This window comes from Aedes aegypti, chromosome 2, assembly GCF_002204515.2.
Source record: "Aedes aegypti strain LVP_AGWG chromosome 2, AaegL5.0 Primary Assembly, whole genome shotgun sequence".
Lineage (NCBI taxonomy): Eukaryota > Metazoa > Arthropoda > Insecta > Diptera > Culicidae > Aedes > Aedes aegypti.
This window is the reverse complement of record NC_035108.1, coordinates 221,824,444-221,968,622: the sequence shown is the minus strand read 5'-3', so window position 1 is coordinate 221,968,622 and position 144,179 is coordinate 221,824,444. Positions and strand designations below refer to the sequence as shown.

Here is a 144,179-nt window from a genome sequence, read left to right as displayed (position 1 = left end):
TCCTTCGTGCGAAGTAGGTACTGCTGATTGCCATCCCTCTAGCAGCAGCGAAGGTTACTAGCCGCAGGCCATTATCAATGGTAACGGAATGAAGGCTTTCCGTTCCAATGACTGGTCGGAAGAAGTCTTGTTTCCCAATCTGCGCATTTGCGTCGCCGATGACTATCTTGACGTCTTGTTTTGGGCACTCTCCGTAGGCCTTATCCAGGCTCTCATAGAACTCATCCTTCATGTCATCGGGCTTATCGTTAGTTGGCGCATATATGCTGATCAGGCTGTAGTTGAAGAACTTGCCCTTCATTCTCAACACACAGATTCGGTCGCTTACCGGTTTCCACCGAATAATTCGCTTCATCTGCTTCCCAATCACTATGAAGCCAACTCCACGTTCTGCTCTGTCGCCACCGCTGTAGTAGATGTGGTACTTGAATGAAGTGTTGGCAATGGGGTCCACTGCTCGGAATTCGCGTTCTCTGGTTCTCAGCCAGCGTATTTCCTGGATAGCTGCCACGTTCACGCCGACATTCCGCAGTTCACGAGCCAGGAGCCCAACACGCGCGGGTTCATTCAAAGTTCTCACGTTCCAAGATCCAACTTTCCAATCGTTGTCCTTCATTCGTTGCCGGATCTGTTGCCGTAAAATCAATTCGTTTGCTCTACTTTTGCCTTTCTTGGTTGGTGAAGAGTCTCTGATAGGCCACCTAACCAGGGTTGCGCTACCTACATCGTGCTAGAGGGACTGCCTCCTCGGTGCTGACACGATACAGCATTGTCCGCTTGTTCTTTACATGATGACCACGGTCATAGCCATCACAACCATCCACCTTTATCAGGGCAGCTCTAGTTCTCAATTGTTTCAAGTTCTTTCGGACATGCTACTATGATGAGCCGTCATGCGCTAGCGGTGTTGAAAAACCAATATATAATATTAAATATTATGTTATGTTTACAATATAGAATTTTAGATCAAGGGGCTCTCTATAAATCACTCGGCATTTTTAAATTTGTATATTGATAAAAATCCACAACTAGGGGAGGGCTCTTGATTAAAAAAAAAGTCCATGTGGTTTATGAATGTTCCCTATAAGATCAACGGACTTTGAACTAATTTTTCATCAATCCTATGCTTGTGTGATAACTGTATCTTCTTATGAATATCCTATCGATTTGGTGCCCGTTCTGGGTATTAAACATTGAAGGATAAACAATGCTGAAATTGAAGTTATTGGAAATCGGTACATTTCACATTGATTAATTGTAAAACAAACAATACTTGTGCGATCCTGGGATGACGTTAATGCGAAGATGAAGAAGCAGTACAGTAACAAGTCGCGATTAACATGAATCACAACGCGTTCACGGCATATTTTTTCGCCCAAACCATTTTCGATGGACTTTCGGGTCTAAAAAGGTATAGGGTGATGGGCTAGTATACGTCGTATTAAGCATTGATCAGTGAGAACTGCAATTTTCTTATTATTGCAGTGAGTGATGCTGATACAAACCGATGTTAAACAATTCTTTCTTAAAACGGCTTAAGCATTGTATAATAAGATTTGACAAATCTTGATCTCTTGTTGAAAATAATGCAAAGAAAATGCATCTTGCCGTATTCTCAATCCGTCGTATCGTTTTCATTTCTGTCGCAATCAGTTTCCAGATTCGTCTCCCAATTAACGGCTCACTGTGATATAGTGAGTGGTCAAAACACAACATATCAACGCTATAATGAAATGTTTTACTAGAATATATAGATCTACGGGCATCTACCTCCATTCCTTCAGCATGATGGAATATACTTATTTCCTTCAAAATACATTGTTCGTCATCAAAGATCAGCTCAATCAAATGAACACAATTCCTTTTGACCGTACAATTATGACATTTGCTCACAGTGCAGCAAAGATGGTAATTAAACTAAAGTTATTTATCGAAAAACATTAGTTTTATTGTATTTGTGGTGTACAAGTGTACGAACCATAACAGCTTTCCCAAAATTACACTTGGAAAATGAATATTTGTTGCAGGTAAGTTTGAATATCCGCCGTAGTGGAACATTTTAAGTTTGATACGACGAATAATAGCGCTTACGACGAAGTAGAACGAAACCCTATCTGAAGGCAGACCACGGAATAAGAACTTAAAAATCCTCCAAAAGCGATGACTTTGATTTGCGAACAATTAATCGTTAGCGCACATGCTGAGCGATTCATTTTTCACGTAGCGGAGTTTGTTGTTAGGTTTTGACGACTTATGATTTATCGTTGTTGCTATGCTCGCATGATAAAGAACAACCGCGATGCATCATTGATTTTGTCATGATCACTAGATTTCCATCCTTGTTCGTGTCTAATGCTCTTATTAGTGAGTAAAAAACGGTGCCAAAGGAATGAAATTCAATATCTAAAAAGGTCACCTGCGAAGTTGTAGACAACGGCATGAAGTACCCGATACTGCTGCCCAAGCGCCACACGGTAACGGATCGGATAATTGCCAGCGTTCATCAACGATACTGACACATGAATCACCAGACTGCTCTCAATGGCATCAGACGAAGATTCTACGTGCCTCAACTCCACTCCAAGTACAATTGTACGAAATGGATGTCAACTCTGTAATAACCGCTAGGTGAAGCCATCTGCCCTTACACCTGCATGGTTGAAAGCCTTCTGCTGAACGTTCTCCTACATTGGTATCGACTACTTAGGGCCGATGAACGTTGGTTATTGACCGGAAAATCGTTGAAACGTTGGGAAGTTTTGACCACCTACCTCACTATCCAAGCTGTGCACATCGAGGTCGCTAATAACCTCACAACGGACTCGTGTATCTTCGCCCTTCGTAACTTCATCACCAGAAGAGGAACCCCACTGAAAATAGTTAGCTATCGAGGTACTAACTTTGCCAGAGGCAGACGGGAGCATAAGGAGCGTTGCAGTAACTGAATCAAAATAAGCTTATGGAACATTTAGTAACCGCAGACACTATGTGGTTGTTCAACCCACTTGCATCCCCGTACTCAGGCGGTTCGTGGGAACGCTTATCCTAGAAGGCAAAGAAAGCCCCAAAGCACACCCTACTTCCACGCACGCCCACAGACGAAACATGTTGACCGAGATAGAGATTGAGCTAATCGTCAACTGCCGTCAATTGACAGAACTGTGGGCGGCAAATTTATTGAATTGAATACTTATTGTTTAAAATTTCTGCTTAATACTAAAATCAGTTAGTGCATCTTAGCCCAAAATTTCAGTGACGTGCTTGAATTAGTGGATTAAGTGGAAAGAATACATAAAAAGAGCTAAAACAGTACAGTTAGTACGGCCTTAATAGTAAGTTAGTTACATGCACATGCAGTTGTTAAAATCATGCCTTGATCCAATGGAATTCTTAATCTAAAACCATGGAACTACAGTTGCTATCCTAAAACCTACGGGAATATGCAAAACTGAACTAACTCTAAAACAAACACATTATGAACAAGTGAAATGTACATTCATGCAATATTGTAAACTTATACCTAAATCTAAACCTTTTAGCATTCTCAGCATCAATCCATCGCAATAAGTTTAAATGGACTAATTGATGTAAAATTTGCGAAAAGTTACAAGTTTTCTCGGTGAGAATCGAACTCACGACTCTTTGTTCACTAGATAGGGTGCGTTACTCCAAAACCACGAAGGATCCATGGACGCAGAAAGTAACCTGAATTTGATTTCAATCCTGCGTCTATGGGTCCTCTCGTGGTGTGGGGGTAACGAAGGTAGTCTTTCAAACTTCCACTCGGCTGTTTAGACAAAAACGATAAATCATAATCAAATATCTAAACTTAATATCTTGTTTAAATGCAGTGTATTTCTGAACATTATTAAAGAGAGAGCTCAATGCTAAAAAATACAGCAACTAGATGAATGACGCAAGTAACGAATTGCGAGCTTAATTATCTGAATACAGCTGATAATAATAATTTATTAGACTTTCTCCTATTTCTGGATCCCATGGTTTCACTACGGGTCGAGTTTCTTCCATCGTTGAGCCTACACACAGTTGAAGGGCACACTATCTTAGAAAGTAAAGCAGAGCACATAGACTGCTTAAAGCAAGATGTGGTTTTCCTTCAGGTTTGCCTTATGTCACGGTTCACACTTGGATGATTTGCTTGATAATGCTTTTAATGACATCTTGAGTGAGATGTTTCGCACGAGTGCCTATCTACCCGCAAGCATTTCTCATGGTAATCCAAAGTTAACTAGTGTGGAGAAGAACTTTGGCTTGGGCGTGCCTGTTGATTGACAAGGAAGTTTGTTTTTGTTGAGTTCATACAGTAAGTTTTTCGTCGGGGAGTTTTGGAAACAAAATTTGGCTTACTATAAATAAGAACATGACGGTAGTTAGTAATTGTTTAACATGAGCTGAAATATATAACAGTATTTTTTATTTGTACTTAAAAATTAAACAATTACTGAAATAAAAATATGATACATATCTGTAAGCAGTGCTTATATTTTTAGTTCAGCTGAATTTTTATATAGATCGAATGTATTTGCATATAAATTGCTTTGTCTTGCCGACAGGAAGAAATGCAGCTTCACACTCACAACGTTGAAATAAATTCTTTATTTATTTCGCTTATCCCGGATGTAGTTTGCCAACAGTAAGACGATGTAAATATTTAATCAAGCCATTAATCGGATGCTATGCCAAGCCAGGCACAAGTTTGGGGGTAGCTCTGAAAAATCAAATTTTCGGCGAGAGCATCCGGCAGGCTGTAGAAGTAATCATCTTGGAATGAGATGTGGATTGAATGGGAGCTTTAAATATTAAATGTAATTGTTTTGTTATTCGCATCGCGAACCAATTGGTGAAGATCCATCGTTGTATTTCTTAAATGGCTTTGATTTTTATTTGAACTTTTGTCTTTAATAAGAGTTGGCAAGACTAAACTGATAGCGATTAGTTCGAATTCTGGTTAAAGAGACTTCGGGTTGGACGATATTCCAATGTATTATGATCAATCGACAAACAAATACAATAACGTTGGAAATGCTCATTAAAAAATAGAAAGAGGCCTTGTGTTAGTTAGGAATATTTTTTATCTAAAACATACACAATCAGGTGTTTCTTATCGCATTGCCACGCACCGTCTTTTTAACCCCTCTACCGTCAGCTTCATTTTTACCGCAAAATTCAAATTCAAATCGATATAACTTTTTTGTTTTTCAATATTTTTGCATAATTTTTTCACAAGCTCTCAAAAAACTCTTATAGTTTTAGGATCTGTGTCAATATTGATCATTGGTCATCTGGTTTTGAAGATATTTCAAAATTCCTTGGGAGACCGACTCGTAACTAGAATCCCCCGGTAATTTCTCAGGCTACAGAATTTGAATTGTATTCGGATATTCACTCTTCGGAACAATACATTAATAAGAGTATGTTGTGAAAAAATGATGCAATTTGGTGCAGCCGTTTTTAAGTAATGACCATTTAGGCTACACAGCATTCATTCAGCATATGTATGCTTTGTGAATTCGGAATATTGAAGGCTCTTTGTTCTGCTGACCGATACGGCTGGAAAAACCTTTGTACAAATGTTTCCAGTTTGAGTGAAGTCAGTCGGCTGAACAAAATCCTTGCAAAATATAAGCATTTCTAAGTGAACAAAATTCACTTACCTAATGGTGACTTCACTTCTTCTGATGAAGAAGTTTTAGAATGTTTATTCAATACACACTTCCCCGGATGTGTGGACATAGCATCTACGGATGAACCAAATGTCTTTTCATGTAGTTACGAGTCTCTGGCCTCGACTCGCAGTATCGTAACAACTGAATCGATTCAATGGGCATTTAATAGTTTTGCTCCTTTCAAATCTCCATTATCAAACATGTTTTGAAAAATCTACTTGTAAGCAGTTTTGCTGCTGGATATATTCCCAGATCCTGGCGTGATATTACTGTAAAGTTTATCCCGAAAGGAGGACGTACTGGATCTACTGGAGAAAAATCCAGTGAATCGTAGATCTACACACACTTCGTTGTTCCCACTTTTGGTGAATTGGGACAAAATTGTCCTTGCTCCAAGTGATTTCACAATTGCTTGTCACTTTCCTTACAGGACATTTACCACACAATTCCCTTCACGGGAAGAGTGAACGTCTGGCTATTTGGGAAGGAAATATATCAAACAATATAGTATGTTACACTGCTGGCTCCCTTCTTGAAGTTAGAACTGGTGCAGGTGTATATTCTCGTGAGCTAAGGCTGAATCAGTTTTACTCACTTGGTAGAAACTGCACCGCGGAGATATTTGCTCTTATTTGTGGAGTGCAATCCGCACTTCAACAGCGCGTAATGGGTAAAGTCATATACTTCTTTTCAGATAGTCAGACTGCTTCTAAAGCTCTTGCTTCGGCTAACTCAGGGTCTAAGCTTGTTATCGCACGACGAACTCAATTTGAAGAAATGAAATCAGTGAACTCCGAAGCCTTGTATGGGTCCTGGCTATTCTTCCATTGCTGGAAATGAATTGGCTAATGAATTAGCTCGCAACGGAGCATTGCATGACTTCATTGGCCCTCAGGCAGCTATTCTAATTTCGAAGTGCTGGGTGAAGCTTCAGAAATTCTCGAGCGGCCACTCAGCACAAAGAATATTGGAATAATTTTGAGTCATGTCGTAAAACAAAATTGTACATTACTGAGCCATCCCCAAAGGTGGCTAAGTATTTAACAAATCTGTCAAAGCAGAATTGCAGTCTCTTGGTTACAATCTTGAACAAATCTATCACACGTCATATATTCAGTGTGCTGATACATTTTGTAACGCTCCGTTCCGTTTCCAAGTAATCGGCTTAAGCGCCACCTTCGAAGAAGGACCGTTACTCCGTTAATTAGTCCGGAATGAGACTGCCCTTTCAGGGCAGGTCAATCAAAGTCATAAGAACTGATGTCGCAAATTAGTCCCAAACGTCGTACGGCAAATCAAACAAATATAGCTACTGTAATTTAAAATATAAGAAAGGAAAATTTACAAAAAAAAACTCAATAATACACCAAAGGAGAATTGCTTAGCTCTAATTAGACAAACACAATTAACAATTATATTCAAATTGATTGCGTGAGGCGGAAAAAAGTAGAGTACTTAAACTAAACTTGAAGTAGCTTTTATTAAATTCAAATTCAATCTAAATCTACTAAATCAACTAAATCTATCGAGATAAGCGAGTTTGTATTTAGTTACTAAAACTTTTAATTCAAAGGCCAAATTCAAATAAACCTTATGACCTATCGTGACGTCACGCTTTCCTAGCTTTTGATTGCAATCTAATTTTCGTTCCGTGTGCAATTCAAATTATTGTCTTGATCAATCCAACGACGGACGTCCCTCGACGTGATTCGTCCCAATTAAACGGGATGCAATTTCAAATTGAACACAAATTTAACAACACGTTGTCGGCTTCGGGCTCTAATTTTGCTTCGTCTTACTTACGTGCACCGCGCGCCGGCTTATCATTCGGGGTATAGGCGTCCCCTTGTAGCGTGGAGTGATCGGCCGTGGGTTGTAGCGTGGCCAGCCGTGCGATTTATTATTGACTTCGCAGCACCAATCTGGAGTTCGCCGGTTGGACTTCCGAAGCGAAGTTTTGAACGAACTAACTGTCATTGCTCTGCCGGCTCGGCTTTTATCTCGACTGTTTTTGAAAACAGTCCAACATCACGTCGACGGAAGAAGTTTCACCACAACGGAGGATTTGTCAGTTCGAGCGCGCCAAAATCCTTCCGATTGAAAATGTGTTGGCGGTGCTTAAGGTGCAACTGTTTGCTATCCATAAATGATGATCAATTTTGTAGTTTTGGGGATGTGATATCGGTTCTACCGGACAGAGATAAACTGAAAGTGTATCAACATGCCTGTTGTTAGCAAGCATATGATCCGATAGATCACCAAATGACCGATATGATATAAAACAGAAAAAATTTCTTTTCAACGATAGTTTGAACATAGATTGTTCATGGATGCCAAGATGAGTCTATCGTGTGTTACCTTAAGTTCGTTGATAAAGAAGAGGAAATTGAGCGAAGTCCTCTTTCTGAATTTTATCGGGATGTACAATAGCTTGCGGTGACACGGAACGATGTTGCACGATCGACGAAAGACGAGCGGGACGATTGCTTGAGCCGCCGTCAGCAAGACGTTAGATCGCCGAACGGTGGATGTCCCCACTGCCCGTGCTCGAAATAATCCTCTTCAACGCCGTGCCCAGTGTCGAGTTCGGGATAGCAGATCGTAGCTGGACTAGGTTTCACCTCCAGACTAACCGCCCACGTTGCTTGGGCACGCTAATCCTAATCAACGTGAAATGATCTCACTATTAAGCTCACTATTAGTTATAATAAGGCTTACCTGAATTTAGTTTGTAATAAATTCACTACTAAATTAAGTTTCAAGCTGCACTTCACTCGACAATTTAGCTGCTAATTCAAAAAAGAAACACCACAAATTAAATAAACTAAATAGTACTATACGCGCGATGACGTACTTCGAGTTTAATTATTCACCTGTACAAATTAACTTCTGTTCAACTTAGATTGAATTGCAAATATTACTCGGAAAGTATGTCTTGTTCCAACAAAGCACTCCACTGAATTGAAAGGACCGACGCGCTGCTAATTGTATCGAGCCTAAAAATTGCAGCGCAATATCCCACTATTGGAGGATTAAAGAGAGTTTAGTTACAATAGTCTTTTGTGCTAGTTGGATTTTTCCTAGCTACACCTGTCTGACTCTCTCTACGACGCAATTTATGAGATTCGACGCTATGGATTTGAATTTTGAAATATATCCTTTTACTACCTAGACCCACTCCTAGGCGGCGTTTAGAGTGATTGTTGTGTAGACTCTCGCATAAAACTGACAGCATTTTTGTATTCGAGCTAGCTGACAGCAAGACGTATGAATGAGTAAACACGAATTCATAATGTGTTTATTTTAAAGTGAATTTAAATTATCGTTACAATATGTGTGTGTGATAGTTGTGATTTCGATTATGGAACTTCTTAAAACCTGATATGGCGGCATCCATTTATTACATAACGCTAAAATTGAAATGTTTTGACCCCCTCCCCCCCTCTGTAACGCTTTTTGTATGACAATTTTTGTATGAGTCGTAACGCTTGAGCCTACTCCCCCCCTCCCCCTAGAGCGTTACGTAATTTGTGGACGGCACCTATGTAACTGTCGAGTTTTCGCGTAATTGAGATTCCAATTACTTGGTTATTATTCACTTATTAAGTGAAACTGATTTCAGAAACCTGATTCTTCAGGACCTTCTGTTATTCTTAACCCGCTGTGGTAATAAGCTATAGGCTCTCTTTACGCTCATGCGTTTTGCAGTGCCCTTTTCAGGGCGCTGTTCGAACCCATTGTGGTATGGAGCTACATGCTCTCATTTCTCTTATGCGATTTTCCCTCTTCAAGGGACCCCACTCCTATTTTCTCCCATCTTTCCCTTCCCTTTCCTCTACCCACCGGGTAGATGATGAAATAAGCTCAAATATGGCGCAAATCTCCCAAATGGCGGGGAACGTGCCTCTGGAGCCGGCCTTCTGATACCTGACACCTGATACGAATCCTAGTAAGGAAAACGCTTTCGCCGTAGTAGTATCAATATGCTCATTAAAGTTCATCCTGCTATCGACAATCACTCCAAGATCCTTCATAGAACTGACACGTTCAAGTGTTTGAGAGCCATATCGTAATTTTGTTGCATCGGGGAACGTGAGCGTGAGAATGAAATACATTTACATTTGTCTGCATATACGTCCATTCCGTTGGCGTGACACCACTTCACGATTGTATCCAAATCTCGTTGTATAATACAACAGTCGATACGGGATAGTATCGCTCGGAAGATTTTCAGGTTATCGGCGAAAAACAGTTTTTCTGATTGAATTAGACCACACAGATCGGCAGTGAACAAAATGAAGAGCAGCGGTCCCAGATGGCTTCCCTGAGGAACACCCGAAGGTATCCTGAAACGGGATGACTTAATACCATCAATTTTGGTGAAAGCCCAGCGTGCAGTCAAATATGAGCGTAACCAAGATGTTGCCCACTCGGGGAGGCCCATCTTTTGTAGCTTTGCAATAAGTAATCCGTGAGGTACTCTATCGAAAGCCTTTGCAAAATCGATATATACGGCATCGACTTGACTATTTTTTTTCCATTTTGGTTCTAACCCTAGTTACAAACGTCATTAGATTCGTCGTTGTAGATCTGTTTTTTGACAAAACCATGCTGTCCGGAATGACTGGCAAAACGGCTCGATACAAGGCCTCATGGAAGAAGCATTCGAGAATTTTAGAAAAACCGCTCAGTATTGAAACACCACGGTAATTTTCAGCATTCGTTAGGTTACCCGATTTGTGAATTGGAGTAATAGACGCTTCTTTCCATAAAGCAGGAAAAACGCGATTCCTCAGCGATCGATTGAAGAGAATTGATAAGGGTAAGTCAAGCGATTCGGCGCACTGCCTAATAAACAGCGGTGGAATTTCATCGGGACCTGGACCTTTAGTGGTATCCAAGTTAGATAAACGCTGGTAAACTTCGTCTACAGTTACCTCCATGGGTGGCATACGCAAATCATACGACAAAACACCATGAAATCTTGAGAAACTTGGGTCGAATTTTCGTTAAACAATCTTTTGAAAAATTCGTCTAAAAGATTGGCTGAGTCTGTTGCGGAGCTAGCATGCTCATTCTGGAAAGATATCTAACGAAGCACACTATTTGGTTTGCGTTTATTTTTCACAAACTTCCAAAATGACGAAGGATCGCTTTCCGCTTTGTGTTCCAAGCCTGATATATACTCACGGAAAGCTGTACGACGCATGGATGAATATTCCCGTTCCATTGGCTGAAGTGTAATCCAGTTCTCTTCGGATCTATGTTTGAAATACCTTTTACAGATTTTGCGTAGCCTGTTTCGAAAGTGTCGAAGATCGTCGTTCCACCACGGTTGATTGATGCTGCGAGCTGCTTGGCTGTTTTGCGAGGCACATGTTCACGGATGATGTCGTGGATTAGATCGTAAAGCTCGATGAATGCGTCGTCCACAGAGTTACATTCCAGTTGACGGCGGTTATACTCCTACAGACAGCACTGACGGCATAATGACGAAAATAGAGTCGGATGTTGTAATAATCCGTATCGTCATTTTTCAACGGTAGATAAAAATTAAGGATGATCGGCTTGTGGTGCTGGTCAACTTTTAACAGAGGCATAAGTGGCTCCAATACTTCCACACTATGAGCATCATTTACAAACGCCAAATCGAGTAAACGACCATTTTGATTAAGGACGTTCAGCACTTGAAAGAGTCCGACTGAAAGCGCTGATTCCGTCAACGTGATCTCTGATTCAGAAGATGCATTTGTCGGTAGGTACGCGATGATTTCGTCATCATTACTCCAAATGAGATGCAGTAGATTGTAGTCGCCCAAAAAAACTATGGTGTCGTTGATCGATGCTTTCTCGCAAATATCCGAATGCAGGAAGCATGTTGGTCATAGATTGACGAATCGGAGTTGGGACTAATGTAGATACAGCAAACATAGACCGATTTTGATGGAAGCCTAATACGTACTGCAACTTGCTCAAGGCCGAACCCCTGACCGAATGAAACTATCTCGCATCGATGGTGTTTCTTAACAGCTATCACGACACCCCCTCGTTGAAGATTGCTTGTCGAGGCGTTCCGATCACACCGATACAAATTGTATGCAGAGGACAGCTCTGGATTGGCAATACCTGGATGCAATCATGTTTCCGTAAAAGCCAGAACCTCATAATCGCAGTCACTTAATTGTACAAACAGATCGCTCGTCTTCGTTCTTAGACCACGAACATTTTGGTAATACACAAGAAAGAAGGACATGACAGACCGTCGTCTGTGGTGGTTCGGTATCGGAATTCAGCATTAACCCATGCTCGGTTGCTGGGGGTCTGGTATGATGATCGTCTGGTATGATTGTGGAACCGTAATCGCGGGAACAGATGTTGGTCTCCAAAAACTCTGACGTGTTAGGCTATGATCTTCAAACTCACGAAAACGAATTCCACTGGGCCAGGTACAGCAGACATTGCCTTTCTCTCAAATCAGCAGAGACTCCAACTTTGAAAGAGACAAACGATAACGTTCGAAGATCTCTATTCCTTGGAATCAGCTTCACTACTTTCATGTCGTTCGTCGCTAGGCTCTCCTGCACCATGTGACGTACCTGATCCTCTTCGATGTCGGGTTGAATACCAGACAAATAAAACCAAAACTCCGGTGTTGCACTCGTAGGATTAATTGCCAGGGAACCAACCTCTGAGTAGCACTCTCAGAGTAGCACGTGCCAGTTGCACAAGGCTGCTTTGATGGGCGCCCATTAGTACTATCGTCATCCACATCGGTGTCACGCCTCTTGCTTCTTGAAGATGGACGAAACGGTGGCGGTTGGATTGCGAGAGGTTTAGAGGGTACCGCTTCAACCAAGGTTTTGAAGTTATCGCGGATTTCAGTACGAATATCTTGCAGAATGCTGTCTTTTATTCCCGTTTTCAGCGCATCGATGATTTTTTCATTGGCCGCGTTTACGGATGCAACGGATTTATGGAAACGTGATTTCGACAAAATGTTGCAGCAAGAAAAAAACAACCAGACGAGATGATTATTTGTGTCGATCAAGCGCTGGGTTTCATCCGTCATTCCAGAGCATTTCTTACACAAAAAACATGAACAGAAACCCATGCATTTCACTGGCATGCCGGTAAATTCATTGGCACACTGCTCACAAACTGAAAACATTTTTGCGGCAAAGAATTTGAGTCAACCTAATGTCGGAATGAGTTACGATGCTCAAAAACTAGATGGCGCAGCGAATAGTTGGAAGACAGCAAAGGCGATTTGTCAGCGGTGGCAGTGACAGCAGAATGGTAGCGAGACAGCAACAATGGAGCAGCAACGATACAAAAACAATTCCACTCGACTTACTCTGATGGCGCACGGATTGGTGGCGAAAGATGGTCCAATCATGAAATGGAATGGTTCCTGAGGTTGAATCTATGCTGGTGGTTTTCGGATTGTTGAAATGATGACACAGGACAGTACACGGCAGTATATTACATGCTCTGAGGGATTTTACAGATTGGCAATAGCGGTTTGTTTTGGTTTGGTTATGCGGAACGGATGCAGCAGTGCGAGCGAGTAGGACAATGTGATTGATTCAGCGAGCGTTATGTTAACAGCAACGGGTACAGGTGGAGAGCGGCGAAATGGGAATGTTTTTGTGGGGGCAATGGCGGAGGAGGCAAACTACTTTCACTCTCAAGCCTGCTTGGATTTTAACTTGACATCACGATCCTACCTGACCAGATATAGTGGGAATAGCAGATGCCGGTGATGAATCATCGTACTTGGAATTCGATTTTCGGTGAAATATGAATTGCAACAAAAACAACAGCGCAAGCGACTAGAACAGTGGTTCTCAATTGTCCCAGATCGTCTTCCGTAGTCTATCACCAATAGCAAATGAGTTCGTGAGATGTTATCAAGCCAGTTTCGTGGACGGCCGCTCGACGACGGACCCGATTTTTACAGTACGGCGAATCCCCCAAAAATGCCGGGAATATCAAGTCCAAATGCATTACCTGTTCATTAGTTTTAAAGCGGCATAGACAGTATTGACCGCACAGAGCTATTTATTTATTTATTTATTTATTTATTTATTTATTTCAATCCATCTGACATCAATGTCTTAATGAATACATAATAAAACATAAACGCACATTACAATAACGAATGGAAGCTATGGAAGACCATGGACAAGAAAAGCTTTCCTGGGAAGCGACGATTCACGGTGTGCAGAACTACATAAACATTTCGGGCGAGCACTCCATTTCGTTCGAATCTCGTCGGAGGCTAAGACAAAGTGACTTTCGTGCCTGTTGTTCAACATTGCGCTAGAGGGTGTCATGTGGAGAGCCGGGTTTAACAACCGAGGCACGATTTTTACAAGGTCCAGTCAATTTGTTTGCTTCGCTGATGACATGGATATAATCAGAAGAACATTTGAAATGGTGGCATAAATGTCTTCTTTCTTTTTTCTGGCGTTACGTCCTCACTGGGACAGAGCCTGCTTCTCAGCTTAGTGTTCTAATGAGCACTTCCACAGTTATTAACTGAGAGCTTACTATGCCAATGACCATGTTTGCATGTGTATATCGTGTGGCAGGTACGAAGATACTCTATGCCCTGGGAAGTCGAGAAAATTTCCAACCCGAAAAGATCCTCGACCGGTGGGATTCGAACCCACGACCCTCAGCTTGGTCTTGCTGAATAGCTGCGCGTTTACCGCTACGGCTATCTGGGCCCCATGTACACCACCTGAAATGCGAAGCAACAAGAGTCGGACTGGTGGTGAATGCGTCGAAAACAAAGTAGTGGGTGGAGCCGAACCGACAGGGCTCGCCTAGGAAGAAACGTTACGATTGACGGGGATACGTTCGAAGTGGTATACGAATTGATTTACCTCGGATCCTTGCTGATGGCGGATAACAATGTTGGCCGTGAAATACGGAGATGCAACATCTTTGGAAGTGGTGCCTACCATGGGCTCCGGTAGAACCTGCGGTCAAAAAAGATTCGTCCCCGCACCAAACGTACCATGAACAAAATGCTGATTAGACCGGTGCACAATGGTCCGAGGGCGGCCAAAACCTCAAAAATCAAAGTTATTTTATCCGAACAGTAATATTTTTCCTGACTTCCTCAACACTTCTGTTGTTCAAATCCAAAGTTTGAAGCAGATTCATTAGAGTTTGAATTTTATACAGGTCCTTGAGTGGACCGTGGACATGATTTTTCAAGAAAATTAATATAACCGATCCACTTTTCACAAGCTATTTATGAATTTAAAGAGAGCTCAAGCCACAATGGTGTCTTCAGAGAAGTTGTTTTTATATACATATAGCATACCTAAGTTGAATAAAAATTTTCATTATATTCATACAAAGTGAACTAAAGTTAAAATTGTTCAAAAAACATTTATATTTTTATAAAAGTACCCTAAGACATTAGTAGCCAGCGAATGCCCGCGATGAGAATAAGTTCATTCGAAAGCTAAAAACAAGAGCTTTCAAGTAGGGTACAAATTATTTTGCGAAAACTTGCGATAGACCGCATTCAACGCGTTTGAAGGTGTACGGAGTGCAATTCTAATTAAATAATAATAATCCTGTAAACGCTAGTACGTGCATTGCAATCGCAGTAGCCATGAATTGCATCCTGTCCCGAGAAGAAACGAAAAACTCGCTCCAATCTTCTTCTTCTTCTTTTTATCTCTGGCGTTACGTCCCAGCTGGGACAAAGCCTGCTTTTAAGCAGGCAGGTGTTATTATGACCACTTCCGCAGTTATTAACTAAGGATTTTCTTTGCCGATTGACCATTTTTGCATGTGTATATTGTCTGGCAGGTACGATGATACTTTATGCTCTGGCAAATCGAGAAAATTTACTTTACCAAAAGACCCTCGACTGGTGGGATTCAAACCCACGATTCTCAGGTTAGTCTAGCTGAATAGCTGCGCGTTTACCGCTAGGACTCTTTGGGCCCCTATGTATGTAATATTTTGGTGTTATACCGTAATTAAATATTGTCTATAACCTTTATTTGATATTATTAGGATATTGAACTACATTGACTTTAAATTTAAGCTGTCACTAAATAAAATAACACAAATTATCTCGGCTTATTAAGATGGTTGAACGAAACTATTTCCTTCGACATGCAGCCTCCAGATAAAATGAAACAAATTGGAAAAATCATTCCCTACGTGGACTTGCTTTAGCTGTTAAAACAAGTATGATAACTGACTGAAGCTAAAGACATGACAATCATGCTGAAACTGATTAAATGGATGATACTTGCATAAAAGCAGGGTTAGATCTGAGATATCTATGGAAATGATGTGCATGAAATTTTCACATTTTTTTTTCAGACGTCACATGAATTTCAACATATATTTTTGAATGGTTTTTCCAATCACGAGTTCATCGGAGCTTTTTTTACAAATTTGTAAAATAGGCGCATTTAATAAATAAGGTGGTCATTAAGACGAGATGAACATTTTTACTTATGATGGTTTTTGTGTAGAACTTCCATATCTTTGGATGAATAATTAATATTTTTGTCAAAAATTGCGCTTTAGTCTAGTTGTTTTTACTATTGGAGTTGTGCATGGAAAAATTACTCAAAAATATATGTTGAAATTCAAGTAAAGCCTGGCATGCTGTGAAAATTTCATTTCAATCCGTCAATAACTCAATTTGCATCATCATTTATTTTTCAATTTTATGGTCTTAAATTCTGAGAGATGAGTGTTTTGGAATGAACTTAAGCTTCAAATAATTTTACAAAATTATGTATGACGAAAAGTCAACATTGTTTAATATTTAACGCTCTATAAAAATGTCATAGGAAAGACGTGTGATAACATATCTTGTTATCAACCTGTTATTAAAAAATGTCTGTCACCGATACAATGATAACAAATGTTGTTATCATTCAGTTATCATTGATAACATAATATCAACATGATAACAGCGATAATAAAAGTTGTTATCATATTGATATCATCCAGTTATCCGTCTTTGCTCGGGGTACCAACCGAGTTGTATGGCGTGGATTTGTTGACGCGGTTATATTGTGATAGGTAACAATGTTATACCAATAAATAAATGAATGATCCTCAGTCGTAATCGGTTACCTATCGGATGTTAATGAATAAGGTTTAAACTTAAACGGGGTTAATAGACTATAAACTCAACAATTGCTTACAATAATCCTAAAACTTCTTTAAATACAGGCCTTCTAATCTACATGCGATCCCAATGATCTTTCGGAAATTCTGGAATAAACTTTTAAAGACATGTTATCTAAGGAATTATTGGATTACTGTTAACAGTCGTGAAACTCAAATCTTCAGCTTTGTTTATAACCCTGCAGAATAATACTGGTTACGCTGGTAGGTCTGTACTCCCTTATATATAACTAATACTGTATATATAACTGTTACTGTTGTTTTTGGCTGCTTCATAAGCTTAAATAGTCACACGATTCGCATTTTCTATTTATTGTCAATCTATAAAATTTCAAACTGAACTCCGAGAGCGGAACTCCATTTACAAAATACAAATTCCATTTACGTAAGTATTATATTCACATAAAACAATATGTACCCCCAAACCATTACATAAGCTTCGTATACGCTGACTACACCCCATAAATAATTAATGAATGCAATCGGATGCAGAACAGCCGAGAAATTATTGTAGGTGGCATCATTTATTAAGAGACCAGCCTGTTCTCAGCCTGCAAGAATACCTAAGAAATGGAGAGCACAAAGCCAATCGGAACTGGCGGTTGTGGTTTATGGTTATACAGCTCCAGAGTGTAAAGTCGGACTCCTATTTTACTCGCAATATTTATAGATATGTGGCTTTGGTTCAGCTTCAGTAATGGAGAGACGCTTATATTCACTAAGTTATGCCTAAAGGTAGGCAGGAGGAAATTACCACTGAAAATCGTTGAATCGTTTGACAAGTTTTCGGTCATATGATAGCAATCTGAGATGAATGAGAAGAATGCTTAATGTCTTTAAATGCAAGCAAAACAAGAGAATCCTCCATTTGTTTGACAATATAAAAAAGTCGACTGGGGTTTCTCAGTTTACCCTTCTATGAACACTTTTTTAGTTAGTTTGTAGTAGTGTATTTTGATAAAGCTGTCATTCTTAGGTTGTTAAGCATCAGCACACCTTCTTGAAGACAAAGCTCTTTGCTTGTCTTTGACAAATTAGTTTCATTTTTTAAGATCTAATCAAATGTCTGATTCACATATTTGAAACATTCCATTAATGTCCGCTATGGGAAACATTTAATGACGTGATTTGAAACATATTGCTCCTGTGGCAGTCATGAACGGAAAATAGAAAAGCATCATATGCCGTGTAAGGTGACTACATGCCGTAAACTTCTCCCTCAAAACGATGAATTCAGAAGATTGGGCGAAAACAAAATTGACCCTTGAGACCGAATGAATAAAGCAAATGTAAGCGAGCATAAAACATGGATATTGCTTAGAGCTTTAAAGTTGCTTCAGCATCATAGCACCGCATAACCAAACCACGTTCAAATTGTCACCAGAGACCGGAAAATAATTTGTTGAGATGAATGGCAAACAATCTGTTTCGTTCAGGGCACTGAAAGCCCTCGAATATAATTGGGATTATATTATGAATTGGATAAAAAACTAATCACAAATTAATTTCTTCAGTCGAACTTTTACAATAAAATCTTATATGCTGATACAAAAAAGATATCTAACGAAGAAAAATGCACCAGCTTGAAGCATAATGTAAGAAGGGAAACGGGTTTTCGAGTGTTTATATTGCTACTTTTTCGTGCAAAAGTTTGGGTCCATATATAAGTAATTTATCTATATCTCTGTGATTACTCGTCTGATTGAAACTCTCTATACCACGGTCGATGAACAATGAGATAACCTTACTTCGTAGGCATTTTGACATAAAAATGTCTCGAATTTTTTGTACTATATTTTTATTCAATGCTGACATTTTTCAAAACATAATCTGAAAAGAATATGGCTATTTTTATTTTCAACTAAACCCGAGCATAACTTTTAAAAATTAAATTAATAGGTCATTAAAACTGTCATATTGTATTCTTTGAAAACGTATTCGCAATATTTTGGAGGAAAAATATGACAACTATTATTTATCGATAAAATAACACTTCGAGTCATCGTGCAAAAGTTTGGGTTCACACATACAAATAATTTTTGTTAATATTTTTGCGATTTTTCGAATACTTTAAAAAGTCTTTGACATATATAAATGTGGATAATGAGGCGTACATAATTGAATAGTTCTAGTGAACAAAATCTTTTGCACTATGGCTGTTTTATTAATATTGTTCACATTTCTTTCAAATATTTTTCAATTTGTCAAAACGTTTTTCAATTTGTTCAAAAGTTCGACATTTTCATTTTTGTCCCAATCTGGTTAGACCTGATTTTGACAGTAAGTCAACAATAACTTCCAATTGGAGAAAGATAGCGAGCTTTTTTAATTCCCAAATTACGCATTTGCAAAGATCTTTAGATATTTATATTGAACACGCAGGAAACCCAGTTTTCTACGAACTACCCTGTATCAAAATAGAAAAATAAACTCTAAATCATTCAATGTTGGGGCCTAGCTAAGATGAATAAAAAATAAAACATTGATGTACTCTTTGATATAACTCATACATGTTGTTATAGGACATACATGTTAATGTTTAAATAAAATAAAGAGAAAACTGCATCTCAACCCTTTATTTGAGACTAATCTTGGGAAAAACTATATGAATGTGTTTGTATGATATGACGACAAACAATGGTCCATATGCAGCAAACGATCTTTATTTCTGAAAATTATTTAAAAACTATTTCTGTGACGTATTTAATTTATATGTTATTTGTAATATACTATCAAACAAATCAATTTAATATACTTGCCAACAATAGGTTAGCAAGGTGTGTTTTTAGATTTAATGCATGTTATAGAAACAATATTTATTCAAGCATTTATAAGACATTTTCGAACAAATCTATGTCTACGAACTGGAATTATATTTTCCGTTTGCTTAACTTCCTCCATGTAACGCTATTTTGCATTTATAGACAGTGCCGATCCAATATCCAACATATACAGTTCATTGCTATCAGAAGTGCTTGACATCGATAGTGATCCTTTCCTTTTTTTCAATTTCCGACGGATTATATAATCGTGAGTCTTGCTCAACCCAAAGATTTTGTCCAGCTTAGCTGGAAAGACGTGACAGACATCATAAAGTACTTCAGTAATGCCAACACAAAGCGCATGCCATGTAATCGGATTTCTTTGGGGACACCACTTTCGGATGGTCAACGTGAAACGCTGCTGAGCTTCGATGTTGTTACCCTGCCGAAAGCAACATTCAAGTATGTACGAAAGAATGCTGCAATCTGGAAAGTAATCGAATCGAACTAGTATCAAGTTAGATGCTAATCTAAGCATTATCGTTTTGCATGGCGTACATATTTGCTAAACTAGGACATTAAACTCAATTTTGTGACCTTTTTGTTCGGACATACATAATCGGGAGCCAAATTAACAAACGATTAAAGAGTGTTTTTTGTTTTAACAAAAAGTAGCCAATAAAACAATTAAATATCATTTTTAGCATTAAAAACATAGAATTTATAAAAATAAGTAATGATATATTGGAAATTAACAATAAAAATTCGATTTCCTTAAAATATGCGAATAAACAATAAAAAACAATAAACAAATTTAAATGTCTCAAGAAAAAAATAATAATTAGCACTACTTATTCAAACAATTTCCAATAAAACATTAAAACTATGCACTGAAAAATACAACAAATGCCAATGAAAAAAAGAAAAATAAAATAATATAAAAAAAGTTCCCAATAAAAAGTGCAGAAATCGATTGCTATTGAAAAGAATATAAGTGCGATTTACTATTATATGTGAAAAATTTAGAATATTTCAAAGCCTGCGTTCAATTTTTCCTTGGAAAATAGGGTTTCGTTCTACTTCGTCGTAAGCACTATTATTCGTCGTATCAAACTTAAAATGTTCCACTACGGCGAATATTCCAACTTATCTGCAACATAGAATAATTTCCCAAGTGTAATTTTGTACTGTTATGGTTTGTACACTTGTACACCAAAAATGCAATAAAACTACTGTATTTCGTCAAATAACTTCAGTTCAATCATCCACTTAGCACTTTTTCACCGAAATCGTATGGACGAACACGATTTGAGAGAAATGTTTAACAATCGACACCAGTCACTCCACTTTATGATACAAGTTTATTCCCACCCCCCTGTGTGACTTTCTTCGCCGGGCACTTATTTTCACCATGGAAAAACTTCCTATTTCTTCACTGAAGGATTTCATTCCAATCACACACCGTAAAAGTTCTATAATTCACGAAATTGTATGAAATTTCCTCAACGAACGTGTAAAGTTTAGTGCACTCTTTTTTCAATACTTATGCATAAATGTTTTGATCAAACAATGAACAATTCAGCTACGATTCACTCAATCAAAATAAAATATTTCTGGAATGGAGAAACACGAAATATGTTTGAAAAGGGCCTATTTTACTTTTTTTATTTGAAAATTTTATATAAATATGAGTATATCTCGAAATTGATGCAACCTAGAAAAAATTTACTTAAGTACTTTTCGATTGCAATTTTTCTGTACTTTCAAATAATCAAATAAAAAATTATTGTTTTCCTCTATTTCGATTTTTTTTCAAAATCTGTAATTTTTTAAAAAATCATAACTTTTTTGTCCATAATTCTTCCATTTTGAAACATTGTGCAATAAATCACATAAGTTGTCCCCTAAAACATAATCAAAAATAAAAAAAAATCAAAACCGCGTTTCTGGAGAAAATCGATTTTAAAATTTTGTTTTTGAAATAAAAAATAATCTGTAACTTTTTTTTACCGTGCATATTTTTCTCCATATAGTCCTAAGCAATGCCTACAACTTTGTAGAAGATCTCAAATCGATCGGACAAACCGTTTTCGAGTTACAGTTTTTTAAAGATTTGCTATGCATTTTCCGATACGCCCTTCTAAAAAAATAAGGCGAGGTTCACAATGGCGGTCTGAAGGTGCAAAATGGCATTTTTGGTCATGAAGAATCTGTATGCAAATTTTCGGGCGATTCAAAAAATACAAAAATTAAATTTAAAAAAAAAATCGTCATGTTCGGTGGAATTGCTCCAGGACTCATATTCATCATATTCAAATTATTCAAGTCAGAATCTCTTCATATACAAGTGGTTCAAGTTTGATTAACTTCATATCCAAGTGATTGATGTCTGATTCTCTTTATATTCATGTCTTTCGGGTTTGATTCACTATATATTCAAGTAATTCAGGTTTGACTTGAATATGGAGTTATAAAGAAATCATGTTAAATTCACTTCATGTTCAAGTGTTTCACGTCAGATTCACTTTATTGTTAAGTGATTCAGAATTGATTAATTTCATATTCAAGTGATTCAGTTTGCCCCATATCCAAGTGATTCTTATCTGATTGACGGGGTTGGTGGTCTGATGGCTAACGCTTCTGCTTCATAAGCAGAAGGTCATGGGTTCAATCCCAGGCCCGTCCCTTTCCTCGTACTTTGTAGTTGTATATCTCTCACTTGCTTCTATCTTTCATTCTAAATCTATCACACTCAAACTATTCGTTCATAGCAAACGCTAGAACCAGAAACGGACAAGAAACCGTTTCCCTAACGCTTCCATTCTTCCACGCGCATGCCTTTCCTTACGCCTGATTCATAGGCAGTCTGCTAACCACAAAAGCAAACCTCTCTGCCATGCCTTTCCCCCAATCCAAACACTTCCGCATGAACTGGCGTAGGTGCAGTGGTATATACGGGCTACGTGGGAGCCAGTATAATGCATCATCGATTCCTCCCCCTTCCCCACATTGGTCTGCATTCTGACGTGGCAGGCACCATTGTTGTCTAAAAAAAGAAGATCACCAGCCCTTATACACTGAGGATGCCTGTTAGTCCCAAGCAGTCATTCGGTTGGTTCCTTGTGTTAGTGCAGCTGATCTGGCGATACTGGAGTAGCATCCACGGGCGGCCACTCAAGCTCAAGCTCAAGCTCAAGTGATTCTTATCTGATTCACTCATATTCAACTGTTTCAGGTTTGATTCACTAAATGTTCAAATGATTTCAAGTGATTTTTGCTTGATTCACTTAATTATCAAATGTTTCAAGTTTGATTCACTTTATGCACAAGTGATTCAGGTCTGATTGATTTCAAATTCAAGAGTTTTAGGATTTATTTCCAGTGATTTATGTTTGATTCGCTTCATATCCAAGAGATTCATGTCGGATCCATATTGAAATGATTCAGGTTTGATGCGCTTTATATTAAAGTGCTGCATGTCTGAACTAGGGTCTGAATCACTTCATATTCACCTATTTCAAGTACAAATTACTTGATATTTAAGTGGTTCAGGTTTGATTCATCTAAACCACTGTTTCCCAAACTTTTTTGGCTTTCGCCCCCTTGAGGCCAACATATTTTTGAAATCGCCCCCCTGATATGGTTTTGAAATTTTTAATTTGGTTTCAACCGTGGTTTTCTGTTGAATAACAGTCAACTATATCTCAATATTAAAGGGACCATCGAGTTAGCGACATAATATCAGAGTAACTGCAAACCAGTAGACCATCGAGTAAGCCAGTAGAACCAACTTTTACTATAGTACTTCAACTCGATATCGAGATAACGAATATCGAGTAATTAATTTTTGACGACTTCAAAATGTCCAAACCTTTGAATAAACATTGGAAAATCCTGAAAGTTGTTTGAACCTTTCTCAATCCAACGTAATTTGAAAAGAATTTTTTTTGTGGTGACAAAATACAAATTGCTTTCTGTAGCTAACGAGGTTTCAATCCGATATTTCTTCTAACCTTTTTTAGTTACATGATTTACCTCTTGGTAATTGATGGCTTTAATGTTGGCACTTAATTTTCGCTAGTCAAGTTTTCTGAAATTAGTTCATAAAATAGTGTGTACTATAGTAATGATTAAAATGATCGTAACAAAAAATCAAAACAAGTTGTATTGAAAACTTGGCCTTTGTGGACCCGGATATCAAATATCGTAAAATAAGCTGTCTAAATATTTAATAAATAGAACATCAAATTATTTCTTTTACATTTTCGAATCAATTTAAAAAAGTTTCTAATAATCACTTCAAAAACAATTTCATTATTATCTGTGACTACCAATGGATAAGGTAAATCTTAATACATTATCTTTTGAGAACATTTAAGTGTTGCCTATTCATAATTCAAAGTGAACAATAAAAACCGAATTCTCATCAAACATATTTCGTTTTTGACAATGTTTGTTGAAGTTTTGTTTATCATGATTATGAAATGAGCATGAAAAGTGGTACAAACAAATATGTATAAGGAAAAAGTTAAATGGGTAATCATCTAATCTTTACAATATAAGAGTATAATCCTCTATTGACCGTCTTCTACTCTGTTAAGTATCATTACTCTCAGTTTCTCACACTTTCGCCCCCTTTATAGTTTTTACGCCCCCCAAATTCCATTTTACAAATTTTCGCCCCCTTGGACCTGAAAATCGCCCCCAGGGGGGCGAATTCGCCCACTTTGGGAATCACTATTCTAAACTGTAGGTGCATTTTCCATTTTTTCAGGTATCAAGTAGGTTAGGACCGATTCACTTCATTTTCAAGTGATTCATGCTTGAATTCTTTTTATGTACGTGTTTCAGGTTTGATTAGTTCAATATCCAAGTGATTGATGTTTGATTTTTGAAGTAAATTTAAGGCATTCAGGTCTCATTCACTTTATATTCAAGTGTTTTGGATTTGATTAGCTCCATATCCAAGTGGCTCATGTCCAATTCACTTCATATTCAAGTGCTTCAAGTCAGATTCACTTCATGTGATTCATGTCTGATTCACTTTATAGTCAAGTGTTCAAGGTAATGTTCACTTCATATACAAGTAATTCAAGACCGATTAACTTCTTGTTCAATTTATTTAGATGATTCGCTTTATATCCAAATGATTCATGTCATGTGACACTTCATTTTTTAAGAATGCAGTACTGATTCATTTTATATTCAAGTGATTCAGATCCGATTCACTGCATTTTCAAGTGTTTCAGTTTTGATAAGCTCATATTCAAGTGATTCACATCAATCAATCCATTCATGTTCAAGAGTTTTAGATCTAATTTACTTCATATTCAAATGTTTCAGGGATGATTAGTTCCATATCGATTCATCTGATATCAAGAATTATCTTCATATTCAAGTGAATCGTGTTTTTTTTTATTAAGGTTTATTTTTATTCACGTTTCAGTACTTCAGAGCTTATTTGCTCATTTTAAAGTGGTTCATGTCTGATTCATTTCATATTCACTATCTATCTCTTGTTGATCACAAGCTAGAACTAGTTTAAAATGCTCAATTTTACATTCTCACTTGCGACACCTAGCGGCAAAATTGCGATTCAAACTGTTTGTCTTCCGGATGTCCTTGACCTTTTGAACAACTTTGCCGAAGACCCGAACTTTCTATCTCTTGTGGATCACAAGCTAGAACTAGTTTAAATTTTTCAATGTTACATGCTCACTAGCGCCATCCAGCGGCAAAATCGCGAACCAACTAACAACTTTGCTGAAGATCGCTTCTTTGCAGGTCGTAAGGATCTCGAGATATAGCAATGTGAATTTACCTGTTTTGAGGTGATGCTAAACTTTTCAGGGTGATTCAATATTCAGCTGAGTGTTGCAATACATATTTTAGTTAGTCCGTATTTATGACGGGTAGTGTATCAACGCGCGCAGGACACTGGTGGCTTTTCGTACTCATGCTGTGTGCACTAGAACAGCGAGCTCGATTTTGCGCACGGGGTCATCTACGCCTAATACCTTCAGGGCCGTTGGGGGACCAGTTTGCGTCGACGTACGGACATCAAATTTATACCAGTTTTTTTTTTCTTACCAAAACGAGCACTTTACAATTATGAACTTATAATATTTCGCATTTTCGAAAAATAAGGGACAACCTACTCCCCAGGGCCTAGAATACCATCGTACACATGCAGAAACTGTACATTTACCACTACAGATATCTAGATATTTTTATACTGTTGCTTTCAGATGTTCAAATTAACAAATTTGGTGGTTCAAACTTAAGATCTGTGCACGTGGATGGCAATCTCTTTAAATAAACCGTGTTAATTTAGCGGACCCTTAAAACTGAATCAACACTTTGAACATTAAGTTTTATGCGACATTTCTACGAAAATGGATTGTTCACAGATAATAGAAAACACATTTATTATTAATTTTTTTCATTTGGCTTTTATTTTAAAACTAATTGTGCAAATTTTACAAGATAGCTTTCAAGATGATTTCGAAACTCAGAGAATCTAAACAACTTTGTAGATTGTAATTGCACTAGATAAACCAATAAGATTGGTCTAAATAGCATCAATGATTCGTTCTTTTGTTTAAACTATTTTTTCTTGTGAATCATTTGTGCGTCCATTCGCATCATATTATTATATTTAAAATAAAGCATTTCGAATTATAACATAACATTTAGAATTAGCTTCCTTGACTATACCTTTTGAAAGACAGATCGTTAATTAGACACAATATAGAATTCAAAGGTATAAAATTTTGATTTATACATATAACATATCTACCTCAAATTTGGATGCGAAATGGTTTAACTGCAATGAATGGGGCTCGATTATTCATTGCATTGGCTTTATTTTTTTTGTCAACATGTATCAACATGAATAATTTAGTAATACATAATGTTTTTAAAATTTCAAGATTAAATCAACTAAATTGTTTGCCTTCTCATATAGCTCACAAAACACGGCAATGTATCACAAAAAGAAAGTGCTCCAATCCAATCGGAAATCACTATAGACATATAATTCACAGAAATGAGTTTCACATTGGAGAATAAGATGGTGTAATAAAATTAAACATTTTTCAAATGTATCAAATTGAGTTTTGATTGTTGAACAATGTTTATTTCTATTAGCGAAGACCATTTGTAGCACAACACATTATTAAAAAAACAATAAAATTTTGGATATGACAGCCTACATTTAGCCCACAAATATGAACCATGTGAAAATTAATATGTTAGATGTTATTTTGGAAATCATGATGACGCTACACTCACTTATCCTGACTATTAATGACACTGACTAGACTGGTATAAATAGAATTTTGCTCAGAATCCACAATCGTTTTCAAAACAGTATGAATTTCAAAGAAAGTTTTAAAATATAACTGTTCCACATATTTTGAGCAGTGAAGTATTGAAGACAAAAATATATTAATCAACCATATGATCGAAACAGCACGGTGGTAGCAAGTATTCATTGTGCATCAATGAAAACATGCGGTTTTGCGCTTTTTTCTTGGATTATAGTTATTATAATCAAAGAAAAAAATAACGAATATTCCAAAACACTTCATCTAACAAAGCTCAAAAATGAATGTCAACCAATGTTAAAGTTCTGCACAAATCTTGAGGTATTTTTGAAAAATTCCACTTATCAAACTGTCGATTACGAATTTCATCACTTGCAACAAACAGTATTTTCAAACCAGAGCTCAAGATATAGTTCCCAGGCAAATTAAATTAAACGCTTCTAGGATTTTTTTCTGGGTGACGGAAAATGTATAAATTTGCTGTGATTATTACTTCATTCATAATATCTTTCACATAATGGCAAAACAATGTGATAATAAACTCTCTGATTAATATTACACTGATCCATATCTGTGGATTATCGAAAACTATAGTGTTACTGCACATAGGAGCACTTCATTTTTATTTCTACAATTATCTGTTAAAATGGTCACTTTTTTTCATAAAATCAAATCAACAAGTTATATTTCACAGACTTATGAGCTCCTTTCGATGCATTGTTCCAGGTTCCATTTGATTTAAATCTGACAGTGTACGTATGTCGTCATCGTAGTTATCTGAAATGAAAAAGAAAAGAAAATATAACGTTTTTGTTTCAAATGATTTAGGCAGGGATACGGATCTTCGCACATTTGAGTCACTTCGGCATGTTTTTTTTTTTTTTGAAAGTCCCTCAGCCCAATTTTGCCTCCATATAAATATTCCGCACTTATGTGCATTGAGCAATTGAGTTAAAAAAAAACACATGACGCCAAAGTGAGTCATGGAGGTACCCCAAGTAGTTCTTTGATCTGCCTCTCCATTTTGATTGAAGATAAGGAAAACAAAACATTGCACAAGCCCACATATTCTGGGTTGTGTTGCCCAACACATAACACCTAGATATAAAAAATGAATGCAATGTTTGAAACAATACTAATTAAGGAATTTATTCATTTTAAATTTATATTTGACTCATAAATTTATTGTCCTTAAATATTGAAAAAAAAAAAAACTGCTAGTTTGACTCATTTCCAAATTTTTCTGAAGGGCATGCAGCTTACTGTAAATAACGCTGCATGACACTCCACGAACGATAAATACAGACCGCATTCCCAATTTATTTGTGACATTATCTAATCATTGAAACAAAGCATCTTTAATGTAACAATGCTTGTCTAGACAATCATTTTATCGAATGCGACTTCCGTTTTGCGGCAATCGTTTGTCAACCGTTTATCAGATGTTCCTGGCAATCGAAGAATGTTCCAAACAGCAGGGCACCCTACATGCTATACTCCACTTAACGGGGAAACCATAAAATTCTCGTTTAGCTGTAGCTGAACTCAGTTGCAAGAGATGTTGGGCAGGTGCGTACTATATGGTATTTACAATATAAATTAATAATTGCAAACAAGCTGTGGTCTACGAAATGCTATGATGCCAGCAAACAAATTCGATGAACAATTCGATGACAAATTTCCTATCTACAAGCTGTTTGTGACTACATGGGTAGTTGAATACAAATATCATACAAAATGGTACAGAATGATAATATATTCGTACACTCACTTAACGTCTACAAGATAATGTTGGCCGACCACGCTACTCTGGAACACTATTAGCAGAGAGTAATTAGTTATTTTTTTCTGAGGAAGAAAGCAAGTATAAGTGGCAAAGAGATTTTTAGAGTTGCAAAAGAGACATTTTGAGAACAAACAATTTGATTCAATTATGTTCGGGTCATTATTTGCATGAAAAAACTTACCCCCCAGTGTTCCTGTTTGTAACTAAAACTCTAAGAAAAATTGTCATAGTATGATGTCCAAACAATACGCCAAACTTTGAGAACACGTTCACATTCGCATGAAAATTGAAATTGAACTGAAATCAAAACTTGTTAACCCTGGTAGTCAAGTAAAATGATGAGGTTGAATGCAGAGAATTTTAAAAAATAACTTCAAATTGTTATGAAGGTTTTTTCAATACCATAAAATATCTAACAAATACAGCAGTAAATGTCTATTCGCATTATTTCAACATACTATGAGAATCAAAGGATGTTTACTAGGATGGTTCAAATTTTAAAAAAGTTTGAAAATATAATCTCCCATATCGTCTTTACATTCCCAACGATAAAAATGTGTGGAATTAATAGCTTTTCGATGTTAATTAATAATAATAATGAATATTGCCGAAAGACGATGTAGGTATATATGAAGATAACTACGGATAAATTTTGAAAGAAAATACAAGCACGTTAGTACTGTAACATAAGCACAAACTCATCATCTTTCAGTATAAACTCATTCTTTAAACCATAACAAATGAAGTTACTGAATAACAGTCCCCTATAATTGAACTAACTATTAGTATGGCCGCACACTGGGGCAGAATCGAAAAAAATGCGGAAACAACCTGTAGTTCTTCGTAATGAAGAGATAGACGTTTGATGTCTTCTGCGAAAATGATCCTTTTAATGAGGCCGATGTTTTGAGATGAAGTCATATTTTTTAGTGTTATTTGCATAAATGACTCAAATGCCATTTCGGTCAAATGGCAGTTTTGGTGTATGGTTTCTTCGGCAAAGTTGATCGTTATTTCATGCTGAAAATAATTGCTGAAGACGTCAAATTTCCAAGGCCAACTATTTTTGAAATAAAGGCATTTTTTTAAAATATGTGCTCAAAACCTAAATTTTTGAGTTTTGGTTGTAATTTTACAATTAAAATACCATATATCACCTATGATTATCTCATTATTTAACATAAAGCAGGTCTGGTGAAAATTTGATGGTAGAAATAATATTTTGTTTGATTTTTTTAGGGAAATATTGAAAAAAAAACAGGGATATTGCGTATAGGCCATTCTTGCGATCGGGCAAGTTCGGGCAGGCTAGTTTTTTCAAGGATATGATATTAAATATATTTTTTCTATGCGATCTGAAAGTATACTAAGTTTATAAAAGGGTAAAAATTGTTTTATATGACAATGTAAAAGTTTTCCAATAAAAACAAAAGTTCAACATAATAATGAGCATTCTTGCGGTTTACTGGTAGCTATATGACTAAGCTATTTGCTTTTTACATTGCTTGTATATTTGCTATTCGCAAAAAGGTCCTAAGCGCCAGACTCATTATATCATCGTAACAATAACATTTTTACCAGCTCTACCTTATGCCAATGAATGACATAATCAGAGGCGATAAATGGCATTTGAACTGAAAAAAAAATACAAAACATATGTACATAACAGTTTTTAGCAAAATTTATCAATAAAAATAGTAGGTTTTGGCAATTTGACATCTTCATCAATTGTTTCAGCTTAAAATAACGATTGACTTTGCCGAAGAAATCATATATCTAAATTTTATATCGACCGAAATGGTGTGATATAATGAGTTTGGCGCTTAGGGCCTTTTTGTGAATAGCAAATATACAAGCAATGTATAAAGCAAATAGCTAAGTCATTTAGCTACCAGTAAACCACAAGAATTCTCATGATTTTGTTGAACTCTTGTTTTTATTGGAAAACTTTTACAGTCGAAGCTCGTTATAACGACAAAAGCTCTCTATAGCGACATTTTTCGATCCCATGAAAAATATTTCAATGTTATGTCTATTCTCTATAACGACTTTTCTCTATTGCAACGGTCCCTTGCGATGTCGTTATAACGCGCTTCGACTGTACATTGTCATATAAAATAATTTTTAACCTTTTATAAGCTTAGTATACTTTCAGATCGCATAGAAAAAATATATTAAATATCATATCCTTGAAAAAATTAGACATAAATGCTCTGACCTTTCGTAAGTGGATGGCGATAAAAACACCTGCCCGAACTTGCCCGATCGCAAGAATGGCTTATACGCAATATCCCTGTTTTTTTCAATATTTCCCTAAAAAAATCAAACAAAATATTATTTTTACCATCAAATTTTCACCAGACCTGCTTTATGTTAAATAATGAGATAATCATAGGTGATATATGGTATTTTAATTGTAAAATTACAACCAAAACTCAAAAAATTTAGGTTTTGAGCACATATTTAAAAAAAAAGTGCCTTTATTTCAAAAATAGTAGGCCTTGGAAATTTGACGTCTTCAGCAATTATTTTCAGCATGAAATAACGATCAACTTTGCCGAAGAAACCATACACCTAAACTGCCATTTGACCGAAATGGAATTTGAGTCATTTATGCAAATAACACTAAAAAATATGGCTTCATCTCAAAACATCGGCCTCATTGAAAGGATCATTTTCGCAGAAGACATCAAACGTCTATCTCTTCATTCCGAAGAACTACAGGTTGTTTCCGCGTTTTTTCGATTCTGCCCCAGTGTGGGCCGGTTTGCTAAAAACCATTGCAATATATTTTTTGCCATGCAGGTCAGGAGCTATGTATCTTAGTAGTATTGATTCACAGCTTATTTTTGTCCGAAAAATGATTTAAATAAATATTTTTGATTGAAATTTAGGCTTTTTTGCTCCTATACAGCTTTTCACGCAGCCATATAACTAAGTGGGATGATTCGATTTTGACGTTTCTTGCCTACAGTTTCTATGGTTTGGTCTGAGTAGGCTGTTATTAAAGATTGTTGAATATTTATCTTATTTAGGTTCTATATAATTCAATTTGCTTTACACTATTTTAGACACTCAAGCCCCATGTAACTGTCTGGCGAAAAAGATTTGAATCGTCAAACTAATTGAGACAACAACGAGCTTCTCCTATTTCCCACTCATATGCGTCCTTTTCTAGTTATTTATGAAGGCTAACAAAATCAAAAAATGATGATGATGATGATGAGGGGTTCAAAATTAGGTTTGGACTATTTATATGTGAATCGTCAGCTATTGCTTTCTAACGTTTGGACAGCACATTTGTCTTATCTAATTGGGCCTAATAAGAACATGGGCTTAAAGACACGGACACGTTAATACTTCCCGTGGGCATTTTGCTCTTTGAAGGAAGCACTACACTAGACAATGAACTAGCATGCAACACCCAGTGGCACAGTCGGAAAGCATTCCTTACGAACAGTTTTCCGGCATGGAACTGGAATCAAACCCGCACTCCTTAGTACGATGCGGCTAAATGCCTGATGACACTAATCGCACGGTTACGAAGCCCACAATGCTGTTGGAGCATTTACATAAATATTAGGAATTTATAAATTAACGCGAAGTTGATTGTTTTTTCTTATTATTTTATTGTATCTTAATTAAAGATACACTACGTACATACGAGCATATTCTTTCGAATAAGTCTAAACCGATGAACTAAATTGGCGAACTTATCCATTTTTATTGGCCTCAGGGAAAAACAGGTACGAAATAAACAATGAAAACTTTTGACTTTCCATGCCAACAAAAACGGCACAAAAAATTAACACGGCAGGATATTTACTAATGTAAACATCAAATTTGGTTCTAAACATGTGACGTCATTCCTATCGTATCATACACCATCCGGACCACTAGATCATTTTTTTTTGCACAAATTTGTTCAATGTGGATAGGAATGACGTCGTCAAATAAATGTCAGTTTTCGGAATATATCACCTTCTTAATATAGTACACCGTGGTCAACAAATATTTTTATTCATTACAATGCTTACTCGGATCCAACCATAAAAATTATTCAAAATTTATAGCATGCTAGTGTAAAAACTTGGATAGTAGCTTTACTGTAACTATAGTAGCACTACTAAGAGAAACTATGTTTAATTACAAAAGCAAGAACTTTCTTATATCAATCAAAAGCTATTATTTGTTCATGGTTTTGACTGGTATTTGCATGCGTCGTGAAGCTAGTACAACTATCAGTAGAGTATATTGGGGCAAAAGTTCAAGTGGAGTAAGAGATTTTTTTAAGGAGACATACTGTCCATACTCGATTGCTATGTGAGTATGGGCAGTATAGCTCAATTCTAAACAAATCTTTAAGATGTCATGGTGGTTTGAATGCTATTCAAGTAAGGGACTTTCACTTTTAATATTAAGGAAATCGATTGAGATTTGGAAAACCTATGGCTATTTGTTGTCTTAGACGAAAAAATTGTAATTTTTAGTCGAACTTTCATTGCATGAAACAAAATAAAAATAAAATCTTACTCGATTTTAATATGTAAGGGTGTAGCTTAGGCCTATCATAAGGATACTTTGATGTGTATTAGTTTTTGCATAAATGCTTGGAAATCATTTTTGGACCATAATGGGACAAAATTTCTACTCATATATTATCTCGCGTAAATAATTGCAAATTTCCTAAAATCTACACACCACCTTTATCTTTAGCAAAATATGCCTTATCATGTTATTTTTGGGTATATTACAAATAGCCCTATTTTTGGCAATTATTATTACTATAGTGTTTTGTGGATCTCATTTGTCGGATTAACTCATCCTAATGAGTCTGCTGGATGAGCTTCTCAGTTGTCTGTTTCAACTCCGTTGATTGGACATTGTGGTACAGCGATGTCGATGAGTGTAACTCGTTTCATCCTTTTGTCGTGGACTACAATGTCGGGGCGGTTGGCACGGATGAGGACGTCCGTTATGATCTCGCGATCCCAGTACAGCTTTATGCAACTATTTTCCAGAACCGGGTCAGGCAGGTATTTGTAGTAGGGCACAAAGCGGTCTACCAAGTTGTGCTTAAGTGCAAGCTATTGGTACACGATCTTGGCAACTTCGTTGTGACGCTCGATATAAGCTGATCCAGCTAGTACTGGACAGCTGGCAACGACATTCTCGATAATCTCCCCTACTGAATTGCACTTCCTACAGCGTTCCTCCTCGTCTTCGTGCAATATGTAATGCCGATAGTTTTTCGTCGCAATTACCCGGTCCTGGATGGCTACCATGAAACCTTCTGTTTCTGAGAAGAGGTCACCTCGCACCAGCCACGGGTTTAACGCCACCTTTTATCGATGTGCTCGAGCTCCAGTTAATGGAGGTGCGTTCTATGCAACCCCTTCTGCTTCCACATTGCGATCATCTCATCGATGGTTTTGATGTCACAGTTCAGCTGCTAATCCTCCTGCGCCAGAAGCAGGCTCTGAAACCGTGGTCAGCTTCGCATACAGTGCGGTAAATTTCGTAGCGATTCTGGCTTTCTACGAAATAAGCCCACAGCTGCTGGATCTGGGAGACACATAGTGCCTGGATATCGGTGACGCCTCTTTCTGCAACACGTCAATCCAAACTCCATCCGAATGTCGTAACTAGCTGCAACAATTGATGTAGCCTCTGCACTAATTCCGCAAATAGTTTCAGGTCGTCCATATAGAAGGTGTGGGTAACTTTTGTACTCTTTCTCCCATCTTTTTAGTTGGTAGCTACTGTTGCATTGGTGGAGTGCCTTGCTTAGGGGGTTCATGGTCAGGCAAAACGTCAGCCGGTAGGAATACCACAGCTTTGGTATCCGGTGCCGGGACATGGGGTCTGTCCCACGAAACTGCGTAACTGCTATGCCCATATGGAGCGCTAGCTCGTCTCGTAATTGCTGTCGGTCCCGGAGCAGTGGGTGCAGTTGAATCACGACTCTCACTCGCAATTGATGCATCCAGCCCAACAGAACCCCTTCTCGACGTATCGTTCAATCTTGTCCCCTCCTCTCCTATTTCCCTCTGCACTTCCGGCTTGATGTACTCCACTTCTGCAGCGGTGAGCATATTATGAGACATAATTGACATAATCCTCTTCCAGCCACTGGCCGCTCCCTCTATCCCCCGTCCCAGAACCAGTTCCAGTGGAGGCTCCCTCCTCGGGCGATCGCATTCTTCCGAACAAGATCTTAAAATTACGAAAAACATAATTTTGTAATTTTGAGAACTCTTTGAGACAACTCAAACGATTTGTATGATTTTTTCAGAGAAGCTTCTTACTACTTGACGTTGTATAGCCCATAACATTTTTTTTCGATGAATTGACTAAAAACAAAATGGCGGCCAAATAAATTTTGTATAGGAAATGTCGGTTCCCCAAGGAATATTGGAAAATCTTCAAAACCTGCCTGATAGTCAATATCCACATAAATTTTGAAAAGAAGTGTTTTTCAGAACTTATGGAAAAAAGGGTGCAAAAATAGCGGAAAATAAAAAACCTATGACGATTTGAATATTTTAGTAGAGAAAAAATGAAGCTGCCGGTAGAGGGGTTAATGAGATCTACAGCCCGATATTTTGTGTTTCAGCCAGCGAAAATTTCGTCCACACTAAATTCGAACTCTTACCCGAAGGTAGGGCAAAAGTTCGTTATAGTCAATCAATTTCAAAACTATTGTAACTAAAGATAGATAAATATATTGACACAACTTTGTTCAGCAAATTTGTAGCGAATATATTGAAAGTTCACTGGTATTTATTTCATTTCAAGGGTTAAAGTTTTTCTGTAAATATTGATTATTTCACTAAGGTCGAACTTTTGCCCCACTTTTCTCTACAGATATAAAAAAAAAAGTGCTACTAAGCCACACGTGATCCTATAGTGGCTCAAACAAAATTGAAAACAAACATGATTTTTCGTTTTCGTTTTCATATATTTACTACAAAATCAACATAAAATGTTTTCAGATGACGTAAAATCGCTGACATTATTATTCGATTTTATACTAATATTAAAACTCAAGCTGATCGACCCATAAAAAATTTCAATTTCAACCCGCAAAGATGCCCTTGCTTGCTATTCTGCAAACTTCATGTGCGTAATTGTAATTAGTAAACCACTTGTGTTTATGCATGTGAAAGAGTATTTTCAATGACGGTTGTTACTTAATTTATTTTCCTAGAACGGGAAATGTGATCTTCGTGAAAAGTACCATTGAGGTTAGCTGTGGAATAACGTATTTTCTTGTTCGCCAAGCAACGACCCGGCGAGTGGAAAAGTGTTACAGTCACCCCACAGTTATGGATCAGCTAAGGGTCATTTTTCATAACAATTTCAGATTGTAAAACATAGTGACGCTGTACAAAACAAAACTACCTCCCTGGAACTGCATAATAAAGTTGTTTTTGAGAATACACTTCAAAATACCCGATTATTTACGAAAAAGTGCCGATTTCGATAGAAATTTCAAACGATGTCCACCCCACAGATGTGGATCATTGGGAGAGAAGAATCCCTATTATGGATCAAATCGACTCATATTATGGATCAAAACACTATAACAGCAATTTATCTGCGAGGTAAACGAATGGTGTGCTAGTGAAAGCATACGTTTTGGCGTTTGTTTCGGAATCGTCTTATCTTTGATTCATAACTGTGGTACGGTTTTCAGTGCCCACAGTTATGAATCAACGCTTCTAGAAATACGGTTGACATTTTATTTCCTAAGGACGGCAAAAATATGCTCAAGCATATTATTATCGATTGCGACGCTGTACAGATTTATGGTTCACATATAGAAAATGTGTTCTGCGTAATTGCAACTCTATTTGATGAAATATTCCCGTTTTAATCCAACTCTGATCCATATCTGTGTGCTATCCATAACTGTGGGGTGACTGTACCGCAATTAAACTGTCTGAGGCCGTGCATGGCTTCATTATTACCAACATTAACTCCGTAAATTGAAAACACACTTCAGCGTTTAGAATCACGTTAACTTTTCTTTTTAGCAAGGGAGAATGATTTTAATTAGTGCATATTAAGAAGACACTTACTTGTACTAATAAAGCCGCAATTATCGTTGGAATACCGACGTTTTCGTTGGTTGTCGGGAGACGTCACTAAAGCACCGCACATTCTGTTGAAGCTGTAGCAGTGCGCCGATTTCCGAGCATAAGCCAATTGAATACTCTTGATATCAGCACAGAACAACAATGACGGTAATTAGGGCGTCCCCTCGATTGCTAGACTTGAGTAATTTGCGTAGTGGCTCCTTCTTGATTTCGGCGACCTCCTGGAGTTTCGTCATCATTCTGGGGCACCGGAAGCCACTTGTCGAGAAATTTTGGACGGAACAGGTAATTAAAAGTATTTCGAAATTGGCGACTCATCGAGCAGTACAAAATAAAGTTAATGGCAGAATTTATCAAGGCAAGCACGTCCATCAGGTCTCCTGGGGAAAGACATTACGAAAAAAAAATGAAATTTAATTATGCGGAATTTATTTTGCTTCTACGTTCCGGTAGGTAAATGGTTCAGCTTCGTGACGCTCGGCTTCGTTGATTAAGCATAGCAGATGTGAGCGACGCGCAAAAAATAATGCCTCCATAAATGATTGGATTGAGGGTGACAATAATGGATGCACAAAGCATACGTCAGAATGTCAACAAAAATGTTTGCCGTTTAATTTATTCAAAATTGGATAAAATTGGATTAAATTGGACAGCAAACATATGAAATAGTCAAAAACAAACAAATCTGATTTAAACCCAACAAATTTCACCCTATTTATTAATTATATAATAAGCATCTTCCATGAATTACGATACGTTCTTAAAAGAGAATGGTTTAAGAAAACGTGAAAGTTATTACACAACTTTTAGAGCTTCTGTACAATAACTGTGACATGGGGGATGGGTATAAACTGGACTCAAAAAGCCGTAGCGGTAAACGGGCAGCTGTTCAGCCGATTCTATTACACTACCCCGAATGCCACTACCCCGAACGCCACTACCCCGAACGCCATTACCCCGAAAGCCATTACCCCGAATGGGTCACTACCCCGAACGCCATTACCCCGAATGCATAACATTTTGAGACTTATTCTGGTTAGAGAGTGGGGAGATATAATGGTACCAAAGATGGTTAGATGGAAAAAAAGATAACCGACTCCGGTCTTTTCTAGGCGACACGAAAAGCGCAGCTCTGGTGAGTCAAAAGCCAACTAAAACTCAACGTTCTCCTAGTGGCCACCAGATGCCGAAGTGTTCGTTCATGACATTTACGCTTAAAAAAAGATATACAGCTCACGAGGGATTGTTCGATATTCCCAAGTACCTCTGAATACCATAAAAATTAAGAAAAATAAAAAGAAACCAGCACAGGAGTGATTTTTATGCATTACACAAATTTTGTGTTGGTCCAGAAGAGCCAGATTTTGTATGGGTCGTACGCAATTCTGTGTATTTTTCTTTTAAGCGTGTTTGTTTTGATTTCTTCCTCTTGCTCATCGTTTTTCAATTGCACAATGATTTGCATTGAGCCGAAAATAAAGTTAACATAACAGATTATAACAGATGGCATTAGTGTTACTTGAATAGTGTGTCGTCGACAAAATATATGGAAAAATGAAGAGTCGGTCATCTTATTCCTTTCAACCATCTTTGATGGTACTATTGTTTATGAGTATTTAACGAGTTTGACTCAATAATGTATTTTTCAAATATTATAAGATATAAAAGCAGCTAATCTTTCAGCATAATTTTTAAATTCTAAGTTTTGTTTGGATTTGTCCTTCAATTATGGTGAGATTCAAACAGCCACATTGCAATGCTCTGGAGAACAGCCTATTTCGAAAAGAAGGGTGAATTTATTATGAAAAGGATAGCTATAATATGCACAAAATTAGGATGTAGTAAAGTCTTTTATTGGACATCGGTACCCACTTCCTTTACTCATTTTTTGTAGGTGTCGGGCTACTAGCACTAAGATCTTTTTGAAGATTTTGTTTCGTAAACAATGGTAATGGAAGATCATCCTGAGTCGCTGCAAGTGTTGTTCTATGGAACCCGCTTAAAGACCAACCTGATAGACAACCGTTCCGCTATAGCAAGGAAACGTTAATATACTTGTACAGATTAGAAAAACGGCGACCTTTGATTGCCGCAACAGTAAAAACTTTCGTTGATTCGTGGGATCATTCATTTGAATTTTGATGAGATAACCACAAAAACAATATATTTTTTTACTCAAAACAATGAAGAAATGACAATGGCAGAAAAGTGGTGAGCAAATTTATAAGAGACCTGTCTGTTTTAATACAAGAAGATAAAATAAAAGGAAAAGCTCTGATTAGAATTATAGCAGGATTCACTTTAGTGAATGTCTTCAGGAAAATCTGTTCTATATAGAAATATTAGTGACAAGCTCATCCAACGCAAACTTGAAAGAACAGCCTATTTAAGAAAGAAGGGCAAATTTCTGGTGAAATGATTGCAGCTATGACGTGAATGATCACTGTAACAACGTGATGCATAACCTATATTCACGAGAAAGGAAAATATTTGTTTAAAACCAAAATTGAATTATGAGCTCCACCAAGAAGTCCAAATATCGATGATCATGCAGCTGTTCAGCAAGACTATATTGGCTATGGGTGTCATTTCTTCTGGTGGCAGATCTTATGCATTGAACATTTCCTTGACGTATATGGGCATAGAGACACATGTACAAGAATGGTAAATTGACAAGGAAAGCTCTCAGTCAATAAAAGGCTTATTTTATTAAAAGCCCATTCAAAAATTTCGTAACGCTGAAGGGGGCAAAACATGTTGTGTGTGGTTGTCCTCAAAATGTTACAGCCCAAACACAATATGTAGAATTTCCATACAAAGAATGACACGAGGGGGTGGTAGGTGTCAAAATTTGCAATTTTTGGCGTTATGAAATTTGGGAATGAACCCTTTAACTGCGAATGTGCACACTCAGCTGATAAAAAGGCATTGTCTCAGAAAAAATGAGAAGAAGATAGTTGCCAACAAGATATTTCGAAAGAATAGCAGACATATAAGAGAAGGGAAAACATATGATGAACATTTTACCGACAAATTTTACGCGCCATCAATTACCAGTTTTCATTAGAGACGCATTTTTGCCCGCAAAACAAGATACTTCATTGTACCTCATACTATTCGGGGTAATGGCTCATTCGGGGTAGTGGCGTTCGGGGTAATGACCCATTCGGGGTAATGGCTTTCGGGGTAGTGGTGTTCGGGGTAATGGCGTTCGGGGTAATGGGATGGAGCCGTTCAGCCAGACCAAATTGAGAGTCGCAGGGTAAAATCCTGGCGGTGAAGAATCTTTTCGAGATGGTAATTTTCTCGATTTCTCAGAGCATAGGATACCATCCTCCTTGCCATACGATATACGAATGCAGAATTGGTCAATTGGCAAAGAAAGCTATCAGTTAATAACTTTAGGAGTGCTCATAAGAGCACTAAGCTGAGAAGCAAGCATATACTGGCCGTAATCTGACATAAGCGCTATTTTTATTTCCAGCACACCTTTCATTATCAAAAACATGCAATAGAGCAGGTTTGGGAATTTATCCTCTCGAATGATTGGAAAGCTTTTTTTTAAATTGCATGTTGCATAATTTCCACATATTGTTTCTGCAAATATATCGTAAAATATTTCAATATGAACGGCGCTTACATCTCTTATTTTCGGCATACTGCTTTTCTAGGCGTTTTAGTTGTTATGGATCACCCACTATTAGGGTTAATTGCATTTTGAGTATATGCAAATCAGTATTTGGAAGGTGACCCGTAAAATGTTAATGTGAAAATGTAAGAAATGTAAAGTCAGATGTAAAAATATTTTACAATATTGGCCCCAAAATGCTGCCTTGAGGAACACCAACTTTTATAGGAAGTCTGTCAGACTTAGAGTTCTGATAATTAACCTGAAATGTAGGATTTGACAGATGACTTTGAATTATTATACATTGTACATTCTCGTATAAAAGTTTGGGTTTACCCCCTTAAAAGCATACTAAAGTGTTTTGTCCATTCTTCTTCTTCTGCTTGCATTAACGTCCTCACTGGGACAGAGCCTGCTTCTCAGCTTAGTGTTCAATGAGCACTTCCACAGTTATTAACTGAGAGCTTTCTTTGCCAAAGTTGCCTTTTTCGCATTCGTATATCTTATGGCAGGTACGATGATACTCTATGCCCAGGGAAGTCAAGAAAATTTCCATTACGAAAAGATCCTTGACCGACCGGGAATCGAACCCAGATACCTTCAGCATGGCTTTGCTTTGTAGCCGTGGACTCTAACCACTCGGCTAAGGAAGGTGTTTTGTCCATATCTCTGTGATTACACGTCCAATTAAAACTCTCTATGGCGTATTCGAAAGGCAAAGAGTTATTCTTACTTTGTAGGAATTTTTCCAAAAACATTTTTTGAATTTTGTATACTATTTTTTTACTTAAAGTTGTGACATTTTTCAAAAAACACACTGAAAAAACAAGGCTAATTTCCTCTGCATTGGATCGATAAAAATTTTACATCAATGTGTCATAAATCGTTATCTTATATGCTTTGAGGATCTCTCAAGAAATTTTGGCGGAAAAATCTGTAAACTATTCAAAATCAATCAAACAGTCATTCATCATGAAAATCTTTGTGTTCACCCCTCGGTATGCATACGTATGGTGTATCGTGTAAAAGTTTGGGTTCACCTAAACTCACTTAGAACACGAAAATTATGTGTAATATCATATCAATCAAGTACGCACCATTAATTGCGTTTGAAAATGCTATGAACTATTTAAATCGGTTGAAAAATGGCAGAGATATTGACAAAATGGTTTGCTTGCGGCTCACGTGACCCAAACTTTTGCACGATGACTTTAATGATGTTTCATTTATTTTGAATAGTTTTCAGATTTTCCAGTCAAAATTTCTTGAGGGATCCTCAAAGTATATAAGGTAATGATTTTTGACACATTGATTTCATTTTTTTGTCGATCCATTCACTTATTTAGTCAACATCTAAACAGATAACACTGAATCAACAATTTCACGCCACAATACTCGGTTCGTGGCCGCATCTCTCCATCCTCGGTTATGCCCCACGCTCACCAAGTCGATACGCACTTGATCTACCCAGCTAGCTCGCTGCGCTTCACGCCTTCTTGTACCAACCGGATACGAAGCAAATACCATCTTTGCAGGGTTACTGTCTGGCATTCTTGCAACATGCCCTGCCCATCGTATCCTTTCTGGATACGACCTGCTTTGACCACCTTCTGGATACTGGGTTCGCCGTAGAGTTGGGCGAGCTCGTGGTTCATCCTTCTCCACCATCGTTTTCCTGCACACCGCCAAACATCGTCCTTCGCACCCAACGTTCGAAGACTCCAAATGCTTGCAAGTCCTCCTCGAGCATCGTCCACGATTGTCCGACATTTCCCCGAATGATTTTTCCCCGAATGCACTGTTTCTCCGAAAGGTTTTTCTAAACACATTATCTTATTTTTGAATTATCAGCGTAATGGACTGAATTCAGTAACAAAGATAATCGCTACAAATTTATGATTCTCTTAGATCTTCTTCTTCTTCTTCTTCTTGGCATTAACGTCCCAACTATAACAGAGCCGGTTACTCAACGTTGTGTTCTAAGATTACTTCCGCAGTTATTAACTAAGAGCTTTCTTTGCCTTAGTTGTCATTTTCGCATTCGTATATCGTGTGGCGAGTACGATGATACTCTATGCCCAGAGAAGACAAGGAAATTTCTATTACGAAAAGATCCTGGACCGACTGGGAATCGAACCCAGGCACCTTCAACATGGCTTTGCTTTGTTGCCGCGGACGCTAACCACTAAGCTAATAAAGGCCCCTCTAGGTGCCTCTTCTCTTAGGTGCCATCCAGAAATTACGTAACGTTATAGGGGTAGAAAGGAGTAGTCTGAAGCGTTACGGCTCATACAAAACTTATATTTCTTTCATGCAAAAAGCGTTACGGAGGGAGGGAGGTGGTTTGGAAATTGCCAATTTTAGCGTTACGTTATAAATAGACGCTGCATTATGAAAGATTTAAAAAAAAAATTAACAGACGAGATATTTCGATTGCAAATCGATGGCCGATTTTATTAGAAGGTCTGCTTTTAAAAAAATGATGATAAAAATTAAGTTCAGTATTTAAATTCTATTATAGTAAGAATCGTTATAAAAATGTATAAGGTGGGTTTTGAAAGATTATCCAGAAGGTGAACAAATATGAACCATTAGGCCGTTTGTTCGTACTCAATTAATCTAAATTACATCTGACTAAACGGGCAACGGCAAAATTATGAAATAAACTGTGATTGATTGAAAACTTTGTGCAGGATTCAAAGACGTTACCAAAAAGAGACATATTGATCTTTACTGCACAAGAAATTTAAAATAAAAATGAGTCAATAATTTCTTACGGAGGCATCTGACAGATTAGCACATCGCCGTTTCGAGGCTATTATTCGATCATTACTTCCGCGTTAGTAGTTTGTGTTCCATAAAACATAGGAACATGTTCAGATTTTTTCTGTTACAATAATTTGATATCGTAAAGGTTGCGTGTTCTCAATTATATAAATATCCCTTCTTTAGAACATAGATTGTTCTTCCTTATTTTACTACTCCAATAATAATTGTTGATAATTTTAAAGCAAGGCTCTTCTTCTTTTAATTGTAAGCAGTTCTTTAAAGCTTTGCTGTGTTAATATTGTTCTGCTTACAGCTTCTACTATTATCAACAGGTATTTTTCCTTCTTTAATAAGAAAGCTGTTATTCACAGCTACTGAAACTTTAACCAGATTTTTTTTGTGGTAATTATATGCTATCCTCTCAAATGTTTATTGTAAATTAAAATATTACAGATTCTAACGTTTTTATCCAACATTTTCAATGCTTCCGATCTACTCTTGATAAAGATTTTTGATTGAATAGGCATTTTTTTTCTATTTAAGTGGTGATGATTTGCATTTTGTGTATTCATTATTAACATGCTCACTTTATTTGATGTTTACGGTTGTTAGTTTTAAGTCATTTCCGACAAAATTGTATGTAATGTAGACATAAAAATATATTTATTTTGAAAACTGATATTGATTGTCAGAAAATGAATAAAGAAGTATGGGTTGTGTCTTTTATATTTTTAGCTAGAAATAAAACTCAAGTTTAATTATTTAGGGAAAAATATATTAGATTCCATCTTAAGCCTACCGTAAAAAGCTCAATGGGCTTATTGTGGTTACAGTCCTCTCTATTCAGTATTACGAAAGAATAATCGCTTGACTTACCTAATTGACATAAGGTATAAAAACGTTTGGCCGAAAAATGTACCTCTGTAAAAATTGCGAAACACATTGACGGAACAGCCGAACATTAAGAGAAGGGAAAATTCAAATTGAAATATTATCAGCTAAGTGCCAATAATTACTGAAAAAGTATAAATTTGAAGAAAAGCCCAAAATTCTAAGAAGGCAAAACTCAGCCAAACGTCCATTCTCCCAAATGTCCATAAGCCAAATAACCATAGGCCAAACATACCGCTTATAATGAAACTGCCTATCATGTATTTGCTTTTTCATATCAGGCTATCACATGAACAATTTCTCAGTTGTTTTGAGTTTAATGCACGCAATATTTTTTTCGGGGATATGGTACATTCGGGAAAACGTCATTCGGGGAAATTGAATTCGGGGAAATGGTTTTCGGGGAAAGGTAGGACAATCTCGTCCACGTTTCATGCCCGTAGAGGACTACCGGCTTTATGGGCGTAGTACATGGTACATTTGGTGCGGGTGTGAATCTTTTTTTTTTTTTTTGACCGCAGCTTATTGTGGAGGCCATAGTAGGCCCGATTTCCACTGATGATGCGCCTCCGTATTTCACGGCTAACGTTATTGTCAACCGTCAGCAAGGATCCAAGGTAGACGAACTCGTCGACCACCTCGAACGTATCCCCGTCTATCGTTACACTGCTACCTAGATGAGCCATGTCGCGCTCAGCTTTACCTACTAGCATGTACGCATTCACCACCAGTCCAACTTTTGCTGCCTAGCGCTTCAGGCGGGCGTACAGGTCTGTAACCTTTTCAAATGTTCGGCCGCAATGTCCATATCATCCGCGAAGCAAACAAATTGACTGGATCTCGTGGATCTGGTGAATGGCATCCTTAACCTCTTTCAAAGTGGGGGCTGGTTGGTTTCCATCCTCCGCAGTACTAGCGAAGGCATTTCCTCCGTTGTCTCGTCCTTCATTGCCTTGCTCTCAGCGCCATTCAGGTGCTCGTCGAAAGGCTGTTTCCACCTTTCGACCACCTCACGCTCGTCCGTCAAAATGCTCCCGTTTTTATCCCAACACATCTCGGCTCACGCCACAAAGCCTTTGCGGGATACGTTGAGCTTCTGATAGAACTTACGTGTTTCTTGAGACCGGCACAGCTGTTCCATCTCCTCGCACTCCGTCTCCTCCAGGCGAAGTTTTTTCTCCCGGTCTGCTGTTGCCGTTTACGTCTAGGGCAATTCGCCTAATGTTGAACGGCTAAAACCCTTGCCTATTGTTGAACAGTCCGTGTATTCCTTATGGCGTGTTCAACAATTAGCGAGCATTTTTTCGTTCAACAATTGGCGAATTACCCTATAACGCTCCACGTTCTGCTGGGTAAGGACTGTTCATTTTATAAAGTGGACACCTTGTGCATGCTGTATCTTTTAAATTTATCAATAAAATTTCAATCGGTTTTCTGTACATCGTTTGACTAGTATTGTACAATGTTGTGATAATGGAATATTCACAAAAATAATTAAATTGCACCCGAATATGGAACAACGTTTAGAACGGTCGATTTTTGGAGGTTATCAAAATCAATGATTGTTAGAAAATGGTCGGAATATTCGACAATCTATATTTTTATTTAAATAAAACGCTTGTTCTTCGAAATCAACATCAATCAGAAGCCTGATGGAAAAAAATCAAGTTATTTTTGGAGCAACTATTTTACAGATATAATAAAATCATGTCCCTAGATATTTTTAGAGAAACAATTTTAAACTTGAAGGGAACTGAAATGAGTAGAATTATTTTAGCTTAATGAACGTCCTAACGGAAGTGCTAATATGGTATTAATATTAAAAATAACTTACGCCTTCGTAGAGTTACTTATGTAGTCCCCACGTCACATATAAAGCACAATAGAAAAACAAATGCTTCATTTTTTGAAGACCTTTCAAAGCACAATGATAATCATCAAAATTGGCAACACTGCTGTAATAAAATCGATTTTGTTTTCGACATATTATTTTCATAATATGTTATTCTGAGATTACCAATTGAAATAATTGGAGAAAAACGTTTACAATTTGCTGTAGATCGTTAAATATGCGTACATGGTTTTAAAAGTATGAGACTTTTAAGTAAAACGTCCATAAAGAGTAAAATTTATACTTAAGACTGCGGTTTAAACTCACGATTTAGCTCTCGTTTATACAAATATAGTTTCTTTAGTAATCTCGTCTTTAGTCTTTAGTAAACTAGTTTCGAACATGTATTTTACTTTTCTCCTTTGCTGGGAATGAAAGGAAAGTGTATCAGCAAATTTGGGCGTGAATTGATAGATCACTAATGTTACCAAATGTCAGTGAATGGTGGAATATAATTTTTTTTAAAGCAACATCTTTAGTAGAATAGAAAAGAATACAAACATATAATTTGTTCATAAAAATGAGGATTTTGGTTTTGCGAAAAATAATGTATAAATTTGACAATCAGATATTTTTTAAGTTTTTGGAAAAACTATTTAGCTTTTCAACCAAAAGCATTTTCTCAGATCTTATATTCCCATAGCATTGTAGAATAATAGTTGAACGATGCACAGAAAACCGATTACGATTTTATCAATTAATAAAAAAGATATAGCATAAACAAAGTGTCCACTTTATGAATAGAACAGTCCTTACCATGCTGCAGCATTACCGCCCGCGCTGCATTCTATTCCTCCAGAATAGAAAAATGTTTGACTTCAAGCAAAAAATTAGTATACAAAATTCAAAAACTGTTTTTGGAAAATTAGCAATTAGTTAGTATAAATTTGTTTTCTTTTTTCATGGCCGGAATTGGCTCCTGAGGTTTTTTTATTTTTATTTTTATGATAATTTTCAAAAGGGCTTTGAGCCAGGGTTCAATCGAGAAATTTTATTTTCAAAATTGTTGTTTCGTGATTGGAAAATACGTTTTTACAACACTCATCGTAATTATCCAACTCGGCAAGCCTTGTTGGATAAATGTATGAAGAGTGCTGTAAAAATCATCATTCGCATCTTGTTGCGTAATAGTAGTTTTTGCAATTTCTCATCGTAATAGGCTGTTTTTCATCACGCCAATCTGTCATGAAACGGCCTACTTTCCTGCACTGAAGTATGCAGTGCGGGAATAGTCATTACGCAACTGAAACCAGTGCTTGCTGATCATTACGAAACGCTTTCTCATCACGCAACTGTTTTGAGTTGCGTAATGAATCATAACACAACAATTTTTCAGAAAATGTAAAATAATGGTGAATGCTTTCCGATATAATTTCTGATACCCTCATGTGGTCTTCTACGAAATTGCAAAAAATGTTGTACGTAACTCGTTGCAGAACTCGATTTTTACATCACTCGTCGTAACTATCCTACTCGGCAAGCCTCGTAGGATAAATTTACGACTCGTGCTGTAAAAATCATCATTCTGCAACTTGTTCCGTAAACTACTATTACGTAACAAGTTGCAGAGAGATGATATTTACCGCACGAGTCGTACATATATCCAACGAGGCTTGTCGTAATATAATAACGATAAGTACTGTAAAAATTGAGTTCTGCAATGAGTTGCGTACAGTCTTTTTTTGCAATTTCGTAGAAGATCACTTGTGGGTACCAGAAACCATATAGGAATGCATCCACCATTATTTTCCAATTTCTAAAAAAATGTTGTGTATTGATTTATTACGCAACTCAAAACAGTTGCATAATGAGGAAAGCGTTACGTAATGAATAATTACAGCACTAATTTCAGTTGTGTAATGTCTATTACCACATTGCATAATTCAGTGCAGGAAAGTAGGCCGTTTCATGACAAATTGACGTGATGAAAAACAGCCTATTAAGATGAGATATTGCAAACACACTTAGTTGTGGGTGTTCCTATAGTTGCAGAATAGACACTGCCAATCGGCGTTTTAGCTTGTTGATACACGGAATAGTTGAAAAGAGCGTCCAAATTGCTTTAAAACTGATGGAATATCACTAAAATTGCTAAAACTTTACTTACTTGTACCAATAGTTGCGGTAAAGTGTTCCTATAGTGGAGGGTCCCATAAGAAAACAACGGATACCGCAACTATAGGAACACAAATTAAAAATATACCGCAACTAAAGGAACAGTGTACCAATAGTGGAGGTATTATTTTTCACTGACATGCCGTGGATTACTGCGATGAAATCATTTTTCTCAATAAGTCAATGGTCTTTACTTCCCGTTACAACATTAACATGTACCTTAATTGCACTTCTTGAATTTAGGCGGTTAAATGAAGTTAAATCGTGCCTAGTACCTCCACTATTGGTACATCTACCCTAAACAAAATATGGTTGATAAAGAAACGTGTATCAATTTTATTTTAAGCACGACTGTTTTACCGATATGATTCAAAAAGCTACGTCCACTAGTTTAGGATCCCCCCTCCCTCTCGCCATACATTGTCACAAACTTGTGAAACTTCACTCCCCTTGCTACGTCATGTATGAACGACTCATTGACTCAAACAATCAAGCAGTATCAATTGCAAAATAATTTATGCACAAAATGAAAATGAAAGCCAGCCGACTGTTCGAATTGAAACTCAAATAATGAATAATTGCCTGCCTTTGAACACAAAACGTTAAATAAAGTTCAGCGTCACTGAATGCGTAACCGGAAGCACTTTACTCGCACGAAGCCAAAACCATTTACCGGAGTATGTATATGTATCACTGTGTCATTTGCCTTCCGACACTGACCTAGTTTCAAATAGCAGTTGTAAAAAAAGTCCTTTCCTAACAGTGCACTTAGCAGCCCCAGGATGCCTTGTGGGAATTCTGTTATGAGAAACAGAAGCAGCACAGCCAACAGCATCCGAGTTGTGCGATCTGTTTGCTTTTCCTTATCCATGTTTTTGGAGCTTTTCTTTTGCTGCACGTCAACGACTCGTCCGTCCACAATTTGTTTCATGCCTTTCGAGTTTCCGGTTAGTTGCTTCCGTCGACGTTTTGCTTCCAGCAAGGCAGCAATTAAACGAAGGCTCAGTATCGTCAACGCTATACACGGAATCAATTTTATCACTACGCTATAAATCCAGAAATTTACATTCAGCAATGCTGGGTTATTTTCGGCCAGTTCCGAGGGTGACGTCCGGTAGAGAGTGATATTCCGAGCTGAACCATTTGTGGTCAATTTGTAGGGATTACCGTCACTTCCGAGTTGTTCAACATGTGGTTTTATGCTGAATGACAGGTACAGTGGAATGCCCACCATGGGACATACTATGTAGGAACTTGTGATTGCTAATAATGTGTTGGCCATCCCACACCATATGCGATTTTTCTGCGGATATGCTACTGCAATGTAACGCCACACGGCCAAAGTCACCGTCAACCAGATTGAGATGGTATGACAAATCTGTGCAAATATTGAGTGAAACATGACATACCAACTCCAACTGTAGGTCAGCCTTTCCTCTCTGGAAAATTGCATATATGGACTCATGTAAATTGCGTAAGGCATATAGTCTAGCATTACAAGTAGATCGGCGATGGCCAAACCAGTGAGAATAGCATTTGTGGGTGAACGCATTTCTCGCCTTGTTAGCACTACGATGTTCAGGGTGTTTGCAATGCTTCCGAATATGCACACTAGAAGACACACGATTCCGTGGATGTTGGAGTAGCTGTGGACGAGAACAAATAAATGCATGCTGTAGCAAACAAATTACACAAGAGAATGGGTATAATAAATCATGTGTTACGGAATCACAGTCCTAGGCAAGTTTAATATTAACGTTTAGAAAGCTACCGAGTACTAGCTGCAAACATAATATAGAGTTAATTGATTTTCATTGTACACGTTTAAGCGAAAATGCAGAAGTTATGAAACGGGTTTGTTGTCGGGTGAACTCAATTAGGAATGGGTTTGAGTCAAAAATGATTAACGAGGTTTTGTACGATTTTCCAACACTAGTGTATACTTAATAAAAGCGTTTTTTCTCCACACCGCTCATTCGATTTTAGATCAAATTCTGAGTGTCCTCCCAAAATTGGAGCTCATTTGGATGAAAACTGAGACTGCACAAGCCCTTAAAAGTTTATATGGGAATTACTATGAGTAAAGCAACCAATTCATTCAATCGGTCATAGTGTTTTCGCATGTGCTCTTGGGGATTAGAGCTACGTTGATACTGTGAGATACATTCATCAGCTACAACTTTGTCGAAGACCGTTTTCAAATCGGACGCCTCAGTAATTAGTTATTGATTTATATCCAGTCACAAATTCTTTAGCAGTGCTCATTTAGCTTCTGAACAGGCAACATTGCTTCACCTGGCGCGAAAGATAGCACGCACAAATCATGGCTACTATGTTTTACTGCATATATCCAGTGATGCCTGCAGAACAGCCCAATAATTATAGCCAAAGTTTTACAACTCATTCAAAAATCAATAACTAATTACTGGGGCGTCTGATTTAAAAACGGTCTTCAGCATCTAGCAGAGCTTGAATAAAATAGGTGCTTCTGGTTTGAAGGTTGGAAGACTAATGAATATTTATTTGAAATAACAAACTTAGGTTTCTAAGGTTAATGGCGTTGCTAAGGATCTGATTGCGTAGCTAACATAAGTCGCGGGTTACTACACATCACTCCTCCCTAATCTGCGACGCCTATAAAATGGCAAAACTTCTGCTGGTTTGGTGTAGCCAGCGATTTGGTGAATCCATCTGCCGGTTGGCTCGAAGTGGGCGTGTAGCCAAGTTTGACCACGCCGTTCTCCAAACTCTCGTGCACGAAATGATAGCGGATGCTAACATGCTTCGTCCTGGGATTATAGGATCCGTTGCCTGCGATGCTGATTGCTGACTGGTTGTCGCAGAACATCGGAACCGGTCCAACGTTGGTGAATTCCGACCGAAGATTGCTCCACCACATGGCTTCTTGAATGCTCCGGGAGAGCGCCATATACTCCGCCTCGCATGACGAAAGTGCTACAGTCGGCTGTTTCTTCACATTCCAGGCTATGGCAGCACCCTGCATCGTAAAGACGTAGCCGGTTGTCGATCTGCGGCTATCTGGATCTCCTCCCCAATCGGCATCGCTATATCCGACCAGTTGTCCATTCTCGTCCCTCTTGTACTGTAATTTCTTCGTAGCCGTGCCCTTCAGGTATCGGATGATACGCTTAACAGCTTCCCAATGCTGCCTGCCAGGGTTCGATGAAAATTGGCTTACCGCATTCACAGCAAACGCAATGTCGGGTCGAGTTGTCTGGGCCACGAACGACAAACATCCTACTGCTTCTTTGTACGGCACATCTCTCATCTCCATTTTCTCTCTTTCAGTCTTCGGGGCCATCGACTTTTCCAGTCTACCGCTCGGATCCGCCGGAGCTGCTACCGGATTCGCATTCGTCATTCCAAAACGACGAACGATCTCCTCAATATACGCCTGTTGGTCCAACGAAAGCTTGCCTTCACGTCGATCCCGCTGGATCCGAATGCCAAGGCAGTGTGTGGCCTCACCCAGGTCCTTCATTTTAAATCGCTGCATCAAAAAATCCTTCAGCCTCTTCTACAATCGTCGGTCGTTTGTGAATATCAACAGGTCGTCTACGTATATCGTCACGAAAAGCATTTTCTCTCCATCCAGCATCCAGTACAGGCAGGTGTCTACCCGCGATCTTTGCAGGCCGAATTCTCGCAGCACCTCGTCCAGGTTCGCATTCCATACTCGGCTCGATTGCTTCAGACCGTATAAAGCCTTGTTCAGCTTGCAGACCTTGCCATTTGGAACCGCGAATCCTTCAGGCTAGACCATGAAAATCTGCTCGTCACCCAGCTCGCCTTGCAGGAATGCGGTAACCACGTCCATCTGGTCCACATCTAAGTCGAACTTCGTTGCCACCGCCATCAGGTAACGAATGGTCGAATACCGTACTACGGGGGCGTAGACTTCCTCGTAGTCCACTCCAGGCTTCTGGGAACACCCCTTCACGACAAGCCGCGCTTTATATCGCTCCAGGCTTCCATCAGGTCCTCGCTTGATAGCAAAAACCCACTTGTTTCGGATGGCTTTGCGTCCCTCTGGCAGATTCGATAACGTCCAGGTCTGGTTTTCGCTCAATGACGCCATCTCTTGCTTCATCGCCGCGATCCAGCAATCACGATCAGGTCGCCGCATGACCTCGTCGTAGCTCTGTGGAACGTCCTCCACAAGCATCGATGGAGCAGATGGCTGGGGGGGAATAACTTCGCCAGAAAACGTACCGTAAGTTACAAAATCATCATACTTGCCTGGACAAATGCGCTCCCGACCGCTGCGCCTCAACCCTTGTTGACTTTCTTCAACTGGTCTTAATTGTTGCGGTGGGAGCGCGTGGTCGCTGCAGGCGTCTTCAAAATCATCGCCAGACGTCTCCAGCGTGTTGTTGATTGCTGCACCTTCCTCCTCATCATCGGAATTGTTGGCGTTCACATCTAGACATTCAACGGGCACAATGGTCTCTTCAGTATACAGCTCCATGAATTGCACCGGTCGAACCGCTTGAGGACTCTCGGTTCGGGAAACCTGCCCGTCCTCGTTAACCGCTTCCACGTCACGACTGATCTCGAACTTGTGGTTCTCCGGGAGGTAAACCCGGAATCCCTTCGTGTCCTCGCAATAGCCTACGAAAACGCCCTTCACCGCCTTCGGATCGAACTTCCTACGCTTTACCTTGGGAACATGGACCATCAAACTCGTACCGAAAACCTTCAGGTGCCGCAAATCGGGCCTCTTGCCAGTCCACAGTTCTTCCGGTGTCTTGTTCCCAATGGACCTGGCCGGTGATCGGTTCACCAGGTATGCTGCCGTCGAAATTGCCTCCGCCCAGAATTCTTTCTGCATGCGCGCATCGTTCAGCAGACATCTAGCCTTCTCCACAAGGGTTCTATTCATCCTCTCTGCCGTGCCGTTCTGTTCCGGAGTGTATGGACACGACCTCTGATGACGGATGCCATCTTTCTCCAGTGTCTTCCGGAATTCCTCGTTCATGTACTCACGCCCATTGTCTGTCCTGAGGATTTTTAGCTTTTTACCTGTTTGCCGCTCCGCCTTCGCTCGAAACAACTTGAACGCCGCCAGGGCTTCACTTTTTGCCTTCAGGAAGTAAACGGCCACTCTCTTGCTTGCATCATCGAGAAACGTCACAAAATATCGACTGCCACCCATGGAAGGAATCTCCACTGGTCCGCAGAGATCGGAATGCACCAGCTCTAGCAGTTCTGATGCGCTGGTTTCGCTCTTGGGAAATGGTCTTCGTGATTGTTTCCCTTCCAGACACACCGTGCAATCCTTCACCTTCTCGCCTTGAAAATCCACGCCATCGGACACATTCTTGAGCTGCTTCAGACTTGAATCGTTCAGGTGGCCCATCCTCCGATGCCACAACTGAATTCCATTCGCCAGAAACGTTCGCTTCGTCTGATTCAAACGGTACAGGCCGCCTTCTTCCTTGCCGGAAACGACCAGCTCACCGTCCTCATTCAGCACTTCACATTTGTCCGCAGTGAATTTCATGGTATGGCCTCTCTTGCAGATCGAACTTACCGACAACAGGTTAGTTGCCAAATTGGGAATTTTCAGCACTCCGTGAACATCGATCGTACCATCCGGAATCTGCAACGCAACTGTTCCTCTAGACATGGCCTCCATGCTGCCATTGTTCGCGGTCCCCACCGCGTGCTGCAGTGCTGTTTCGTCCATGAAAACCTGGTTCGGTCTGGCCATGTGACACGTCGCTCCTGAATCAAAGTACCAGGCGTCTGCTTGAACATCGCCGATCGCAAAAATACTGCAGAGCCCGTTCGACTTCGATTTCGTCTTGCTGACCAACTTGTCCGGACATTTCGACGCAAAATGGCCTGGCTTGCCACAGTTGAAGCACGTCTTCTCGGGTTTCTTCTTGGCTTGCCCCTTGAATTTGGTCGAATTCATGCCTCGCGTGTACAGTGCACCTTCATCGTTGCTGTTCGTTGGTCCCCTCTCGAACTTCACATCTTGAAGAATTTTCGCTTTCACCGCATCCGAGGTCAGATTTGCTCCGGAGGCCTCCAGTCCCATAATCATGGGCTCGTAATGTTCTGGTAGCCCCATCAGCAGCAACGCCACCAGCCACGAGTCGTCCACCTTGAACCCAATCGAAGCAAGCTTGTGGGTGGTGCTCATCAGCTCGTTGACGTATTCCTCCACGCTTGAGCTACTCACCAACCGGATGGACGTCAACTTCCGGAGTAGGCCGATTTTCCGTGTCAACCCGGTGTCTTGAAATGCTGTACCGAGTTTCCTCCATGCTTCCGCTGCATCCGCCGCGTCCTGGACGAGGCTATAATTATAGCTCTCCAGACTGAGACAGATTGTCGCCAGCGCACGCATCTTGACATCAGCAGCTACAACTTCACCTTCCGCCGGTTCGATGGCACACCAGCTTCCCTCTCGAATCAATATCATCCGCATCGCGAATGCCCAGGTGGAGTAATTTTCGCGTCCCTTCAACTTCTCTATGGCCGGCATCGCCACGGACCCCGTCGTAACTCGAACGCTTCCTGCTTCAGGTCGACTGCCGTTTCCGCCGCCAGCTTGAGATCCGGAACTTGCTCCTGTTGGTGGTGCCATCTTGAATTTTTGAATTCTTCTTCCGGTTACCGGCTGGGCCAATAACCTCTAGCAGAGCTTGAATAAAATAGGTGCTTCTGGTTTGAAGGTTGGAAGACTAATGAATATTTATTTGAAATAACAAACTTAGGTTTCTAAGGTTAATGGCGTTGCTAAGGATCTGATTGCGTAGCTAACATAAGTCGCGGGTTACTACACATCACAGCAAAGTTGTAGCTGATGAATGTATCTCACAAATTCAACATAGTTCAAATCCCCAAGAGCACATGAGCAAATACTATGGCCGATTGAATGAATAACTTGCTTTTCCCATAGTAATTCCCATATAAACTTCAAAGGGCTTGTGCAGTCTCAGTTTTCATCCAAATGAGCTCCAATTTTGGGAGGACACTCAGAATTTGATCTAAAATCGAATTAGCGGTGTGGAGCAAAAACGATTTTTTGAACCACTCTAATGGAGAAGCTAGGCTCTGGTTGTACGGCTTATATGGGAAAAATAAATTTTTGACTTCTTGGTAATGATTTAAGGGTGGCCCAAAGACAATGCAAGTTCATATTAAACTTAGAATTATTAGATTTAGAAAAACGTTCCAAACACGTAAGTAAGAGACTGAAAGTGGAGACTTATCATCTGATTTTGCTCCGGTATATTATAAGAACAGTTGGTCCAATGAAGGCCAAAATAACGATAAATAAAACATTGTTCAGCAATAAATAAACCTCCAAAAGAGGTAACACTATAGCTAAATTTTCGGAAAATGGATAAAATATCCAAAATTCATGTTGAGTTCCGAACACATTTCTAAGTTACTAATATAAAAAAGTTATAAAATACAACCATAACTGATGATTTCTCAAAGCTTTCTGAATAACTGTTTACAAAAAAAAAACATGGTCAGTCTCCACAAATATAGGATTATTTTGAAAAACAAAAATAGACATTTAGACTAAGTATTCTGAGTAGGAGCGAAGTTCTAGCAACTAAAACGTGATGTTGATTTGATTGACATAAGAAATAAAAGGTCTGAAGACAATTTCAAAATGTTGTTCCTGGAACTTCTGAACCATAGAAAAATAGTATGTTCACAAATCTTATCAATCCATCGCAACTGTTGGTCAAATCTTACAAAATCTTAAATGACTTGCCAATGTTGTTCTAGCAGTTCATTTTAGATATCATTGTCAGAAATTAAATCTTTTTTTTTTTAATTGTATAAAGAAATTTCTATAGCGAGCTACATTTGAAATGACACTTCTTCTCAACTGAATACTGCTATCTAAAAAAAATAATTTACTTGGCAATTTCTGAAAAAAAATCCCACGCATCAAGATATGTAATCACTTTTCTTTTCAGATGCATAGGCCTCGGAACCCTTACCGTGGATTTTTGTTGCAGGACATATCTAATAAAATAACTTACTGAAAAATATATTTTATAAAATAAATGGATTTTAATTTATCCATACAAATCACTTCAATTGAAGATTAAAACAAACTAAAACTTATCGTGAAATTAAATTATTCATTTCAGAATAATTTTACTTTGTGTGAATAAACTTTATTTTTGACCATCAATGGTAATATTGTCCAAGAATGGGTCAAGAGTTTTTACCCAACCTTGTCCCTGAATGTGATCTGGATGAAATTATCAAACGAAACATTAATGTTGCTAGTATCCAATCTACGAATTATACCGTAACTACGCTAACGCTAACGCTATAAACTTTATTTTGACCATCATTGATATATTTTTTTCACTTTGCGCTAAAAATAGCCGATCAGCACTAAACAGCAGCTGAATAATACGCTTGTTCAGTTGTTGATTAGCTTATCATTAAATTAGACATTGTCGAATAGAAGCTCAAACATGATCAATATTCAGCTATGAGAGGTGTCTACGCAAGTTCAGATAGAAACAAGGAATTTGGATTAGATTAGTCAGACTGTAGTGTAACCGTAACTAAATCTCTTGCAATTGTTATGCACTCAAACACTCAGTACTTTTACCGCCAAAACTTAGCATCATGTGAAATAAACTTCCAGTAGAAGGTGATTGACCGCTCTTTAATTGCTTCAGAATAATTAGTCTATACATCAGGAGTAGACCTATTCTTATTTTCAAAAATGTCTGGAAACTCCCCAGTCAACCAATATTTTGATTTCACATGTTGAAATAAACTTCTGGTAAAAAATTCAGTCAATATGGAGTTAATTTAGGAGTGCTTTAAATCAATTATTACTTTTAAGGCTATTTTCAAGCTTTAAAAAATCATAACTGCCGAAAGGAACACCAAAACTTATCTAAAATACCTCTACACAGTAGTTTATCCAGTTCTACGGACTTTTGTCGAACACGATTTTATGATTGGAGCAATTCTCAACATAGTTAGGTCGAGGTTTGTGTCTTGAGGTTCTTGAAAATCTCTATTTTCGGGGAGTGTTTTCTCTAAAAAGCATACCTGTATGAAAATTTCGGATTTTTAATTTCCAGACATGATGACTATGCATAACTTGAAGTCAATCCTGTTTAATCGGAGAGCGCATCGTACCTTCGTGCTGTGCGTACACGAATTCTCTCTGCTCTTGGAAGTTTTTTAAAAACTACCTAAAGCAATAAAACACTACTATTCAGTGCTAAAATTAAAAACGGTACTTTTCAGTGCTACTAAAACAGTACTTTTCAGTACTATTTTTTCTACTATTGATTCCTTTACGAACCTTGTTTGGACCCGTGCTTTCTATTTTTCGTTGGACCCGTTGGCGAAAGCTAGCGGTGATAATCTTTCTTGGACACCGTCTTGGGAAAAAAAACCTCCCAAGAGGTCACGTCTTCTCTTGTTTTTTTTTAACTAAACATGGTTGCAACTACAAATAAAAGAAAGGGTAAATCTCTGAATTCACAACTTCCTTCCAAAAAGTAGGATTTAAAACTGTCACTAAACGTGGCAAGAATGGAAGAAAGGACGTTCCTCCGGAATGCGAACTTTCTTCCAAGGGTGAAATGAATAATAATGATAATTGTATCGAAATGAGCAAGCATTTCGATGCTCTAGACAAATTTTTCGAACACCAAATCGAAGCAGCCTCTAAGCCAGGCTCTTTGATTCAAGTGAGGAAGCAAATAATGCCGTCTATCGTGGTCAGTTGTTCCGAATTTTGGGGGATTTAGGGATTTTTTTACTTATGACGACAAAACTGAACGTTTGTTCAAAGTCGTCTTGAAAGGTCTCTCAAGTGACTATAAGTTACCTGAAGAGATCAAAAATGGAATAAATGATTTACTTGGATTTTCCCCAGTCCAAGTAATCATTATGAAAAAGAGAACCCATTCTGGCATTGTTCGGAAAGAGCTTTCACAAGAATATTATTTAGTTCACTTCAACAAAAAAGAACTAAATAATATTAAAGCTTTAGAAAAAGCAAAACTTATGTTCGATGTCCGTGTGATGTGGGAACATTTCCAGAAACCTGGAGGAAATTACCAGAACCCCACTCAGTGCCGTCGGTGCCATAAGTGGGGTCATGATACAAAAAATTGTCGCATGGATGCTAAATGCATGATTTGCGGAGGTTCTTCTCACGCTAAGGACGTCTGTCCAGTGAAGGAAGATATCACCAAGTTTATATGCTCAAATTGCGGGAACAATCATAAGTCCAATTTTTGGAATTGCCCTTCACGCAAGAAAGTCATTGAGGCTCGTGCCAGGCAGATGATAGATAATATCCGTTACGATAACGGTCGTTTCCGGAATTTGCCTGGTAGAGTATCGAACAATGCTCATTTTTCAGTTAACGATCGCTTGATCATGACTCATACCCATCAGGAAGATCATAATCATGCTCATTCACAAACTAATTTTAATCTGTCGAGTAGCCATTCGAATGTATCTACCCACGGTAAATCCTTTGCCGATATCGTAGCAGGTAATTTGAACTCCTCCCCTATTCGTACTATGAGTACCCATTCTACTTGTTTAAAATCAAATGGAAAAAAACCCTACCGCCACAGGTAATTCCTACTCAGCTTCTTCGTCTACCGAAAATTCTAATGGGAAATCATTAAATGTACCCACTTCAAGTGATATGTCTGCCTCTGATTTTAATTTTCTAACTGAACAATTGAATCTAATGATTGATGCAATGTTCAAAGCCACCACTATGACTGAAGCAGTCCAAGTAGGTGTTAAATTTACTCATCAAATTGTTATTGGATTACGTTTTTCTAATGGATCCAAATAATAATTTAAATATTTTGAATTGGAATGCTCGTTCTCTGAATGGTAAAGAGGACGAGCTGTTTAATTTTCTTACAGTTAATAACGTGCATATAGCAGTTATTACCGAAACGTATTTAAAACCTAGATCTAAACTCAAAAGAGATCCTAACTTTTTTGTTTATCGTAACGATCGACTTGATGGGGCATGTGGGAGAGTTGCAATCATCATTCATAGGCGTATAAAACATCAACTGTTTTCGTCATTTGAACTAAAGTGTTTGAAATTTAGGTGTTTCAGTTGAAACACAGCTTGGTAAATATACTTTCATAGCTGCCTATTTACATTTTTAAATCCTCTGGACAGCAAGTTAATTTGCTCCAAACTGACTTGCGAAAATTGACTCGCAATAAGTCAATTTTTTTTGTCATTCGTGACTTTAATGCCAAACATCGGTCATGGAATAATTCTCAAAGTAATTCCAACGGCAGAATTTTATTTGATGAGTGCTCTTCAGGATATTTCTCAATTCAATACCCTGATAGCCCTACATGTTTTCTTCTTCTAGAAATCCATCTATGATTGACTTGGTCTTAACTGACTCTAGTCATCTTTGTAGCCAAATAGTTACTCATGCTGATTTTGATTCTGATCATATCCCTGTTACATTTCAAATATCCCATGAAGCGATTCTCAATCCTATCAGCTCCACTTTCAATTATTTACGAGCCGACTGGAATATATGGTCGGCGTTAAGTCAGAGTGGACCAAGTGACATTTTTCATATTTTGAGAAAAATGGGTTTAAAGTCTAACGCTCTGTAAATTTTGAACTCGTTTTAATTTTGGTACAATATTTCTACACATCTTTGTGTTACTTTCAAACAATATAATGTGAAGTGACAATCATGAAAAATCATAATCCAAACCTCTGATAGAACGATTTTTTGATGGACTATGTGTACTTGGTCCACTCTGACTGAACTAAACATCACCGTTCAGTGAGTTGGTTCACTCTGATTGAACAATTTCTAGAAAAATAATAATCATTTAATGCTTCAATGGTCAAACTGGGTGCAAATCTCTAAGATAAGCAGATTATCAAGACCCTTCGACACCAGTATCGTAAATTTTTCAATAATCCATATCGTCAAAACCGAAATCAGTGGCATTATGATAGCTTGAAAATTAAGATTTTGCAGGGTCATTGCATTGGAGACCAGCAATATTCAAATATGTGTTCAGTCAGAGTGGACCAAGTGAAAATCTTGAATACCGACCAAAATATACTTGTCTGATAAGCTGGTTCTAGCACATTTCATACATACACCATAGAACTACCATAAACTTCTATCGGACTCTGAAATTGACTCAAAAAATGAAATAATCAATCAGTTTAGTGCTTTTCAACACTTGGTCCGCTCTGTCTGCACAGAAATTGTAGCAATTTCTGACCACCCATCCAAATATGGAAAATGGTCAAAAATCATAATCAAATGCATCGAATTAAGTTATATTTATTAATTTCTATTGATGGATAAGTAGAAGAATCATTCGATGTCGAAAAATCTGACAAATCTCTTGAAATGTTTTTCATTTCCTCGCATTTCCCAGCGCGCTGATCATTTTCGCTATTCTGGCAATAAACACTTGGTCCACTCTGACTGCACACTTTTATCGATTTTTATTGATCATCCAAAGTAAATTTGTCACATATCTCTCGCAGTTTACAGCATTCATCAAATCTGGTCAAAGTGAAACGGAGGTAAGGTAATTTCGCATCTAATGAGAGAATAATCCAATTTTCCCAAGTTTTGTACTTGGTCCCCTCTGACTTAACACCGACCATATATAAAACGTATGTTGACTCTAATCTTGATGTTAACATTTCTTTAGAAACTAAACTTGATATTGACAATGCTCTTGAAACTTTAACAAATTCCATTGTTGAAGCCAGAAACATTGCAATTCCAAAATTTGAATCCGTGATTATAGACGATGATCTTAAACTCTTGATCCGTCTTAAAAACGTGAGGAGAAGGCAATTTCAACGCACTCGCGATCCTGCTATGAAAATTATATGGCAGGATTTGCAGAAAGAAATCAAGAAACGTTTTGCAGATTTAAGAAACAAAAATTTTGAAAATAAAACTTCTAAATTGAACCCTGGCTCTAAGCCCTTTTGGAAATTTTCAAAAATCTTGAAAAAACCTCAGAAGCCAATTTCGGCATTGAAAGAGGAAAACAAATTATTACTAACTTATTGCGAAAAAGCTCAAAAACTTGCTATGCAGTTTGGAAGCGCGCACAATTTTTATTTAGGACTTACTAGTCCGATTGAAAATCAAGTTACTCAGGAGTTCGAAAATATTCTCAATCAAGAGAACGTTTTCGAAAATGCCTGGGAGACTGATTTGGAAGAAGTGAGAACTATTATTGAAAAATTCAAAAATGTGAAAGCTCCTGGCAATGATGGAATTTTCTACATCCTCATCAAGAAACTTCTCTGTCCACTTATTAATAGAAAATCAAAACTTTGTCTTAGAAACAAGCTTTTGATATTCAAACAAATTTTCAGGCCAGCCATGTTGTATGCTGTACCAATATAAACTAGCTGTTGTAATACCAGGAAGAAAGCTCTGCAGAGAATTCAAAATAAAATGTTGAAAATGATTCTGAGGCTTCCTCCCTGGTACTTTTCAATGAGTAGATAAAATATCCAATGTTGAAACATTGGAACAAATGTCAAATAAAATAATTAATAATTTCAGGCAAAAATCGTTACAATCTTCTATTGCCACGATTAATGCGTTATATGTTTAGGTTAAGTTAGGTTAAGTATATTAAAAACGTTTTTTTTTCTCTTATAAGCAGGTGAAAGCAACTCACCTGTAAAAAATCTGAACTGCTACGGCAAATGAAATGTAATATGTTGTTAACAAAATGTTAATAAAATCTTGGATTTGTGTTACCAAATTAGGATGATAGTGTTGTCTCATAACACAGAATACCTAGATATAAGAAATAATGAATGTAATGATTGGAATGATACTAATAAAGAAATTAAAAAACAAAAAAAAATGATCAATTTAGTCGTATTTTGTGGGGGGCCCTAAAATGTGGGGGCCCGAGGCCCATGGTCCCCTTGGAGCCCCCGTAAATACGGCTCTGAACATGATGCTTAATCGAACTGCCATAATGGTGTTTGTTAAATAAGTGAATGTTAATTAGGTTAGATGTTGGGTGCGCCGCTGAAAATTTTTATTTTAACTTGTATAGTATTGATTTTACGTAAAAGCATGAAACAATATATTGATACAAATGCCAAACACTGTGTTCATTCTGTCTCATATTCCGAACACCTAGGTTCAAATTCCGAACAGCACGAATAAATCGTATTCAAATGATTCATTTTGCAGAAAAAAATATCTGAGCTAATTTTACGGACCTCTAACTACTCTCGAGGAATTGGAAGACGTTAAAATAGAATTGCAATTGACTGCCATTTTCTGGTAACTTAATGACATATTTCAGCGAAACATTTCAACCAAATCGCTATACGAAAACCGAGTGTCTGGAGTATGAGTCTGTTCGGAATTTCAGACAAAACGGTAGGTTGTATGGGTCTACACGCAATTTAAAATTAGTTGTAAATAAACCAATTGGTTCGAATAAGATAACATAAAAATTTGTTATTAGTAAATTTAAAAAAATGTTTAAAATCACACTTGGATAAATTTTTTTTACAGTTTTTTTTTTCAATTTCCTCCCTCGAACTAATGGATGGGATACATGTACAAAGAGGGATCGCAGTGTTTGTGAATCAATATATGCAGCGCATTTCACTCAGAATAAGATTTTTGTTTTCATAGGATAAATAAAAGTCTAAAGTATAAAAACATAATGTTCTTATACATTCTAAATTTTCAACATCTGTTTCAATACTCGTAACTAACAATAACCAACAGACGCATTGCGCAGTTTTTATTCAGAACACGCGAAATATATTCCTACTCAGGCGGAAGAAAGCGAATCGCGAGAAAAAAAAAACTCTAGAGCGAGCGGTAAATCATTCGTTTACTTTTTGAGCATACACAATTGAATAATGCAACTAGGGGAAAAGTACGTTTTATTTGTGAATAGACGATAAAAAATGCAAATTCGCTTCTCTCACAATTGCTCCACTTTTCGTTTACAATTTACTTTTATGCATATCAACCGTACATATGGTGAATTCAAGTCCATGGATATTCGCATTCAGTTTACTTTTGCTAATGGTGCTAAGTTGCGCTCACATTTTTCTTCATCAGTTTGGATGCAAGCTGAACGTCGTTTGATGTTAGCACTGGCTTATGATGACCAAAAACAAAAAAGGGTTTTTTTTTTCTGCAGTAGGATTGATGAATTGCTTGGTTTTGGATATAAAAACTTCACACTTTGTAATATACACGGATGTTGGGTTTTTGATTCTCAAATTTATTAAATTCGAGAAAAAAATGTAAATGCTGTAACGTAATCTTTGTAGCTTTACCGGATTACATGTTACACCATTTAAACTTGAAAATGTTACCACTTGTAGCAAAAGATTACCCGACTAGCTTAAACTATCAAAATTATAACTTGATGTGTTATTTAGTTACGATTTTTTTTGTAACACCGGCTGTTATAAATTAGATGCAGGATGTTGTAATAATAACTGAAATTTTGCACTACAGCACATCGAATTTGTTACAAATACTGCTTTGGGCAAAAACCAATTACGGTAAAAACTATATATTTGTACTCATTTTCTGGTAAATGTTTTTGTGTGTAAGTCTATTTTAAGAAAATGACTGATATTTAAAAAAAAAGTCATTAACGGGAATCGATCCGAGACATGTACCAAACCACCGAAATGCACCTGACGCCGTTGAGGCTATTGGTACACTTGAAATAAAGGGGTATGGAAGCTCAACTTGTTCTACATCTTCTCAGCTCATATGAATGGCCTTGGTGTTTTTCAAATTACTCTTGCGTCTGAGCTGAAAAACTAACTAACTCGTTTTTAGTAAATTATTTTAAATTTTATCATGTCCTGATAAGTTCCACTTATAACAAGGTTGTAATAAGATTTTTTATATCTTTTTGTAACATGATGTATTTTAAAATGAATTGTAACATGTTCTGAAATAATTTTGATATGAATCATTGGAAAAAAATACATCATATCTATATTTCATCAACGAAAGATATTCGTAACTCAGTATGATGTATTTGTGTTATAATTTTGATATGATCTGCTAGTCGGTTAGTTCAATTATTATTATCATGCTTTCGTTGGAGTATCGATCTTGATGAAAATTTATACACGAAATTTGTATTATGATATTTCGCTAATAGATAGCCACCTATCGTGGTCAGTTGTTCCGAATTTGGGTGATTTAGGCAGGAGATCTTGAAATCAATTAGGGAAATCAATGTCTCCTTCCAAATTGCAAAGAAAGGAGACTGTCGCGTTTTGCCGGAAACTCTTAAAGATCGTTAACTTCTTCTCAATCATCTTGAAGAGAAAATGCACATTTTTTTTACTTACGACGACAAAACTGAACGTTTGTTCAAAGTCGTATTGAAAGGTCTCTCAAGTGACTATAAGTCATCCGAAGAGATCAAAAATGGAATAAATGATTTACTTGGACTTTCCCCAGTCCAAGTAATCATTATGAAAAAGAGAATTCAATCTGGTATTGTTCGGAAACGGCTTTCTCAAGAATATTATTTAGTTCTATTTAACAAAAGTGATCTAAATAATATTAAAGCTTTAGAAAAAGCAAGAAAGTACGATGTCCGTGTGACATGGGAACAATTCCAGAAACCTGGAGGAAATTTTCAGAACCTCACTCAGTGCCGTCGTTGCCAAAAGTGGGGCCATCGTACTAAAAATTGCCACATGGATCCCAAATGTTTTATTTGCGAAGGTTCTTCTCACCCTGATGGAAGATACCACAAAGTTTGTTGCGCAAACTGCGGGGGCATTCGTAAGTCTAACTTTTGGGAATGCCCTTCGCGTAAATGAATCATTGAGGCTTGTACCAGGTAGATAAACGTCAACGTTTTTGTCTCCGGAATTCCCCAGGTCGAATCTCCAACAATTCTCAATTTTTAGTTAACGATTATTTGCTTAACAACAGATAAATTATAATCATGCTCATTCACAAGCTAATTTTCTTCCGTCGGGCAGCCGTTCAAATTTTTCAATTTCAAATGGTTTTACCCAAGGAAACTCATATGCAAATATTGTAGCAGGCAGTTTCAGTTCCTCCCCTTCAAATTACCTTCATACGAATAACCGTTCTAATTGTTCCATATCATATGGATATACCCTGCAGCCACAGGCAATTCATATTCCGTCTCTTCATCAACGAATGATCCCAATAGCAAATCATCAGAAAATAAACACACTTCTAGTAAAATGACTTTCTCTGATTTTGATTTTTGATTTTGATTTAACTGAGCAAAAGAATCAAATGATTGATGCCATGTTCAAAACCACCAAAATGGCTGAAACAGTCCAAGTTGGTGAACAACTTATTAATAAAATTTTTATTGAATAGTTTTTTGACAAAATTTGTGATCTTCAAAGATTATGAGAGATAATGGTAATACGAATTTAAGTAAAAATATAGTAAACTACTTTCAAAAACTATTTTTATAAAAATACCTACTAAGTAAGATGGATGCATTGCCTGTCAATTCGACTTGTAATCCCAGAGATATGGACAAAACACTTTTGCATGTTTTCTAGGGGGTGGACTCAAACTTTTGCACAAGAGATTAAACAGTCCCCTCTGATAAAATAATATATTTTGCAGATACAGCTAACTGGTTCTATCATGATCCGCCGTCATTGATGGACAATATCCGATACTGGAGCTGTGAGATCTTCCTCTTTCATCAAAAGGAATAAGTTTTCATCAAAAGAAAGTACACACCTGAGGCACAAAAATGAAACATTGGAAGGGTGTGTTGTGAACGAATGACTCCACCTGTTTTGTATGTGCTAAGCAAATAGAGAACATTTGTTTACCGAAGTTACAAACACATGCAATTTTTTAAGCGTAGAAGTATCCTTTGATGTAATGCGAAGCGTTTTTTAGTTAAATTTTTCATACGCTTTTTTTCTTATCATATTCTTTCCCTTTTCTTTTATTCTGATAGAGTAAAAACATTCTCTATCAAGATTTGATTGCAGTCTAATAAATCTGAACTAAGTTGATAAATGTGTGCAAAATATTCAGAGACAATTTCGTTGATATTCCATGCAATGTTTATTCTTTATCCAGAGGAGAAATACTGCTCGAAATAAACCAAAAAGATTTTATCATACTGGTCACGTGTCAGTCTGCCTTTTTCCATTAAACTTACTCAATCGTGTACTTGCTGCTCTGTTAGAGTGCTGTGTAGTGTTCATGTTGTCTTTGGTGTCTTCTAACCGAATCAATGTGGGGAATCTGATTATGCGTAGCAGGAGTGATAAAAAATGTCTTGCAAACCAATGCATGTTGAAGAACGTCACGTATAAAAATCCCAGCATGAAACAGCAGGATACTTCTATACAGTCCCGTGCAAAACTTTGGGGCAACTCCCCCCAAAAAAATATACAAAAGTTTTTGTTCATATCTCTGTTATTACACGTCTGACTGAAATCCTCTGTGGCTCAGTCGAAAGGCAATTAGTTGATCTAAACTCATAGATATTTTGATCAAAACATTTTTGAATTTAGATTACTAAATTTTAGCTTCAAGCAGTGAAATATTCAAAAAATAATACCGTAAAACGGGGTATCTTTGATAATGCGGGTAACTTTGATAGTACGTTACCCATTACATACTAAACGAAATATCATTATTTCTGTCAATCGATTAAGCAAAACGAATATTAAACTAAAGAATATTAGTATGACATTTCATGGAAGAGCTGTTTTCATTTGAATCGAGAACATTAGAGGCTTTATATACGAATATTTAAAATTGAAACGATTTTAACATTTTCAAAACGCTTACAAACAATTTGTTCTACGATCACTATTTGGTGTAGTTTTGAATAGTTGGTCACTTATTTTTGACAACCTAGTTATCATAAATCTTGAATATTGTCTCAAATCTCTTAAAGAAAAGCATTATCACAAACTGGGACCATTTTTGAAAACTAAGTCAGAAATTTCCTTATAACGCTAAACGCCTAGAGGTATGCAATGCCCTATAAATGTTACGTAATTCATTCAATTGTGTTCGATTTATACTCCATTATCTAAGTTATGAAAAATTATATATCCATTCAAAATGATTTTTTTGGCAATCTATCAACTGCAATTGATAGTTAGTATGTCAGTACTTGTTTTAAAAATATAAATAATAATTCTTTGAAACAGCATGCATAAATATTCAAGTTTTATTCGGAAAAACTATCAAAGTTACCCCGTTTTACGGTACCTTAAATAGCATAGCATACTTTTTGGTGTCGGTAAAACCACAATTCTATGTTCTTAAAAGAACACTCACAACATTTTGGTGAAAACATCTGTTTGGTTTTAAATGAAAATGCCATTCAAGTCATCGTGCAAAAGATTGGGGTCTTCTGGGAAGCCGAACCGACAAAACGGCTTCCGGAGTTTTTTGGGGCACAAATCTGTTGAGACGTCATTTTCGTGTGGAATATGACCACAAATAGGGTAGATAACTACCTAGGATCATCCAGTACTCATTTTGATATGGAAGATTTTTCTCTGTCGAGTTGTCTGAAACTCCAGTACAATGCATCTGGTGGCTTCATCTGAACCCGATAAGTTTTAGAAAACATCTAAATCGATGTGAAACAAGTACCAAAAATAGAATAAAGTTCCCTACAATCTATTGATTGTTTAGTTTTCTTAGTGCTTTTTGTTTGTATTGTCGTGGTGAATCAGTAACGCATATACTGATTTAAAAATCTAAAATATTGAAATTATGTCAATTAACTTACCAAGTATATGAGCCCTATTATCTACTTTTGAATAAGTCAAAGGCAATTGAAGTTGGTAAAAAAACAGCAGATATATTGTTCGGCGCGCATGTGATTCTAAACATTTGCACGATACACCATGTTTAGGGGTAATATCGAACTTTTGCACGATGACTTGAATTATAATTTTAATTATATTAAAAATATTTGGATTTTTCCACCAAAAGGTAGTAGGTGTCTTTAAAAGAATGTAGAATTAGTATTCTATCGATACGCTGAATAATATTGGTCCATCCAATGCTGAAAAAATAAACTATATCTTTTTAGCAGATATTCTAGAAAAAGTGAATAATTTATATTGAATTTGATAAAAAAAAATCAAAATATCTACGAATTAAGATCAGCTCATCGATATCTAAATGAGTCAAAGAGGCCTTCAATCCGACGTGTAATCACAAAAATATGAACAAAAAAAAAAACTGGTGGGGAGATGTAAAGAAACTTTTGCACGGGAGTGTAGACAGAAAAGGGGAAATCATTCATAGTAAATAAACTGTCATGGCATAAGCAGATTCTATCAGATATGAACCAGAAAAAAATATCATTGGGTACTCTACATCGTGTGCTTGATTGATGGCAAACCTTCTTCAACAAAACTGAAACATATCCAAAAATTAATTTAGTGTTTCGCATGTTCTGTGTTGGTGACTGAGTTACTCGAATTCTGTATGCATTAAGTAACCCAGAACCAATGATACCGGGTCATTCATTTGGTTGAATGGCAATTGGCAGTGCACATGAAAGAGTACTCTTCTATTTATACCTTAGTGTTCTGTTTAGCACTTCTTTAGTTATTAACTGAGAGGTTTCTATGCCATTTTACAATTTTTGCTTATGTATATTGTGTATCAGGCAAAAAAAATCAAATAAGGTCATTTTGAAGTATGTTTGAAAACATGGAACACTTGGACAGTTCAAAATTTAAAAATATTTGAAAATCCAATCCCCCATATGTCCATTACCAAACTTACCATAAAAATAGTGTTTTGTGAAATTTTCAGCTTTCTAGGTGGTGATTTAAAGGTGGCCCAAAGACAATGTAGGTTTATATGGAAATTACCATGAAGAAATTTTGAGATATGTTTCAAACACGCTAGTACTGTCATGTAACTTACATGACAGTACTAGCGTGTTTGAAACATATCTCAAAATTTCTTCATGGTAATTTCCATATAAACCTACATTGTCTTTGGGCCACCTTTAAATCACCACCTAGAAAGCTGAAAATTTCACAAAACACTATTTTTATGGTAAGTTTGGTAATGGACATATGTAAGTACAAACTTGTTATCCCATAGTAAAAACCAATTCTTCAAACCATAATAAAGAAATGTGCTGAAGAGAGAAATTCAATCCGACAATAGCAGGAGAGATATTCATGAGTTTGTTTGCTATTATTTAGCCTTATATGGGATTATAGCCCTGCAAACATGTACAAAAATCCTAAACAAAATTATCTCAAAAGGGATTTGTTCTTCAACAACATCTTTCATTAGGGTTTAAAGAATGAGTTTTCAATCTGGGATGATAAGTTTCAACTTACATTACAGTACTAACGTATTGGGAACATTTCTCACAATTTCTACATTGTAATTTCCATATAAACCTATATTGTTTTTGGACAACCTTCAAATCACCACCTAGAAAGCTGAAAATTTCACAGAAAACTATTTTTATGGTAAGGATGGTAAGGAGCATATGGGAGATTGAATTTTCAAACATTTTTCAAATTTGAATCGCGTGATGCGAACATTCCCACCACTGCTCGATGGAAACATGCACGACACGAACTGTAAAAATAGCTTCTAGTAGTCCGAATCGGCTGAAATTTGCATGGCATACTAAAAATAACTTGAAGTTTTGTTGATATTAAATTTATTATATTGCAGTAATTTTGCAAAGAGTTTCAGCGGGTTGTTCAAAGACAAAAGTAAGTAATCAAGGCACTATTAAATTGATTTCAAAAATGGTAAGTTGTGATGTGTTGGTGTGTTCGATAAAGTTGTTCATTTTCAGTAGTTACAAAAACGACCCACAAATTAGATGAAATACCCACAAATTATATTGAATAATCTCTTTATTACTTACTTTTGATTTTGAACAACCTGCAAACATTACTGCAATGTAATGAATTCACCACCAACAAATCTTCAAGTTATTTGTAGTTTGTCATTTAAATTTCAGTCAATGCTAACCAGCAGAAGCTGAGATGCAGAGCCCTATATTTGAGCATTTTTTATGAAAAAACTGCATTTGAATACTAACTTTTGTCACTGATAATAAAAAACAACACATTTTATGTGTTGTTCTGAATTTTCATTATTCTTATTTTTAATTGCATGTTCGAACCCATGATCGACGGAATCCATGAATAATACATGTATTTTGTGACACGAATGCAAGACTTACAAAGATATCAAATAACAAATCAAGCTGTTCGAGACTGGGGAGCAGGAGTCGCTAGACCAAAATTGTAGTTTGACCATATTTAGTTCAAATATGGTACACAAAATTTTTCCAAAAGGCGTGCAAATTTCAAAGTAACGCATCCTAGGGGTGGTCCATTAAATACGTAAGAAAATTTTGGTGGTTTTTGGAGTCCCCCCCCCTTCCCCCCATGGTAAGTTTTTTTGTATGAAAATCAAAAATTATTTGTATGGCAAATAAGAAATTTCAAAACCTTCCTCCCCCCATAAACCCTTACGTAATTAATGAATTGCCCCATACACATTCTACGCCAAAATTACTCTCTATGATAGTTTCCTTTTCTTCAAATATTCCATCTTGATTTGTCCATGATTGCTCAATTTTTCGACGATGTCCGGTATTGGCTGCTGTTTTGGTACTGGGGAATCTGCCTCTACATTACGCATTTCTTCACAATTCAAATATCACTAGTGTCACATCCACTTGAAGGATGGTCGTCGTTCATTCACGTCTAAAGAACAATAGGAGTAATCCATAGCATGTAAGAAAGTATTGTAATTATTGGCTTTAGGACATTTCGTCGAATGACATTTGGTCGAATGACGTTTGGTAGAATGACATTTGGTCGAAAGTACATTTGGTCGAAAGGACATTTGGTCGAATGGACATTTGGTCGAATTGCTTATTTTGGTCGAATAACGTTTAGTTGAACGGAGATTGAAAGATCATTTGGTAAAATTGAATATTGTTTTCTAAGTGTTGCAAAGTTGGTAAGATACCGTATTCCTTTGAATGATCTGAATCATAACCTGTTTTTGGGACATTTTATGTTGTTTTATTTTTAAATTATTCAGATGAACTTTTTAGAAGTTGTTTTTTTTGTACATTTACTGAAATATTAAGCTCTAGTGAATTTATTATTCTTTGAAAATATCATCATTCTTCAAAAAACTGCTCAAAAAGTTTTTATTTCATTACTGAACGATGTGAGCACAATGATTTCATTATTTATTATTCTTTTGAAATGTCATCGTTCTTCGTAATGAACTGCTGATTTTCATCTGATGTAAGCATTCGGAAAAGGTGCTTTTTCCTTGAATTCCGGGTCTTGCAGCTTACGGACGTGGGTAAGATTTTTGAATGCGGAAATCAGAATTAAAACGGGCGGAAAAATTTGCTTTGTGGTAAACCTTAATGGCGATGTGAATGTTAGATATTTGTAATTCTGCTTATGGCAAATTAGCTTATTGAGAATTCCTGCTTAAGAACGTTCCCCAGGCAAATATATGGTTCTGCTGACAGTGTTGATGACCTCGGATGAAAACAAACTGTGCAGCAGAAGCTTTGAATTATTAAAAATGAAAGTTGTGCTAATTATATGTGTCGAGTAAGGGAAGACGAGTTGACTGAGGTGACAAAAGTTGGCTTATTTCCAGATCAGCTTATTTCAAATCGCACAACATGCCTGAACGAATAAGCAGCATGAAATGTCAAAAACGCAAGAGGTTGATCAATATTTTATGGAGGCTTTCATCAAATTGAATAACAAAATTTTGCTTAGAGATTGTTGATAAAATGGCTCACAATTTATCAATGTTTCAATCACTCTTGTATTAGCGACAAAATGCTACTCTGGACGATAGTCAGACTAAACGTAAAACTTTATTTCCAAACTATTTAGATTCGACCACCATCCTCTCCACGAAATGTCGGTTCGACCTAATATCAAATGCTTTCTGTTGCAACTAAACCTTTTCGACCAAATGTCCATTCGGCGAAATGTCCGTTCGACCAAATGTACTTTCGACCAAATGTCATTCGACTAAATGTCATTCGACCAAATGTCTTTCGATCAAATGTCATAAATTCGTAATTATTTTATGTAGTCTACCTATGCTTGACGAAATAAATATATAAATAAAAAATTACACGGCCGCACATTTTGTTTTGTATTAAATATCAAAATACCGCTATTTGTCAAATTAAGAATTGCTGAATCCATTTCCGTTTTTATTAGTAGTTTACGGAAAAAGGATAATTACGTCGAGTGCTGTAAAAATCAAGTTTTGCAACGAGTTACGTACAACATGTTTTGCAATTTCGTAGAAGACCACTTGAGGGTATCAGAAATTATATCGGAAGGCATTCACCATCATTTTACAGTTTCTGAAAAATTGTTTGTAATAATTCATTACGCAACTCAAAACAGTTACGTAATGAGAAAGCGTTACGTAATGAATCATTACAGCACTGGTTCCAGTTGCGTAATGATTATTCCCGCACTGCATACTTCAGTGTAGGAAAGTAGGCCGTTTCATGACAGATTGGCGTGATAAAAAACAGCCTATTACGATGAGAAATTGCAAAAAATATTTGTTTTATCATCACGCCAATCTGTCTGACTGAATTATGCAATGTGGTAACAGTCATTACGCAACTGAAACCAATGCTGTAATGATTCATAACGCAAATAATAAATAATTACACAACATTTTTTCAGAAACTGTAAAATAATAGTGAATGCATTTCGATATGATTTCTTGTACTCTCAAGTGGCCTTCTACGAATTTCGAAAAAAAAAAGTTGTACTCAACTCGTTGCAGAACTTGATGTTTACAGCACTCGTCGTAATTATTCAACTCGGCAAGCCTCGTTGGATTAATGTACGACTCGTGCTGTAAAAATCATCATTCTGCAACTTGTTGCGTAAACTAATAATAGCAAGTCTGGTTTCTGAGGTACAGGTATGTTCCGTTTTTATCAACATGATCGGCAATTTTCAGTTGACAAAAACAGAACCGTGACAAAAACGGAATAATTTTCTTAGACAAAATATTTTACAAATTCTGATAGAAAATTGCAGTTTTATCAGCATAACACACATTTTCATCATATAAATTCACAGTATTGATGTTTAAGAGCTGTGAGGAGCATTTAGATTGTTCATTCTTATAAGTTCGTAATGAAAGATGGTTACAGACTCCTATCAATGAATATGCTTTAGTAATAAATAATTAATAGTTTCAGTTTTCTTGGTTAGAATTTCAATAAATACTATATAGAATATTAAAACGATAATCACATAAATGTCCTTTGTATCATTAGGTGCATCTAATTTGTAAAAATATCTACAGAGAAGTGGGTCAAGCTGATCATTGTTTTTTTTTCGAGAAGGATTAAACAAAAAACAACTTCTTTTTCTACTGTTCATCTTCATCCTTCTGCCTCTTCTTATTCCTTATGGCATTACATCTCAACTGAGAAAGAGCCTTCTTCTCAGCTTAATGTTCTTATAAACACTTCCGCAGTTATCAAATGAGAGCTTTTTGCCAAGGTACATTGTTTGCATTTTTGGCCACACCCGATTGGCAAACTGAAATTAATATTTAAGGTTTCCTGTACTTCTAATTGTCAAAATCTTAGTAGTAAAATGATTGTGGTGATCTTTCTTCTAAAGTTTTTTTTTTTTTTTTCTATCTTTATTAACGAGATTTTTAGCCCTGGGCTAGTTCATCTCGGGACCAACGGCTTTACTTCCCTTCCGAAGGAAGTCATCACTATAATTTTTAGTGACTATCTCGGGGATGGGATTCGATCCCAGGTCCTCGGCGTGAGAGGCGTGTGTTCTAACCACTACACCAGGTCCGTCCCCAATTTCTTCTAAAGTTATTACTACCAACTTCGACAGGGATGCACTAACCGCAAATCTGGAACTTCAGCTTCACGTTAGACCACGAATAGACTGGCAATTAACTAACCTAAAGCTTTAGTTTTTGTTGAGTAAAAATAATATTAAATACTAGTGGTCCCTGGAAACTTCGTTTTGCCATCAAGTACATACAAAACGACAGATATGTTTTCAGTTGTTTTTCTAGTTATTCCAGAAAATTTTCCAAATCGTTATTATTATTGTCTTTATTAACGAGACTTTCAGCCCTTGGCTGGTTCGTCTCGTGAAAAAGGATTTCTAAATCATTTCTTTCACTCAAATGCGTCGGAGCACATATGCAACAGTGAAATAATCATGCAAGTCTATTAGCCCGTTCTAAAGCCATTTTGTGATATACAAAAACACAAAAGTATACAAACTTTAGAACAAGCATCAACAAATTAGAACTTTTTGGTAAGAAACTCTTTTGTAAAGTTTTATGAATAAGAGACGTGTAGACCAACAGCTCCAGACCAGACTTCTAATTAACCTTTTAGTCTCCATATGGAGAAAAAGTTCATATCTGCTCGAAGATCAAGGTCCCAGCAAATTTGGGATGGCAACGTTCATCAACAGTCTCACAATTTTTCATTTCAGTTCTTTACCCTCTTCCTCGATGTAAACTTCGTACACAGACAAACAGACGTAACATTTAGAACAAATTTCTATCAAAATTATAGTTGCAAAGACATGTACGCCCAATGCTAAACCAGCGTGTTTGGCCGATGGACCAACAAGCGGCGGTAGTGTGTAAACGTCAAAAACGAACAGAAACGATGCGAGCGCTACGGTGGTCGATTGACCAACTGCCATATATTCGAATCAATCGATGGACATCGATGAAAGTGTGACGACTGTTTGTCTGTGCTTATTATATGGAGATTCCAAAATTTTATATAGATTGCTTAGTTTCGCTGGACCGCTTCCTCTATCCCTTGGAACAGGATCTAATCAATGACTGTTTGCTATAACTTGTGCAATGCTATCGAGTTTGAGAGACAGAAGATAATGTTCAAAATATGACGGGGTCAACAGTCTTATCAAACATAAAATAAACTCGATCATGTCTTTTACCGTTGCCCAAACATTCTTGAGTTCATTCCCAAGTGCTGAACATTTAAAAAAATCATACAATAGGAGGAGGGGGTCGAAAAACTGCAAAAATGGTCTTACATTATTAATGGACAGCCCCCATGTCTATCAAATTTGCATAGAAAATTCTTCAATGCCATGTTATATAAGAAAAAGGAGAGGTCTCTGCAACTCTCTCAAGTACGTATTCTAATAATCACAAATTCCAGTTGTTGCTAGGACGTGGCCAGAGCAACTCTCGATTGGTGAAGGGTGGGTAAATCTTGCCATGCTTAGCTTCAAAACTCCAATTGATTAGTGGATAAGAAGAAGTCAAACCTTATCCAATCGTATATGACTTGACACCTACCATGTATCGTAGGTGCTCAACATTAACCAAGTGCCGAAAATTCAATTCTGAGGCTATTGAAAAGCATTTAAATTGCTTCAAAATAAGCATTTAGTTTATATTCTAAACTTATTGAAATTTAAAAAAAATCAATTTTTTTGTGTTGATAAAAACGGAATAATTTGTTGACGAAATCGGAACGTGACAAAATCGGAGCGTGACAAAAACGGAACCTGATAAAAACGGAACATACCTGTATTGACTTTTGAAATGTATTACATAACGGCTACGGAAAAAACTTAATGCAAATTCACCAGTTTGTATGGCGATGGAATCACTTAATTTATAACAGAATTTAAACTGTTCTGGATGGTACACTAGACTGATGCAATTTTTGAAGTTTTTGCTCCCCTATGCTTTAACGATGTCAATTATGATGAAAATGATCCTCCCAAAGTTTGGAGTGATTCGGAAGAAATTTGACTGTGCACACGCTATTTGAAGTTTATATGGAAATTACTATGAGAAAAGGCAAACCTTTTGTGTTCAGTCCTCTAACTGCTCTTCATAATAATCTATGTAAAAATAAACACACTCATCTCATGTGAAAACTTCCCAGATACAACTTTACCGATGACCACATTTCGATAGTACGTCCTATTACGTCGATATTATTGATAACAAAGTCTCAATCATGCTAAGATGATCATTCAATTACTCTCAGAGCAACACTGCTATTTTGCTGTAGAACATAGTAGCCTGGATTACTTTAATCTATTCTACCCGCCAAGAGCACCACTGTTACCTGCCGAACAGTTGGTGAAGCATGCTACATGTAAACCAACTTTATGATGATGAATAACAATTTATCCTGAGGTCCAATCAAAAAGTGGTCTTCGGCAAAGTTGTAGCTGGGAGGATTTCACATTAGAAGAATTTGTTCACTTTTCCATAAAATATTATGACGAAAAGATAGAGGGCTGAACACAAAAGATTGGCGTTTTCCATAGTAATCTGCATATCAACTTCAAATGGCGTGTGTACAGTCAAATTTCTTCCGAATCACTTCAAACTTTGGGAGGATGCTATTTACCATAATTTAAATCGTTTAAGCATAGGGGAGCAAACATTTAATATTTTGCATCACTCTAATGGTACACACATTATATCACGCAAATTTTCAACATTTTTACCCCCCCACCCTTCTCACGCTTTTTGTATGAGATCTCCAAAAATTTTGTAAGGCTTGTCACGCTTGGCTTGACCCCCTCTCCCCATTGGAGCGTAACATAATTGGCGCATGAGCATGAGCATGAGCATGAGCATAAATGACCGTACAATTCGTAGTTGCTACTCCATGATTGACCACAGCAATCCAAGTTGCACAGGGATTTAGTAAATGGGGCTTGGGATTAGCTTACCATTCTTCAATGTGCACAAATCGAGAGCTCAAACTTTAGAAGTCAATAACGCCGGCCACGTCCTTACGGTCATCGGGGAAGGAAAGGAATGTTAGTTAGACAACCATTGGTTTTAGAGACCGAAGAATCTTCTGCATCTCCATAGTTGTCATGGAAAGGATATTGGGTTAGTGGGATAAGGTAAGGATCTGGGAGTCATCTTTAGTTAATGATGCGATCCTTGATATATTCACGCCTGACCGGATTCGCGATATTATTCGATAAATGAATTGTATGCCGAACAAGTGTTCATCGTTCGCCCTCCCAAGAGCAAGCAACGCGACCAAAGGATCAAACACTACTAACCCTCCCCCTTGAAGCGTAACATAATTAGTGCATGAACTCTTATGTAGATCGAATACTCGAAAGTTCTTATGCTTTACAAACGTTTTCATCCTTGCCATATGAAAAATAGAAGAATTTTGTATGGAAACTGCAGACATGTTGAAAAAATCGATTGCCGCGAAGTTCAATTGTGCAATTCAAATCTAATTATATCCTTCATGAAAATTTATGTTTTATTCTGTTTACTCTGTGGATGCGATCACTTAAATGTCTTTTAAACCATAGTTTAAATTTCATGTGACATTCACACACAATAGTGTGGATTTATTAATGTTTTATGACAGTAACGTGAATGCTATGATAGCTAGAGGCGACATTGAACGTTGCTAGAAGACGATATTTTGTAAATCAGCTCTTAGTTGCTTCAATACCTTTTAGAGACAAACTATTAAGTTAAAATTTGGTGGTTATAAAACCAGCATTGTTGCAGCATATAATACCTCATTAAACTGCGTGTGGTGGCTGAATGACACTTTTTTATTACGGCTCTGATAAAAGATTGATATAATACACCTTGTCGTCATAAAAGCTGCTTTTAAACTGATTGACTTGCACTTGAATCTTGATAACTTACCTTATTTATACCTCTTAAATCAGTATTTGGGCTCTTCAGATGCATTGCGAATACTTTTTTTTGACGTAAAAATGACAAACTGATGTCCGATTTCATTGTTTTGCATATATTCTTCATAATAGCATACTCAATTTGCAAACTTTGTTGAATGCTACTTAGTTACCATAAAAAGCGAAAAAATTGTGAATCATCTTTAATCAGCATTTATTAAAGCAATTTAATATCCACAAATGCCGAATCATAACAGTGTGCTCCTATTTGTGAATTTATGATACCAATACAGCATTTGTCGATTACAATCTATGAATCGTGGTTTCGTCATATTAATTTCACTCCGGTTGCCACAAATTCACTTTTTCAAATCATATTATCTCCATGAATTTGCTCATAAGATGTTATGGTGAGATGATTAAACTGACTGGATATAATTTAAAGCACAATTACTGCCCAATCAAACCAAGAAATGTTGAATATGTTTTATTCTTCACCTGGTGGATTATTTTAGAACATGAAATATACCACTTTCAGAGGGGGCGCACTCATTTTTATTTCTTTTTCCTCACATTTCACAGTAAATATCACTCGGCACGGTAAGATTTAAGCACTTTATCCAAATAAATCACTTCAAATGAAAAGCACTACGAAATAAATTATCACTGACGTGTTTTCAATCTTATTTTCTTACGTTTACTTTGGAATAAATCCGGCAAGATCGACGTTATGATAAATCCATTTTCAAGATGAACCGACATTCATCTAGAACAGGTGGCCTCAAAATAGCTACCATAAATGCTATTTTGCTTTATTCGTGTGACATAATTATACACTTCATAGCCTCTTTCAGAGTGGGCCAACTAGTCACGTTCTAGTCTACAAGAGATTTTGGGGGATGCGATGAAGGCAAAAGTACCTTGACCGTAGATTTATGAGCGTTTGCTTATAGCACCCTGGAAGTAATTCGCAAAACTGAAATTGTTACTTGGATACTCTTGAGTGCATCTATACCATAAGAAAATGTTTTTAAGTGATAGTCGTAACGTTTCGTACATCTTCTTCTATTTTCATAATTTAAAGATGCGTCAAATTTTACGATGAAATCAAAAACCTTGGTAAAAGCTAAAAGACATCTAATGGCATTTATGAATATTACGAGAGACTTCAACAAAACACGCTTTATCAATGTTCCGTATATTCGCATAGATGGTTATTCCTATGCAAATAAGAATAAATTTCTATTTCCCCACGCAGAGATAACGCTGTCGTAGCGAAATTTGCAATCGCTCCAGATCGTTCGGATGCCGTTTTCAGTCCACAGTGGTTCCTACTACATTGGATGGCAGTCATAAAGACGGCATTTGATAAATAAATCATTTTACGCTTGTTAATATGCGCTCCCTTTCCCTTTCTTGATATTTAAAAACTTAGTCTTTAATGTTTTCAATTTAATCAGATACGTATACCCTAGTAGTAAGAAATGACAATATATACTATAGTTAGTAGTTATTTGTAGCATTTTTGAAATTGTACCCTTATAACCAAACTGTTGAAAAACAATTAATGGATCGAAATCGAATCGATCGAAAATTAAATGGAAAAATTTATGGATATGACAAACGTTCCTTTCTTTGCCAAACGACCGTAACATGAAAAACACATGTCTGTTTTTCTATTTACAAAATCTTTGAATGGTTCGTCACCATAAGTGTCGACTTATATTATGTTTAGTCTTCATCTATGTCATTAGATTATTTTTTTCAATTGAGGTTACATGAATCGCATCACGTACCAAGGTGAACCAAGATTGTTTAACTTCTGATTCTTTCCCACTAACAAAAACTACTTCCAGTGACAATCATGAAGATGCAGAGGTATACTCGGTCTTTAGTTACAATGGATGTCACACTAACATTCCTTCCCTTCCTCGATGATCTTAAGGACGTGGCCGGTGCCGTTTTTGACTTCGAACTGTTTGGAATTCTCGAAATTGTACACTGAAGACGGTAAGCTACTCCCAAGCTCCGTCTGTTGGTTCAAATTGGGACTCAAATTGGACCAAATGGGGGAACCACTGTGAGTCGTTGGTAACTGCGATATATTGTACGCTATAAAATGTTACACTTCTATGGAGGAGACCTGTGTGCATTCTCATCTCTGATATTGATTTTCAATATCAGTTATTTGCTGGAGTTTGTGAAGTCCCTCTATAGGTTGATATGATTATTGAACGGTTTCATAAGAGCAATAAATATATTTTCTTTTTGCGTGTTAAAAAGATCTGTTGCGACTTTCTAACGGTATCATTTATTTTTGCGTTGGTTCAACACAGATCGGGAAGCAATAAAATCAAACACATACGTGCATGATAAATTGCAATGAATGCGTTGGCAAATATTTTAGTGACTGGAAATTGTACAGATACATCTTTAGAGAGGCATAACCGTTGCACTTTGGTAGAGATATAAAACCACCGGTATGTTCGTTCATGGGTATAACAAACCCCTTTAACATAGAATACTATAGAAAGCTATACTGAGATCATATAATATTGTATTTACAATAGAACCAAAAGATGTCACGCATATAAATATGAAAGAAAAATGTCTCAATAATATTTTCTTATATTTGAATCCAGGTTGAAAATGACATATGCTAAAACGTTTTTTGGTTCCTTCAATAATATTACATGGAAAATTGTTCATAAAAATGATTATTTTTGTTATGTGAAAAAAAATGTTTACTCTGAAGAACAGCTTTCGTTGGGAGTTTTTCGAAAAACTCAGGCAAGTATTTCAACAGGATGTCCACATAATAAAATGAACATTTCTTATTCGTTCGTCTTGTCGACGAGTCTAATTGACGGATCATTGCTGCAAATAGTCATCCAACGCTGATTAAGTGACGATGACGATTCTTTCATCAGTTTCGTCGTCGAATTTTTCCATTTGACGGCGAAGATTTTCCCTACCTACACTTGGCCGTTCAATTTGCACAAACGTTCTTTTCCACAGTATAATGAACATACGGGGCGAAATTGACACACCCTTATATTCTAAGAATATGAAAATTTATCAGAATTGTATACACGTGTACAGATTGTATATGAGCTGTTTGACGGTATTAAAATTTATGGTTTGCTTCAATTGTCCTCTGAAATTTATTTAGTTTTATAATTTTTTTCTCAGCTTCACATTATTTCATAAGGAAGGCGGTAAAAGAATCTAATTTTCAAACAAAGTAATAAACCTAAACCTAAAATTTAAAATTGAAAGATGTTTGGAAATCCAATCTCCCATATCTTTTTTACCGTGCTTACCATAAAAAAGAGCTTTGTGGTGGTGGCTGGTCCAAGGATAATGTAGGTTTGTATGGAAATTACCATGAAGACATTTTAAAAATTGTTCATAGCACTTTAGTACTGTAATGTAAGTACAAACTTATCATCCCATAGTAAAACTCATTATTCAAACCTTAATGAAGGATGTTGCTGAAGAAATAATTCCTTTTTGAGCTAATTTTTTTTGGGATTATTGTAGATGTTTGCAGGGCTATAATCCTATATGAAGCTAAATAATAACAAACAAACTCATGAATATCTCTTCTCTTATCCGTTGGATTGAATTGCTCTCTTCAGCAAATTTCTTTGTTATAGTTTTAAAGAAAGAGTTCTTACTATGGGATGATAAATTTGTACTAACATTACAGTATTACAGTGTTTGGGACATTTTTCAAACTTTTTCCATAGTAATTTCTATGTAAACCTTCATTGTGTTTGGGTCACCTTTAAATCACCACCTAGAAAGCTGAAAATTTCACAGAACTCGCTTTTTTATGGTAAGCATGGTAAAGAAGATATGCTAGACTAGACTTTCAACCTTTTTTTTTAAATTTTGAATCGCCGTAGTGTTCATATTGCCCCGAAACATTTTTACCAGACATATTTTTTACCAAATTTTCTCTCTCATTTTACTGGATGGATTTCGATATGATTTTTCTCACAATGAATGTTTAATGAAATGAAAGACTGTTTAAGAGTGAGAACCACCTTTTTTGAGTTTTCATTTCTCTTATGTAATTCATTTAGTTCTTACAATATTTAAAGCAATAATTTAATAATAAATTACTTACTGTATTTACTACCAGGTTTATACCAACTGATTTCACCACAGATGAGCTATATTAATGCTATTTGAAACTGTAAAATTTACTAATAAAATTGTTATTGGATAAAGTTTTTTTAATCGATCCAAATTTTTTTTCTATATTTCATTTTAGAATGCTGGCGAGCTTTTTAATTTTTTAACAGCCAATAACATACAAATAGTAGTTTTCACTGAAACTTAGTTCTTAGTTAATATATTTAACAAATGTTTTCAGTTGGGATATTTCCTTGACAAATGGAAAAATGCTGAGGTTGTACCAATTTAGAAGCCATACAAAAATCCTGCAGAATCTTCTAGCTATCGTCCAATCAGTTTGCTTTCTTCCATCAGTAAACTTTTCGAAAAGGTCATTTTGAATAGAATGATGGTCCACATCAACGAAAATTCAATTTTTGCCAATGAAAAGTTCGGATTCCACCATGGACAGTCGACCACTCATTAACTTTTACGTGTAACAAATTCGATACGTTCCAACAAATCTGAAGGCTATTCTACTGGACTTGACATAGAAAAATCATGCGACACTGGTTGGCCTGATCGTAAAATAAAAAAAAAAACTTTAGTTTTCTAACATACATTGTTAGAATAATTCAAAGTTATCTGTCGAATTGTACACTTAAGTTTTATCAGAACTCCAGGTCTGAAAGACTTCCTGTAAGAGCTGGTGTTCCACAAGGCAGCATTTTGGGACCAATATTATACAATATTTTCACATCTTATGTCTGAGTTCCTCATGGATGTCATAAATCCTTGTTTGCGGATGACACATGCCTCTCCGCCAAAGGACAAAGCCTGCGTGTCATCTGTACTCTGTAGTAGATTGCAAAAAAGTTTGGATATATTTCCTCATACTTGCAAAAATGGAAGATTTCTCCTAATGCTTCCAAAACTCAACTAATAATATTCCCACATAAACCAAAAGCTCTTTATTTGAAATAATAAAATAGACATGTTGTGACGTTGAGAGAGGTTCCAATTAATTGGTCAGATGAAGTTAAGTATCTAGGGATCATGCTAGATAAGAATTTAACTTTCAAAAATCACATTGAGAGCATTCAAGCCAAATGTTACAAATATTTAAATGAGCTTGATTGACCGCCCGTGGATCCTACTTCAGTATCGCCAGATCAGCTGCACTTGCACAAGGAACCAACCGAATGACTGCTTGGGACTGACAGACACCCTCAGTGTATAAGTGCTTGTGATCTTCTATTTTTAGGCAACAATGGCGCCTGCCACGTCAAAATGCAGACTAAAAGGGGAAAGGGGGAGGAAATTATTTTCAACAGAAATTTTACTCATTTTGTTGTTTTTCATAACTGAATTATAACAATATTTGTTATAAGCTATTTCTCTCAAGTTTTCACAACAAATTGTTTAAAAAATTATGTTCAAAATTGAAAAAAATTGGAACTTCCTTTGTTATTATAACTTATTTTGTTTTAATTGTGTTATAATTTCCTCCATCAATTTAAAATGATTCTAACAAAAGTATTATTTGTAACAAATCTTGATATAATTGTGCTACAATTTTGTTGTAATCCATTAGTCGGGATGGTCCTACTGTTGGCACCTTCTTTTCTGAGTTAAGTTTACTGTGATTTTTTGATTATAAATCAATTATTATTTCATATCACAACTCTTCTTGTGCCTCACTGATTGTTGATTGTATGGATTTTGAAGACCATCTTATGACATTCAATTGGTAACAAATTATGAACAGTGCGGGACGGTGCCTGACACGCCTAATGATTTAACCATATACATCTGGAAAATGCATTCTCATTCGATTACTGAAGCTACGGAAGCATTTCAATATAAGATACAAAACAAACGTTGATAGGACAAAATTGCATCACCTAACGTGATTCCTTTCCTAATGATAACGTACTGCTTACCTGGTGTGGAAATCGTCCAGTCCTTGGCCACAGTAAAGAAGTTCACGAACTGTGGAGTTTTGGGCCGTGCCTCCACTGGATGCATCAGAATCGTTCATCACTAGCTGACCTATTTCTGTCACGTTCATTTTTTCTTCTAACATAGTGCCGTTGTTGTACCATACACAGAAAAAAATCCGTTCTCGTATCCGTGAACAGCAGGCGTGAACTCGTCAACAAGCAAAAATACACCGTGAACTAGATCATGTATACGAGACCAATCATGGTAGTTCACGGTGTATTTTTGACAGTTCACGTTTTCCAGAACGCTTTTTTGAGCGTGTAAGTATCAGCACTAGAGTTCTCTCGTTGAATTCAATTACATTATTGTCTTTTTTTTGCTTCTTATACTACAATCCTCCTTTGCTTCATTCTACAGTATTCACTTGAACCAGTGGTTTAGATTGCATCTGTCGGAAAGTGTCACGTGTATGGCCGTCCTGGAAGAAAGAGTGTAGAGAACATAATGACAACTCGTTAAGGAATTGTAAAAACTACGGTTTGTATCCCTTTCCCGTTAAATTTATTTACGGCAATATTTTTACAATACTTAGGTATTTTATTATCTGTATGTGAAACGGTCTGTCTTAAATTGAGTAATAACGCTCACAAAACAATCATTATATTTTCTGAAGTACACTAAAGTGCAAAAAATTGGGGTTACCTCTAAAATAAACAAACAGAAGTGTTTTGTCAACATCTCGGTGATTGAACGTCTAACTCAAACTCTCTATAGCAAATTTTGAATACTGTTCACAAAATTGTGACTTAAAGATGTTGTAGATTATAGCTTTCTCAGAATTAGATCGACAAAAATTTAAAATAAATAGGGCACAAGAATTTTTTTTTTTCAAGAGGACTTGTGAAGTTTTGGATGAACAATCCAAAAACGATTCAAAATAAAAAAAAACAGTCATTGAAGTCTGCATGCGAAGCTCTTGCGTGACCCCACAGTATGGTGTATCGCGCGAAAGTTAATGGTCACTAAAATTTACAAAAACAAGAAAATTCTTTAAAATAATTTGAAATCTATTAGTCCATTTTAATTACCATAGGTTCAACAATTTAGTTTTGTTTTCTTAATGTTTGTTTGAATAATGACATTATTTAAATATTACACTGGAAAAACATGCAGTATAAGAACCGTAATCTCATATTCTTCGAAAAAAAATAGCAAAACGTGTACGGAAATAATTGAACAGAATACAAAATCAACTAAATAATCATTCAAATCACAGTTCAAAAGTTTGAGGTCATCCTTCAGTTAGGCGGCATCCACAAATTACGTAACGCTCTAGGGGGAGGGGGGGAGTAGCGTTACGGCTCATACAAAAATTTTAAATTTTTCATACAAAAGGCGTTATGGAGGGGGGGAGGGGGTCAAAAATTTCCAATTTTAGCGTTACGTAATAAATGGACGCTGCCTTAGGTATAGTATTTCTGGCACTAAATCGAATAGTGCCTTCTGCTTTTTGACTAGCGCTGCCTTTCCTGTACATGAAACATGATGTCTGAAGTATTGCGCTGAATAGATCATCTGATAAGCTAAACAGCGTACTACATCCGACATTATGTTAAACGTACAGGAAATGCAGCACTAATAAAAAAGCAGAAGGCACTACTCGGTTTAGTGCTAGAGGGATTATATTGATGTGCAAAAGTTTGAAGTCACTTGTGACGCATGTAACAACTCCGTGATTGACCAGAACAATCGAAGTTACACAGGGAAATAATGAATGGGGTTGGGATTAGCGTACCATTCTCAATGTGCACAAATCGAGATCTCAAATTTTAAAAGTCAATAACGGCGCCGGCCACGTCCTTACGGTCATCTGGGAAGGGAAGGAATGTTAGTTAGGCAACCGTTGTTACTAGAAACCGAGTATACCTCTGAATCTTCACAGTTGTCATGGGTAGGATATTGGGTTAATGGGATAAGGTAAAGATCTGGGAGTCACCAATGGTTAGTGATGCGATACATGATATAATCACGCCTAATCGGATTCGCGATATAATTCGATAATCGCATTGTACGCCGAACAAGTGTTCATCACTCGACAAGCAAGAGCAAGCGACGCGATCAATAAATCAAACACTACTAACGAACCGCGGCGCTGTTTGATTTCAAGGCAAGCTTCAAGGTCGAAGGATCAAGCACAATAAACTATCGCGGCACTTTTTGCACTACTGATCGACCGACGCGCAACTTGTTTGATCCTGATCTCATCGCCCGCCCCCGCAGGAGCAAGCAACCAAGTCACTACTGACACTCTCGGCACTTTTTCATTATAACGCAACGACTCACGACATGTTCGATCCTGCCCTCATCGCAGAAGTCACTTGTGACGCATGCAAATCATGATAAACTAATCATTAAGTTCAATGAAATCCAGTCATATTTATATTCTAATTAAATTATTATTATTGATCCTCATTCACAATTCAAAATTAATTCTCAAAAACTTATTAAAATAGTCTCAAGCAAGAAAAGTGAACAAACTTATTTTATCGATCCTATGTGTTTCGCAGACGAAATTCCACACGTTCCGCTCTTAACCAACTCGATTTTTCAGTTTTAGAACGTTCAATTCCGGAATTACAAAACGGCGTAAGTAAGATTTTCAACTTTCGCAACCCAACCGCTACTTTCACCGCTCCGTTGTATGGAGAGACAAAGTGACTTAACCACGAATCGAAACAAAACACTACTTGAGCCGATTTTACACTGGCACAAAAACGTCGAAAGTTACTAAATTAAACGGCTTATCATTTTGTTATAATTTTTTTTGTGGGAAATGATAGAAACTACCTAGTTTTTAAACGAGAGCTGATTGTATGCAAAATTCAAGCGATGTACACGGCGAAAAAATGTTAAAAAGGTAATTCATTTTAAAACATTTTTAGAAGGCAGGTTGTGATTCTTATAAATTAATTTTCTCAAAACCGTATGAAAGTTACTTACGTCGATTTGAAAAAGTAATCGAGAATTCTTGTTACTATAACCCAATGACACCCCTGGGTTATAGTAACTAGAATTGTTTCACAATATAAACGAATCAAGAGAAATGTCTGCCCCTCATGATTTTTACTACTAAGTTATAACAAGTTCTGTTATGAACATGGATGGGAGATTTGAGAAGGCTGACAATTCACATGTAAATGAGAATCATTTAATACCCTGAATAATTTGATGAGACTCTATGTAAAGTAATAAAAAAATATTATCTATTTTTATTCGTTAGTTCTGAAAGGATATATTTATGTTGATATGTATACTAATTGAAGACTAGCCATTTCGGAACATTTAAGATTTTGAACTAACAACCGAAATGAATTTTCATGAATATACAACGGTACTGAAATGTGTCAATTTGAAGAAATGGATACATTTCACAGTGGAACAATGATACAAGATCTACAATCTTAACAATATTAGAGCAACTATCATGACATCCGCTTCATTTATCTCTTTGTAGGTGTCTTGATTTCAGCAAACCAAGGGATGGGACTTGAAACAGAAACACTCGAGCAAAATGAGCAACATCAGTGGCATAACAGAGCATCGCTTGCATGACTGGAGGCAATGGAAGTTTTCTCAGAGCTCACATATTTCCTCGAAGACATAACATATGTTTCCGTGTTTGATCCCAGCTGCTTCTTTTCATACGATGAGCTCATCATAAACACGAGAGGTGGAAAATCAAGCATGGTGGTGTGATAACATGAATCAAAATGTGGTAGCAGTATCTTGTTGCGTGTTTGTGTAAGATTATAATTAATATAAAATTGCTGTGATGAGTACGATACATGGAGTTGTATTTCTTACTGGTCTGTCATTCAAAGTTTTTCACCATAGATAATGTACCAGACGTTAAACACAATTAGAGAAACTTATCTTATTACCGGTACAACAATAAGATTCTAGTGAGATTATAAAAAATGGCAACTTTGGCAAACAAAACTCTCAGTTAACCATGTAAGTGCTCATAGAACACTAAGCTGAGAAGTAGGCTTTGTCCCAGTGGAGACGTAATGTCGAAAAGAATAAGAAGAAAAATAAGTACAAATTTTACTGTTTATGGTAGTTTTACTAAAAAGTCTCATACTTTTAAAATCGTGTACGCATATTTATCGATCTACAGCAAATTGTGAATGGTTTTCTCCGAATATTTCAATTGGTAATCTCATAATAACATATTATGCAAAAAACATGTGGAAAATAAAGCCGATTTTATTACAGCAGTGTTGCCAATTTTGATGATTGCCAATGTACTTTGAAAGGTCTTCTAAGAATAAAGCGATTGTGTTTCTATTGTGCTTTGAATGTGACGTGGGGACTAAATAAGTAACTCTATGAAGGCGTAAGTTATTTTTCATATTAATACTATATTAGAACTTCCGTCAGGACGTAATTTTAACCAAAAAATTCTACTCATACCGATTCCCATCAAATTTAAAGTAGTTTTCTCTAAAAAATATAGGGGAAAAATGATTTTATTATATCTGTAAAATTGTTGTTCCAAAAATAACTTGATTTTTTCCATCAGGCTTTTGACTGATGATGCTTTCGAAGAACAAGCCTTTTTTGAAAATAAAAAATATAAATTGTCCAATTTTCCAGCCAATTTCTAACAATCATTGATTTTGATAAAAATCGACCGTCCTAATGGTTGTTCCATATTCGTGAGAAATTAAATTATTTTGGAGAATTTTTATTATCACAACATTGTACAATACTAGTCGAACGATGTGCAGAAAACCGATTGAAATTTCATTGATAAATTTAAAAGATACAGCATGCACAAGGTGTCCACTTTATAAAATGAACAGTCCTTAATCCTATAATATCCATATAAAACCTACAAAAACGCTCAATAAGTTGGCCAAACTGTTCTCAATTAGTATATAACTGTTACCATTGGCATAATTAGAAATATTTACAACTGAAATAACTTACCAGAGTGGCTTAAGTATGTTTTTACATGGCTTAAACTAGTAAGCTTAGTATTATAGAATGAAATCTAAGAAATAAATTTCAATATACAATTGATGTTGAGCATGAGCATAAGCATGATTGATGTTACGTTCGATAGACGTGAAATATTCAATGCTGAATATCATTAAACAACAGCTTATTTTTCGACCTTCCCACTAAGTGACCAGCCCACCAAAGTCTGCCGTATTTATTTTGCCTAATAAAATTTCCTCTTTTGTATATCTGGTACTACTCTTGATGTTTACGTCTAGTTTTCTAGCGAGTATTGCCCTCTTTACCTAAAAATATCACGAAGATTAACAAAGTCTTTAACAACTTCGAACAAATCCCCAATAAGTTCTACTTAAGTATCAACATCTCTAGGAAATCCACTCTCTATACCCGCAATCATTTTTTTGGGATTCTTCATGAATCTGTTTATTGTTTTCTATGTCGCGTTCGACTAAGTAATGCAAATCTAGCTGTTGCAGGTAATATCAAAGACTTAAAAATAAGACTTACAGCTGATCCAACTGACAAATAAAATCAAGTGTAGGAATTGTAGACGAGGGGCTATTATTTTTGTAAAATTACATGGAATGAAAAGAGATGAGTTTCCGAATTAACTGTTCAATATTGCGTTTTGTCGAATATACTCCTTGATTTTGCAGACGATTACGGGTTTCACTATTTTAAAGATGGACAGCAAGGATAAGCATGAAATGCGATTTACTCTACACAAACTTATATGATTGCATGTAGAGAAAAAAAACAGGTTCAGATATGTTGGTGCTGGGGTAATGCTTGATGGAGCTGTAGATGAATTTGTTGAAGAGCCATATAGTAATTGTGGCGTATGATAATAATGTTTCCCGTGTAGTAAAAACACGTTTTCTGACTGCGAATATCTCCTTTCACGGATTACGTAACCAGCTTGGGGACCCGCAACTTGCAAAGGGAAACGATATGTCTACACCTAGGGGGTGCGGACTCGAAGATTTAGGTTGTTCAAATTGAACACAATCTTTTCCACGAGTGCTAACCGTTGTGTGTTTGCTTGTCTCGTAGGAAACAACATTCCAAATGCACACTTAAAATACTTCACACGAAGCTGCATCAGTTCAATGCAGGAAATGAATCCAATGAATAGACTTAATCAGAAAGTAACTGGCCGTATGTTAGTTTGAAATATATTTTGAGCAGTTAAACAATACTTATGCTTAATTTGGACCAAGCACAACAATTCTTAAACAGTTGGCGGTCTTCATGTTACATAAATTGTTCAACAATTGTTAGCGTGTCGAAATCACAATCGTAAATTTCTAAGCGTACTCTGATCATTTTTATGGAAAAAATAGTTTGACAGCAGCCTGGCTGCATGTTGATTTTCTATTCGCATCCCCCAGGTCTACACTGTTGGTTGATAAAGGCTTATCTGATCCATAGATCCATTATTTCGTTAACAACTTCGCCAAAACACCTCGTGATCCTTTATCGTACAACACTGGAAAGTGTTTCGAAAACTAAATCAGTTTTTAATAATAATGCAAAGAGAGCAACAATGAATGCAAGCATGCCTAAATGAAATATCATTGTAAATTTGCCCTGTATAAAATGCTTATTTTTGGCTCTATAAGCATATTTATTTGAGAACAGGAGCGAAAACTATTTAGAAAATAAAATAGGTAAACTTCAGTGAGCTAGTCATTTGGTGCGAATTCCGGAAGAAAAAGTTACAGGTCAGCGGTTTCGTGGAAGAGAGCCGCATATGTTCATTCTGATATTGACGTGAGCGTACCAGACCAACCAAATCATTACAGACAAATGCTTCATACTAGCCCAGAGCAAAGTTCAGTAACAAAAAGATAACAAGTTAAGTTATCCGGATAACTTAGTTTTTTTTCATTTTGGTTGAATAAGCAGGCAACATTTCGAATGTGATAACAAAAGTTTATACGAAGGATATCATATAAATATCTCAGTAGAAACAGATTAATAACAAGTTTTGTTATTCATTCAATTTCCCCCATTGATAACTCAGTATGATATCAATTAGTTATAACAAACAATTGACGTCGTTCACCCGTCGATGGCATTCTCGATCTGAAAAATTTGTTGGTAACAAAGATCTCCTTTTCGATAAAAACAAAAAAGGATTCATGATGTCATATTTTATCGCTACGTTATGCGGTTGTTATTCAACTTTGCTCGGGGTTCTAATCGGCCATAAAAGAATTCACATGGCTTATCTTCTAGCTATTATTGTGCTATATTTATTCTCAGATCATTTTTTTCAGTATTGTTAATTGTTAATTTATTTGTTTTACCTTTCAATTGGCTCAGTTTGGCCAACTTTTTGAGCGTTTTTGTAGGTTTTGTCCGTGCTTTTGCAAAATTTTAATATGGATTATTTTGAAATTTTAAGTCAAAAACTTCAAATCAAGATTTTTCGAGGATTTTTTTTTTTTTTGAATTGGTCCAGAGGTGCAGAACGACCTTAGGAATCGATCCCTGTGCTCAGATTTGATGGACAATTTTTTTACATAATAACGGTCTGTCGGAGCACCGTGGGTGCGTCTTGCCTCAATGATGTGGTGCGTTCTTCCCCGAAAAGCGGTGCATCGTGCCCCGTATCAATCATAATCCACGCGAAAGTAGTGTTTGAAGTAAGTTAAATTTTCCAACAACCTTGTGTAATTATGATGAAATCTTGCTCAACACCATTTAGTGTAAACCTAAACCTGTTTCTGATAGAAAAACGAGAAATTTCTATAGTTCTATCGCACAACATCAAACATAGGGATGTAATCTATAGCAGCGACATGGATTCAGACTAAAATAGCTAAATTTTCACATATTTTCATCGCTATCAAAAAGCGATGCAAATGTTCATTTTACCTGCACTATGTGGGTAAAATGAACAGCGGTTGGTGGTAAAACGAATATCATGCAAAAAACGTGAGCAAAACAAATATTTCTGAAAATTTTCATTGCCCCACCGAAAATACATCTATTAATGATTGTAACCCATTCAAAAAGAATTCTTTAGGTATCAGATTTGACATCATATCATAACGATATTCACCTCACTGAAAAACCTCAAGTCTTCCGAGCGAAAAGTTACGTCAGTTCTAATTTTCAATCGTGGATTTCTTAAATCTTAGTTTTAGTTGATATTTTCACTTAAATTAACCTACGTATCAACTCGAACACTCAGATTAATGCTCTAAATCGTCCGTGCGTGATAAAAAATCATCGAAATTTGTTTTTTCTCGGTAAAAGGCACGGTGTTCATTTTACCACCACTTCCCCTATACATGTTAATTGCCGAATCTTCGGTTCAACAAATTACAGCCGACTGGCTCGTACACAAATAATATAAAATATTTTGTAAATAGGGGAAACGCACCAATTTTCGAACTAGCTCTAATTTTCGTCCCGCTCATACGATTTCGGCCTACTTTGTATGAAAATCCGAAAATTGGCACAGATGTCTTGCAGGTCGAAAATTAGTGATTTTCCTCTAGCTTGTTTGAAAGGAAATACTAAGGTTCTGAATTTTGCAGCTGTGCTCATACTTGTACAACAAAATATAAATGACCAGCAGCAAAGCCACAATATTTGGCCTTGGGGTATTTCATGCAGCTGACTTCAGTGAATTGATTGGGCGTTCTCATTATTACTGATTACTGTCATCTCAAATGTGCGATCTGTTGCGGGTACGATAATTGTGTGCGAGTACGACAAGGCTCAAACAACGCTTATCAGAAACATTAACGAGATCAAATTATGGTTATGTTCTTTGTTTTTCTGATTGTAATTGGATCCGTTCAAGCAATATGGGTCATAACTATTGGTATGATGACGCTTCCCATAATTTTGTTTGGTATCGAAAACCAATGTAACAATCATGCCTTGCTGGCAATCTTCTGCAATAAATGAAGTGAAAATTTTTTTTTAGCTCAATATGACTATATCTCTTTTGAAATTGAAACCTGAATTGATATGAAGATAAGTGAGAAATTGCCTCGGGAGAAAAGTGGATGCCTGCGTTTAAATTTCAATTAGTGAAATGCATTCAATGAACATCAGAAGCTTTAAATATCTTTGAGGTACTTTTACAACCGCCTTTGAACTGCAGAGCCAATTTTGATTCAACAAAATCGACCAGACGAACTCTGTCACAACAACACAATAAGTAAACAACAATAAAAACTAACTCCATTACAGAAGCAATCATGTTGAATGGGTTCCATAAATAATAATTCTCGCGTTCGGTATCATAATGACGTATTTTCAGTAATCGATATCTCTTCGTCCATTTTCTTTTTGGGTGATAATTCGGTCAGAAGAATGGTTTTGACTGTTCAGTTGATAGTTCTTATCACTCTTCTTAGTACTGCATTGCAAAATCTAACGAAAATCGATAGAATTTCGTGTAAACATGAAAAAAAATGATACCAAGAAATCTATCACTGCAAATACGCCGTTATGATATTCAACGCGAGAACTTAGTTTTAACTACTGAAACATCTCTTTGTGCCTTACTTCTAATAGGAATAGAACAGAATCAAAATTTACTCTTGTAAAAATTGGAGGCAACTCATTTCTAGTAAATCGATTATCTGGTGTGAACTTTCTTTTATTCAGTACCGTAATCCGGGGGCAAATTTGATCAGGACGGTACCAAGAAACATTTCCTTCCAACGATGCTGAAGGTTTCATTGGCACCATAGACATTCCAAGTTTTCTAGTTTATAGATGTCTAATGATGATTTTGAACTATTTCATTTTTATTAGGGGCCGTCCACAAACAACGTAGTATTTTTTCACTGATTTTTGAAATCCATATCCCCCTTTGTAGCATTTAGTCACAAAAGGGGGTATCACTCTTGGAAAATACGTAGCATATCAAGTACACCCCCCTTCCTTTTTTTTAATTTCAAATATGAATTTCAAAACAAAGTATGAGATTAATAATCACTGAGGGGGGTCTGTAGCCTTGAGGTTACGCTTTCGCTTCATAAGCGGAAGGTCATGGGTTCGATTCCCAGCCCCTCCATAAAAAAAAAACCGTCCAGCCACCAGAAGACGCCTCACGGAGGACCGTGCTTTGGGGAGCACATCCATCCTCCGTCAGTATCAGATGGTGACTGAGACAAACTGACCCTCTTCGCAGGCAGCATGCCTCAAACGACTCGATTGGACTAACCGCAGAGCTCTCTCTCACCTGCTCGGTGTGAGAGTAAAAGAGTAGGAGAGAGTGAAAATCGATGTAAATATAGATAAGTTAAAAATAGATCTGTATCGGTAAAGAAGCTACAGATCAACTGATTCCGGCACAGTAGTGGCCACGAGCACAGAGTGCCTTAAAAAAAATATATATATATATATATATATATATATATATATATATATATATATATATAATAATCACTGATTGAAACGGCAAGATAATCTGATGAATGATAGTTTAATATACCATAGCGTTCAAAAATCTTTTGGAAAACAGTTGAAACAATCTTATTTCCTGTTTATGTCATGTTTGCTTTCCAGTTTAGGTAGATTAAATCAAATGTGTAGTATTTTGCAGTTGTTATCATGATAAGTTTACTTTTGAAAATGTCGAAAAAAATATAAATCTTTGTTTGGATTGATAAAGTTAACAGTAATGAGTAAGGGTACAAAATATTGTATAATATATTGAAGAGAAATTTCATTATATTAGAAGAGTTTTCTTAATTACTCACATTTCAGTGTACATGATCAACAAAATACCTTAATTTAGGGTTGATTTTTGTCTTTTTAATCTAAATTTGAATCCATTTAGCAAAAAGTGGCCACATAGAGAAGAACAACAATTGTAATATTTGTAATGTCAAGAAAATCGTAGCGATTTTTGTACAAATTATTCATATTTATTGATATTTCAATTAATCCTCATTCTTACACAACTTGTAATGAAGCAATGAATAAGATGTGTTTTCAGGTTATTTAGCGATTTAAAGAAAACTGAGTTATAGGCCAATTTCGGTGACACTCGAATTTAATGTCCTCACTATTATCCAGGCTATTCCATTGCATCCTCTTGCATTGGGAGCTCTCTAACAGCATTGAACGCATAATTCACTGAACAAATATTGTTTTAAAATCATAACGTTAATATTTGTCAAAATAGGCATATTGTATTCTTTTGAAGAGATAAAGCTCCAACAGGAAATATGAATAAAACTAAACCGATTGATTTTATGTCTTGTTAACACGTAAGAAAACATTGTTCTCCAAGTCAATAAAGCATAGGTTTTTAATTAACTTAGAAAAATTTTAATTTGTTCATTTGGTCGGTGTTCAGATACGTTAAGGACTCCATTAATTCTGATTTTTTCGATGCTATTTTGATACGGATGCATTATCAAATAGACAAGTTCCCTTATTACAGCGAATAATGCAAATATATTGATATTTAAAATGCCTGGGGTACGTTTTTCTGAAAACATTAAAAATCACTTGGTCCAGTCTGTCTGAACACCGACCATTTATAAATAAATTAATTTACACACGAATACAATACAATACATACATACAGCCATTCCATGAAAACCCGATCTAGTGGGTCACCGAATTCCGTGAAAATTTGCTATTTTGTTCCTTATCCGAAATAAGGTTACACGTGTTTTTGGATTTCTTGATTAGGGTGACCATTTCCGGTATTGGGTGACCAGAAAAAAAAATCATGATATTTGTACCGCTTGACCAATTTTCAATTTTCTTGAACGAAATGAAGGCTGAAGATTTTGAATTTTCAAGAAAAATATAAAATTTCACAAAAAATATTTTTTACATGAAAAACAAATTAAGAAAAAACGTTTTTTCGTGTTTTGAAGGCCTCAGGACAAAAGGGGCTGTTCGTAATCATGCTGAAATTTAATTGAATTCGTTATTATCAAATTATCATTTAACTACCACATTTGAGACACGTGAAATAGTACTCTAGTACTGCATTTGTAACTCACCGCAAATTTAGGAGAGAATGTAGGGAGAATCCGATCGGTGTTGTGCCGATCGAGCTTGCGCGATAGTGTTAGGGAGGCCATTTTGGGTTCTCTTAGAGAATATTACTAGGGCACAGTTTGTCTTGCTTCGATACTGATCGAATAAACATTCAAAGTACAAATCGCCTCCAGTGCATTTTCTCGTTTTCGCGCGAAAGAAAGAACCATAGAAGTCCTTCGAACTATAAACGGTTTGCCGCAGTACATATTACTCGGCTTGTTCTCGGCCGTACCGTTCGATTCGTCGTGTTGCTCCGGCTGTTCTGCTGCTGCTGTTGGCCATCATAATCTGGGCCGTGATCTCCGTCGTCGTTATTCAGGTTTGCCAACATTTTTGGTGCCGAAACCCGGGACTGTCAGGTTCCTACCATCGTTATCGACCGGCCGTAGAATTCAGCGTGGATCAACTTTGAACAATAGCGGGTCCTGTTTGGGGGATTTTCGTCGCTGTTGCAAGTCCCGTGTGATCATCGGCCGGATTCATTCGTCTGCAACAACCTATCTTGACCTAGACGGCGGCTTGGAAACGGAGAAGTCGTTAGTGTGGACAATTACAGCGAGCAAAGGACGTAGGGCAAGCCAAGTGAGCCCAGGTAAACGCATAGGAAGCAAAAGGTGAGTGGACCACCATTTCGATTCTTTAAGATTATACATTGTTCTCCTGCGGTTGATTGTTCATCCCACTGAACGTGCGGCATATAGTTACGCAATATGGTGAATAAGCACACCAATAAAACTAAAAAGCTTCTTTTGAAGAGGAACAATATCATCGGTTCCTTTCAATTAATAAAAGAATACTATGAGAACTACCGTTTTGACTCGATATCCGGACACTTAAGCACTGGGTTAACTTCAAGCACCATTTTTATAATTCATAATTGATATTTCCTTTATTTTTTGTGGTTTATCATGAAGCTAAATGTTTATTCTATTGCATGGTGTAATAAAAATAGTGATTTGTTACGCAAAAAACGTTTAAATATGCGAATACATGAGATGTGTCTTGATTCGAAATCCGGACACTAATAATAGATTGCTCCGAAACCCGGACACTTTTGCTTCGAATCCCGGACATTTCTTTTTGACAAAATATTCGCATATTTTGTATAAAATTCAACACACCAACTCTAAATTCCATAATTTTTAGCAGTTTACTATATGTAATCACAAAAGTCTCGAGTCGAAAAAACGCTGAAGCTGCCAGAAAGGTACACAAAGTTTTGGCAAAAATTACTTCACTCACATTATGCTAGCGCCTGGATTCACAATGCATTACCACACCTATAATTTGATTAATGGTAACATTCTTGATTTAATGCACTAGACACAAAAGTAACACAATTTCTTCTTTGTAATATTCAAAAATTAATGTTCGTTGGTTAACTAGACACAACAGCTCCCAATGAACTGGATTAAACTTAGTTTTCTTCAAATATTCGTGTGCGTCCGGCTTTCGAAGCAGTCAAATAGTATGCTTCTTAATCCGGACACTGATAATTTTTCACATAAAAACATTAATCCGAGCGTTTTTGGTCATTTCCACTTCACAGCAATAGGACACAATAGTTAGCTCTTCATTTAAAACGCGATTTCGCACAATACCACTGTTTTCAATTCAATTTATATCGAATCTTCCTTCAACGGCAACTGTAAGATGCAATCTAGCAAGGACAGAAATGTGTGGAGTATCGATACGCATTTTGTTTTTATTTTTATTTTTAATATATTGCAGCCTACTGCGATATATTAACAACTATAACATACAATTAAAGTTGAAGAACAGTTTTATACATATTTAACATAGAAACATTAGAATTTATATTATTAAAAATGTAAAAACAGTCATAGTGTCCGGCTTTCGAAGCGTCCGGCAAATCGAAGCAAAACGGTATGTGTTTAATCGCGATTTCCCTCAACTAAAGTTTTGAATCGAAAAGCTAGACAGCATGTGGGACAAATTCAATGAAGTGCAAGCCGAAATTGAGTTTGAAGATGAGGAAACAGAAGAGTTTTCCGCCGAACGCATTGAATTCGAAACTCAATATTTCGAGTTGAAGGGCTCTTTAGCCATCAAACTTGCCGTTAGTGCTGAAAGAGGAGATGGGTCTCTTGGTTCCCCTGGTGCTCCACCTGCACATGTTCCTTCTGTTCGCCTCCCTGAACTGAAAATTCCTGATTTCAGTGGAGATTATGATGAGTGGATGAATTTCCACGACCTTTTTTCTACTCTAATTCACACCAATGTCCAACTTTCGGCAGTCCAGAAATTTCAATACTTGAAAACTGTACTGAAAGTAAGGGTATGCGATATAGATTTTTTTCTTGTCGATACGAAACGAAACGATACGCGGAATATCTTGCGCTGATAATGACGAAACGAAACGAAATTTAAAAATGTTTCGTGTAACTCGATACGAAATCAAATATCTCACGAAATTTTTCGAAACGAAACGAAATTTTTGAGTTTGTTTCGCGGAATACACGTTTATGTTTTTTTTCTTGTCAAAAGCTGAAAATTTGTCAAAAGGCTTAAAAAACATCTTTTTATATCCTCTACCATGTGGAAACCTTAGTGTTGCTCAGCGGAATCCTTACATGTTTTGTAAGACTCTTGTTTGTTTGAAATCTTCTTAATAACTTTATAAGGTTTCATTTCCACATATCTGACATTCACACTGTCGAATGCTTTTTCTATGTCTAGAAGAGCAAGACCAGTAGAATAGCCTTCAGATTTGTTGGAACGGATCAAATTTGTTACACGTAAGAGTTGATGAGTGGTCGAATGTCCATGGCGGAATCCGAACTGTTCATTGACAAAAATTGAATTTTCGTTGATGTGGGCCATCATTCTGTTCAAAATAACCTTTATCAAAAAGTTTACTGATGGAGGAAAGCAAACTGATTGGACGATAGCTAGAAGCTTCTGCTGGATTTTTGTCTGGTTTTAAAATTGGAACAACTTTAGCATTTTTCCATTTGTCAGGATAATATGCTAATTGAAAACATTTGTTGAATATATCAACTAAGAATGATAAGCTACTTTCTGGAAGTTTCTTGATGAGGATGTAGAAAATTCCATCATCGCCAGGAGCTTTCATATTTTTGAATTTTTTAATAATAGTTCTCACTTCTTCCAAATCAGTCTCCCAGGCACTTTCGAAAACGTTCTCTTGATTGAGAATATTTTCGAAGTCCTGAGTAACTTGATTTTCAATTGGACTAGTAAGTCCTAAATTAAAATTGTGCGCACTTTCAAACTGCATAGCAAGTTTTTGAGCTTTTTCGCAATTAGTTAGTAATAATTTGTTTTCCTCTTTCAATGCCGGAATTGGCTTCTGAGGTTTTTTCAAGATTTTAGATAATTTCCAAAAGGGCTTAAAGCCAGGGTCCAATTGAGAAATTTTATTTTCAAAATTTTTGTTCTTAAATCTGCAAAACGTTTCTTGATTTCTTTCTGCAAATCCTGCCATATAATTTTCATAGCAGGATCACGAGTGCGTTGAAATTGCCTTCTCCTCACGTTTTTAAGACGGATCAAGAGTTTAAGATCATCGTCTATAATCACGGATTCGAATTTTACTTCACATTTTGGAATTGCAATGCTCCTGGCTTCAACAATGGAATTTGTTAAAGTTTCAAGAGCATTGTCAATATCAAGTTTAGTTTCTAAAGAAATGTTAACATCAAGATTAGCGTCAACATACGTTTCATATATATTCCAGTCGGCTCGTAAATAATTAAAAGTCGAGCTGATAGGATTGAGAATCGTTTCATGGGATATTTGAAATGTAACAGTGACATGATCAGAATCGAAATCAGCATGAGTAACGAATTGGCTACAAAGATGACTAGAGTCGGTTAAGACCAAGTCAATCGTAGATGGATTTCTAGAAGAGGAAAAACATGTAGGGCTATCAGGGTATTGAATTGCGAAATATCCTGAAGAGCACTCATCAAATAAAATTCTGCCGTTGGAATTACTTTGAGAATTATTTAATGACCGATGTTTGGCATTAAAGTCACCAATGACAAAAAATTTTGACTTATTGCGAGTCAATTTTCGCAAGTCAGTTTGGAACAAATTAACTTGCTGCCCAGAGCATTGAAAAGGCAAATAGGCAGCTATGAAAGTATATTTACCAAGCTGTGTTTCAACAGAAACACCTAAAGTTTCAAAAACTTTAGTTTCAAATGACGAAAACAGTTGATGTTTTATACGCCTATGAATGATGATTGCAACTCCCCCACATGCCCCATCAAGTCGATCATTACGATAAATAAAAAAGTTAGGATCTTTTCTTAGTTTCGATCCAGGTTTTAAATAAGTTTCGGTAATAACTGCTATATGCACGTTATTAGCTGTAAGAAAATTAAACAGCTCGTCCTCTTTACCATTCAGAGAACGAGCATTCCAATTTAAAATATTTAAATTATTATTTGGATCCATTAGAAAAACGTAATCCAATAACAATTTGATTTGTAAATTTTACACCTACTTGGACTGCTTCAGTCATAGTGGTGGGTTTGAACATTGCATCAATCATTAGATTCAATTGTTCAGTTAGAAAATTAAAATCAGAGGCAGACATATCACTTGAAGTGGGTACATCTGATGATTTCCCATTGGAATTTTCGGTAGACGAAGAAGCGGAGTAGGAATTACCTGTGGCGGTAGGGTTTTTTCCATTTGATTTGAAACAAGTAGAATGGGTACTCATGGAACGAATAGGGGAAGAGTTCAAATTACCTGCTACGATATCGGCAAAGGATTTACCGTGGGTAGATACATTCGAAATTGAAGGATTCGAACGGCTACCCGACGGATTAAAATTTGTTTGTGAATGAGCATGATTATGATCTTCCTGGTGGGCATGATTCCTAATCAAGCGATCGTTAACTGAAAAATGAGCATTGTTCGATACTCTACCAGGCAAATTCCGGAAACGACCGTTATCGTAACGGATATTATCTTTCATCTGCCTGGCACGAGCCTCAATGACTCTTTTGCGTGAAGGACATTCCCAAAAGTTAGCTTTATGAGGGCCTTTGCAATTGGCGCATTCAAACTTTCTGGTATCTTCTTTCACAGGACAGACGTCCTTAGCGTGAGAAGAACCTCCGCAAATCATACATTTAGCATCCATGCGACAATTTTTTGTACCATGACCCCACTTTTGGCACCGACGGCACTGAGTGGGGTTCTGGTAATTTCCTCCAGGTTTCTGGAAATGTTCCCATGTTACACGGACATCGAACATAAGTTTAGCTTTTTCTAAAGCTTTGATATTATTTAGTTCTTTTTTGTTAAAGTGAACTAAATAATGTTCTTGAGAAAGCCCTTTCCGAACAATGCCAGATTGGGTTCTCTTTTTCATAATGATTACTTGAACTGGGGAAAATCCAAGTAAATCATTTATTCCGAGCTGAAAGGCGCTATCGCTACCGTCGAATGGGCTACACTGTTCATTGGTAAAGACACGGACGAAATGGTATGTACTTTTTATGAAGTTTTGCATCGCATTCTGGACGAGCACGTTCCGCGTAAACGACGAAGACGTACACATCCTTTCAAACATCCATGGTGGACATCCGAGCTGCAACACCTTCGTAATATTGTTCGTAAATCTCGAAGGCGTTATTTTCAGTCACGAACTGTTGAGAACCGTGACAAGCTTCGTCTCCTAGAAGCCAGCTATATCGACTGTCAAACAACCTCGTTCCGACGTTACGTTGCTCGCATGGAAACGACTGCAAAGGAAGATCCCTCCGCCTTCTGGACCTTCATACGGAATCGCAAACGTGTGAACAAATTCCCAGCTGAAATGGCTTTCCGAGACACTGTCGCTAACTCCCCCGAAGGTATTGCTAATTTATTTGCAGACTTTTTCGAAAACGTACACTGCACAAACCCGCCGACGTTCTCGCCGGACAGTCTCAGGAATTGTCCCACTTTCGATCTAAACCTTGAGCCTTTTGACTTTGCTCAGCAGGATGTATTATCTGCCTTGCAAAAATTGGACCCCAGTAAAGGCCCCGGTACCGACAATCTTCCGCCGTCACTCTTCAAAGAATGTGCCGATTCTTTCCAAATTCCATTGACAATCATTTTCAACAAGTCGCTCCAAAGCAGAACTTTTCCGATGCTTTGGAAAACAGCCTCAGTCATCCCGATTTTCAAGGCAGGCTCTACTCGTGGTGTTGAAAATTATCGAGGAATTTCAATTCTGTGCTGTCTGGCGAAAATTTTCGAAGAACTGGTTCATAATGTCCTGTACACTGCATCTCAACCGCTGATATCTCAATTCCAACACGGATTTGTTAAAAAGCGGTCAACGACAACTAATCTCATGACGTTTACCAGTTTCCTCTCGACGGAAATTGAAAATAAGCACCAAGTTGATGCCATATACTTTGACTTTTCCAAAGCATTCGACAAGGTACCGCATGATCTCGCCATTTCTAAGCTCAAACACTTGGGCTTTCCAAATTGGATAGCTGATTGGCTGCGGTCTTATCTGACAAACCGAAAGGCATTTGTTAACATCAATGGCACATATTCTCGAGTCATCTCTGTAACGTCTGGTGTACCGCAGGGAAGTGTGCTTGGGCCTCTGATTTTCGTTTTGTTCATAAACGACCTGTGCTTTCGTCTGAAATCCGGAAAGCTGTTTTACGCCGACGACCTAAAAATTTATAGAACCATCGCATCTCACCTGGACTGCTGCGCTCTTCAAGCTGATGTTGATGAACTTGAATTGTGGTGCCAGGAGAACGGAATGGAGCTCAATATAAAAAAATGTAAATCCATCGCTTTCTCGGATCGGAACCGCTTGAACGCGTGGAATCAATTCGTGATCTTGGAGTAATCATCGATACAAAAGTGCGTTTCAACGATCATATCTCTATAATTAATGCTAAGGCGTTCGCGGCCCTTGGGTTCGTTCGTCGCAGTACAAACGATTTCATTGATATTTATGCGCTCAAATCGCTGTACTGCTCGTTAGTTCGCAGCATATTAGAGTACGCAGCATGTGTATGGGCACCGCATCACACCACTCAAATCGTCAGGCTGGAGAAAGTTCAACGGAGTTTCATTCGGTACGCCCTTCGACAGCTGCCTTGGTCAGATCCTGTCAACTTGCCGGATTACCCAGCACGATGTAGGCTCATCAATCTGGAGATGTTGGACGCCAGACGTAACAACCTCCAAAGGCTATTCGTTTTTGATCTCATCATGGGCAATATCGATTGTCCTGCACTTTTGGAAGACGTTCAGTTCTACGCGCCGCTTCGTCAACTGAGGGAACGTGATTTGCTGCAGATTAGGCGTCACAGGACTTGTTACGGATTCAACAATCCGTTGTCTAGATGTTTTCGTTTGTTCAATTGTGTGAGTACATTGTTCGATTTTAATGTGTCTAAGTATGTCTTTAAGAATAGGCTTAAGGTTTTTTAGATTAAGAAACAGTCTGTGGAATGTAACAATTCGAGACGGTGACAATAAATAAAGTATTCCATTTTTGATCTCTTCAGGTGACTTATAGTCACTTGAGAGACCTTTCAAGACAACTTTGAACAAACGTTCAGTTTTGTCGTCATAAGTAAAATATTTGTGCTTCTTCTCTTCAAGATGTCTGAGAAGAAGTTCACGATCTTTAAGAGTTTCCGGCAATACGCGACAGTCTCCTTTCTTTGCGATTTGGAAGGAAACCTTTATTCCGCTGATGGAGTTCAAGATCTCCTGCCTAAATCCCGCAAATCCGGAACAACTGACCACGATAGGCGGCACTCTTTGCTTCCTCACTTGAATCAAAGAGCCTGGGCTAGAGGCTGCTTCGATTTGGTGTTCGGAAAATTTGTTTAGAGCATCAAACTGATTGCTCATTTCGATACAATTATTTATTTCACCCTTGGAAGAAACTTCGCATTCCGAGGAAGCGTCCTTTCTTCCATTCTTGCCACGTGTAGTGACAGTTTTAAAACCCACTTTTTTGGAAGGAAGTAGTGAATTCAGAGATTCATCCTTCCTTTTGTTAGTTGTTGATACCATGTTTAGTTAATAAACGAGAAAGACGTGACCTTCGAGAGGTTTTTTCCCAAGACGGTGTCCAAGAAGGATTACCACCGCTAGCTTTCGCCAACGGGTCCAACGAAAAATCGAAGGCACGGGTCCAAACAAGGATCGTAAAGGGATCAATAGTAGAAAAAAATAGTACTGAAATGTACTGTTTTGGTAGCACTGAAAAGTACCGTTTTTAATTTTAGCACTGAAAAGTACTGTTTATGTAGCACTGAAAAGTATTGTTTTATTGCTTTAGGTAGTTTTTAAGAAAACTTCCAAGAGCAGAGAGAATTCATGTACGCACAGCACGAAGGTACGATGCGCACTGCAAATGTTTCTACGTCGATGATTATCTCTCAGGAGACGACAATGAACAACGTTTGGTGGAAACAAATCGCCAATTAATTGAGCTTCTTCGTTCTGGTGGATTTAGTATGCGAAAATGGTTCAGTAATAGCCCCACAGTGCTTTTCTATATTCCGGAATCACTTCGAGAATCTTGTACAGAACTCGAGATCAGTCATTCAGATTCGGTGAAAACACTTGGACTTCTTTGGCATCCGCAGACAGATGAATTCAGTTTTAACGTTCCAGAGTTCTCGTCTTCCTTGACAATCACAAAACGACTGGTACTATCAGAAATGTCGCGCTTATTTGATCCCATGGGTCTAGTTGGAGCAATTATTGTTAGTGCGAAAATCTTTCTACAAGCCCAGAGGTTGGAAAAATTCGACTGGAACGATGTGTTGCCCGAAGATCACCAAGCATGGTGGATACAATTCCGGACTGAATTCACTCGTCTTTCTTCTTTCGAATTCCTTGACGACTACTCGCCAGCGACTATCAGTTATTGGAGCTGCATGTATTTTCGGACGCCTCAGATCATGCTTACGGATGCTGCGTTTATGTGAGATCAATCAGTTCGACTGGCCAACAATACTGCAATTTGGTGATGTCTAAATCTCGTATCAGCCCATTGCACAAACTATCTATCCTCCTTCTCGAGTTGTGTGCTGCAGTGCTCGGTGCACAATTAGCTGAATATATATTGGATTCAACTAATTGGAACTGTCCGGTAACATTTTGGACAGATTCGTCCATCGTGTTTCATTGGAAAGATTCGTCTTCGTCGAACCGAATAGCCGAAATACATCGTCTTATGGCAGGTAGTATGTGGCGCCACGTACCCACAGAATTGGATCCAGCAGACAAAATTTCGAGAGGAGTCTCTCCGTCTCTCTTACAGGAAGATTCTCTTTGGCGGTATGGACCACCTTATCTTCGGAAAAATTCGGATACTTGGCCTGAAAACTGTATAAATTTAACACCATTACACTGTTCGACAAAATTTTTTTTTTTTTTTTTGATGGATCAGGGATGCGTCTTTATGGGTCTTGAAGTGCAAGAAAAGTGTAGAAAGAAGCCGTTTTCAAATGATTTGCAGCACCCTTGGATTATTTTTTGACAAAGTTTGAAAATTTGGCATTTTTTATCACAAAAAGTGTAATAAGCAAAATATCAATATCTTTTTAAATTCAATTATTCAACCATTGAATTTGTCAAATCAATATTTTTTAGCACTAGATGACTTCAGGGAAACGTGCACCATTTCAGAAGAATATTGGCATCATGTTTATATATGAAATTGGAATGTTAACGATCATTAAACAAGCATGTGGGGATGTGCACCATATAAATACTGTTTTTTTTTTCTATTTCATACATCTGGTTCATTATATAATAATTATTATAGGTTCAAGAAGCCGCTTGGTTATGATTTGATTCTTTGCTTCATTAGATAGAGCAATTGGCAATGCAATCCAGTAACATTTGATTTGAACGAGGATTTGACTACGGAAAATTGATGGAAAATTGATGTGTCTGTTATATTATGGGCAGGTTGCTCTAATAAACTCTCAGCAGTAATACAAACATAGGTTGGACACTGACATGTAAGTTGCCTTACATGAGCTAGTAGGTTTATCAGGAGACGATGACGAAGTCTGTGAATAATTAGATAATATTGTTATCTGCGATTTCTAAATATTTTGATAGGTACTCATTAAGATTAGATTTTCTATCGTGAGATCCATTCTTTATCAGAATATCCCTAGAAATTACACACTAACGTAAAATAGCAACCAATAATCCAGTAATCAACATTTTCACATTTTTTGCAACACCACTTGACAGCCGCTCAGGCAGGCATGAGCTGTTTTTGATTCAGCTTGTGCACAATACTAATCATTTGTGAAAATTGATTTAGTGGTAACATGCATGTTAAGATGAAACAATTTCTGGTTAAACCATTCCCTATATATTTTTTTAGATTTTGATTCTAAATTTCACATATTTTCGGTAAATTTAATCAAACTTTCAAATGGAGCGTTAGTTTCTAGTTCAATGGGATGTTTTCTTCAATGTGTTTAGTTGTAAGCATATTGGAAACATAAAGAAGTCGACCATTAAGGTTAATTTTAAACTCGTTTCCCATATGAGGCCAAACGTGTCCATTTGTGAACCCCCATTCCCATATCCTCTAAACAAGTAAAAATGCTTTTCGGTTAAGTGAAGGAACAATTTATCCATACATTTATGCTAAACAATTTTGCGAAACTTCACATAATGTCTGTTTTTCTTTCTTTAAACAGGAAGACATAAAAAAACAAGTGTTTTACACTTTTAGATTATATCGCAATTATTTGTGCAATTGAACCTTTCAGGTATCAGAAGGTATCAGAAGGCCGGCTCCAAAGGCACGTTCCCCACCAGTTGGGAGATTTGTGCCATCGCCATATTTGAGCCTATTTCATCATCTACCCGATGGGAGAGGAAAGGGAAGGGAAAGATGGGAGGAAATAGGAGTGGGGTCCCTTGAAGAGGGAAGATCGCATAAGCGAAATGAGAGCATGTAGCTCCATACCACAATGGGTTCGAACAGCGCCCTAAAAAGGGCACTGCAAAACGCATGAGCGTAAAGAGAGCCTATAGCTCATTACCACAGCGGGTTAAGAATAACAGGACGTCCTGAAGATTCAGGCTTCTGTATTCAGTTTCACTTAATAAGTGTTTACCAAGTAATTGGAATCGCATTTGCGCAAAAACTGGACAGTTACATATCAGGTGATACGAAGTTCCATAATCGGAGTCACAACTATCACACACAAATGAGTCAGCACGCTGAATATTTGCCATGTGATAGTTGAGTCGGCAGTGGCCTGTCAACGCTCTGACCAAGAGACTGCAATTCTGCTTTGACAGATTTGTTAAATACTTCGCCACCTTTGGAGATGGCTCAGTAATATACAATTTTGTTTGACGACACGACTCCAAACTATTCCAATATTGCTTGTGCTGAGTTGCCGCCCAAGAGTTTATCTGAAGCTTCACCCAGCACTTCGAAATTGGAATAGCCGGCTCAGGGCCAATGAAGTCATGCGATGCTCCATCGCGAGCTAGCTCATCAGCCAATTCATTTCCAGCGATGGAAGAATGGCCAGGTACCCATACAAGGTTTACAGAGTTGACTGAATTCAGTTCCTCAATTTGAGTTCGACATGCGATAACAAGCTTCGACCTTGAGTTGGCCGAAGCGAGAGCTTTTATAGCAGCCTGACTATCTGAACAGAAGTATATGACTTTACCCATTACGCGCTGTTGAAGTGCTGATTGCACTCCACACATAAGAGCAAATATTTCCGCCTGAAAAACGGTGCAGTTTCTACCAAGTGAGTAAAACTGATTCAGCCTTAGCTCACGAGAATATACTCCTGCACCAGCTCTACCTTCAAGAAGGGAGCCATCAGTGTAACATACTATATTGTTTGATATACTTCTTTCCAAATAGCCAGACGTCCACTCTTCCCGTGAAGGGAATTGTGTGGTAAATGTCCTGTAAGGAAAGTTACAAGCAATTGTGAGATCACTTGGAGCAAGGACAATTTTGTCCCAATTCACCAAAAGTGGAAACAACGAAGTGTGTGTAGATCTACGATTCACTGGATTTTTCTCCAGTAGATCCAGTACCCATAAACGGTAAGAGCAAGAAAGTGCTTCTTGTTTAAGATATATGTGTAGTGGCGCAACGTCGAAAAGGGCCTCGAGCGCTGCTGTGGGAGTTGTAGAGAACGCACCAGACATCGCCATCAAGCACATCCTTTGGAGATGGCCCAATTTTGATTGGATTGTTCTCACTTCGCCCTTTTGCCACCACACAAGACATCCATATGCCAATATTGGTCGAACAACTGTTGTGTAAATCCATTTGATATATTTGGGTTTGAGGCCCCAAGTTTTACCAAAGGTTCGCCGGCATTGACCGAAGGCCATACAAGCTTTTTTGACTCTGAAATCAATGTGAGCTGTCCATAAAAGTTTGGAATCTAGAATGACTCCGACATACTTTACTTGATCAGTCACATTAATCTCAGTGCCAAAAAGACGTAAAGGTCGAATTCCATCGCGGTTTCGTCTTTCCGAAAAAAGAACAATAGATGTTTTATTCGGGTTAACCGAAAGGCCATATTGGCGACACCAACTCTCGATTACCTGAAGAGCACTTTGCATCAGGTCGAATAGGGTGCTTATGCACATACCAACTATCAGAGCTAGATAGTCGTCGGCAAATCCATAAGTTGGAAAACCGCAATTATTGAGTTGCCTCAATAGCGTATCTGCTACGAGATTCCACAAAAGTGGTGACAAGACTCCCCCTTGGGGGCATCCGCAAACACTCAATTTTCGAATCGCTGCTTGACGCAATGTCGAGAAGAGATGTCGGTTTTTGAGCATTTGATGAATCCAATTGGTAATCATTGTAGGTAGCTCATGGTTTCGTGCGGCTTCCAATATGGCATCGAAAGACACGTTATCAAAGGCACCCTCAATATCCAAGAAAACACCCAAGCACGATTGCTTCTGAGCGAATGCTTTCTCGATATCGTATACAACTTTGTGTAAAAGAGTCACAGTGGACTTTCCAGATTGGTAAGCATGTTGATTCACATGAAGAGGCATGTTTGCCAAATAAACATCACGGATGTGATGATCGATAATGCGTTCCAGACATTTCAGAAGAAAAGAGGTCAGACTGATTGGTCTAAAACTCTTCGCTTCCTCATACGACGCACGTCCTCCTTTTGGGATAAACTTTACAGTAATATCACGCCAGGATTTGGGAATGTACCCGGTAGCAAAACTGCTTACAAGTAGCTTTTTCAAAACATGTTTGATAGACTCAAATCCCTTTTGGAGCAGAACAGGATAAATCCCATCCGCTCCTGGAGATTTGAAAGGAGCAAAACTGTTAAGTGCCCATTGAATCGATTCAGTAGTTACGATACTGCGAGCCGAGGCCAGAGACTCGTAACTACATGAAAAGACATTTGGTTCATCCGTAGATGCTATGTCCACACATCCGGGGAAGTGTGTATTGAATAAACATTCTAAAACTTCTTCATCGGAAGAAGTAAAGTCACCATTAGGTAAGCGAATTTCGTTCACTTGGAAATCCTTAGATTTTGCAAGAATTTTGTTCAACCGACTGACTTCACTCAAACTGGAAACATTTGTACAAAGGTTTTTCCAGCCGGATCGTTCAGCAGAACGAAGAGCCTTCTTGTAAGCCTTGCGAGCTGACTTGAACGACTCTGATCCAGCTGAACGGCGTCTGTTCCAACTCCTTCTACATTGTTTCCTGAGTCTAGTCAGATCGGAATTCCACCATGGGGTCCCTCTTGTAGTCTTTACAGACCGCAGAGGACATGCTTCTTCAAAAGCTTCCATAATGTAGGATGTTGTAGTATCAACGGCATCATCCAGATCACTTGGATTTTCAATGGACGGAGAATATCCATGAAATTTGGTCGCAACCAATTCAATGTAGAGTTCCCAGTTTGTTGACCGGGGATTCCTAAAACGCAAAGTCTGCGCAGTTACATTTGAATGTTCAAAGAAGATGTAGCGATGATCAGATAATGATTCCTCATCGGATACATGCCAATTCGTCAACTCGTGACTGATTCTATTCGAGCAGAGCGTTATGTCTAACACTTCTTCTCTATTAGAAACCATGAAGGTTGGGCGATTGCCTATGTTAAGTAATCCAAGGTCTGTACTACTTAAGTATTCCATCAGACTGGAGCCTCTCAAATTGATATCCGAGCTGCCCCAGATGATGTGATGAGCATTGGCATCACTGCCCACAATCAGCGGAAGGCCTTTTGTTATCATGTGGTAAATATACCGAACAATAGACGTATTTCCTGTTGGGGTCACCAACAGAAACATCGATTGTGACAGCACATACATCTCTAGTAGTTAACTCAGAAATGAGTGTAGCAACGATTGCTTTATTAACGAGCACGCATGCGCGGGGCATCCCGAGCAGAAGAAAATAACTACTGAATACCAAATTGAGGTATTCCATACCAGATGATTTCCAATACTACATACCTGAATGAGGTATGAATTAGCCCTGCATAAGAGGTAAAATACCTCAAATAATATCTCAAGCATATTCTACGAACACCAAACTGATAACTAGATCAGGTATTGTAATACCTCAATAATACTTGATGGATTTTCATATAAAAATGAAATTTTTCAATTGTAGTTCAATACCTCCAGCAGACCTCAATAGCTGTTTAATACCTCAATGAAGTATTTTTAATTGTTTTAAAGATTTTTTTCAATACCATTATAATACCAAATTGAGGTATTGACAACTGAACAATACCTTATTTTGGTATGATACCAAAAAATGGTATGCATAAGTTATTGGGGAGTTATTTGTTCCTCCTCGGGATGGAGCGCGAGTTTGCCATTTCAAGCTTGCTAAAAGTAGCAAAAACTGGGTCCACAAGGTTACCTAGATAGAAGTTCCCTCTACGAAAGTAGGGTTCTTGAACTAGCGCCACTTGGGCTGCACCATTTTGCATGAGTCTGCAAAGATTGATCGTTGCTGTTCTTTTATGCTGAAGATTGATCTGAGCTAACCTAACCGTAGCCACTACCCAAACTAGGCAGGATTAAGCTTTTTGCAATCTCAGCACGAAAAGGACCAGCAACGAAAAAACCAGATCGGTATCTATTTAAAGTCGCCAAAGGCGAAAGAGCACAGAATACACTGTGTAAAACGCATAATGCGAATCCATATAGGTGATAATTTAAATTAAATGTCAACATATTCATAATCCCACCCTTATTAAGCCTCAGGATAGAGACTGAAGAAGGGCAGCCGATTATCTCGGAGAAACACAAGGTCACCTGCACCATTGCTCCGGGTAGCACAGGAAGGACTCAATACTGTGGAGGGCGCCCTGGTACCCCACAGGCTCCGTTTGCGGTTAGGTTTTATTTAGACCCCCCTAACCATTCATTCTTAGGCACGGTACGCATCACACCATAAATTAGGGGTCACCTGTGAGGTGGACTTTTACCACCGGAACAGGCAATCCGTAGTGTTAATTCTTAGCCAGTTGAAACAACCGCTACCGACACTACACGGCTATCTAGGCTGCTCGGGAAAAGGAGGTTAATATTGATGATTAACTCCTGACGTGCCCAAGCAGCCATATGAAAATTTGGCATTTTTTATCACAAAAAGTGTAATAAGCAAAATATCAATATCTTTTTAAATTCAATTATTCAACCATTGAATTTGTCAAATCAATATTTTTTAGCACTAGATGACTTCAGGGAAACGTGCACCATTTCAGAAGAATATTGGCATCATGTTTATATATGAAATTGGAATGTTAACGATCATTAAACAAGCATGTGGGGATGTGCACCATATAAATACTGTTTTTTTTTTCTATTTCATACATCTGGTTCATTATATAATAATTATTATAGGTTCAAGAAGCCGCTTGGTTATGATTTGATTCTTTGCTTCATTAGATAGAGCAATTGGCAATGCAATCCAGTAACATTTGATTTGAACGAGGATTTGACTACGGAAAATTGATGGAAAATTGATGTGTCTGTTATATTATGGGCAGGTTGCTCTAATAAACTCTCAGCAGTAATACAAACATAGGTTGGACACTGACATGTAAGTTGCCTTACATGAGCTAGTAGGTTTATCAGGAGACGATGACGAAGTCTGTGAATAATTAGATAATATTGTTATCTGCGATTTCTAAATATTTTGATAGGTACTCATTAAGATTAGATTTTCTATCGTGAGATCCATTCTTTATCAGAATATCCCTAGAAATTACACACTAACGTAAAATAGCAACCAATAATCCAGTAATCAACATTTTCACATTTTTTGCAACACCACTTGACAGCCGCTCAGGCAGGCATGAGCTGTTTTTGATTCAGCTTGTGCACAATACTAATCATTTGTGAAAATTGATTTAGTGGTAACATGCATGTTAAGATGAAACAATTTCTGGTTAAACCATTCCCTATATATTTTTTTAGATTTTGATTCTAAATTTCACATATTTTCGGTAAATTTAATCAAACTTTCAAATGGAGCGTTAGTTTCTAGTTCAATGGGATGTTTTCTTCAATGTGTTTAGTTGTAAGCATATTGGAAACATAAAGAAGTCGACCATTAAGGTTAATTTTAAACTCGTTTCCCATATGAGGCCAAACGTGTCCATTTGTGAACCCCCATTCCCATATCCTCTAAACAAGTAAAAATGCTTTTCGGTTAAGTGAAGGAACAATTTATCCATACATTTATGCTAAACAATTTTGCGAAACTTCACATAATGTCTGTTTTTCTTTCTTTAAACAGGAAGACATAAAAAAACAAGTGTTTTACACTTTTAGATTATATCGCAATTATTTGTGCAATTGAACCTTAATCCCAAAACTGAAAGTTTGATTAGAATTGCCGAAAAATATGTGAAATGTAAAACCAAAAAATTAAAATAAAATATCGGAGATGGTTTAACCAGAAATCGTTTCATCTTAAAAGTAAGAAGCAGGCATGTTACCACTAAATCAGATTTCACAAATGAATAGTATGCACAAATTGAATCGAAAAGAGCTCATGCCTGCCTGGCCGGCTTTCGCAAAAAAATGTGGCAATGTTGATAATTAAATTATTTGTTGCTATTTTATGTTATTCTGTAATTTTTCTGGGGATATTCTGACAAAAAGAAATCTCACGATAAGTAATCTATTCTTAATGAGTACCTATCAAAATATTTAGAAATCGCAAATAACAAATGTAATCACATTTCTTTACAGACATCGTCTCCTGATAAACCACCTTGCGCATGTAAGACAACTTACATGTCAGTGTCCAACCTATATAATTTTTGTATTTCTGCTGAGAATTTATTAGACCAACCAGCTCATTTAAACATAACAGACACATCAATTTTCCGTAGTCGTATCCTTGTTCAAATGAAATGGATTGCATTGCCAATTGCTTTATCTAATGAAGCAAAGAATCAAATCCTAATCAAGCATCTTTTTAAACCTATAATAATTATGATATAATGAATCAGATGTGTGAAATAGAAAAAAGTAGTATTTATATGGTGCACATCCTCACATGCTTGTTTAATGATCGTTAACATTCCAAATTCATATATAAAATTGATGCCAATATTCTTCTGAAATGGTGAACGTTTCCCTGAAGACATCCAAAGCTAAAAAATATTGATTTGACAAATTCAATGCTTGAATAATTGAATTTTGAACGATATTGATATTTTGCTTATTACACTTATTGTGATAAAAAATGCCAAATTTTCAAACTTTGTCAAAAAATAATCCACGGGTGCTGCAAATCATTTGAAAACGGCCTCTTTCTACACTTTTCTTGCACTTCAAGGCCCATATAGACACATCCCTGATCCATCCAAAAATATTTTTTGTCGAACAGTGTTATATTCAGAAGCTCGAAAATCCAAATCCAAACAAATAGTTTCAGTCGTCGTATCTAAGGATCACAGTTCAATTGAATTCGTGGAACAGCACTCATCGCTCTCCCATCTGCAACGGAAGGTAGCTTGGATCCTGCGTTTCGTGAATAATTGCCGAGTTCAGTCCTCTAAAAGTCGCTAACTCGGTCCCCTTCCGCATACGAAATTAAACAATGCGCTGATGCATCTTATCAAGCAAACACAATTGGTGTACTTTTCGGCAGGAATTGAATTCCTCAAGAAACACGACGGACGTGTTCACAAAGCGTTTTCATTCAAGTCACCTTTAAAAACCCTCTGCCCATTTCTGGATTCCGAAGGTTTATTGCGAATAACGAGCCGGCTTCATCATACCAATATTCCTTACGACACAAACATCCATTGATATTACCACAAAAGGCCCATCTCTCTATTCTCATCGTCAGATCAACCCAGATGTTACATGCTGGACCACAGCTTCTTTTGTCATCGCTACGTCAACGCTACTGACCAGTGCGAGGTAGAGACCTTGCGAAGAGGGTTGTTCGAGAACATCACCTGTTTTCGCTGCCGTCCCCGCAGCCTCACTCAGATCATGGGGCCACTGCCAGCAGCCCGAATCACTCCGCCGCGTGCGTTCATTCGCTGTGGCGTCGATTATTGCGGACCGTTTACCGTTTCGATTCCGAATCGTCGCGGACCGCCGGTCAAGATACACGTTGCGATTTTCGTGTGCATCTTGTCGAAAGCCGTACAAATCGATATGGTGTACAATCTCACGTCCGACTCGTTCATCGAAGTCCTGAAACGTCTCGTTGGACGTTGCGGTCGAGTCTCTGACATATACTGCGACAACGCACGAACGGTCGTTGGTGCAAATCGTATGCTCGAAGAAACCCGAAAGCAATTCAACGCGATGCACCATTCACGAGGGCTGCATACTTTCTGTGCAGAAACTGGAATCAACTTCCATTTCAATCCTGCCCGTTCACCATACTGCGGCGGCCTTTGGGAGGCCTCCGTACAAGTACCATCTTTACCGAGTCATGAAGGATACGGCGATCAACACTGATGACTTCAATACCCTGAGCATCCAGATTGAGGGAATCATGAACACCCGTCCTCTATGTTCCTTGTCCACGGATCCAGCAGACGTCGTTGCCTTGACTCCAGGCCACTTGCTTGAGGGAGAACCTCTCTACTCTATTCCCAAGCCTGATTTATCAACCACTCCTATTAATCGTCTTAACTCGTTCCAGAAAAACGAGGCCTCCAGCATTTCTGGAAAGCCTGGTCACGAAATTACGTGGCCCATTTACAGGATCGCAAGAAATGGCCAATAGTTCATCCGGAAATCGAGATGGGAACACTGGTGCTCTTAAAGGACGATAACGCCCCACCAATGCACTGGAATCTTGGTCGGGTTGACCAGTTTTTCCTGTACATTCGTGTTGTGCAGGTCCGTACTGCAAACGGACATTATCGGCGGGCAATCACCGAAGTGTGCCCATTACCAATTGAAGGACTGTCATCCCAACATCCCACTACCTACTGAGCATGGAGGCGCTTGGTGTTTTGTTGAAAGTGGCCTTTCAACGGGGCCCGGCATGTTCGTAATCATGCTGAAATTTAATTGAATTCGTTATTATCAAATTATCATTAAACTACCCCATTTGAGACACGTGAAATAGTACTCTAGTACTGCATTTGTAACTCACCACAAATTTAGGAGAGAATGTAGGGAGAATCCGATCGGTGTTGTGCCGATCGAGCTTACGCGATAGTGTTAGGTAGGCCATTTGGGGTTCTCTTAGAGAATATTACTAGGGCACAGTTAGTCTTGCTTCGATACTGATCGAATAAACATTCAAACTACAAATCGCCTCCAGTGCATTTTCTCGTTTTCGCGCGAAAGAAAGAACCATAGAAGTCTAGGTCGCCAGCATAGCTCTATGCAGCCGACAATGTAGTATGCTGCTTCAAAATCAATGAACTGGTGATGCGTAGGTACCAGATTTTCCCGACATTTTTGGAGGATTTGCTATACTGTAAAGATTAGGTTCTTCGTACCTTTGCTTTCAGCTTCATTCAAATGTTTATCGTAGAGCTTCTTCTACCTTTTGATCACCTCGCGTCCATCCGAGGAAATGCTGCAATCTCTATCCCTACATATTTCAGGTCGCGGCACGAAGCCTTCAGGAGATGCGTTGAGTAGTTCATAGAACTTACACTTTTCATGGGTTCGGTCATACCGTCAACAAGTCATACCGAGGCGGGCGTTAGTACAGTTTTATCACTGCTAGATAGAGTTCAGAGTAGATGTTAGCGCCACGGTAGAGTCTCACGCCGATAATGTCGAAGAAGAGCCATCCATCGATCAATACATGGTCGACTTGTGATTCCGTTTGCTGTAGACGTATCGGTACGGAATGCTATGTTGGAAGTAGGTGCAACGGCCATATTCTTGAAGATGGCGAAATCAAACACTCGTGGGCCGTTCCTGTTCTTCAGCCAGTTGGCGCTGATCTTTCCAATCGTTGACCTGAACTTCTCTTCTTAACAAATGTTTTTTATTTATTGAAAATAAGAGAGAAAAAAACGTTTCACGAGCAGTTTTTTTTTTCAGAGCTTCTGTAACAATTACTTCAAGATTTTATTTTACCAAGTTTTTATTTGTGATAAAGTTTGTAAACGGACCAGCTGTCACCCATTAATATATGACAACTAAAGTTCCAGATGCCATAGTTTATATGCCCTGAAAGTTTTCTCCTAATGAAGATTTATTGCATGGTTCGCGTGGGTCACATTCTGATTTACATCGTATGAAATCTTTCTCTGGCCCTATTGATGTGTTCTTCACGAGCTTGAGCTTTGCGCCCGTTTCGAATTGGATCTACTGCTACTCGACAAGATGACATTATTGCTTTCAACCCATTAATTGCAATTATTTCCCAGCTGTGTACCCAAACGGTCACATTTCATTCAGTGAGAGCCAACAAATGTAAACATCGGCACACGAAGTGTTGGCGGCTTTGTAAAGGAAATCTTAAATCAAAGAAATAATTTATAACTCTATACCCACATTAAATTGTTTTACTTCATGTCTATAAAACATTACTTTCAACCGCCTCAAAAATAAATCGTTCACCGATGTTAAGGTTCACATTATGACTTATAAGATGATTGAATCTTCAGATGTTCAGGTAGATAACAGGTGTAGAAGGGCTTCATAAATGTTGGGATCATTTATTTGATACTAACAGGTATCTATGTCAAACTACGAAAACACATCACGATTGAAAATGGAGAAGCTTGGCTCATTTTGCCAGCGAACGAGAAGGAAACATGCCGATAATTTATTATAGTAACAATAACTGCATGGTTTCCGCTTCTAAAGGATCGAGAATGTGAAAATTCCGTTCCACAACAACATGTGCCTATAAGTAGAACCATAAAAAGCACACCCACGAGCTGGGATACAGCTATGATAAAAATATTGGCTTCAGCATCAGTGGCTTGACATACGTTGCTTCCGAAACGAGACTAGTGTTGAACCTGTGACCCCAACGGTTTTTTGATAGCTGCCACACCGCAGAGTGTTTTCTGGTCGAAACGTAAATTTCAACATTCCTGCTTTCAATGGAACATAACTTTGGAAACTTTAATCAAATGACTTAAACCAGTTACAGGGATAGACATAGCATTAGACATTTTTTTTACATAGATCTTCTTGTTCCATAACGTAGGTGTTAATATTCTTTAAAAATAAAACATTTATTTATTTTATCTTGGTGTCCGGCAAGCATGAAATTAGGTTTCTCATGAAAAAAAAAACTATTAGGAGCCGGATCCTATTCTTGGCATTTTTGATTCACTTCGGCAGTGGGTTTTTTTTTTAAAGCTACTGATCCCATATTTGGTCACATTATGCGTCATATTAAAGTTTTTCATATTGTAAAGTCTCAGACAATTCCGTCGAGAAAAACCTTCCATGCCAAAGTGAATCATGGAAGTGCCCAAGTAGGTCTGCATTAAAGGGTGCAGAGATTTTCACGTTCTAAACAGGTAAATTCGTCAAAATTTGAACTGCTGTGGCAAACGAAATGGAATATGCTGTTAATACATTTCATTTGCCGTAGCAGGTAACACTTTTTTAAGGTGAGTCAAATTCACCTGCTTATGAGATTAAAAAAATAGTTCTTAATAAATAACCAAAATGCATTAAGGACTTTTCGTGAAATTTGAAGATTGCGACGATTTTCGTTTAAAATTGATTCAATGCTACAATAATTCGATTGAATCTGGCATGAGTCCTAAATACTTAACTCCAGTCATCGTGACAACAAGTCTACTTGAAGGTTTCAACTAAGAGCTTTCGATAGATATAGCAATAGTATAAGCTATGATTTTAAAGCATTAGAATATATCTTCATTTCTGCAAGTATGATGGAAAATTATCCATATGCATCCTACTATAGATGGCATGCAGGCTTTGTTTTTTTTGTCAGAAAGTCCTGTTTTATCCGGGAACAAAGATTTAACATCTTTGAGGTAACTCGGGTGAGTCAGATATAATTTTGTTTATTTTGAAAGCTCAAGTGTCTGTAGGCATCATGGAGCCGAAGTCAACAATTCAAATACGCAAGTAGTTCAAAAATTCATTCATCATTCAACACCGCTGTTTCGGTTCTAGATTGAATTCTGAGTATGCTCCCAAAAATTACTCATTTGGATGAAAACTAATTCTTTACAAGCCCTTCATTTTTAGGCTTGAATGTAATGCGCAGTATATTTCCCCACATACAAACAGACGTAACACTGAAGAAATTTCCATCAGTTCTGTAGTTCTGTTTACTGAAAGTTGTAACATTTTTCAAAAAAACACGCTGAAAAAACATTTGTAATTTCCTCAGCATTGGATCGATTTTAATTTTAAAACAAGGTGTCATTAGAATCGTAATCTTATATTCTCTGAAGAGCGATCATGAAATTTTTGCGGAAAAATCTGAAAACTATTCAAAATCAATGAAACAGTCAGTCAAGTCATCGTGCAAAAGTTTGGGTTCACCCCTCAGTATGGTGTATCGTGCAAAAGTTTGGGTACACCTGAACTTACTTAAAACACGAAAAATCTGTGAAATATCAAACCAATCATGTACGCGCGTCTGAAAAAGCTATGAATTATTAAAATCGGTTGAAAAATGGCTGAGATATTGACAGAAATGATTTGAGTGCGGTACAAGTGAACCCAAACTTTTGCACGATTTGCATCATATTGAGGAGTGAACCCAAACTTTTGCACGAAGACTTGAATGACTGTTTCAATGATTTTGAAAAGTTTCAGATTTTTCCGCAAAAATTTCATTAGTGCTCTTCAAAGAATATAAGATTTCGATTCTATTGACACCTTGTTTTAAAATTCTGGTCGATCCAATGCTGAGGAAATTACAACTGTTTTTTCAGTGTGTTTTTTGAAAAATGTCACAACTTTAAGTTAAAAATTAGTATACAAAATTCACAAAATGTTTTTGGAAAAAATACATACGAAGTAAGAATAACTCTTTGCCTGTCGAATGCGGCTTAGAGAGTTTCAATTTGACGCGTAATCACAGAGATATGGACAGAACACTTTTGTATGTTTTTGAGGGGGTGAACCCAAACTTTGTCACGGGAGTGTATGTAACTAGTTGTCACTGAGCAAACGAATGAATTAACACGTGATTTAACTATGTAACGAAGAGAAAGAATCCCCATATATCTTTAAGTGCAGATAGTTTTATTTTGCTTAACAACAACGAGGTACACACTCGGTTACCAATGGCTTTTAGGGTGAGATCATAAATGTCGTATTTTGCAATGTGAAGTATTGAAAGTTCATCTGAAAAATAGTAAAGTGAAAAGGTAATTTTGGAATTAAACTTACATTTTCGCAAACTTAATCGGAAGCTCCTCCTTGGTCCTATTATTGCAGTGTTTTGTCCTGTTATTGCGTTAGTGCGTTACTTTTTTTTCGGTATACCAAGAGAACATATATTATATAACATTTAATCTAAATTAAATAGCAACTTAGCATATCAACTTGGGAGAAATTCAAGTTCGATGTAATGTACATTAGGTAGTCTTCTATCCTCTGTACATAAGGAGTCAACCATCTAGATATCGACGTCGTCAGTATGGCAGCAGCGTTTTAAAAGGATCCAATCAACCGTTAAGGGCTATAAAAACAGGCCTGATGGAACGCTGCAGCATACAGTTTTGATCGACCATCAATATCTATGAATATTTTTTTTTTCAATTGTTCCCATGCAATTTCAAAAGATTGTTTTACTGTGATCATCTTTTCGGTAAGTTTTATAACACATTCTTGACATGTGTACCGATTTTCACACAGTTTTCGTAATTAATCGTTAAAACCTAGGGGGTGCGAACTGGATATCAACAAGCAGCCAGGCTGCTGTCAAGCTAAAATTTTCATCAAAATTATCCGAATATGCCTAGGAATGTGTAGTCATTACTTCGGCACGCTAAGAACTGGTATGCATTTTATGTGACACAAAAACCATCAACTGTTGAAAAAACGCTTAATTGGTTTTATTAATGCGCAAGTTTTTCAAAACTTTTGTAATATATTTTTAACTAGCATACGGTCAGAAACTACCTGATTCAGCTGATTTATTGGACTTATTACCTGCATCAAATTGCAGAAGCTTTGTGTGAAGTATTTTAAGTGTGCATCTTGAAAATGGTTTCCTGCAAGACAACCAAACAAACAACGGTTAGCACTGGTAGAAAAATTTGTGTTCCAATTGAATGATAAAAATGTTTGAGACCGCACCCCTCAGGTTAAAAATTATTTTTTTAATATAAAAAGGAGGAAGTAGACATTAAATACAAACATAAATATTTCATTTGAATGAATAAGTGAATGAATGACACAAAATAATGTCAATAGTATTCTAGACTTCGTTAGCCGTGCGGTTAGTGTCACCAAGCATTTAGGCGCATCGTGCTAAGAAGTGTGTGTTCGATTCCCGCTTCAGGCAGCAAAACTTTTCGTGAGGAATGTTCTCCGACTGTGCTACTGGGCTTTGCATGCTAGTCCGTTGTCTAGAGTGGTTCTTCCTTCAAAGGGCAAACTGACCACTGGAAGCATTAACGTGTCGGTGTCTTCGAAAGTAATATTGAATATCTTTCTAACAATTAAATTTAGCATGACTATATTTTTTTTTTCATTGTGTTATCGGGTTAAAGCATCGGTTTTGGCCAGCCTAAGAGAAAATACTTTTAGAAAATATATGGAAAACCTTACGTGTACTGCAAATACGCTAAATGGAAGCATTCAATCCATATTATGTGTGAAAATTATCAGAATTGAGCATAAACTTTATTTTGGATTTCTCATGAAAGTGGCCAAATTAGGAAGACCCTTGACAAAATAGGTGTAAAGAAACTAAAATCATTAGGAACATATTTTTTTCTTTTCCTTTTTAAATCAATTTCAACAAATAAATGAATGTAATGTAATGTGTTCAACTAAATATCAAATGTTTTATGCTTATTTTCCAGGTACAATGGTGTCTAATCATGCTTAAGAAATTCTTTCCGTCGTAAGATGGACCGGTTAAAAAGTATAGGTTCTTCTTGATGAAACTGTTCTTCGAACGAAAAAAAACGTTTAATTTTGAAAGCATAAATTTTGTTAAGGGGCAGGATCCGTCATTGATTTCGGAATTTTCAAAAGCAATTTTTTCGTTCAAAATCAAGAAAATTTACAGGAAGATGTGTTCACTTCAACCGTAACACAATGAACACAAATGTTTTCACCGAATAATTTTCAATGTTGAGTAAAACAACTGCTTTTGAAGTTTCGGTGAAAACGATGATTACGATGACGGAGCATTAAACGTTAAGTTTTGAAATAGTATAAGCTTCCATCATCATGAACAATATTCACGGAACATAGAGTTTTCGAATAATAATGAGGATTTAATTCTTATAACGCCATAATAAGGATTACTACGGAAATGGGCAAATTATCCTAATGCCCTAAAAGGTTCAGAGCCAGGATCCAATTGTAAATGCTAATTTATCTATTCAGAGTAGTTTTTTTCTCTAAAAATTATATGTTAAGCTAGATGTATAAATACGATGAGTGCTGGACAAATCGAATTTTGCAACGAGTTGCATACGACAGTTTCGGTATTTCGAAAAAATGCAGTTTTATGTGGATTATTGCAAATAGCATAAACATATTTAAAAAGCTTCTATGTGAAAATAAATGCGTAGCCTCGATTCAGTATGTTCTAATTAGGTATATAGACAAAAAAACATTTAAATTTCATTGTAGTGTAAGCTAAAGGCTATGGTAAATATAAATCTAATTAATCTGTTGTTACGGCATCTCGTTCAATTTTCAACGATATATTCTCGAACGTTACATGATCGTGTAAAATTGAAGTGCATTTGATTGAGAATAAGAGATCGTTGACATTCAAGTTTATTTTAATGCTCAAAATATGTGCATAATAATAAGCCTGAATTTACATTTTTTTCCAGCTGTGCTGGCTGTTATACACTAGTATTGCTCTTTTTATTGACGAATAAACTTTCGTGCAAATTATCAAAGTGGAGAGATAAATACTCACACGTCGATTTGTATGACAGTTTGGCAGATGCACGCACCTTGCATTTATTGCACAACTTAACAGTGTGCTCTCAGAAACAGAATAATCAAATATTTGATTAATTTTAGTAATTTATGACTATTTTCTATCTCCATCTCTTTCACTCTGCAGGAATTTTTAAACCATTTGTCAATTCGTCTGGGTTGCAGCATCGCAGAATCTAGTCACAATTATTCTGGAAACGTTATATTATTTTCGTTTTTATTCTACTTCTAAGCTCTGGGGACACGTCCTTCTGCATTTTTTTTGTCAAACTGGGTTATTACATCGATTGTGGCATGTCCTCAATGCCATCAAGTAACCCGCATTATCAAATTAACATCGTTTCACTATTCCTTTTTTGTAACCAAAAATCGAGACCAGATATCGGTGGTATTGGTTGACCATTCTAAAGCTCATCTAAATTTTATCCAATCAAGATATTATCATCAAGATAAATTGTGAACATGCGCTGCAAAGGGTACTTTCAAGCTCCGTTGAAATTGTTATAGATCTAATAGGATTGAACAGCACAAAAACCCAGCTGACGTGCCAACTTGCAAATGGTTTTTTCGTGTACCCACTGCTTAGAAAGGACGTCTCGATGGAAAACTGGCGCCAAAGAGTAGACGTTTACTGTGGTTCAGAATGGTTTATTATTGATGTTCTTTGCTTCATTCGAAACCACAACTGAAATGTTTGAATAAACGTTATGATTACAGCTTATTATGCGAGATGCATCGTTAACCACTATGTTTCATATTAAGCAAAACATAAAGACTTGTGATATATATAAAGTACGTGACATTTTTTGAAGCAGACATCCTGTATGGCACTCCTCAATTTACGTAACGCTCTAGGGGGAGGGTAGAGTAGGCTCAAGCGTAACGGCTCATACAAAAAAAAAATTGTCATACAAGAAGCGTTACGGAGGCAGGAGGTAAGAAATTCCCAATTTAAGCGTTACGTAATAAATGAACACTGCTTATTCAATTTTAGTATATACCTGATTTGATTCTGAAGTCTACTACACTGCCCATGCTCGAATATTTAACGAGGATGATAAAAACAATCTAAAACATTGTATGACATTTGTGAGAAATGTAAAATGTTACTTTAAGTTCATTTCAAATTAAGGTTTACTTCAAATAATAAACTTCTAAAGAGGCATAAAAGATGTCGTTTGTTTGAGTATCAACTCGCTTCAATTGAAATTGTATTTTTCACACCAGTGAGCCTCAAAACGTTCAAGTTAATTCTACGCATGACGCCACTCCCAACGTGTGCTTTCAGAGTAAACAGATATCTTTAATCCTGCTGCTCCAAATTTGCAAAGTTTCGAATCTATCCTTGTTGTAACTCGATTTTAATCATCCCGTTACTTATATCAGAGGATTTGCCATTATGTTGGGTTTTAATCGTGTAAGCTCAAGATTTGCTTTGTAATTTATTTCCTTTGCTCGTTCATTTAGTCGGTTCTACATTATTATAATTTGTACAATACATCTTCAAAATTGAAATGAAAATCCGACTTTCTTTTCTTTTTTTTATTATTATGATTATCTATACGAAGACGCGATTCTACTCAATGTTGGGTTGTTTAAACGCCATTCCGTAGTGGCTCCTGATTACTCAATTTCTGTTAAATTTCCTAGGTCTTTGTAGTTTTGTTTGTTTGTGTTTGTCTTAGGTAGTTTTGTTTGATTCAATTGGAAAAAATACTCAAATTTAGGCGTATTCTACGTAAAATTGAGTGAAATTGTTTCTCTGTTCTAGACAACATTCGTTGGGAAGAGAAGGAATAACAAGAGATTCTGGGTTGAAAGAACAATATAGAAAAAGTGTACCAGTTATAGCTATTTGGCCACAAGAGAATTTTCTAAACTTTTCGCATTTTGAATACTTTTGAATGTTTTAACATGAAGATACATTTGATATCAAACAACTTAAACACTCAAAATGATTAAACATATGAAAATAATTAAATGATCACGTATAGCGCAATATGGAACTATTATGTTTATAACTGGAACCTACCTTACTTAATTTTAGGTAAACAAATTTCTACGTGCATGATTATGATTTTCAATGCTTTTCTTAACGATTTTTCAGCTTATCTTGAACGTGATGTATCATTGTATTTAAAAAACTTGTTTTGCTAAAAATGTTTTTTTTTACAATATTTGATATCTTATTAATGTCTTATATTTCATCAAAGCATTTATCGACTTACTCATTCATGAAAAAAATTGCTCCGCGGCGAAGTAGAACTCTACTTATAAGGCTTAACAACATAGCCTTCCAATATTCAAGGAAATTGGACTGATATACCGTTTTCATAAATAATCCTGATAGCTTTAAATTCTAGATAATCTACTTTGTAAGGAAAACATTTCACACGAAATGTTACAATATTTTTTTGTCAAATGTACAACTGCCATAGACGTCTCTTTAATTACTTGCTAAGTTCAATTGATGATATGCCTTTTGTTATTACGATTTTCATGAGCTGTTCGGAATTCATATCAAGGTGTCCAGGATATGAGTCAAAAGTGAAGGAGTCAAGATAAGTTAAATTGAGGAAAGTTAAGTATTTATCAAGGAATCGTACAGAATGATTTATTTTTTATGTCTTTTTATTAGTTATATGTCATTGAGGCATTAAGTGTCCGTAATATGAATCAAAACGGTGCTACCTAGAATCGAAAATAGCCTTTCTGTTGCAGTCAACCGAAGTTGGACGAACAGCTGCAAGCATGTTGAATAGCATGCACAGGTATTTCCATTTCATTCGAATGGATTCAAAGTTTGGGAACAGAGTTTTCATTGTCATAAATTTTAATGCTGGTAGAACCAATGGGATAATAAATGGTGCTGCTGCATTCCAGGTATAATATGCGGCATATGGTATAAAATCGTACCGTATAACGGGGTATCTTTGATAATTCAGTATTCACAGCAAACTAAATGAAATGCAATAATCTCAGTTGCTCGGTTATGAAAAAGAATAGATAATTAGTTTCTTTTAATTCTTTATTAGTATCATTTCAAATATTACATTTATTTCTTCTATCTAGGTTTTCTGTGTTAGAAAACACCATCCTAGTTTGGTAAATCTAAACTGAGCATTTATTAACATTTTTTAACAACATATTACAATTTATTTGCCGTAGCAGTTCAGAATTTTTGCAGGAGAGTTGATTTCATCTGTTTATAGAAAAAAAAATGCTTTCAATTAACAATAGCGCATTGGTTTAAAACTTCATATCAGAGCTTTTTTTCCTTGGAATCGAGAACATTTGAGACTTTTCATTCAGATATTGAAAAATGACAAGAATTTTGCAATTTGAAACGTTTACAAACAATCACTGTTTGATGCAGTTGCCATATGAATATTTGAGAGCCAAATCAAAGTAGACCTTGAAATTAATCGAAGTTGACCTGACAATTAGTTATAATTTTGATTTTTTGGTTTTTAGTTTTAGTTTATATTTGCTTATTTTTTTAAACATAAATATTTGTTTGTGCTATTTTGATATTTTTTCAATGATTAATTATTCGTTTAAATTGAATAATTGAATTTCTAGTTTTTGAAGAATGTCCCCCATCTTTTAACGCATGATAATGCAGCTGCCTTTTACAAATTGTTCAAGGCCAGAAAATTCCCCTATAACGCTGAATACCTGGTGGTATGCAATTTCCTGTATACTTTACAATATCAATTGATGTGCAGTTGTGTTCCGAATAATAGTAGTGGGAGCCAATCCATACAAAATGCCCAACTTAGGCATGCTGCAACTTCAGGTATCAGAAGGCCGGCTCCAAAGGCACACTATCGGTTGAAAATTTAAGCACCAGATGAAATCGCTCAAAATAATAGTAGTTTTCATAATATAAGTATCTACCTTGAGTTTTTGAATTTTTCTTCAGTCATCGTTTCAACTATTTCCACTCAAGCTATAATTGTATGAACAAGTCAATCTTTTAGAAAATTGTTACTAAACAGAAATTTACAAAAGAAATTCTACTATTATTTTGAGCGATTTCACCTGGTGCTTACATTTTTAACCGGTAGTGTGAATATTTTGTGATAATGAAATTGAGTATATTTGTAGTTCTCTGCCAAAATTTCATGGTGATTGCTTATAGGAAAACAAAGTTACAGCATGCCAAAGTTGAGCATTTTGTATGAAAATCGGCTTCCTCTACTGGTATTTAAAAAACCCCCGTATGTCGAATTCAATTTAAAAACATTGGAATTCTTTGATATCTAATCGTAAGTTTAATTTAATACAAATGTATATTGTCATTTTCGTTCCAACTTCAAACACTTTTGAAGTGTCTTTTAAAATTGACTTACGATCATATGAAAAATTATAGGTTCATTCAAAATAATTCGTTATGTTATCTTTCAATTACGATTACTAACTATTATGAAAAAAAAAACACACACACACAAGATGGAGAAATAATCTTTTTTTTGTCCCAAGAAACTATCAAAGTTATCCCAATTTACGGTACATAATTATTTGTCGTTATGCTAAACCACACGGTGCTAAAATCTCGACTATTATCGACCTTTCATTTAAAAAAAATACTCTGGTGGTCAAATTTTTCCTTACATTTTGTATGGAACAGTTTTAGCTGCAAATTTAGATTTGCTTGAATTCAATGTGAGAAAAAACACTTTAACTTTTTTCCAAATAAAAATCAAGAAACACCACTTTTGCAGCCAAAACGATTGCATACAAGATGTATGGTGAAAACTTCGCCGTCAGAATATTTTCAATCCTTCCAATTACAAAATTATCGCCAATCGTAGAAATGTGAATATTATGTCGAGATACTTATCCTTGTCGAAAAATCCAGTGGTATATCCAACTTCGATATAAATCAAAATTTTGACACCGTGAACTGTTCTTCAGCTCATAAGGTTTCCATTAAACATGAGCCAATGATGCGTAGAAAGGCAGCTCGGTTTTATGCAAATAATCGTGAATAATGAAGGATAGAACGACCATGAATGAGCATGAGCATGAGCATTGATGACCGTTAAAATCGTATATGCTACTCCGTGATTAACTATTCCAAATTGCACAGGGAATCAACAGATGTAGGGTAATTGGGTGCATAATCAACAAACGGAGCGAGATGAACACCCCCTTATTCTCTGAGATTATAAATATTTTATCAATAGTGCAGGGGGAGATTCCCCAGTACCAAATACTTAAGCCACTAAATTAATAATTCGAAAAATATTAGTTTTATGTGCTCGTGTTACCCATTTATGATAAAATTTAACATTTTTATAGTGTTCAAAAATAAATTTGAAGGTATAAATATAAATTTTGACATTGAATTTTGACGATGCATTTTAGTACCAAATTGATCGATCTTGAAAGGTGGCACCCAATACCGGACACGATCTGGAAATGCCTCGAATTCTGAAAATTTGAACATCATTGAATGTGTACACCATACAAATAGTTTATAATTACCAATTCAATGCAATTGCAACATTTACAAAAACAATTGGAGTTTTTCTTAGTTCATTCAGTTTTTCTCATGTTCATCAAAAACATCTTTCATATATGATGAAAAATAGCACATTTTACGATGTTGTTCTGTATGTTCATTCTTCTTAATTTTATTGCATGTTTGATACCATAATCGACGGAATCCAAAAAAGGAATGTATTTTGAGACACTGGTGCAATAATTACAAAGATATCATGTAATAAATCAAGCTGTCCGAAACTGGGGGACAGAAGGTACTTAACCAAAATTGTAATTTGTCCATATTTATTTCAATTATGATACAAAATACATTCATACTATCAAATTAGGATTATGTTCGATCATGCTTGCGTAATACAAAATATTTATTCATATTCAAAAAAGTTACTAAATAGGTTCAGAATTAAGGCGATACGTCAATTTTTTTTAGGATTTTCAAACTTTTCTACTTTTTTAAAAAGGCGTGCATATTTCAAGGATGTGTTATTCTACGCAAACGTTAGTCTCCATAATAGCTTTCTTTGCTACTAATGCACCATGTTGGTTGGATCATTATTTCTCAATTTTTCGACGACTCCGGTATTGGGTGCTATCCGGAGCTGGGGGATCTCCCCCTATACACTTTATGAAATCTGTATTGTATATGAACTGTTCGACGGTATTATTAATTTTTGCTTCAATTGTCCTTAATAATTTAACTTCAACTTTGTCTTTGTTTGAAAATGGTATATAAGGTAACGAATTTAACTTTTGACCAAAGTAAAGAATCCAGATAAGATTTGACTTATCGTTATTGTCGAGATGCCCATCTACATATAACACTAATAGACACTCATAAATAATATTGTATTCACTGAATTCCACGGAAGTGTGAAAACGACCATAATTTCTATAACATTGAATGAATGCATCATGCCGTACCGATTTGCGTGATATTCCGACCACACAAACTTGCGGTGACATCAATTGCATCTGATAGGCATACATAAGCAGATATTTTTAAAATATTGAATTTCTTTGCAAAGTTTAATTGTAAACGGTAAACTGAGTGTGGTACTAAAAGTTTTGATTTATCATCTTTTACTATTAGTTTTACGCAAAAGTATGGAACTACATTTTGCTTCAAATGCTAAACACTGTGTTCATTCTTTTTCATATTGCAAACTCATTAATAAATAAATAAATTAATAAATAAATTACAAACAACACGAAAAAATTGTATTTACATAAACATCTTTACAAATGAATTCATCTGAGCTGGTTTAAGTGACATCCAATTAGAGAATCGTTTGAATTCAAAGGATTTAAAATAGGTTTAAATACATTAAAATTGAGTTGTAATGGACTTCCCTTTTTGTGTAAATTTGATGACATACAGTGGGATTCCGTTTTTGGCAACAAAGTCGAAATTTTCAGTTGCCAAAAACGGAACCAAGCCAAAATTGGAACCAATTTTTTTTAATCTTAAAAATATCATTAGGATGTTGTTACATCATTCTTATGTAATCAAATGATGGTCGAACTTCGAAATGGTACAAAACTGAATGATTTTCTTCAATTTGATGGACTTAAAAAGTCCACTTCCAGCTGTAATTAATTGATCTTAACAAAAATTTACAGAATATTGACTAAGCCTTCAATAGGATTTACCATAGTAATATGGATGTTATGTTAAGATAAATGATTACAAAATGGTAAAGCACAGTGATACACAATTGTGTTGCTTCTTATCACTTTAATTTGAAATGAGTTTAACTGTGTTTTTAGAAGTTAAGCTTGTATGTTATAAATCAACCATATTTTTTAATCAACGTAAATTCGACAAATCTCGCTATGTTACCCCAAGGGCCCGATAGGAATATTTAGGTCGTCGTTAAGAATTCACAGGGACCCGCTAGTACACTGAAGTAGTTCACTACGAATCTGCAAGAACTAGCATAGAACTCTCTAGGGTTCTAGGGTTCAGATAGGAATTGACATCTGCCCTGCGATGTTGCTGAAAATTCTACAAAGCATGATAATCCTCAAATTCCTTTGAGGACCTATTCAAATCACCAGAAATACTCAAGATACTACTAGAAATCCACAGTATTCCACTAGATATTCATAGGACGAATTTGAAATCATAGCAGTTTACTGAGAATCACCAGCGTTCGCCCAGCATCCGCAATAACTAACTATTAATTCTCAGATACCCGCAAGAATCCTCTAATATCCGAATACCCCGATTTCGCATCAAGCATCAGCTCTGAAAATTCTCTGAAACCCACTATATGAACATCAAATCTCGTAAAGAATCTCCAGGATTCACTCAGAAAACTAGATACCTAGATAGAAATCACCAGGATTTGATTATATCATGTGGCTAACATATTTGATTAAAATAATGAAATGGAATGCAGCATACTCCAGCGTGAGCACCCCTGTAGAGAATGTTAGATCGTTTCTTAAAAATCCACCGTTCCACCCAAGGGGGAAACCCGAGTTATGGTTTCCCAAGGTATATATATTTTGTTTCTACTCGGAAAGACTACCGATTTGTTGCAGTCTCTTTTAAAGTCTAAAATTCATCAACTACAGCGCCATTTATATTCGAAAAAGTAGTTGGAACCGTTTCTCCCTTTCTCCATGCAAACTTGGAGCTCTTTTTGCCCCTTCTCTTGGAGTTGAAGGCTAAAACACCTCAATCATACTCATCGTACGCATTAATAATCTTATTAGGAAAAAATGTAGACTAGACTGTGCTTTTTTTTTGTCATGGTGATGCTACTGAACGCTGTATAAAATAAGCCGGTGGGCCATGCGTATCGCTAGTTTCTGTCAAAGTTATGGAATATATGTTGACACTTCAGAAGTTTACTTGAATAACATAATTTATTTTGAAAAAAACCATTAAAAGTTGAGAGCCATGAATTTTTGGTTGATTTGTTCATATTATTGCGGTATGCTTCTTCATACGCAATGTATGTAATTCCATGCAATAAAAATTACAGTGAATCGAAAAGACGAGACGAAATTTGTGATTAGAACTGTTCGATTCATATATTGTGTATTTCTTTCACCAGTGGACTGCGAAGTGCGGTCACATAAGTGCGAAAGTGTGAATAAAAGTGCAGAATTGCATCGAATAACGTTGGTGTTTCAGAGCACTTATTCTCTGATTTACAAAGAATAAGCCCCCCGAAAACACCTAATCGATTTGATGCCATTGCGCACTTTTATTGGTTTTTCCGCACTTGTAAAACCATCTGCGATAGTCCAGTGGTGGAAGAAATGCGCAATACTTGTTTTTTGCTTTTATGTAAAACATGTGTTTTGTTCAAACGAGCTGCTCCAAATCTGAATAAAAATGGTTACTACTGACTGTACTGGCAGACTTATGTGGGCTGGTCACAAAGTGTGTCTATTTGAGAAAAGAATTTGAAACTCTTGTCGAGATACTTATAGAGATTGATGATTTCATGAAACGTTGAGAACATATTAACATCTCGAATTGAATGAGCGCGCACGGGAGTCCTAGCAGTTGGTTAGGGAGCATATCGACGTATATCCAGAGCTCCAGAATGCGATAGGAGTGAAGCTGGTCTGCTTTTAGAGTGATCAAAATGAAAGACATAATGACATTAACAAAAATTTACAAATTTTTATGGTATTCAAAAATGTTGCCAAAAACGGATCCATTTTGTTGCCAAAATCGGGGGGTGCAAAAGCGGAACATGCCAAAAACGGAGCATGCCAAAAACGGAATCTCACTGTATTTCAATGTAATATTTCAATAAACTCGCCATACAAAATCCGAGCGTTCGAAATAAGAGTCTGTTCGGAATTTGAGATAAAATGGCACTTAAATAGAACTTGAAAACTATCTAACTAAATAGCATTCGCATTTTACGTTCTTAATAAGTATCTGAAAGTAACACTTTTTTAAATTGCTTATTTTAAAGTATCATAAAACATCCAACACAATTTTTAGAAGCTATTTCAATGTTTCATTACGGGTAAATAGTATCCAACTTGGAAAGACTTTTGTTTTCAATGCGGACCAATTCCAATTTCTTTGACCCAATGCTCTATCGTTCTAAGGCGGTCAAAACCTCAAAAATCAAAGTTGTTTTCTCCGAATGGAATTATTTTTCCCGACTTTCATAACATATTGGTGGCCTAATTCCAAAGTTTGAAGCAGATTTTTAAAATTTTGAATTTTATACAACTCTTTGAGTGAATCGTGGACATGATTTTTTAAGAAAATAATAATTGCGATCCATTATTCACCAGCTATTTATGAATTTGAAGATAGCTCAAACCGTCATGGTATCTTCAGAGAAGATGTTTGTAGGTACATAAAGTATACCTAAATTGAATAAAATTTTTCATTGAATTTATACAAAGTAAATTTAGACAAAACATCTTTAAAAAACATATTTTTTTTATAAAAGTACCCTAAAACATTAGTAGCCCGTAAATGCCCGCGATGAGAATAAGTTCATTCGAAAGCTAAAAACAAGAGCTTTCAAGTAGGGTACCAATTATTTTGCGAAAACTTGCGATAGACCACTTTCAACGCGTTTGAAGGTGTGCGGAGTGCAATTTTAGAAGGATAAAAATCCTGTGATACGCTAGTACGTACATTTCAATCGTAGTAGCCATGAATGGCATCCCGAGAAGGAACGAATAACTCGCACCTATCTTTTTCTTCTTCTTCTATCTGGCATTACGTCCCAACTGGGACAAAACCTGTTTCTCAGCTTAGCGATGAGTACTTCCGTAGTTATTACCTGAGAACTTTTCTTGCCGATTGACCATTATTGCATATGTATATCGTGAGGCAAGCACGAAGGTGCTCTATGCCCTAGGGAGCCGAGAAAATTTTCTTCACGAACAGATCCTCAACCAGTGGGATTCGAACCCACGATTCTCAGCTTGGTCTCGGCTTATTAACATGGTCGAACATAACTATTTCCTTGGGATGCAGCTTCCAGATAAAATTAAACAAATTGGAAAAATCATTCCCTGGATGTGCTTTTGCTGCCAAAGTAAGTATGAAAACAGACTTAAGCTATACACCTGACAATCAACTACTTATGAAATGGATGATACTTGTATTGAGGCAGGGTTACATCTGTGATATTTATAGGTAAATTTGCATGAAATTTTCACAGTTTTCCAGACATCACATAATTTGCAACACATATTTTTGAGTGATTTTTCAAATCACGAGTTCACCATTGTAATTTTTTTTACAAATTTGAAAAATCGGCATAATAAAAAAAAAGCTGTAAATTTAGACGAGATGAACAAATTTGCTTTTGATGGTTTTTGTGTAGAGCTCCCATATTTTTGGATAAATCGTTTATAAGTTTTCGTCATAAATTTCATGTTTGTCAAGTTGTTTTTACTATTGGAGGTGTGGATGGAAAAATTATTCAAAAATATATCTCGCATACTCTGAGATAACGCCCTAAAAACCCTTGGTAGCTACGTATGTAGCTCGTTGTTTTTGAGCAAAAGTAAGAATAAGCATACAAACCAAAATCACGGGCAAGTAGATAATGATCCTTCCTTCTCCATAGCGTTTTTAAACAGCATGAAAATCCATTCAAATGCTCAGAAACAACAAGCTACACTCATGGTTACCAATAGCTTTTAGGGCGAGATGAGAAGTTATGCGAGATATGTTGAGTTATGTTCAAGTTATACCTGACATGCTGTGAAAATTTCATTAAAATCCGCCAGTAAATAACGGAAAACTAGCCTGCCCAAGTTGACCATTTTGTATGGAAGATTGAAAAAGCTGCAAATGTATTGTCCAAACCTTTATATTCCAACTATCAGTCCAAAACTAGAAACATTTAAAAAAAGGTTCATAATACTGAAATATGGCATAAAATATGTCAAATATATTATTTCAGCTATTTTAAAGAGAGTTTGAGGTTTTGGCCGACATTTGTTCTAGATCTAACCACTGTGCAATGTCACCTTCTGTATGGGTCAGATTGGATCAACTTTCATGCGTTTTTAGACTTGTGAAAAGTTTCCCGGAATTTTTGCTTCTAGGTTACACATCAAATGCAAGACTCTGAGTAACCCTGCAAATCTCGTTTTTAGTTTTTTGACCCAGATCGGTTAACAAGAAAAGAAAATATCTGAAAACCACTTATTCTTTATGAAAACTGATTTTTCTTGTTTTGAGGATTTTTTTAAGTACAAATAACATACTCGCTTGGATGTTATTACAATATCCACGCTGATACCAAATTTCAACAAAATATGTCAATTTTTACAAATGTCATTGCGATTTGGCATATTTTTCGACATAAACCTGTTAGAGGTTGTTTTTTCCTGTTAGAGGCGAATGGAAAACTCTGAAATTTTGAAAAATATTTTGTTTTATTTAGATCGAAGAACATCAATAAAAAATGGGGTTGCGGCTCTAGCGAACTGTTTCCTAATAAAGCATAGTAGTAATACAGTTTAACTTCAGTTTAAGGTGTTTTCACCGAGGGCAATTCCCTTCTGGAGAAATTTAATCCACTCAAAGGGAGAACTATCCACACCAGAAATGTATCTTTATTGAATTTTGTTTTCAATAAAAAAAAATCCCAATGAGGATTCATGCAAACATGTACAAATTATGTCACGTTTCAAGGAGGAGGGGTACAAGTCTTACAAAATTTTCAGAAGATCAAAACAAAAGTGTGATGAGAAAATGAGGGCACAGAAAATGTTAAAATTTACTACGACATCATTTGCTACGACATGCCTGAATAATTTTAGCCTGCTGAATACAGTCAGCTCTCCTGTTTAACGGGTTCACATCTCTAGATTTCACTATTTTGACTACCCGAACAAAGTCTGATAACTGGATGATATCAATATGATAACAACTTTTATTATTGCTGTTATCATTTTGATATTATGTTATCAATGATAACAAAATTTGTTATCATTGTATATGTGACCGACATTTTTGATAACAGTTTGATAACAAGATATGTTATCACACATATTTCTCATAAAATTAGTATAAAGCGTGTGGTGTTAAACAAAGTTTACTTTTCGTCATACAAAATTTTGTAAAAAATTTTGATGCGTAAGTTTAATCCAAAACACTCATTTGTCAATATTTTCCGTGATTTATGACCATAAAATTAAAAAAACAAATGATGATGCAAATTTAGTTATCAACTTGAACACAGGGATAACATAATTTACTATTACTTTGTTATTCAAAAAACAAATTTGAGTTCTCATTTTTGTTATGTTTGCTGTTAATTCAGCCAAGGTGATAACAAAATCAGTTATCAAATAATGATTACCAGGTAACAAGATTTGTTATCATTTTGCTATTCAACTTTGCTCGGGATATTTGTTTATACTTTTCAATCACTATTAAAAATCTGTTTTCTCCATAATTCAAAAATATTCGAGAACTTGCTTATTACCTCTATATTATACTCGGAAAGTTAAAACAACGTTTTTTTTCTCATGCACCAAGATACCACTGTTTACTTACGTTAAAATTGCCAAATACACTGCCTTTTGTACAAATATCATAGCACGTCATGTCTTTGAGATATTGTCGGTTTAAAATGGATAATGTGACGATTTCAGTCAACTCGCATGCAAGTTTACCAGCTTGTATGGTGATTTGTGTGATAAAAAAACTACAGAATTCATTTTTTTTACTTAGAATACTTATCAACAAAGTTCTCTCGATGCTTAAAAGTTATTATATGATACTTTAAAAATGTATTGCATCTTGCCATATGAAAAAAAAAAACTAATAATTTTGTTCGAAGTTCCCAGCCATGCTTGAAAAATCAATTTAATCGAAATTTACTCATGCAATTTGAAGCAAACAATATCCTACATGAAAGTTTAAGTCCTTTCCTGTAAGCTCTTGGATAAGATTACTTAAAAGTTTGATAAATCATTATTTAAATTTCATCTGAACTTTAAAAAAACTAGATTTTTATATACGTGCTGGAATATTTCTGAGAGCGGCATCGGATTCAGCAGTTCCAAATTTATTAGAATCATGGTTTGGTCCTTGGGACACGCGAAAATGTTTTTATTACGCTGTGTTATCAATAATATATTCATTTAAATTTGATGTTCAATCCGATCGCATTCTACCTCAATAGTCACCTTATTAACTAGATTTGAAGAGAAACCTTTACAATGCATATGTCAGTTCATTCTTGTTTCGGTTTCTTGACTTATACAAAAATGAAGATTAAACGAAACCACACCTTTGATTTTCAAGAACACGTCCGGAAATTGAATTAGAACGATATTTCTCTAATTTGAAACACAAAATCCAGCAAAAAATCAAATTAGTTGCAGCCACCGTCGATGGGTATGACAATGAATTGAAACATGATTTGAAACATCTCAGTAAATAGTTGAACTATTGAGGCACACTTTTAACGGTATTATTCTTCCAAAAACAACCAACAATAAAAATATATCTGCGGGACAAATAATCTTTTTTTAATGAATCATCGAAAATAGCCTGAAATAACATCTTTTTGAATTATTTTCTCTAGGGTGCCATAGGCCTTCATACATATATTGATATCCTTCATATTCATTGTTATTGGTAAACTAGAGATGGTCGGGTTTCACATTTTTCAAACCCGAACCCGACCCGTACTCGACTTATTTTATTCCTTCAAACCCGGACCCGACCCGAACCCGAGACAAAAATTGAAAAGCAAACCCGGACCCGACCCGTACCCGACAAAGTTTCACTGTTCAAACCCGAAAAAGTTTTCTAAGAAAAACCCGAACAGAACCCGAGTTCGAAAAGATCATACATTCATCGTTTCTGATGCATAAGGAAGCTTTAAGGTTGTTACTTTGTGAACAATTCCCACCAAACCCGACCCATACCCGACTGAGCCCGACTTTTTTCAAGCCCGAACCCAACCCGTACCCGATAATTTCTTAGCCTTTTAACCCGACCCGAACCCAAACCCGAAAAAATGAAAATTTTCAAACCCGAACCGGGTTTGAAAACCCGAGACCCGACCATCTCTAGTAAGCAGCATCAAACTTGAGTAGAGGACGATTCTTCTGCTTTGTTCATAATGCGGGCCACTTACAGTTACTTTGATCCAAAGTCCTGAGAAGAATAATTCTAGTCAATTTACGAGAGTTATCCAACAACCAACATGGACATATACGTTTTAGACCCATTATCACCCCCAACGATGACACTCCATTTTGAACATTCTGTCTGGTGCTTTTTATTTAAAGGATCGTTCATAAAAGATGTAGCATTTTTGACCCATTTTGGACACCTCCTTCCCCATTGTAGCCTATTTTCCCTTACCTAATACATGGTTCGTCACATGCTGGTAAACTCCCCTTAAAATGCTGCGTCATTTATTGACGGTTTCTAACTACAATTTTGATGATGAAAATTACCATATCTGTAGTAAGGTGTGTGCATTGTACTCTGTAGCCAGAGTGAACCCACCTTAATGTGTAGTCCCTTTTCAATCATTTTCGTTCTTTGTTGAAGTTGTATAACGTCAGAACTTAATATTTGATGTAATTTGTACCATTATTTCAACGTTCATGATCAATTTAGGTAAGATAATGAATACATCACATAACGCGTACTGTTTCAGTTCCATGTTTGCACGAGAATAATGTTGAAATCAATCAACATCAGAGAGACGAACATATCAAGCATCCTCAGTGAGTAGAAGCACCAACGTCAAGCAGAAGCTGAGCTCCTCACGAAGTGCTTGCTTAACTCTTTTATAATAGAATCGTTTACCTTCATGCATATTAATCATTATAATATATCCTCGTATGTTTTCCAAGAACAACTTTTTCCATCTTCAATGATTTTCTGGGTGGAAAACTCTATTCCCTCATTACATCCTGCGTGTATGTGTCCTTTGAAACTAACAGATGCTGACTTGGCGAGTATAAACTTGGATAATCATGAAAGCACCGTTTTTTTGCACTTACTTTTTTATTGTGTAGGATGTCAGCGGGTTCAAAATCATGCCACAGTTGGTAATCGTTTTTCTTTATTCCTTTTTTTGCTTAACGAACTTGGGCCGTCAAGAAAACGTGATTGAATGCCCGGTTTAAGGTGGCAATGAAGGTTTCGCCATCAATTAACCGCACGACCTGCTATATGGCGTCGTTGAATCTTTTTCCATTTCCTATGCCGCTTTTGTAGCTCAAATTAATGTTATCCAGCTGTAACGATTTTCACTCTCGATTTGTTTACAAGGAAATTTGAACGATATTCACGAATCAAATTCTTTTCTAATTTAAAAATAGCGAAACGCAAAAAATGCTTTTACGCGGCTTTCATTTTTATATACCTTCAAATCACATTTCACTCAACAGCTGCAACAGCTCACTTAAATTTTGCTCACGTATATGTTATCAACACTTTAAAAATAATAAATCACGCACTTGCTTACTGTACAAGTAAATCTTAATATATCAATTATCCAATGATGTATGGATAATCATTTTCAAGATCACTAACTCCGGAAAAAATGAGAATCTATTCATATAACCACCGTAAAATCATTAGCATCCCACGAGCACTGGATGCTCTCATTCTATTAATCTCTTGTAATCTGTTGAAGCACCTGGCTATAATAAAATATCCACCACATTCAACCGTCTGACATTAGTTTTATTATTTACATGTCATAATGAAACCGCCAAGCCGACACAACCGACCAAACTCAGTAGGAACGAATGATTCGAATCGGTGGAAATGGTTTTCCACGAGAAAACGTCTGACTCCAGTGGACGTCAAGTGTTGACTGATATCCTAATGATTTTGCTATGGCGGCATGTGGCGGATGAACTTCTCTTCCATCACGCGCGCTTCCCAATCACACTTGTGGCGAAAATGCTTCCCATTGAGTGTGCGCCGGAACTGATCTACCACCGGCATCGAATGAAGGTTTGTTTATGCTGGTGTAACTCATGAACGTTCCTTCAATGATGAGCGAAATGGTAAACGCACAAAACATTGTGTTTACAATATCAATTTCAACGGAGAGATGATGTGTTTATTGAAAAATACATTTATTTAGTCGAACTCGGATCCGACGTGTCGAGCTCTTTATTCCTATAATGCACCGTCAGTTCGGAAAGGGCGTTGGAATGCATCGGCTTAAATTATCAAAGAATTTCACTCAACCAGGAAAACCGTTTCGTCGGATAGTGGCATGTTTCAGAACGGAGGATATTCAAACTTTCCTACAATAAAGATTAATTTAGCAGGTGTAATTTTGTGGAAGCTGTTATGGTTTGTCCACCATAAATTTAATAAAACTGCTGTATTTCGATAAATAGCTTCAGTTGAATTATACAATTTGAACTTTTTCACAGGCATCGCATGGACAAAGACTTATCGAGCGAAACCTGATAAGCGATTGACCTAGCCACGCGACATTATGATTCAAATGTTTTCCCGCCGTCTGTGTGACTTAGTTCACCGGGCACTTATTTGAACTACAACTTACTTCGTACTTATTCAGTGATGGTTCTCATTCCAATCACTCGCCGTAGAACTTCTGTTATTCATGAATTTCAGGAAATTCCTTCAACGACCGCCACTTGTTTTTTTTTATATTTTAAGAACGTAAACAAAGTTTTTCATCGTCCAGACTGGAAAAAAAAACTTGCGCGGTTTCTTTGATTGTAGTACGAAATATTGTTTTAGGTGCACTATGAGCAGCTGTCATGATTTGTTCGGTCAAAATGAATTGTGCTTACACCGTGTCCAATATATTGTCATACAAATTCAAGGTACAATTACTCCGCTCTAGTCTATCAGACATCATCAGTAATTATATGTATTGGAGCAGGGGCACCAACTTCAAAATCCACTCCTTTACTAATTTGGTTTTATTTTACCATACGTTCCAACGAAATTTCAAACCCGAAAACATCCTCTACCGGCGAACTCAGAATGTTCTTTTTAATAGCTGCGCGTTTATCGTTATGACTATTTAGGACTTTTTTGCATCAAATTTCGATGTTACTCATAAAAAATCTAAAGTTTATTCTACAGCTGAAACAAGACTCAGAAAATTTAATTCCTCATAAGTCTTCAATTGATCGGAGTTTTTATTTTATTTTTTGCTGGCAGTAATATTTTATTTTTTGCTAAATGAAAACGCTTGTTATCACAACTAAGCGGAAAACGATTATATTTACAGTTATTTCTCGATTATATCACGGATCTAAAAATTTTTGGCGTGATGAAACGAAGCGTGATTTAAAGAAAATGTATTTTTCTGCATATAATTTTAACACTTCAGTCGTCACGCTGTTGTATTGTGTACAACACCGCTGAAAAAATCTCGCTTTTCGTTCACAACAGCAGCGCGGTGGTTCTGACGGTGGCACACCGCGTGACGACTGGAAGGTTTATCACAATTTGATCTCTTTGTTGCAGAAATAGGGCGAATGGAATAAAAAACCGCGTAAGAGATGGTTCAAAAAGATAGATATCGGTTGTTTAGGGTTATTTTTCAATGCAAAATGTATGAACTTTGTGGCATGATAAAATCGAGCATAAAACCGTGCTAAAATCAAGAGTGATATAATCAAACGATATTAAAGCGAGCAGTGATAATACAGTGGGATTCCGTTTTTGGCATGCTCCGTTTTTAGTATGCTCCATTTTTGGCACCGCCACCCCCCCCCCCTTCGATTTTGGCAACAAAATGGATCCATTTTTGGCAACATTTTTGAATAACATTAAAATTTTGAAATGTTTGTAAATGTTATTGTGTCTGTTGCTTTGATCATTTGAATTACTACGGGTCAACTACAAACCGACTGCATTCCAGAGCTCCATTTTCGTCAATATTCCTCTTAATCTCACTAACTATTGAGGGCTCTCGTACGCGCCTATTAACTTCGGGACGGTCATTGTGCATGCATTCGTAACGTTTCATGAGGCAATTAATCTCCACCAGTATCTCAACTATAGAAAAATTTCTTTCAAACGTTTTAATTTTTTAATTTGACAACGGATTTTATATTACAACACAATATTGCAACGACTTTTTCAAAATGGTAGGTACCATTTGGAAAAAGTCGTTACAGTGTTGAGTTGTGTTGTAATAAAAAATCCGTTGTCATACCTAAAAATTAAAACGCAGGCATGATAGAGCGCTCTCCGTTGCCAATCAGACGACAATCTATTTATAACGGGAGACGATAGACCTTACACCCCTTGAAAAAGGCCAAAACCCATCGGCCGAAACGTCGGGAATGTAAAAAACTTTCAGGGAATTACATAGAGTAAATTGCGTTATTCTAGTGTCAAAATATAATCCATAAAAAGTGTGCATAATTTACTATATTGTATTTTATTTTTTAAGAATTCCACCCGTTTGAAAAAAAAAATGTGGACGTGGTCCAAGCTACACTTTGTATTCAATAATATAATTGAAGCGTGCAATAAATACGATAGAGAGTGTTAAAACTTTAAGACTGAGGTATAAGTGTGTATATTAATTTTTCTACGTTCCAAATTTGTTAGAGATTCTGTAAGACGTTAGATTTGTTAAGAGACCATCCAATTTAATTTTTTAATTTAATCTAATCATTTAATAATTATTGAGTTTAAGGGGCTTTCAATTTTCAACGGATTCTTGATAATGTTTTCATGAGGGATTCTGAGAATGTACAATTAGTTATTGAAGTTTATGTCCAAAATAAGTGATTCCAAATAAACTGAAAGAAAACACAGTAGGCCTTGCGGCGAGCGGATGTGTTTTCATCTGCCCGTCACATTTTTTTTTCGCTCTATTCGTGATATATTTCACGACTCCACTAGTGGTTCGGTCGGTACTACGACATCCGGACAGTTTTTTTGTAGGTGATTGTGAGTTCTGTGAAGATTTATTTCAGAAACTGCAATTGAATTTGTATTTTCCCTTTTGATATGTGTGTTGTTGTGGAAAATATATTAAGAATTTAGTTATTTGACATGTTTTTCCAGTGCAGTGATCGTGGTATCTGATTTTTGGGAGTAAACATACTTCACCAGAGGGTGCAAGCAGCACTTCATTCCAGAAAATCAATCCGGTGAGTTTGTTCCATGAAACAAAAACCACATTATTTTAATAAGTACTACTCTTTGGTTGGTTTTTATGTTCCGTCGGGCGAGAGATGGAATCGGAATCAATCGTATGCGGTTTCGCGTAATGCGGTTATGAACAAAAAGTTTCGCGAAGAGCTTGATTCATCGGTTTTCTTGTTGGCTTGGTTTGGTTTTTTTTCGATTCGTTCGTTTTGGACTGTTAGTTCTTTTTAACATTTTGTATTCTTATTTTTTCGTTTTTTTTGCGATACCATCCAATGACCCTAGAGGAATCGGTGCTGCTTTTTAATATTTAACAAGCAGCAATTCACTACGGCAAAAAACCCAGAACCTTTGTTTTGTAAGTTTGGCTTTGTAAGAATACAGTAATACTTTTTTGTACTCTGTAACAGTTTTAAGGATATGTCAGGTTTTTAAAAAAAGGTCACTTATGCGATTATTGGTTTCACATGACCCACACATACAAATAGTTTACATTAAGCTTTTAAAAAATCATTGAAGGACTATAAGCATTTAAAAGAATGTAGAACGTTTGTCGCATTAACCAATTCTCCGATTCTCCGATTCTCCGATTCTCCGATTCACCGATTCTCCAATTTTTCGATTCTTCGATTCTCCAATTCTCCGATTCTCAGATTCTCCAATTCTGCGATTCTCCGATTCTCCGATTTTTGATTCTCCGATTCTTCGATTCTCCTATTCTCCGATTCTCCGATTCTCCCGATTCTCCGATTCTCCGATTCCCTCCGATTCTCCGATTCTCCGATTCTCCGATTCTCCGATTCTCCGATTCTCCGATTCTCCGATTCTCCGATTCTCCGATTCTCCGATTCTCCGATTCTCCGATTCTCCCGATTCTCCGATTCTCCGATTCTCCGATTCTCCGATTCTCCGATTCTCCGATTCTCCGATTCTCCGATTCTCCGATTCTCCGATTCTCCGATTCTCCGATTCTCCGATTCTCCGATTCTCCGATTCTCCGATTCTCCGATTCTCCGATTCTCGATTCTTCCGATTTCTTCTTCAATTCTCCGATTCTCCAATTCTCCGATTCTCCGTTCCTGATTTTCCGATTCTCCAATTCTCCGATTCTCCGATTCTCCGATTCTCCGATTCTCCGATTCTCCGATTCTTCAATTCTCGATTCTCCGATCTCCGATTCTCCGATTCTCTGCTTCTCCGATTCTCCGATTCTCCGATTCTCCGATTCTCCGATTCTCCGATTCTCCGATTCTCCGATTCTCCGATTCTCCGATTCTCCGATTCTCCGATTCTCCGATTCTCCGATTCTCCGATTCTCCGATTCTCCGATTCTCCGATTCTTCGATTCTCCGATTCTCCGATTCCTCCGATTCTCCGATTCTCCGATTCTCCGATTCTCCGATTCTCCGATTATCCGATTCTCCGATTTTCCGATTCTCCGATTTCTCCGATTCTCCGATTCTTCCGATTCTCCGATTCTCCGATTCTCCGATTCTCCGATTCTCCGATTCTCCGATCCGATTCTCCGATTCTCCGATTCTCCGATTCTCCGATTCTCCGATTCTCCGATTCTCCGATTCTCCGATTCTCCGATTCTCCGATTCTCCGATTCTCCGATTCTCCGATTCTCCGATTCTCCGATTCTCCGATTCTCCGATTCTCCGATTCTCCGATTCTCCGATTCTCCGATTCTCCGATTCTCCGATTCTCCGATTCTCCGATTCTCCGATTCTCCGATTCTCCGATTCTCCGATTCTCCGATTCTCCGATTCTCCGATTCTCCGATTCTCCGATTCTCCGATTCTCCGATTCTCCGATTCTCCGATTCTCCGATTCTCCGATTCTCCGATTCTCCGATTCTCCAATTCTCCAATTCTCCGATCCAATTTTTTTCGATTCT

At 36.8% G+C, this 144,179-nt stretch overlaps 1 protein-coding gene and 1 long non-coding RNA gene across 7 annotated transcripts; one reads left to right on the top strand and one right to left on the bottom strand.

Moving 5' to 3' along the window:
* Nucleotides 1-26,293: 26,293 nt before the first annotated feature.
* On the bottom strand, nt 26,294-138,987 carry LOC5567691 (sex peptide receptor). Of its 6 annotated transcripts, none has more exons than XM_021844109.1 (6): nt 138,172-138,987; nt 84,365-84,481; nt 84,003-84,138; nt 48,861-49,786; nt 36,829-37,226; nt 26,294-27,735 (listed from the first exon to the last, which is right to left on the bottom strand). In XM_021844109.1, the coding sequence occupies exons 3-5, from the start codon at nt 84,128-84,130 to the stop codon at nt 37,018-37,020; spliced, it is 1,263 nt and encodes a 420-aa protein (XP_021699801.1). In that variant the 5' UTR covers nt 84,131-84,138; nt 84,365-84,481; nt 138,172-138,987; the 3' UTR covers nt 26,294-27,735; nt 36,829-37,017. The 6 variants fall into 6 exon arrangements, with proteins under 6 accessions (XP_021699801.1, XP_021699802.1, XP_021699798.1 ...); XM_021844110.1 differs by having other exon boundaries at nt 84,428-84,481; XM_021844106.1 differs by having other exon boundaries at nt 84,003-84,481; nt 138,172-138,408; nt 138,537-138,987.
* LOC110676392 lies at nt 84,447-87,847 on the top strand. Its single transcript, XR_002500336.1, has 2 exons — nt 84,447-84,540; nt 87,518-87,847. It is a non-coding gene; the product is annotated as an uncharacterized LOC110676392 (long non-coding RNA).
* Nucleotides 138,988-144,179: the final 5,192 nt, after the last annotated feature.

Coding starts and splice junctions, on each gene's coding strand:
- LOC5567691 (XM_001651802.3), bottom strand. CDS start 84,145: ATGTTAGAAGAAAAAATGAACGTGACAGAAATAGGTCAGCTAGTGATG. Junction 49,787..84,002: donor CTGGACGATTTCCACACCAG/GTAAGCAGTACG, acceptor TCTCGTCCACAG/CTACTCCAACATCCACGGAA. Junction 37,227..48,860: donor CAACTGCTATTTGAAACTAG/GTCAGTGTCGGA, acceptor GTCTTTCCCCAG/GAGACCTGATGGACGTGCTT.